General features: G+C 39.9%; 3 protein-coding genes and 1 long non-coding RNA gene across 14 annotated transcripts; 3 read left to right on the forward strand and 1 right to left on the reverse strand.

Moving 5' to 3' along the window:
* Positions 1-454: 454 nt before the first annotated feature.
* On the forward strand, positions 455-21,592 carry NME8 (NME/NM23 family member 8). 9 transcript variants are annotated; one of them, XM_040550388.1, is made up of 16 exons: positions 455-1,441; positions 2,046-2,082; positions 2,175-2,232; positions 3,104-3,210; positions 4,460-4,531; positions 5,479-5,595; positions 6,221-6,287; positions 8,394-8,470; positions 9,985-10,077; positions 12,593-12,744; positions 14,072-14,250; positions 15,163-15,307; positions 16,012-16,119; positions 16,753-16,904; positions 17,877-18,021; positions 18,639-21,592. In XM_040550388.1, the coding sequence occupies exons 2-16, from the start codon at positions 2,050-2,052 to the stop codon at positions 18,859-18,861; spliced, it is 1,728 nt and encodes a 575-aa protein (XP_040406322.1). In that variant the 5' UTR covers positions 455-1,441; positions 2,046-2,049; the 3' UTR covers positions 18,862-21,592. The 9 variants fall into 9 exon arrangements, with proteins under 9 accessions (XP_040406322.1, XP_040406327.1, XP_040406325.1 ...); XM_040550393.1 differs by having other exon boundaries at positions 12,617-12,744; XM_040550391.1 differs by having other exon boundaries at positions 8,397-8,470.
* A 4,072-nt stretch (positions 21,593-25,664) lies between these two features.
* SFRP4 (secreted frizzled related protein 4) lies at positions 25,665-35,850 on the reverse strand. 2 transcript variants are annotated; one of them, XM_040550397.1, is made up of 6 exons: positions 35,264-35,850; positions 35,095-35,175; positions 34,939-35,004; positions 32,141-32,339; positions 29,187-29,250; positions 25,665-26,885 (listed from the first exon to the last, which is right to left on the reverse strand). In XM_040550397.1, exons 1-6 carry the CDS (start codon positions 35,703-35,705, stop codon positions 26,697-26,699), a joined length of 1,041 nt encoding a protein of 346 aa, XP_040406331.1. In that variant the 5' UTR covers positions 35,706-35,850; the 3' UTR covers positions 25,665-26,696. The 2 variants fall into 2 exon arrangements, with proteins under 2 accessions (XP_040406331.1, XP_040406332.1); XM_040550398.1 differs by lacking the exons at positions 34,939-35,004; positions 35,095-35,175 and having other exon boundaries at positions 35,264-35,778.
* Positions 35,851-36,581: 731 nt separating this feature from the next.
* Positions 36,582-69,420, forward strand: EPDR1 (ependymin related 1). 2 transcript variants are annotated; one of them, XM_040550399.1, is made up of 3 exons: positions 36,582-36,848; positions 63,658-63,866; positions 66,864-69,420. In XM_040550399.1, exons 1-3 carry the CDS (start codon positions 36,622-36,624, stop codon positions 67,052-67,054), a joined length of 627 nt encoding a protein of 208 aa, XP_040406333.1. In that variant the 5' UTR covers positions 36,582-36,621; the 3' UTR covers positions 67,055-69,420. The 2 variants fall into 2 exon arrangements, with proteins under 2 accessions (XP_040406333.1, XP_040406334.1); XM_040550400.1 differs by lacking the exon at positions 36,582-36,848 and adding an exon at positions 44,737-44,939.
* Positions 69,421-104,035: 34,615 nt separating this feature from the next.
* Positions 104,036-107,671, forward strand: LOC121066670. The gene is made up of 2 exons (XR_005817911.1): positions 104,036-104,186; positions 105,731-107,671. It is a non-coding gene; the product is annotated as an uncharacterized LOC121066670 (long non-coding RNA).
* Positions 107,672-122,775: the final 15,104 nt, after the last annotated feature.

A 122,775-nucleotide genomic window follows, 5' to 3' on the forward strand; every position in this document is an offset into this window, starting at 1 on the left:
CCACAACGTCCATCCATCAGGAGCAAACTGCTCCACCACGGGTCCCCCACGGGCAGCAGCTCCCCCCAGACCCCCTGCTCCTGCGGGGGCTCCTCTCCATGGGCTGCAGCTCCAGCCCGGGGCCTGCTCCTGCGGGGGCTCTCCATGGGCCACAGCCTCCTCCAGGCCACATCCACCTGCTCCACTAGGGGCTCCTCCACAGGCTTCAGCGTGGAGATCTGCTCCATGTGGGACCCATGGGCTGCAGGGGGACAGCCTGCTCCACAAGGGACCTCTCCACAGGCCACAGGGGAACTGCTGCTGCATGCCTGGAGTGCCTCCTGCCCTCCCGCTGCACTCACCTTGGGGGCTGCAGGGCTGGTGCACACTCCTCACTCTCCCAGCTGCTGTTGTGCAGTAGTTTTTTTTTCCCACTTTCTCTGCCCTCACAGAGGTGCAAACAACCTCGCTTATTGGCTCAGCTCTGGGCAGCAGCAGGTCCCTTTGGAGCTGGCTGGAGCTGGCCCTTATCTAAAATGGGGCAGATTCTGGATTCTTCTCACAGAATCCACCCCTGCAGCCCCATGCTACCAAAGCCTTGTCACGTAAACTCACTACACCTAGAACTAGATTTCCTCAAGACACGATACACATAGTAGCACGTAGTGAGCTGGGACAGGGCTTCAGATATAAATTGGAATAACTGACTTTTTATAAACCAAGAACAACAGGCATACGTGAGATGCAAATACCTTAGAGATACCCAGGCCTGTGTGGGTACTTAAACATGTGACTCCACAAAGAAAGTTAAACCGACTTTACCTGTATCTTCTGTGCTTCATAGGGGCCGCTGAGCTGCAGGCTCTGGTGGTGGTTGGAGCTAACGGCTATGGGGCACTGTGGCAGCCATTAGAGCCGTCAGGGTGCGGGCAGGCGGGGGCGAGGGGTGGGTGAGGGTCCGGAGTGGACCCGCAGGTCTGGGGGCATTTGCATGGTGGGGTGTGTTTGTCTGGGACTGCTGGGTGTGTGGAGCTGTCCTTGAGGTGAGGTGGGGCCTCCTCACATGTGCTCAAAGGTCCATATGTGTGTCTGGAAGCTCATGGACACCTGGGCATGCTCACGGAGTGGGCCTGTGCAGCTGTGCGTGCAGGTCTTTAATGAAATGAATTAGTCAAAGGAGGAAGCATCAGGGCAAGAGTTCTCACATTGGCCATTATGCCCCTGTCTGTGATCTGAAAGAAGCAGTTCTAGTGTGACTGACAGGATAGTTCAACCTCGGGACATATATGCTGGTTGAGTTGTCAAATAGCACTGCCATTGGAGGTGACATTCATGTTGGCACCTTCCTTTTGCCAGGACAAAGACTACCAGCTTAACCAAGAACTTTGGAAATCTCCACTCCATTTGCTCTTTTATTATTCAGCTTAGTTCCGTTTGAAAGCTGAAGTCAAGCTTCACCCAAGTAGGTTAACTGAGATAGCTTTCCTGCCCAGTTCAAAGTTAAATAACTACTAAAAAAAACATGAAGGATATGTTTTATTAATGGCAGAATGATGAATGCACCAGCATTCAGTTTTGCAGTTCAGTTGTGATGAGACACATGTAACTTACTGCTTTACAGATATCCCTGAATACAGGGAGACTGATTTGGTGTCATTTTGAGTCAAAGCTCTTTAATTTTTTTTTTTTATTATTTTTTCTTTAAATGGTTCACTGTCACAGCAGCTGTCATCCAGGTCCTTTTGGTCATTCTTATCACAGCAATTATAAATTTGAGCAATGCTTGAGGCCAAATAATTCTAAAGGCCTTAACAGGTTAAGAAGCTGAATGTTATTGTTTCCTGTGCTATTTTGTTGCATATTGCTCCACAGAATGCTGATGTAGAGTACTAACCTCCATTGCAGTAAGGGCTTCAGTGGAGTTAAATTTTTTAAGGGAATCAGAAAACGGTGCTATGTTGAAAAAATTCCATATAAATCAGTTCTACATGTCACAGATAAGGCTCAATTTTCTTCAAAAAATGTTAAATGTGCTTTGTGTTTTGATATGTTTCCTGTAATCACAGGAATATGTCAGGCAAGAAGAAAGAAATCCAACTTCAGGTATAAATTCTAATTACTTAATTCTAGAGATGAAAAGATTATTATTTTCTTGCCTTTTAAAGATGTTAAAATGTCAATCCATTTTATTTCAGGCCACAATAACCAATCAAAATGAGTGGGATGAAATGTTGCTGACAAAAGGTGTAGTAGGTACTAACTATTATTCTTTCTTGACATATACAATTTCTCATATATCGTCTAATATGTAATACATAAAGCTAGAAGACTAGTGCCATACTGTCCTCTAAATAATGGTTATATTAATATATTTAAATGGGTATGTTGTGTTTATGAATACATCATATCTTCTATAATAAATAAATACACCATAAATCATACTTTCCATTATTTTATCCAGTTTTATACACTGATGTTTAGAAAATGCCATTCCAATATCATATTTTGTATGGTAGGCAGTAGGACATTTCTGTGAAGGTTTTTTCCTTGAAATCTCATAAAGCCTATATTAATACTATACAGTTATACTCAGCGGTTAATCAGACAGCATTCTGAGAGCGCATCTGCTATATTCTCCCCAGTTTTCAGTTCACTGAGTCCAATAACGACATCTAGGTTTCCTAGGAATTGTATCTGGGTAGAGGAAACAAATCTGTAGTGGAATGAAATCTACAAAAGATCGATGATGGGAAAGAAATGGGCTCATGGAGGGGAAAAGCAATATTCTGAAAAGAAAAAGAAGAATCAAACAGAAAAGGAATAAAAGAGAGAAATGTAGCTGTTTGAATTACTCATTTCAAATAGAATTGCAAGTAGATTGTTGATGTCAGAAGTAATTGAAGTACTAGAGGAAACCATGATGTGTATATTTTGATGTGTACATGAAGTATACATGAAGTATAATCAATACATCAATGTATACATGAAGTGTTCATTGACTAGAAGAGGACTGGAGGATGCATGTGACTGCCTTCTCAGTACTATTCCAACACACTCCTAAGTATGTTTCATTTTATAAGTTCCACAAGTCAGCAGTCTGTAATTCCAAAATATTATATTTTAGTAATAGATGTATATCAAGCTTGGTGTGGTCCTTGCAAAGCTGTGGTAAATTTATTCAGAAAACTGAAGAATGAGTTTAGTGAAGATGATGTGTTGCATTTTGCAGTGGTAAGTATGTAAATTATATATGGAATTTGAATTCTAGTTTATGTTAGATGTATATTTTTTTCTGCATGCATTTACAGAGTTTTCATTTTACTTTCTTTATACCAATTGAGTCACTACAATTTTGGCCTGGTTGCCTTTTATTCTCAATATCTCCTTATAGCTTTGTTCAGAGGTAGATTAGAAATGGTAATAAGTGTGGAAGAAATTATAATAGAATTATAATAGAATCATTAAGGTTGGAAAAGACCTCCAAGATCGTCTGGTCCAACCCTAACACCACTATCACCCACTCAGCTATGTTCCTAAGTACCACATCCAGAAATAATAATAGAAAGGGAGCTCACAATAATAATAACAACAAATTGTATAATTATTAATAACGTAATAATAATAGAAGAGAAGATAATATCCTCCAGCTTTTCTTTTCCTTGATGAGAGTTGCAGAAACTTTCAAAAGCCAAGCTATATGGGTTTGTTTGTTGGTTTTAAGTCTGTTCATTATTGTCACATTTAAAACTCTTACATCCCTGAAAAAGTGTTGCATCTTTTTTTGCAAGTATTTCATTTTTTAAAAGAACAAAAAGGGGGGAGTTGAAAAATAAATTATCACAAAACTATAGTAGTAGAAATATTCCACTACACTGGCAGCTGGTATTCTGTATATCCTATATATATCCTGTATATAGGAGGCATATATATATTTGAATTAGATACATTTGTTTCACAGATTCAGTTCCTCACAGATACTGACCAAGCTCATTCTTTCTAATGTTACTGAAAACTTTCCATTTTTTGATCAAAGTTCCTTGAATTTTTGCATAAACTACAGGTATCATAAATATACAAAAAAGCAGGAAGTTATGTTCAGAGGTAATCTGAAGTGCTTTTTCATTGCGTTGATCACACGTCACAAAGAACTTAATAAAGTGGATAATTTCTTTTGTCAGGATTGCATGTACTACTTCTTCATTTATGTATGTTTATACATGGAAAAACAGTACTAAAGTAACATTTTTCCTTGAGTAGCTGCTGTAATATGAAAGGAAGCCAGTCCCATATTACCAAACCAGCCCTTCCTTTAATACCAGCAGGTGGCATAAAGACTGCTAGTTGTATTTAAGATTGTAGTGAGATTATGTAACACAGTAGATGATGGCAGTTTTCTTTCAGACAAAATCTTTTTTTATACATATAAATATATGCATAAATATAAACACTTATGTAAGCAATTTTCTTCATCTGACTTCAGGCAGAGGCTAACAGTATTGAGACTCTGCAACCATTTAGGAATAGATGTGAACCTGTTTTTCTCTTTTGTGTTGTAAGTACACCACATTGCTTTCTGTTAATGCATTGCTTATTTTTACATTAATGTTTCAGTAGATTAAAAAGAAATGTGAAACTATATAAGTCATATCTTTACATTTTACAGTATATAGGATCATATTATCAGATGTTGTTTACTTGATGCTCTTTCCCATGCCTAAATCTGTGGTTATCAAGCACATTTTTATTGTGGTTGCATATACAGACAGCCACAGCAGATTTGTGGTACCCACATTTTTGGTAGTTACTGAGAAATCAGAGCAAGTTTTTCTGGGGTTGCCTCACATAAAATGCCCACATTTGGCTACACTGAAATGCTTATTCTGTGCACACTTTCCCTCAGGGTAAGAGATTACATTTCCTTCCACTTCTGTTTTTTAAAAATAAGCAAATAAGATTGCCATTTTCACATTTTAGCAATTGTAATGATTCATACATTTAATGTCTCTCGTTGATGGATACAGAAAGACTGTTTTCTTAGGACTCCATTTTAGAACACTGCTAATTTAGTAGGCAGTGAGTTTTGTTGTTGTTTTTTTTTTGTTGTTTTTTTTTTTGGGGGGGAGGGATTCTTTTCATTTTGGCAGTACTAGGATTTGAATTTCAGCAACTACAGGCTAAGAACACCAATACCTTCAGAAGTCTTTCAGGTTTTTTGCATTTGCTTTGAATTGTACTATTATTGGTGAGCCTCGAAATAATATAGAAAATTAGACAAAAAAAGGAAATGAAGAAGTTAAAAAAAAAAAAAAAAGAAGAATCATTCTGAACCAGCTAAGGCATTAGTAGTTTTGGTATTAACTTCAGTGAGCACAGCAAGTTGTGATGTTGCTGGGAAAAAAAAAAAAAAGACAACACAAAATATAGCATGTTCCAAAACTCAAGTAAATGTGTAAACTAAGTGACAAGAACTCACTGAGAGTTTTATTTTCTCTTTTACAGAATGGCAAAATTATTGCAATGGTGAGAGGTGCAAGTGCTCCTCTTATAAGTAAGAAAATAACAGAGCTAGTACAAGAAGAGAGGGAAATTGTAGCTGGACAGAAGGAACGCCCTGAGGTATACTCACAAAAAAAAAAAAAAAAAAAAAAAAAAAAAGATATTTAAATATAAATGTTTTTATTATACTTTAATGGTTTCTCTCAAAGCCCATGATAGTGTTTTCTGCAAAGTTTAATTTTTTGTGTTTTTTTCCTTAGTAATAAGTGACACGTGATTTTTTTATAGATTTCTTTTAAATTGTACTTTTTAGAAACTGAAGGAATTTACAGGTTGCCCTATTATTCAGAGAAATGGAGGGATGGGTTGCTAACAAAATGTCTAGAAGATAAACCAGTTTTAGTCATTATCTTTTTTATGTTTAAGGACTGACATTTTTTCGTATATAACTTAGTAAGAATTCACCATACGAAACAAAAACTTGGGAAGTAGTCATGTCTCATTGTTTGTTTTGAGTGAAAATTGAGATGAAAGAACTCCACTTTCAGTAAAAGGAAACTTTTAGCAAACTATAGCCCGGCTAAGAAAAATCAGACTAGTCCAATGTCTTCAAGTTGCAGGCTTTCCTGGAGAGCAAATATATTGCTACATGAAGAAAAAAGTGTTTTACAGATCCGAGAGCTGTGTTTGATGACTTTAGCTTCACAATGTTGATGTACTTCTCCTTTATTTGCAATTACCTTAGGTAGATGAACTTACTTTCCTAGAAGAGAAATCATCAGAAGATTCTATTGAGGAGACTGTACCTGAGGGTAAATACACTTGATTTATTTTAGAAAAGCTAACAGAAAGAAAAAAAAGAACAAACATTTTTAATTATTCGATTAGGAATTGTGTACGCCAAGTTCCAATAGATTGTCCTTTGATTCAGTTAATAACATGACAGGTTACGACTGAGGATATCAAACTGATGGAAGGTTTTCTTCTTTAAGGAATTAAGATATTGGTCTGTCATCAGTTATTTTCAACCCCTTTCTCCAAACCTACAGAGTTCACGTCATGTGCAATATTAGTGCCTGAAACTCACTTCTACACAGTCCCTGCTTTAACGATGTACTTTTGTTGAGGTGATGCTTGTTAACATTTGGATGTTCTACAGAAAAAAAAAAAACAAACAACAAAACAACACAACAGTATGAAGTGCATACTGTGAGGATTAAAAGAGTTAATCTGTGAACGAATGGCATGCCTTGTATCTCAGTTTGTTTTTAATTATCTCTTTCACTAGACTAGATTTAACGCTCACATCTAAGATTTATTTCAGGCTTGTTGTGAGTTGGAACCTACATCTTTTCTATTCTTATTATTATCTATGGCTACTGAAGCTTCTAAAGTTCCTGCTTTGTATATGTGTATATCATTTTGCAAGGTTGAAATGAAATAGGTTTTTCCATTTTCTCTCTTCTTTATCTTCCTTTTTTCTCTTGTTATAAGGCACTAGATCGTTGTCATGGATTAAGTCATGTATGTTCTCCTTCCCCTTCATATCTCCTTTATTGTGTGGTTCAAGTGGCATGTTCCTGACCTCAGCTTTAGCCCTTTTTTCACTTATAAATCCTCTGAGACTTAGTAATACAGTATTATAAATCCTTTAGAAATTATATGCAGACTTCTCACTAATCTACAGAGTCTAAATACTCTACAAAATAGGATCATAGAACAGTTTGGGTTGGAAGTGACCCCAAGGATCACTTAATTCCAACCCCCTTGCCATGGGTAGGGACACCTCCCACCAGACCAGGTTGCCGAAGGCCCCATCCAGCCTGGGCTTGAACACTTCCAGGGATGGGACATCCACAGCTCCTCTGGGCAACCTGTCCCCGTGCCTCACCTTCACCTTCACAGTGAAGAGTCTCTTCCTTATATCTAATCTAAATCTCCCCTCTTTTAGTTTAAAGCCATTACTCCTTGTCCTATCACTATGCTCCCTGACAGAGTTCCTCCTAGGCTTTTCTATAGGCCTCCTTTAGGTAAATCGGGGCTCAGAGATTCAGCTTGGATTCAGCTTTAGGTTAGGGTCCTTCAGAAGCCCCAGTGCACAACACTTTGTGGTAATATATTTCTTACCACCTACAGGTGCCTATGAGTGTTTTCTAGTATTGGCAACAAGTACTAGTCCTGTGTTTCCATTACAGCTACCATTAACTACTTCTACAGTGTTTGAGATCTGATTGAATTATATTCTAACACTTCAACTGCAAAAACCTCAGATTCTGCAAAGAAAGTTTATAGTTTGTATTTTCTTTGATCACTTTCTGTCGTTTAGTGGTTTTGTGTATGCTACGGATGCTGCAATAGTATGCCTATGACTTGGAACACCTCTTGCTTTAAATATTAGATTAGAGCAAGCATTTTATTTACTTCAGTAGTTATTTATTGTAAATGAGTTCAGAATCCACAATGCTAAGGAATCAAACATCTACTATGACAAGAAATGTGTATTTTACTGGAAATCAATACTCATACAAGATTTTCAATTAGTGAGTTTTCCTTTGTAATATTCATTCCTTTCAAATTTCTAGTCCTGTACATAGAAAGCTCCCTAGTGAAATCTTCCATCTTAAATTGTAGTTTTTCCACTGCACCTAGTTGCACGTGGAACATTTCTCTACCGTATGACCCAAAACACCAGTGGTTCACCCAGAATGTGGATTCCAGGGATGGCCAAGTACTACCTCACACTCCAAGACATGCTTTAAGTGCTGGAGTCACTTATTTACTGGAACCACTGTTTGGCCATCTCAGTATTAAAATGGAGAAGTGTTAAAAGAAACTCACTTGCAAGTAATGAAAAATGTAGTTGTGTATTTATTTTGATAAATATATTAATTGCCATATTATTTTTTTCCATTTTCCAGAAGAAGTCACATACTCTGTTGGAATTATAAAACCTGATGATGTCTTAGAAGGACATGTAGAAGAAATTAAACAAAAGGTAGACAAAATTTGAAAAGATTCATTCATCCTGTTTAATTCAGTGGAATAGTAGTAAGATGGAAGATCGAATAGATCCTAATAATAGATCCTCTATAAGCAGATCTTTTTTTCCTCATATTTCAATAGAAATAAGGACTAGAAACTATGATGGTTAATTCTTTCAGGTGAAGAAGATATCTTTTCTGACTGTGCAGCATCTTAAGAAACGTAGGCACATTTAAAACAACTAATCAGTTCATTGTGGAAATATTTGTGCTCACAAATGACTAAACACATGCTTGTAGATGGAAAGGCTGATTTATGTGCACTAGTAATCACTATAATCAGAGACTGTATACTAATAATAAGAATCTCAGTGCATTGATGGATTCAGCATTTATTTAAGCAATCACACAGTGAAAGAAAATTCTCTTTCCTTCCAGAATACCATACTATACTGATGTTCACTTTAGTTACAGGAATTTTGCACTGATTCTCATACAATAATAATAATAATAATAAAATCTCATAACATTATATATATCAAGAATAAATGTTAAATTTAAAAAAGATGTGAGGGTCTGTGACGTATGCAGGAGAGAATATCAGAGTGTTGTATTTCTTGTTTCTGCATTTACTCTATCTTGGCCAGAAAGGAAAAAGGTTCAATAAAGACAAAAAAAGCAGGCAGTGTTTGAAAGCAATTTAAATGGAGCTGAGCAGCTGCTAGCTGGCTCTGTCTTTACACTGCCTTGTGAGATGTGTACCCATACTGTTTCCACATTCAACCTCATCAAGGCAATCTGGAAACACTCAGCAGCATCATAGGGACTTTTAAAGAGGAGAGTGCTGGTAAGCAGACTAACATTGACATATGATCAGTATTGGGGTGTCTTCATTGTTTAGATAGTGTCTTCATTGTTTAGATATAGGTATACGGTATAAATATCACATCAGTGGGACTATGAATTTTGATACAGGTCGTGTAAGTGTGCATCTCATACATACTTTAATTTAGTATAGTAATGTAACTTAAAATGGGTAATCATAAAATAGATTTTAGCTTTGATATTTACTGTTTCTAAAGTTTATCAACTTTATAATGGTGGCCAAAAGGTTTAGCCTATTTTTATTGCAACATTTATTGACAAATACACAGTAATATGACTATTATGATTATAATACAATTTATAATAACAATTTTAGAAGTAGTTGCATTTTAATCATTCACAATGGTAAAAATATTTATTCAATGTTAAATAAAAAGAATTATTAACCACTGAATGAATGCATACATTGAACTACACCGTATTTTCCAAAAACTTCAACATAGTAGGCATTGTTATCCTGAATTCACCAAAGTGCTTTGAAAAGCTAGAACTTTAGTTTAGGCAAATATAGCAGTTATGTTTGGAATATTTCAGATAATTTGAATTTACGATAGCATACAAAGTCAGTCAATCTTTAGATTTACATATGATATTGTATATATCCTTTTTCAAATGCCACTGAGTAATAACTGAATAATTGCAGATTAGAGATGCAGGATTTGGCATTGCAGCATCAGAAGAGAAAATGCTAACTGAAGAACAAATCAGAGAATTCTATACCCAGAAAAAAGAACAGGTAAAATAAAACAACCAACCAAACAACCAAACAAAAAACTAAAAACATAAAGAAAAGAAGCAGATAAAATATATCAGTGTTACTGTATGTACTTTTAAATCCCTGGCTTGTAATTTTTTAGTATGTTGGAGAACTGAATTAATGGAGATTTAGTACACAGAACAAAAAAAGAAAATGTTATCTCTCTTTTTTTTCTTACTAAGCCTTATAAAAATATAGCTCGGTAGAACTATAACATTTAGACTAAATTATATTGAACTCCAATTAAATGCTAAAATATTTAATAATTGTTTCTGTTATCATATTGTGCATGATGCTTAGCCATGGCCATAAACATAGGTTAAGTTAGCTGCTGAAATGTAGTGCAAAACAAAAACCAGTGTCATCCACAACAGTATGTATCTATTTGACGCATACTGCTCCAGCCAGGCAATAACATATGCTACTTTTTCTTTTCTTTACAGCTTTTTTCACTGGATAATACTGGGAATAAGCATATGCATAGGCAGAAAGATAAAGTATCTCCATTGTAGCTTATTTTTCTGTCCTTATCCTATATTAGAGGTCAAAAGATAGCTAAGGACATGCAGATAGTTCAAGGAAACAATGAAATGGTGGTGGTCACCATTAAATGGCAATGGTCTAGCAAACTAGCAACTGGATATTGTCAAGTGTTTTGGCAAAATGATAGCTAAAGTTAGCTCTACAGAAGGATTCGAATCACGAAAATTAAGCATCTTAGTAAATATTTATTCGTTGTTAAGATCTGCATAAGATAACCTGGAATTACATGCAGACAACTAGCTTGTTTGATATTGTCAGGGGAACCAATGAAAAAGTACAAATAAAGAGGGTTGATATAATCAAAACAAGAAGGTGGGAAAATGTTCCTGTGGCATTCCAAATGAATGAGAGTGAGACAAGTTTGTTCTTACTGAAGCCGTAGGGGAAAAAAATAGTAAACATCTGGTGGCTGCACTGTGGTTTAGAAGGGGAGTAACAGGGTGAGGATGTGAGGAATCTTGAAGAGCTTGGTTTTGCAATGTGGGATTCTAGCTTAGACAGGTAGAAGCAGTTTTGAAATATAGGTAAATCCAAGTTATCTTCATGAGAACAGCAACCAAATTTGAGATTAGTTAGGTGTAGAGGGTGACAGGGGAGGAACAAAGATGAGGAAAAGGGATACAGAGTTTGATATGCTACAGCACTACTAGGCTATAGTAAATCCTAGCCAACATTAGGGTAGTGAGAATAACAAAACTACTGTGAACTATGAAAAGTAGTTCAGAGGACTTTGTGCATACTGAGAAGCTATCATTTGCCATTCTTTAAGTGCAATTCTAAGCTGAAAAATAAATATGTTAAAGTGACGATATAGAATATAGCTTTCTTTGTGCTCAGTGGGAAAAATTCTTCCCAGTTTAATATTGTGCAATCTTGTTGAAGGTTCAGAGGATGCCTATTGTAACAGAATGGAGAATCAAGTTTAATAGACTTAATATCTTCAGATATTTCAGCAGAAATTGTTTCTTTTTAATGATGAAACCACCATAACCACATCTAATAGCTGCATCAATTTCTTCTAACATGAACAAGTGTGCTTTTGAAGTCACAACACTCACTTTGTACATTTTACTAAATGTCTTTGTGCTTGCATTCAATCAGGGTTGTGTTTTTTGAGGTTTTTCATCTTGTGAAGTGGGTTAAGTGGATGCATAGATATGAAGCTAACTGAAAGAGAAAAGCAATGAATTGAAAGCAATATATATGAATATTCCATCCTCATATTATTAAAGGAAAAATATGTCATACACAGTCAGATGAGGGCGGCTAGTAAAGAAAAGATTTAGTCAAATGCTTAGAAGGAGTGAAGGTATCTGAGGAAATTAGTAATATTGAAGAAAAAGATGACATACAAAGGAAAAAAAGATGAAAAACTTACAACAGCTTGCAAAGCTATTTTCTGATGAAAATGTCCATCCACAGCATTGAAGATTGAAACTGGATGAGTGAAAAGAACATAGCAGAGAGAATAACAGAAAAGTCTACAAATGTCTTGCAAACATTTAAGTGTTCTATATTTTTAGCCAGCTACCTGATTTTTAGTTTCAAAAACAGTGCATTGAATTGTATTGCAATTTGTTATGTCACATAAGTGCTACTGCAAGCATAGCATTTGATCACATCAAGTTTCTAGATCGTTTTCTTCTCTCTCGTTTGCACTTTAACCTCAAAGAACATGTACTGCTTTCATAATGTATTTTTATTACTTCATTTATCTCAGTTACTTGAATTTTAGACATTTTATAATTTTCCTGTCTCAAATGATTGATCAAAAACTCTTCCAAACAGTTTGACAGGATTTTGAGTAATATATGCTTATGGCATTGTAAAAAAGGAGTGTAGTTAGTTACTTACAAAAGGATGTTCTCATTTCTGATGAGAAAGTCAGAGTTGCTGCAATTCATAGCAAAAAAAAAAAATATATATATATATGTTTAATTATGGTTTTTAGCATGATTTTGATGATTTTGTTCAGTTCATGATGAGTGGACCATGCCACATTTTGCAAATAACTAAAAAAAAAGGAACTGATGCTATTCCTCTCTGGAAAGAACTACGTGAATCACTTGAAAGCATTCCTGATGAGTCTGGAAAGTCAGAAAGGTAACTAACAATGAAAATTGGAATATGTGATTCAGTTACAGTATTTTAACTACACTGTAAAAGCAACATTCTTACAGACTCATTCTTGTATTCATATGTGCCTGTGTGTGCACAGGGCTCAGGGAGCTGGCAAAGTTCTTTACCTGGTCTTTCAAAGAACCATCACTACACACACAGTCATAGATCCTTTGGGAACATAGAAACTTCATGATTCCTAGGGAAAGATAATAAGCAAAGGGTCCTTTTGAACTAGATTTGAGTGGGTTGTCAGTCCAAGGAGAACAGTGCTGTACTTCAGAGTTTGTGTGGTCCGTACAGTTCCACTTCATACTAATTCACCAAGACGAAGTGACTGCCAGTACTGCCAAATGAATGTTGTGCTCTTGTCCATGTTTACTTTTATATATGCTGGGAACCTGTAGGTGTGGCCCAAGTGACACCTGGGGACACCTGAAGCATGCTGTACTCCCTGGCACCACTCTGTAAAACTGAGCAAACAAGTGGGAGGGTTGTGGGTTTTTTTTTTGTTGAGGTACATAAATATATTGTAAGGATTTGCTGTTCCCAGCCATGGTGTCTTGGAATGTCTGTCTTTCTCTTATGCCAAGTATTTAGCAGAGAATCTTTAATAGGATGTTAGTTGTATACACAGCGCAAGACAATAGAGTGTTCACAAAAATACAAATTTGGTATCAAGTTTTATATTACTATTTACAGAAAGTGGCAAAAATTTGCATACTTTGTTCCAAAAAAGAACCTGTCCTAATAATTTATATTTTTGTTGATACCTGCTGAACCCTTTTTGAGTTGATTTAGTGCAACCAGGAACTATTGTATTTTCTTTGGGTGGCCAAGAATGAGTGTATTTACATTGCTAAATAAACCTTAGAATTACATGCAAGTAACAATGAAAGAATCTCTGATAAAGAGAATTTTGTAGTGCAGTAGTTCTTAGGATAATGCTTTACATGAATTAAGCACAATCCTTTTTCTGGTCATTCATTTTACACAGTACACTTGTCAGTAGTAATTCTGTCTAGTGAAACAGAGAAAATATTCTGAAGAATCTAGAGGGGAATTAGAAAAGCTGCATGACAGATTTCTCTTATAGCATATGTCAATGAACTTTTTGAGAAGTTAAGAAATATTTCTTGTCTCAGAAACATTACTTCAGTTATGAATCTGAATTAAATAAAATCTTCATTTGTTTTTCTATTCTTATGTTTCACTAAACTTTAAGAAAGTACGTTTTCATCAAGTCAGCTGTTATCACAATGTCAAAATGCATAAAGGGACTTAAATATGATACGATTTTGTGTCTCATTAGACCAGAAGAAACTCCGGAAACTGAGAGTATATTAAATATGTGTGATGTGCAAAGCAGTATAGAAGATGCCAGCAGGCAACTTGCCTTCTTTTTCCCAAATTTTGGTCAAAAGAAGACAGAGCAAAAATTTGAAAAGACTTTGGCCTTAGTTAGACCTTGTCTTCTAAGGGAAAGACGAGGTAAGTTGTAATAACTTCATTTTCTATCAAGGGCATAAAATGTCTCATTTTGAATTTCAGAAATTCTAACACTACTAATGAAATGTTGCTAGATTATCTTTTCTCCTCAGCTTTAAGTTAACTGTAATCTTTATCATGAAAAAAGCTACATGGCTGATGTGTTTGATATATTTAGAATATAAATGTCGAAACTATTTTGTTCCTTTGGTTGACTTTTCAAGAATATCTTTAGGTTGTATATTTTCAAGAATATCTTTAGGTTGTATATCTGGATGAAATTTTTATAGAAAACCTCTCAGAGAAGTAACTGCATTTTTAAGTACACTACAGGGAAACATACTTCCAACCATAATGTAGTAGTTGATACTATCCTTGCCTTGGCAGGTAGATCAATGTCAAGAGTGAAAAAGACCTGACCCAGGGTGTTCTGTGCTGCGTACATAGGCCTATACAGATAAGATTTTTACAAATTGGATCAGAAAATCTGCTGCATTAGTATGAAGCTCCATCCAAACAAGTTTACTTTTCTTCTACTTTATATTTGCATTTCTTACTAGAATCTAGCTAGCTCCTTCATTCTAGAATTCTAGAATTTCTGTACTGGAAATAACTTAGAGATTTGAAAGACTACAATTTTGACCTCTCCTTGTGTATTTATTTTCTTGATCACCATAGAGTATGTTGCTTAGAAAAGCCATTTTGCAGTCCACATCAGCTTTGTGAGTGTCCAGGCAACTACTGAAGCCTTCTAGCAGTTTCTTTAAATTAGTTTTCTGCTCTTCAGTTAAGAAATTAATTCATTTGTAAAAATTTGAGATCATTATTGGATAGCCCATAGCCCATGTCATTTCTTCAAAAGTATTTAATTGATGAATGGATGGCAATTTAGCATTATTTCAATATTTTAAACAGATTCTATTATACAAAGAATAAAGGATGATGGCTTTGAAATAGCAATGCAGAAAGAAATAAACCTATCTGAAGAACAAGCACGTGAATTTTACAAAGAGCATGAAAATGAAGACTACTTCCCTTTCCTGCTAGAGCAAATGACCAAGTAAGGTGAATGAAAAATGAGACTGCAGATCTAGAAATGAGACTGAAATTTTCACAACAAATAATTAACCTGAATATTATAGGGCTGTAAGATACCATCTTATCTGAGAGTTTAGTAAAACTCAACACAGGATCAGAAAACTGCAGATAATGAGATAATTCCCAAATACAGTACACAGATCAGATTTTTAAAATTTTCTAGTGACTCCATACCTCCATACGTAAGATGTTGAAGTCAGTGGCCAATTCCACTGATCTGGGTGAAAATATTTGAGCTGTGCTCTGGAAGGCTTCATTTAGATCGTTTATAGGAGGACTCTATAATCTTTATCTATATTGTGTGCTGGATTCCTTGGAGTGGAAAATAAATCATTTGGATATTGTCTTCATGTGAAGTTGGAACATACCTGGGACAAATACAAAAGTTTAGGGGCTGATCAATGTTTTTACGTCTAGTAATAAAGACATAGCCCAATTATGTAACATTATTGGTGTTGCGGTAGCATTGAGTAACTTTGAAATATAAATTAATTTAATCTCCATAAGGTTTTATCAAACTGTAGCTTTTTGAACAGAGATTGATTTTAAAATCCTCCAGTACTAGGGGTCGTTTTCCTTGTCTGGACTATATATAATTAAATTCCTGTTACAAATTACAGAGAGTTTAATATTTGATGTTCTTAATGCCAGTTTTCCACTTTACAGTGGTCCAACTCTTGTACTTGCTCTAACGCGAGAAAATGCTGTAGCACACTGGAGAAATTTATTAGGTCCAAAGACTGTTGAAGAGGCTAAGAAGGAAAATCCAAACAGGTAATACTTAAATAGTAAACCATCATTCACAGTTTTAATTTATTTTCATATTCTTCAGGTCAATGAATACCACATTCCAACTGGTGTAACTATAGTGCCATCATCTGGAAGCTGGTGTATATTTCTGCAGCTTGTTAAGGTTTTCTTGTAACTATAGCCTTGATTTTTTTTCCTTGAAAGAACATCATTATATTTTAGTCTGAATGCCTGTTTTCTTAGCTAAATTAAAACCTTTCGTTGATTATTTATTATTTGTGGCTGAGTTTCTTCTACACATTTTATAAAGGAACATCTTGGTTTCACCTGCTTGTAGTATTGTCCTCAGAAACTGCTGTGGTATCACAATACTTATTGTTGACAGAAATGCTGTTTCACTAAGCAAGACCTGGTATTATCTTGGAAATATAACACAATGACAGTTGGGAAGGAAAGTATTCATATTTCATCTGGTTGATTAAAAAGTTGATTGCTCTTTCTGTAGACAGTGAATGCTTCTTACATCTACAGAGAGATTGTCAAGCACTTCAGTGGCCAGATCAACTTCTATTTATATTTATTGGGTTCAGGTTAGTCATAGCTAAAGCTCAGGATGGCTATTCCTTTACATAATTTCTCTGTTTTCATGACTCTTAGTTTACGTGCACAGTATGCAGTTGACAACATACCAATTAATCAGCTGCATGGTAGTTCTTCACCTAATGATGCTCAGAAGGAATTAGAGTTCTTCTTCCCCCAGGAGCACACTTTGGCATTGATCAAACCTGATGCTGCTAAGAAGCATAAAGGTAAGTGATCTAGAAGGCATGGGCTATGTCTGCAGATATTATTTATCCAAAATATTAGCAATGTACACCACAGTAAATCATGTCAGATGCATTATTTTTATTCTCTGAGATGCTTTTACCATGCAGTGAAATGCTTTTACAGGGCTTGCATAATTCATATCGAGGTCTCAAATATGACATTTCCTTTGCTTAAATAGCCTATAGCTCTTCTTCACAAGAATACTGGTGAATTGAAGTGCGAGAGTTCTCAGCTAAATTAAAATGTTTAAAAGCCAAGAATTTGTCCAAACTAGCTGCCCAGCATTTTTTATATAAGAGAGAGGCTTTCTGAAGTCATGCTACTGATTTCAGACAGTTGTCTCTACTGACGCAAAAGGAGCCATTGCTGGATTAGATGCATTCCCATACTTGGCTTAACTTGACATCAGACAAAGGGAATAAGGAGAAAAGGTTAAAGTAAAAAGAACACTATGAGTTTGGAATCTTTCCTAAAGTTTTTCTTGCCATTTTTTTTACCCCTGTATTCAGAGCCTCTTGTTGGCATTCTTCTTTTCTCTCCTAACAAGTTTTGTAGTCTTTTTAATTGTTAATTCATTGTTGGCTTTTGTAAGTCTTTCTTCCCCTCTTGTTACAATCCAGATTGATTTTATCAGGCCAGCTGGTGTGTAATGTAGCATTACTACTACATTCCACGTTCTGTCTAATGTCAGAAATAGCAATGAATGCTATTAGTATAGTTTGCAACAGTCTGGGTTTGTCACCTGTATAGAGATAATTTAGTCCAATGACAGTGGTTTATTGTACATTTTAGTGAAAAGTTGTAGTTTGACATTATAAGTAAAATTTTAATAGTTATTCATTTGTTTAAAAAAAAAAAAAAAGCTGATCTAATACTCTCTGAAAAGAAGTATTTTTATTTGCATCTAAACTACTTTAATCAAGAAAGAATGAATTTGCTTGTTATTCTCCTAGATGACATTATGCAAAAAGTTAAAGATGCTGGGTTTACCATCTCAAAGATTAAAGAGGAAGCTTTAACTCGTGAAATGGCTACAAAGTTTTATAAGGATCACGAAGGAAAACCTTTTTTTGAAGAGTTAGTGGCACTTATGACTGAGTAAGTGTCTAGCTATATAGTAATGAGTTATGCAAATATGCATCATAACTTTGAATTTACAGAACCAACAAAACATGCAACACCAAGGTGGGCCGTTACATTCTGTTACTCTTTCTGGCAAGTTTAATGTTTTTTTTTAAGTCTTATGACTACCTTTTAGCATGGAGTGTCCTTCCTTTAAAAGGAAAATTCGCAGTTCTTTCCAAATTTATGGACAGTGACTATTATTTTGGCTTTGTTTCTCGAAGAACTCTTTTTTGATGGAATCCTTGTTCTTCCCATGTGGGACAAATATTTTTTCTCATAATATTTTAGTATAGCTGTTGATAATGATGTGTGTTTTCTTGTTTCAGAAATTATTTGGTAAGAGCATTTTTAGGACAAGAAGTCCAAATTCAAATACTTGATTATCATAACTTTTGTGATTTTCAAATATAGATATCAGAAGTTTTATATTGTCTTAAACAAAACATTCCAGAAGTACATTTTAAAATTTAAACAGTTTAACATTATTCAGATAGCATAATGCTTAACATAAGCCTTCACAGTACCTCTGAAGTTACAGCTAACTCTGCCTCTCAGAATAGCGGAAGAACTTTCATATATTGATTTTACAGGGGCCCATCAGTGGTAATGGTCTTAACAAAGGAAAATGCTGTGCAAGAATGGAGGCAACTAATGGGTCCAACAGATCCAGAAGTAGCAAAAGAGAGCTCTCCTGAATCAATTCGGGCTCAGTTTGCACAAGATATTTTGTCTAATGCTGTTCACAGATCATCTACTAGAGAACACGCACTGGAAAGCATTGAGTGTATATTTGGTGAGATTGATATAAATTGAACAATTAAGACACAATCTCTGAAAAGTTGTAGTCAAGTTATTAGATACATTTGTCTACCCAACCACCTGCATTTAGCACATATATATACAAACCCATTTTCCTCCATACTCTATCAGTTTTTTTGTTATCAACCAATTTCTATATAGCAGAGCATATCAGTGTAACAAGTAATGACTGCTAGAAGTCTGATGTTAGTAATGATTTCTTTATATATGCTTCGTAGGTAGTTTTTCTTTTAGCACTTTAACAAATGTATGCCTTTCCAGTAGTCCAAGAGTCTGAGGTGTTTTTTGTATAGCTACCTTAAAAACAGGGTCAATAAAGAAAGGTCCTGAAAACACTATTAGTGACACATCTGCTGTGATGTAATTAGAGTCCTTCAGTTCAGGCAGCCTACAAAGGAGAAATGCTAAAAGGTAGTGGAGGTGCAGTTACAACATTGGCAGGGGGCAGCAGCAAGTGTGGGAACGCTCAAGTGAGAATGGGCCAGGAGCCAAGGATGACTGAAACACAGGGTGTGCCCTCACTGGTGGGAGCCAGGGTCCTAGCAGAACTGGGTAGACAAGTCCATTAACAGCCCCAAGCAAGGCAAGGCAAGTTATGAACCAGGTCCAGCACCAATTCAAGGGTCTAGTCAGGAGCAACAGGCAAGGGAGCCAGAGACAGGTACTACAACATAGCTCAGGCAAGGATTAAGCCCAGGTCTGAGCTTAAAGGGGCTCCTTGGCCCATTTGGCATGGGTGTGAATCACAAGAGATTGCTCAGGGCTATTAAGGCCTACTGGCTCCCTCAGGGCCCTTAGAAAAAAATGTATTGCTTGTTTATCCTTGCCCTAAACATCTAATGGTATCTATCACAAGCAGGATAATAGTCTAGATGGCCCTTTCCAGCCCAGTTGCTCAATTCACATATATCAGAAGAAGCAAAATATAAAGTCACCTCTTATGTACAGCTACTCTTGAAATATACATCCTTGCCAAACTAGTGAATTTGTATCCTGTCTCAGTCTAATTTGGCTGGCTTTCAAGAAGAACACAAATATTCTTCAGTAGCTAATACATTCTAATTTTTACCACCCAAGCCTGTGGAAGGGTGAGATACTAAAGAATGTTATTCAATTAAAGCAGTTTACGTTACAGCATTGATTAAAAGTAGAAAGTCCAGAATGAATGAAGTCTTCTCACACTTCTCTTACTGTTCCTATTGTATTTGATGTGACTAGCTGTTTTAAAGAGCTTCCTGACAAATATTTATGTTGTGATGGGGCATTTGTTATTATAGACATTCCTCTAGCAGAAGTTGGACTGAGCATTCTCCTGGTGGCCCATTTTCACCTACAGCTGCTTTACTGCAATAAACTCTACTCGAGGCAAGCTTCTAGGATGTTTTGATTAGTGCAGAATTTATATGTCACCTCGGTGAGCTGACTTCAGAGAAGCATACCTCAGAATTGCTGTATGTTTTTTTTTTTTTTTTTTTTTTTTTTTTTTTTTTTTTTTTACTTCAAAAACCAACTAAAACTGTTCTTCCTGGGATTATTTCAGTACTCTGGGTCTTTTGGGTGTTGGCATGTTATACCTTAAACCAAGAAGCAGTCCCAGAAAAGGCCTGAATAGAGCAATTTCCGATGCATCAATTCAGTTTATTTCCCAAGATTTTTGTTAAAGTTAGAGGCTTTTCTACCAACAGGGCAAATACAATGTTGAAAGTTTAGATGGGATTGATTTTTGACAGGACAGGAAACTCTGAAACAACAAACTATGTTTATGTCTTACTAGAAGTTCATGAAACTTCTGATGTAAGTTCACAGCCAAATAGTACATGATCTATACGTATCATACACAAGATTTGAATACTGTAGATTACGTAGTGTACTGGTTTTAGAAATTTCAGTTAGCTGTATGGGTACACTAGTTCTGCCTGTTTAACTGTGATGTAACTGAATATACCAAGTTCTTGTCTTTTAACTATTGCTCTTCATCCTCTATTACATCACTCTCAAGCATTTTTTTTCTGTTTGGTTGAACTGTTGAAGGACTGCATTTATTTGGGTTCATATATTCATGTGCGTCAGTTTTGATCCCTGTTTTGTGCTTGCTTAAAATGATTCAGTAGATTACATTGAAATATTGTGCGATCTGTACCTAATATCTCAATGTAATTTACTGAATGTTAGGTATAGATAGTAAAATATGTTGAACTCAAATTGAAATTTGGGAACGTTTAATTTGTTAATGTATATTTGCTTCTCCTAAATATCTTCTTGATATTAAGGTCTTTTAGCAGCTTTGTAAAAAAGTAATTTAAAATATACATTTCAAAACAATAAAAATAATTCTGTCAGCTGATGGAGATTCAGATTCATGAAGGTTGTGTCTCTTTGAGATTAAGACTTCTGTAGAGTTATCAAAATGTCAAGAATTCAGAAGCATGCACGTTGAAATACTGACAATATTTTAGCAGATTATTTTATCTCTTTAAAAGTTTAACTCAACATTTAGATGTACACACAATTTAGACTGACATCCACTATTCTTTAAGTTTTATATTACTGGGACATAGACATGGATGTGATGTTTAAGAGTTTGAGCACTGTGATGAGGTAGACAAGCATTTGCATTTACAGACTCAGGAGGAATGTGTTCCAACATAAACTCCATTGAGTATCACAGATGAAAATCTTCTTGAAATTACCTTTATAGAGCTTCTCTGGCTATAAATCTTACAGAAAGTCTGGCTGTCCTTTTGTCCATCTAAATGCCAGACTGAAAGAGAATGTGACCTCCATGACCATTTATTTAGAAAATATTGTGTGGTTCACTGTAGAATTAGGTGTTGCAGAGATGTGTTGAAAATTCTTCCAACACTAACAAAAGATAACATAATTTTCTTCAAATTTTTGTCCCAGCAGGAGATAACTGGAACCACAGGGAATGTTTATTTGTATAATAGACCACATATTTCCTTGCTTAGGAACATTAATGAAATCATAATCTGACAGTAAGATTATTTTAAAGATCTGTTTTACTTTAGAATGATAAATAAGCTAGTTCTAAATTTGAAGATACTGTTAAGAAGAATTAATATGCCTTATTGTAGTGAGAATTTGTACTGCATTACTGCATGTAAAATAAGGGAACTGGAAAGAAAGCTTTTTTCCCCATGAAGAAGATGGAGTTGATCAGCTTGTGGATGTGCACTGCTGCAGTGGTTTTCCAATGAAGGAGGTACATGGGCAGGTCAGAACTTGTAAGTATCTATTAGCTTTATCCACAGTCCTTTGTGACTGAATGATTAGCTTTCTGATTACCTTGCTCAGAGGATAAATATTGATGTGCTCTGAGTATCTAAAAGCAAAAGTTTTCATCATACTGTAACTAAAAAGAATCAAAATACCCAGGGTGTTGGTCTATTTGGGACTTCTTTTTATCACTCTGATATATCCGTTAACCTTCTATCTGTAGCACATGACATCTGGCATATAAGATACATGTATGTTTTGATTTTAATATTCTTATCTAGAGAAGGAGAGTGTGTCCTTCTGTGCAGATGTTTTTCTTTGTGCTTATTGCCATACTGTTTGATACACAAGCCTTTTGACATTAACAACAGGAGCAAGTCTGATATTAATAGAATACCTGGACCACCCTGAATTTCCTACATATCTAACAAGCAAGTTTGAAATACTGTTTCACCCTCTAATAAGGCTGGTGTTTAATTTCAGGGATGTTACAGGAAAAATAGTGGCAGCAGTTGAAATTAAATGTAGTGTTACCACAGAGCCTTGACTAGGACTAATTAGAGGTAATATACCTCTATAGAAATTAAATACTTATTTGCAGGTTCTTGCAAGTTACTGTTTTTTACTATAAATGTAAACAATTTCTAACGTTTGCTGACCCATATTAATGGATTTGTATTTATTTGCATGATTAATTGGAGTTGATGTGGTTTACAAGAAAACTTTGGCTGAGGAAATATTTTCAAGTGTGCATTTACATTCAACCACCAAGCACAACCAAAATATATGGGTCAATTTTGCGTAATTGCAGTAAATATTTTTTCAGATTTCATTCATTTGGAATCTAGGCTACAATGGTAGAGAACATAATTTTAAGAGCTGTTTGAGTATTTTGGACTGGAAAATCTTCTTTTTGTTTGTACAGGAAGTATTTCTCAGTTATATGCAGTGACTGGTCAAAAGTAACAAAATTACAACACTGAACTGAATTAAAGTGACCGGGTCATTTAGGTCCTGTTGGAGGGGAGGTTATAGGTTTTTGTTGTTCTTGGTTTTCTTTTTATTTTTTAAGTCGTTCGTAAAAGAGTTCTGATTTGCATTTACGGCGAGTTTCTAAAATAGTGCCAATTATTCACAATTAGAGCAAATATTTTTTCAGGTTTTGTTCTTTTGGAATTGAGGTTAGAACATTCAGTAAAAATATTCAATGGCAGTTCTTACTAAACTGGGTACATGTGTGTGGGAGGTAGCAAGACACTCACTAGAAACATCTGTTCAATGTTTCAGGCCATTTTTATTTTACATGAAAAAAAATGTCAAGCCCCTCAGTGGGAAGGCAGCTATAATACCGAGAAAAAGCATTTGACACTTCAAGTTTTGGCCTGCTAATTTTTCAGCTGTAAATAGCTACAATAATTACTTTCCTCTCTCAATAGACACTGTTTGTCCACTCTGCTAAATCTAGGTTTTGTGACTCTGGTGCCAGGGTGCACTAACATGGCAATGACTACATATGGCCATGGATGTGCACTAGGAGAGCCAAGTCTGACTTCTTGCCACATGTGAAGGAGCAGAGGTGGTGAGCTGGCCATGTGGGAGTGGAGGAGGACGCACTTGCCTGCTTGAACAGCCCTTGCTGCTCTAACATATGCTTCGCACCTTTGTAAGGGAAGGGCAGCAGGCTGGAGGACAGAGATGGTCTGGGTCTGGATTCAGCCAGCATTTGATGTCACAGTGAATTAATAAGTGTAAAAGATTTTCAAAATGGAGTGAATTATATTAGTACTGAATTGGTTTGACTCATGGCTCCATAAAAAAAATAGAGAAAATTATTTTGGGGGAAAACACTACCTTAATAATCCATTTCCCCTGTTTGCACTTCTGTTCTTTATATTGTGCTATCTCCTGTTTTTTGTTGTATTGCCTTTCCATCTTCAGTATTTTTACCACATCAGAATGAAAGTCAACCTAAGTCAGCATACATAAATATGTCAAGGAATTTGGAAATACTGGGTTTGATGCATCAAAGTTTATACCAGCATAATGAAACACTTAGTGTAATGATGGTAGCTTACAAAAGGAATGGTGAAAATTCTCTGTAGAAAATAATTTTTGCATTTTACTTCTTTGATATCAAAAAATGAAGAAGGTTTTATTTTAACAGTAGAAAAAAATAGTATGCAAAGTTGCTATGAAGTCTAGCTAGCTGTTCCAAAAGGTTCATTCAATGACCACACTGGACTATGTTCACAATAAAACTTGTCAAAGTGAAATATCATGACTTTTGTATTTGTTATTTCAACATCACATTGATAGGACTGTCATTCAGTTTTAATGGATATCCTTATACATAATTATTTGGTACTTTAAATTGGCATCAATATTGTTGTTGATCAAAGCTTAAGAACTCCTGCTACACAGCATAAAAATTATTTTAGAAACTTTCCAATCATACTGATCTTTTAGATCATGCTTACTTAAGTTATCATTTTCAAACTTACCTAATTTAGTCAACTGCAGTGAAATTCTGTCTTATTTGATTTCAGTTTCAGCTTTTCCATTTCATCACACAGGATTAAGATTACACCTGTAGTCTATAATTAGGCACCAAAGTTTGTGGTCTGTTTTTTTAAAAATGTCAAACACACACAGTTCTCATTGAAGTCAATGTATGCAGCATATGCTCAGCATTTCTGGCATCTGGATAGAATTTTGGATCCAATTCTGCAGATGTTCTGTAGAGATAAATTTCTGCATCTGCCCAGAATTAGCAGGAAGGACCTACATACACATGCTGACCTTCGCATATTTTAGCTGACAGTTCAAAACTCAACCAATGACCATGAAAGCTGCATTCGTTTTCCCTGAACTACCCTGCATGCTGTTTTTCAATTTCTCAATTTTTCTCTACCACTTCTGTCCTTCTGTTTTAAGCATTTTAACTTGCAATTTATGTCTTTGGCCTGTATTTAGCATATTGCCAAATGTGTTACTGCTACTACCAAAATCACTCTGGCATATTCTGTTTTAAAATTCATGTATGCAAATTTCATTGGAAATCTTGTAATAACATAGATCAATATATTGGCGTGATCAGCTTTAACTCTTTTTTTTTTCCTGATGTAGACCATCTCTACATTATAAACAGCAGGTTTGCTTTATAGATATTAGAAACATCATGTCTAGACCTTAGTGTTGCTGTAGTAATTCTTGAAGGTCTTTAAGACATTTATCATGAGTTCTTATGATGTCGATGAGGGAAATCTCCTTATTTGTTAATGGAAATCTGACTGTGGTAGCTATACTGCCTTCTCCAGGTAGAGCCTGGACAGGAACAGCATAAATGCCATCTTGGATTATGCCAGTTAGGCTTATATGACCTTTGCTATTTTAGTAGCTCACACAGCTTAAAAAGGGCAGTAAATCTTAGTACATAAATAGTAGCATCTGCTTTGCCTGTGACATATTGCAGGGGGAATGTTACCTTATGATCAGCAAAACTGCAGCTAGACAGTTGTTTTGAGAAGTTCATTAACAGGAACAAGCCATCTTACTTATTTATTTATCTATTTATTTATTTGTGTACTTGGTATCAGAGCAAGATTTAGAAATATGGTATCAAATGATAAAAAATGATCCAAGTGAACATGGAGCCACACGAAGCTTTATCTTTTCTTTAATACTGTACAGCAGCTGTCAGTTTTGTTTAGAATAATGCTTCTCTTCCAGTTTTTGTAACAAAGCTATATTACAGCAAAAATATGTTATTTTAAAGAATTTTGCAGATCTGCTTCACTTTAATCTGTCCTTTTAAAAAATACTGATTTTTCAATTAGATGTTTAAATATATTTGAAATTATAACAACAGAAGCCAGCCTGAAGTACAATAAAAAAATTAGTTTGCTTTCAATGCATTTTTGCTACACAAACTCACAAATTCAAATGCTAACAGTGTGAGCATATTTCTGGCACACACATAAAAAAATAAAATCACATAATGCATACCCAGATGCTTATTGGTAAGCTATGCTTTCGAATGCTCTGAACAAGGGCCGTGATTCCAAATAGCAGATAGATTCAGCTCCGGCAGCTGGAGTAGTTACTGCCCCAGCTCTCTGCCTTAAGTTACCATCGCTCTACTGCTCCTCGGTTGCCGTGGTCCCCAACTCACCAGGCTAACCGAGACTAACTCTCCAGCTAACACACCCGGCTGCCGAGAGTACTTTCTGAGCAGAGAAGAGGGGCACCACACAGCTCTCCCAGCCTCTGGAGGGTAACAGGGCAGGCAACCAGGACACGGGGATAAAACTTCTAGCAGCCAAGGTAGAGCTATCTAGAATTGCAAATCAGAACCCCAAGGTAAACCTCAGTCAGCCTGAATATGCCTACCACTTATTAGTGCAAACCTATGCTCTATGGTTTTCAGTGGCTTGAAAGGAAAAGCGAACCTTTAAAAGTAAAGTGCAGCAAAAATGTCTATGTAGAAACTGCAGTGAGTTTTTAAGTCGATGAGTTCTGGATTAATAAAACATGCCAGTCAAGCCAGATTGTGACCCTCATCATGCAAGAAAAGTCTTTTGGAAACGTCACACTCATACTTTTTTAGCATTGGCTTCTTTATGGCCATTTCTCGGTTTAGTGGCCTTTTTGGGGCCACTGACTAGTGGGTTGGTGTTCTTGGTTGATGGTTTTGGGGCCCCACTCCGACCACTGCGCCCTGCATTTTGGTTCTTACTGCGGGTCATTCGCAGCTTTTGTTCTTGCAGTCTCTGTTCCCACCTCTGCAGAAGGGCAGAAAAAGAGGATGAGTTAGAGAAAGACATTGCCATAAATAATTGCATCTTAAAACTGTCCAGCACCATTGACACCAGTGCTGGTCTTAACATTTTTGTGCTCTATTCTGTAGAGCCATTGATCTCAGTATGTTATAGCTGGCTGTAGTGGGAACCTGACATATTCTTGGGTGGGGGAATTTCTACAATACCAGCTGATGAAAATGACAACTGCACATCTTGGCTGCATGCTGCATGTGAGCGTGCTTCTTGTGCCTTTCCAGAAATCCAGGGAAGTGGGCATCCTGCCATCAAAAAGACAGGATCTGCTCCCAGGGACTCATTTTGCAAAACCATTCTTTGTTGTCTTATTGAAGGTGCTACTTGAGTCTTCCTATGAAAAGTCTGCAATTGTGAATAATGTATCTGCAGCTTTACTCAGTAGCATCCCTGAGAAATTTTGGAAAGCAGTTAGATCAATGAGCCCACCAGACTACCAAACCCCAAAGTGCAGTGGCTAGAAAACAGGTTTTTGAAGAGAGGTTAAGTGGTTAGGTGGTCCAAAATATGGAGAGATCCACAACACTGTGGCAGAGATTGCAGTCTTTCACCTTTAGGAAGAGAAACACTTGTTTTAAGGAAAGTGAGGTAGATAGTAGAAGCTGGAGGGGGTCTCACCTTTCCCCTCTAATAATGAACTTTCTTATCTGAAACAAAGATGGGGGCTTTGCCCAGTGATCAGAGGAAGAGAAACGCTCTGCAGCTTTCCTGTTTAGTTTCTCTGCATTGACCTTGTTGCTACTCAGACTCTTGGCCTGGCTAGAGAAGAGACCAGCCATGCTGTGGTTATGTTAACAGATGTGTAGCAGTCTTATGTGGTCCACAGACTGCTAAAAACATTCACTTTAAGCTGTAACTCAAGATAAATGCTGGATGCAAGTCTTCAGAGACAAAAGATGCAAGTCTTTAGAACGGAAGATTGCAACACCTAGCTCCGTGGTGGCTATATTCATGTAGTCAGGGTCATTATACACATCTTTATAAAACAAAAACTATCAGCCAGCATTTATGTGTGTCCCATGCAGACGTTTAGATAAGGATTTAATTTATGAAGCTGTTAGTATCAGAAGGAAAGATATATGCTTTGAGAAGTAGTTTGTTTTGCAGTCGTGCGTCTATTTTGACTGTCTGGAAATGAATGTCCAATCAGGTTTCAGGACACAATTAGAAATGAAAAAACAGTGTGAGGAGCCCACTAAAACACACTGTCTGCCAGCAACAGGCCATTAAGTTTACAGCTAACGGATTTCAGGAGTCCAAGTCATGTGTCAGTATTCTCCTAAATCCCATCTGGTATCACCTGCAATTGCAACATATTTATTTTTTAAAAAATTAAAGTACAATTTCTTTTTCACACATAGGTTTTACACGAGTAAAAGAGGAGAAAGGGGGGATGATAAAAGCATCATACAGTTTCCTGCAAGAAGTTGCTCTGCAATCTAAAAGCTCCTACTGAAGTAAACATGTAACCTTTTTCCTCCTAACATCTATCCATGGGCCATAATTAAAGTCTGTATACCTACATATCTTTAATGCTCTGAAACCTTTTCTGAATTACAGAAATAATTTTCTTCCATCTCTGAAAGTGTGAGGAACCCCTTCTTTCCATTATAAAGAGTTTACAAGCAGGGAGTGATAACAAGTGAGGGCATCTGCTGCCTCTGCCTCCCAGGTCGCTGTACTATAGATTTTTCCCTCCATATTCCTTGAAAACAGTGAGAGGATGCTCAATACCTTCAGTGGGTCTTCAGTTAGAAATAGCTGGTGAGAAGTCTGTGTCTCAGGCCTGCAGTCTTTAATGCTGCAAAGCCCATTTATCAGGTGCAGTGGATTTTAACTACTCTTCTTACATAGTGTGTACTATATATTCATCTGCATATCACCTGGCAGTTACTTCACTTAGCAGTGATTATAAAGGAAAGTCCTAGCGTAATTATTGTAATGAGAGCTCACACAAAGATCATCCAACATACTACTTAGGGATAGTTTGCAAATAAAATAGAAATAAAATGTTAGAGACTCTAAAATAAAAGAGTAATTTTTTCTCATTTTCACTTACATTTATATGTAAGTATGCATAGAAAAATAGCCTGACTTTTGGAGGTATTAAAATGTTGAAGTGAAAGTAATAATACCCAGAAGTGTTCTACATATCTGAATGTCAAGCAAGATATTCAATGACAGAAAATGCACAAAGATGTTTAACTTTTTATGAAGAATATCAGTATTCTTTTCTTTGATTGTATTTACCTTAAATCTTTTGTTTAGTTGATCCTTCCATTTTTCAACTAGACATCCATCAAGAAGCATCAACCTGAAAATTAAGAAATAATACATGTAACATAGAGTTCTGGTTTTGATTCCCGAGATGTCATTCCAGATGAATTTGCACTGGTTGAGGTTGAAACAAACCATTGGATACTGGTACTGATATAGGAAGATGGTCAGAAACATATTTCAGACTTTCAAGAAACAAACAATCAAAAAAAAACAAAAACATAAAAGCCATCACTTTCCTTCAGATTTTATGGCCAAAACTACAGCACATAAGTAGTACCGAGAAAACATTTAGAGCCCTCTGTCTTCACCTGCAACTATTCAGTGGTGGAAAATTGTTCTGTCTTGATTGCTGGTAGCAAAAAGTGATGAGTTGGGTAACATCTCGTGAAACTGTTTAAATGTCTTTCACATAGATTTCTGCTTATGTCCACTATATATGTTTGTGTTCGTGTGTGTGTGTGTGTGTAGAAGAGCAGTTTAAATGAATGCATTTGACTTCTGAGTTGGAAAAAAGCTACGTTTATATGCACCACTTCATACAGCTCCTCTGACAAATGGTAACATTACATAACGACTTATAATTGTCTCCATTAATACCTACAAATACACTAGGATGGTATTATGTATTTGCTACTCATAGCTACTTAATGAGTGTTTTAAAGTGAATTTGGAACATGTATGAGTGTTGCTATTTGTCTAGCAATTAATTCTGGCCAGCTCCTGTATAAAATACTGAGTCTAGATATTATGAAATGAAGGAAACCAAAGTGTAATTATTAAATAGTATATGCCTTAAAAAGCTTCTAAAGTAGTTTATTCTAAAGCACACCTTCTAAGTCCTAAGCTTGAAACAACTATTTTGTAGAAGAGGGCTGCTGCTGCAGTTTCTGCATCTTCTCTACCGCTAATTTTTGTTTGTTTGTTTTGAGACACTGGGCCTTAATATGCCATTGTACAGCATTTTGCTGGTGGGTGAGGTTAACACAGCGCAGCGGGGCCTGACTCCCCAGTGTCCATGAGCAATGATGTCACTCATGGCAGTTCAACAGGAGTACGAAATGCTCCCACGCATAGCCACTAGTCACTGTGCATCCACTTTGCCCGAACACGAAAGGGCCACAGCGAGCACACGCCCTGGAGAACCAAGACCGACATGATCCACATCACCTCTTTGTTTCAGGGAGAGGTTGGAGAATTAATGTACAGGATTGAAGGCATGGCCACAGCATGATGAATGAACTGTGACATGATGTACACCTGATGCAGCTCCTGCTCAGGTTGTTATCGAGTGAAATCCTATTCCTACTGATGGGAAAGGGGTGTTTTGCAGACTTTGGGAAGGCTGCAGCTTCCACCCATTTTGCCTCTGACATGTTTTTAAAAAGCTACTGTAACTCAAAACCTTCCGTTTGCATACCACTGAGTTCAACAGGAAACACATATAATAGCTTATGTTTCTTTTGCAAATCCATATAAAATTAAAAACCTCAGTGACCTTGAAAAACCATCACAAAATATTTAGAGATCGGTGTGTTTTTTCCATAGTAGGGGAGAAGCTGATTGGGATCTTTCATTTCTGAAATCTCTTCCCCCTAAGAACCTCCTGAGGGTCTGCTCTGGCAAAGCTCTGCAGCTCAGAGCTCCTCAATAGGTATCTTGGTCATACTTTTTCTGCCTGACCCAGGGCATCTCTCTCTAATGTAGCCAATGCAAGTAGAGGGCTCTAAATTAATCTCTGTGAAATACTTCCAGATCTGGAGAGCCAAGGTGCTATGTGATAATAAAATACTCATAATAATAAAATGTTCATGAGCCCATTAGCTCACAAAAAAAAAAGTTATGGTAATACAGTATGAGATGACAGCTGTTAGAAATACCTGTAAAAGACTTTTAAAATATCATGACTGAAAATATGGATATGGCCCATCAAGCTCTGCATGCAAAAGTTTTATGATACTTAGAGCTGCACATATTCCATTATCAGTCATATGCAAAAATAGCTTGCACATTTTACTAAAAACCTTACCTCCAACCCACAGCACGGAAATCCAGGTACCTATCACACCACAACCTGTCCTGTTGGGTTCTGTTGCTACTGGTACCCTTGGGGTGCTAACAGGGATGGGATGTCGCCTTCTGCCTCAAGAACCCAGAAAGAAAAGCATCCTGCGGTGCATCACTCCCTCTGCTCCAGACCAGCATGCTGGATTTCCTTCCATGCCTGGGGCTAGGCTGACTGCCAGAGGCAAGGTCTGGTAAAGTTAGTTTTGTTTTGTCTTTTAATCTTACAGCAGAACTGGCAAGCTGCACTGAGAGTATTTACTTTTCATCTGCCATCCGGGCAGCAGAGCTCCAGTGGCTGCAGCTTTGGCTAGTCCCAGTGTGGTTGTGGGATCAGAAACATCTCACTGATGGCATTGGTCCGAAGTATGGATAGGCCAGCAGAGAAGGCCTGGCCCTGACTGCAGCTGCTCTGTGGGCTCCCTCAGCTCCCGTCCCCTCCCCTGGGGCTAGTAAAGCAGAACTCTGCTTTCCCTTGAGCCACTGCACGGTACTACCAGCACGGACCACCGGACCACCGTTGGGCTCATACCATATGAAGCCTCTCACGCCGGTGGCCGGCGGTCCTAAAACACCCTGCCAAACAGCTGGAGGTGCCTCAAGCAGCATGCCACCAGCACCAAACAATACCGGGGGTTGTGCTCCATCTGTGAGCCAGGTTTTGTAACGCTGCGCTGTGGACTAGAGCTGCGATTAACTACATGGAAAAAGTTAATCACAAAGGTAATTGAAACATGTAGGTGTAATATTAACTATAGGCTTGCCAAACAGGCTTATGACCAGAAAGGGAGCTGTGCTGTCCCTCCTTCCCTCCTGCCACAGCCAGCAATAATACCTTTCTGAACTGCACAGCGTGTGCTCACCTCGAGCGCCACTCATAGCACATGATGAGGACATCCTGCTTCGGCTGCAGAGGTGGGCACTGGCAGGAGGAATTGGTAAGAAGAGGCACTTGGGACAGAGGAATCGGCATCGAAGACTTCAGAATGTCTTTTACTTCAACCACAGTTGTTATCTCATTGCAGTTCCCCTTTTCCACCCTTTTTACTTTAGCATGAATGACTGCAATTAGAAAAAAAGTGGCGTAAGAACAACAAACAGTCTCAGAAACTTAAACACAACCTAAAATTAAATAAAACATATTAAATTGAAAGCTGTTGTTTTGGCTGTGAAACCAGAACTACTTCTCCATGTGTGGGCACATACAGTGGCTTAGAATAACAGAGGCCTGATCCCAATTTGGTTTTCAGCAGGACTGTTGACAACTGTGAAATTAAACATGTGCTTAAATCCCTGCCAGATCAGGCCAAGCAATCTAGCCGGGAATCACACGCACAAACAGCTCCTTTGACTCAGCCATGAACAACCCCTCGCATAAATCAGAGCTGTTCTATATCCACGTGTTGCTACTGCCAATTAAGCAATGAATAATTTACCTCACAGACAGTTAACCTGAATCCAGCCTTTGCAATAGAATCCAGCCTTTGCAATAGCAAAGTCATTTCAGTGCAGGTTGCATCCAGGAACTCAAGTCTTCTCTTGAATGTAAGAAAGAAAGGAGGGTTTGAAACACGTACTAAAAAACGATGAGGCTTGGCTTTTCCGTGATGCACCCAGTTAACACTTTTTAAAATTCTTTTACATTCAGATATGTATCAGTAGTAAGATTCTCATATAAAATAAACTCTGAAGAGGGTTCTTCTCATTCTGAACACACGAGCATTCACATTTTTATCTTTTATTGAAGAATCCGCATGTCCACAAGAAGAAACTCTGCAGATTGCTCTGCGGATGACACCTGACTGACTGCATGACTCCCTGAGCACCCTGGGGGTATTGTCCACTGTCCTGAAGTGAGCACCAGGTCAGAGAAATGAAGCAAAAATTTTACATGAGGGACTTTGTCTATAGGAGATTTCAAAATAAGAAGGGTCCTATCATCAGTCACAAAATTCTGTGAAAGAAGAAAGAGAATTTCAGTTTTAGAGACTCACCATCCATTTTCAAGTCTGGTTAAAGCCAAATAGTATTTCAGCTCCTGCATAACATGCACTTTTGGTTTTGTTTTTTTAAATGTTTGCCCATAATATTTACAAGAAATTTAGGTGGAATTTTCTTTTCAGCAGTGAATGCCAGTGTTGGCCTTGCACTGTTAGCATAAAAGATATTTGATGCAGGGAGTGATTTATGAAAACATTTTAAAATTATACCTAAGGGTATAGCTATCGGCATATAATCAGCTCTGATGCTCTCAGTTTTGACAACTAAAAGAAGTTCTGACCAGACAGAAATACAATTTGGCTATATATATTACCTTAAAGGATTTCAGGAAACTTTGGTTTTTATTTGCAGCTTGTTCTCCCTTGTCTTGTTTCTCAATCCCTTTTCAATGCGAACATCTAATTATTTTAGTGGAGGCTGAATAAAAATCTACCAGTCAAAACCAAAAGCTTGATTTTGCAAATTCAACAGAATGAAATCCTTCAATCTTTTCTAAATTTTGAATCCCAACACTTCACTGAAGTCACTGGAATCAGAATTTGTGTGGCTAACACCTGCATTTCATTTCTGAACAGTCATCTTACAGCACTTTTTACTCATGTATTTCAGACAGGTGGGGAAGTTCATTGTCCCACCTGAACACATCCCTATGACATACTGAAAAGGACTAAGGAATTACGTAAAAAGAACATATCTCATAAATGTACCAAAATGCCATGACAAGAAAGTATATAATCTCCTTTCTAAGTTAAATGCTCAGTTTGCCTAGTCCCACCAAACTGACTTAGATTTTTTTTCCAGGTACTAATAAAGAAGCAAATAACTACAAACTTACTTTCATTTGATATCAGACAAATAGGAATTGACTGGGTATAATATTCCTATTGCAAAAGAATTGAGTACTTCCCTTGAAGAAACAGCTTCTCTCTGAGAAAAAGCCCATAAAATGCAAAAGACCGTGATATTGCATGTTAAATTAATGGTTAATAGGGATTTTTCTATTGACATTGCAGATATCTAATCCAGTGTTTATTGGATGTTAGCTAGCATTCGTCCTGACTCCTACCATCAGAAAACCCAGCAGTGGGGATGGGAAGGTAGGGAGGACAGGATGAATACTTGCCTGTATCGCCAACATATCTTGCAACATAAAAAGCTATTGTCATGCAACATAAAAACTATTGGCCAACTCCTTGCCAGGCTGGTGCCAATTGTCCCTGAATTCGATTAATCTGTGACAGTTCCCCACCAGCCCAAGCTCTGGTGGTGAGTGAAAGGATATACAAATTTGTAAATCACAAAGTTTTACCTTGCTTTGGTCTCATTCACATTTACAAGCTTTATTTAGGTGATAAATCTCTGTTTATTCCACCTGCTGGACAAAAACAGGAGCTGGCAACAGCACGTTGCCAGACTCATGTTAGATGCAGCCGCGCTCGCTAGAGTGACCATTACAGTAGCAAGCACGGTTTCTGCAGGACGACCTGTTGATCCCAGTGCACACTACTGATATTTCCCTCGGAAAAACACTACGTGCTTGGGTTCAGAAGGGGAAGCCCAGGCACCCTTGAGTTTTCCGATGGGACCTGGCAGAGGGGGCAAGCATGTAGCAGCCTGCAGAGGGGGCAAAAGGAAGAGGGGAAAACCCTCCCAGACTTACTGTAGCTGTAGTTCTTGGCCAGGTAGGTCGCCAGCGTGGGCTTTGTCTTTTTGCACCTGCATCGCTCTTCAGAGGAAGAGAAGGGGAAGCGGTTAAGGGGTGCAGGAGCGGGGCTGGCAGTGGGGAGGGGGACATGGGGAGGCCCCCTAGGCTCACCCTGGCCTCGCCTCCTGCACTCGGGCTGCGGGGGTCCGTCGGGCACCAGCACGCCCTGCGTGAAGTCCGTCCACTTCCCATCTGCAAACAGAGGGCAGCGGAGCCATGGCTCGGGGGGATGCTCGGGGGACATGCTCGGGGGGCACTGGCGGGGGAGGGGGTGGCTCACCCTCGGGCAGGTCGGTGACGATGGCCTCGGGGGAGATGCAGACGCCTCGGTCGTAGACGGGAAGGTCGTCGCAGGCCAGGCTGTCGGGCCAGCTGTGGTTGTAGCGGCGCATGATGGGCTCGCAGCCGTCGCGGGCGCGCTGGCAGACGGAGCGGCAGGGCTTGATGGGGTCGTAGAGGAACTCCAGCGTGCAGATGGGGGCGTACATGGCGCAGAGGAAGAAGGGGAGGACCGGGCTGCAGCCGGTGCCCACCAGCTCCTCGTACTGCTCGATGGCCAGGACGGCGTTCTCCTGGGTGCTGTGGTGGAGGTGGTTGGGCATGCGGGTGATGTTCCAGGGCATGGGGCGGCACATGGGGATGCGCACTGCCTCGCACGGCGCGCCCTGCGCCCGCGGGCTCACCCGCAGCCACAGGGACACCGCCACCAAGGCGCGCAGCATCCTCCCCCCCCCTCCTCCTCTTCCTTTTCTTCTTCCTCCTCCTCCTCCTCCTCCTCCTCCTCGGCCGCCGCCTCCCCGCGGGTCGCGGCGGCCGACGGGCGCGGAGCGGCGCTGACTGCCGGCACCCGACTGCGCTCGGCCATGGAAATCGCGGCACGGGCTTTATACCGGTGGCACGCGTGACGTGGGGCCCGGGGGAGGCCCGGGGGGGACCCGGGGGGGGGACCCGTGTGCGTGTGTGGGCACCGTGACATCAGCGCCACCCGCCCGGAGCATCGGCGGCAGCACCGCGCTCCTCGGGGGCTCCTCGGGGGGGGGCAAAGCAAAGCAAAGGCATCTTTTTTTTTTTTTTTTGGGGGGGGCGTGGGCCGGACCCCGTCTCCTGGGGGGCTGAACCTGCCTTCTCCCGAAAGACATGGCGCAGAAACTTTATATATATATATATATATATATATATATAATAATTATTAATTTTTTTCTTTGGACAGACGCGGTGCTAGCTGCCGTCTAGCGGGTTGTGGGGGTAGCCCCGGGGTTGGGCACGCGGGGGGGAGGGGGGGGAGTGGGGGGGGAGTGCTCACTTTTTGTTCTCTTTACTCGGGACGGGGGCCAGCCGCCCCCATCTCCCCTCTATGTCGTCGAGAAGTGACTCGTCCCCTGCCCCCCGTCTCCCCGGGGTGCCGGAGCCGTGTTGTGAGGGGGGCCTGGGGGCAGCGGGGGGAGATGCTGGCGCTTGGTCTCCCACGACGGCAGGTGCCACCTCGGCCGCCAGCAGGCGATGTTGAGAAAGGGGGGGAATAATTTTGGGAAGGGGGGGTGGCAGGCTGCAGCCTTGCGGGTTTGGAGGCGGGCCGCCCCCGCCCCTCCTCCCGCCCACGCCCCCCCCCCCCCCCGCCGTTCTCGCGGCGGGGGAGCCATGGCGCTTCCCGTGCCGGTGCCGGTCCTGGTGCTGGTGCTGGGGGCGCTCCTGGCGGGCGGCGGGGCCGGGTCCGAGCCGTGCCAGGCCCCGGGGCAGTGGGAAGGGCGCACCGTGTTCTACCGGCACGGCACGGGCCGCATCACCAGGGCGGCCGTCTCCTACGACGGCCCCAACCAGCGCCTCCGCATCCTGGAGGAGAAGAAGGCGCTCATCCCCTGCAAGAAGTAGGTAGTCAGAGGGGTGGGAGCGGGTGGCCCCTGGGCGGGGGGAAGGGGGACCCTGCACCCTCCCGAGGCTCGGGGCGATGCGGGGATGCCGGGGGGGAGGCCCCGGGGGGCGGCATGGCCGCGGCGGGACGGGGGAGCGAGGGAGCTGACGCCCTGCGCTGGGCAGGAGGGAGCCCGGCACCCGCACGGCTGGCGTCTGGGGAGGTACAGGCTGGCAGCAGGCCTGCAGCCTGCCTGCTGCACAGATACTGCTCTCCACAGCTGCTTTCTTCCCCTCCTTCTCCTCCTTCTCCTCCTTCTCCTCCTTCTCCTCCTCCTCCTCCTCCTCCTCCTCCACCTCCTCCTCCTCCTCCTCCTCCTCCTCCTCCTCCTCTTTCTCCTTCTCCTTCTTCTTCTCCTTCTTTTATTATTATTATTATTATTATTATTATTATTATTATTATTTGAAATGAAGCAGAAAAAATAAAATATATCCCCAAAATGCACAGTAAAATGTGGAAAGATCATCCTCAGATCCATGAATAATGTCGGGAGGGGGGTAGTTCTAGCTCAGTAATTTGCTGACAAGTTTGAGTCATGTTTTTCTCTGGTCATTCCCTGTTCCTACAAATGCTAAGTCAGCACAGTGAGGGCGTCTCCGTTACCTGTGGCACAGGGGCTCACCCATGTTACACAGGGGCTCACCCACGTTGCTCAGGGGCTCACCCACGTTGTACAGGGGCTTGCCCATGTTGCACAGAGGCTCAATCATGCTGCACAGGCTGCCCAGCCCCAGAAGACCTCACTGTTCATAACTAGTGCTGATTGTGTCTGCTAACACAACAGAATCACTCCTTCATCCTGCATTTCTTGGTTCAATGGAAAATAAGTGCAGGAAAACGCCGGCTGAAGAAGGGCCTGTGTCTCCCCAGCCTGCCAAGCCCAGGCCCTGACAGGAAGATGCGATCCGGCCAGCGAGGCCTACCGAGGTGCCAAGTGTCGGTCACACACAGACACCGCGTTGAGACATACCTGCTGCTGTGAGGCAGCCACTCCGCCTCTCCCACCTAAAAATTGCTCAAATAATAGTGCGTCATAACTGGGGATGAGTAAACCAAGGTGAAGACCAATCTAGAAATGCTGTGTCATCCAGCCCAAAAGTTTTCTGCTATTGAGAGATCAATACTCCCTTTTGCTCCTGGCTTTGTTCCTGCCAATAATTGACTCCTTGCAAACATCATATAGTCAGTGTTTTAATCTTTCTGAAGCATGTGCTCCCCCTCAGTCCTTTCTCTGACAGTCTCAAAACAGGCTCTAGAAACAGTTTTATATGAGTCCTGTGGTAAAGGTTCACTTCCCCTCATTGTGATTTTTTGTTTTTCTTTATTACTATTTTAAATAGGAGCCATATGAAGAATGTTACAGGTAACCTACAGTGGTTTGTTGGTGGTATGCTAACATACAAAATACAGTCTGATGTTGCCCATGCTCATAGTCTCTTTCTTTGAGAAGTCCCGGGTCGACCTTCACATTTGACAAGTGTAAAACTGCTCTACAAAGCCCGATGCAAGTCCTTTCTAGCTCCTAAGCTGTACTGATCTCATTTCTTTAAGCATGTGTTTGCTTTATTTGAAGACTTTATTTTAAGATTGAACAATTATTTTACATTTTCCACTCAGGGTCAGATTTTGGCTTTTGCCAAGATCTGCTCTTTTTACGTTTTTGGTAAATATTTTCTCTGGACTCAGTTCTGTCTGGGCTGATAGTGCTAGAGAGAGGCACAGTGCGGGCAGGTGCACTGGATGCGTCCCGCTGTTGGTTTTGCCTGCATTTTTTGTTGTAGACAATTTCTGATCTCAGGCATCCCTGCTGTTCCCGGGCTGACCGTGTTTTCTGCCATCCAAGACCGGAGGGTGGTTTTGTTATGAGGGCAGCTTGTGTCTGCTAAGGGTGTGACCCAGCTTCCATTGAAGTCAACGGAAGGACTCCCATTGATTTCAGTGTGTGCTGGATCAGGTCTGGCTGTGATCACGACTTCATTTCACATTGGACACAGTGAGTCATAAACTGAAGCCTTCAGAAGTTAAAGGCGAGGGGATTTATCCTGCCTTTTGAGAAAAAACCTCTCTTCCACTCTGCTTTGATGTTGGCAAGAAAAGGATAATTACGCTGGGCAGTGACTACAAAAGCAGCAAGAAAAATAGTGCTATCTTGGTCTCAGGGGGAATTTCAGTCTAAATTCTCACAAACGGACACATTTGCGCCTGTCAGATGTAACTTACACACAGTAATCAGTGTTGGCCAAAGACCAAATTTTTATAGAAAGCATTTTCTGAATCTTACAAATGTGGGCCGTAATCAGACACAGCCTCATTGAAGTTGGTTGACTGAGGTTAATCAGGGACACAAAGATCTGCCTGTATGAAGTGGATTGCAGGCTCCTAACCACAAGAAAACTGAAAACTTTCAGTTTTCTTTGTAGGTATATGTTTCTAATTCATGTCATTTGCTGTGTGGCATTTTCATACCTACATCTACACGGTGTTTTGATTAAACTCCTGAAAGTAACCGTAAGGTAGATCGCCCATCACTGCTTCATTAACATCACTTCTTTACTCACCAGTCATCACATGGGCACCTGAAATCCCGTTGCTGTGTTGGTAAAGGCTGTCCTTTCCCCATCCGGCCAGCTGCAGCCTTGTCACCACCCATCTGAACAGCCACCATCCTCATGGGAGAACACAGCGATGAAAGACATCGCCAATGGCATGGGTCTTTGTGGGTAACACTGCTAACTGCTTGTGCTCCTCCTCAGAGAGAAAAAAACTACTGACTGTGATCTTAGGCTGAGATTTTTATAGGAGAATCCATTCTGGTTGGATTCATTTCTAAATTTTCTTTTTCACTTTTTTTACAGCTCCAGCCTTAGCTACACTCTGCATCTCTCTATTCACCTTACATTTTCTCCAGTGTACCTTGCCCTACTACTTCTTTCCCCTTTATGATCAAAATTTGGGGCATAGACAAGGAGAGCAGGGACGGTCTTCTCTTTTGGTTTTCTGAAGCACCCAGCAGGAAAAAAGAAAAGAAAACAAATGGAGATTTTATTGATCAGAAATTGCCTTTTCCTGTTTGGAAGAGGTCATGCCAGTTGGGTTATTATATATGATGTGATATGAGAGTACTCAGAACAGATCTCTAGAGCTCTTAAGGCAGAGCTGTGTAATATTACCCGTTAAACACAGGAGGTGTTTTTTAATCCTTTATTTCCTACTGCATGGAGTTGCTTCCTCATGTGTCCTCTGTGTGTCAATCTTTCCTTGCTCCTGTTCAACCCTCTGCTGGCCATCGTCGCTGAACACTTCACCGAATAGGTAGCAGTCATCAGCACAGTTTTGCTGTTGTTGTGTCAGGTGTTTGTGTTGTTATAAGGTAATGTCTTCCTTTGGGTTCAGATTTGAGTGTGACATCACTGCAAACTGCTTTAAGCCCTGCCACTGTCAAGGTCTAAACCCCAAATCCCATTGACTGCAGTGTGGCAAGTTTTATTCCTCCAGAATGCCACACGTCCTGCATCACTTTTTTTTTTTTTTTTTTTTTTTTTTGAGAAACAGAGCAAGAAACATACATCCTGGCACTGCTGAAGCCACTCAAGAGGTAGTAGTACTCGGTTATGAAGGAAGGAAGGCATGAGGTGGGGAGGGAGCAAAAAACCATGCAGGTGTTGTTTGAGGGTTGGGGTGTTATATGTTGTGTTCATGGAGTTTCACCCTTAGCTTCCATATTATTTTTTGCAGAGTGATATTCAGAGGAGACACAGTAACACGTTGTCCTATAAGACGTGGCGATGGTGAGGAAGAAGGTTTTTCCATGTGATCAGCAACGTCACTAGGAGGAAAAAAATTAATTTATCTCTTCTATGAGTGTCTTCTAACAGGAATTTCCGTGAGACATTTGCATTTGTTATGCAGTGTGCAGCACATAGGGATGCTTGCACATTTGAGATTGCAAGGTTTGTTTTCCTAACAGCCATAACTGCAGAGTAGGAAAAAACAACAACAAAACCAAACCAAACCAAACCAAAAAAATCAGCCCAAAGATATTATATCAGTGTTTGTTTAAAAATAGAACTGAATGGTGGTAATTTCTTCAGTTTTGATTGTAGTTGCAAAAGACAGGCTCAGGTATGAACAGGATTAACTCCCTCACTCTGCAGCAAAAGCTGCTAGTGCAATAGAGGAGTAACGAAGCTGTGTTTAGAGAACTACATCCATCATTCCTGCAGGGTGTTTGTGTACATGTGTCAATCCTTGTCCTGGACTGAAGAGAAGCACTGTCTGGTCAGGTGCAAATATAAGAGCATTCGTCAGGAGAAGAGGCGATGACGTTTGAGAATAAACAGCGTGTGAGCACATGTGTCTGACTTATCTCAAGCTACTTCTTAGTTGTTTTAGGATGTGTGATTGTAAAGGAAAAAACAGTGGTGTCTGACCTATTAAAATCATATAATCCATCCATTCTGTGGTCATTATGGTGACTCAACAGGCTAAGTATTGCGCTACACTGAGCGACTGCAAATTTGTTTCCCAGACTTGGTTTTGGGAGTGGTTTCTGCAGCTTAACGTTTAGGGGAATGAACCATGGTCATGGGTAAAATTTTCAAAATTGGCCAAATGACTTGGGAACCCAAACCCCATTTTTTAAGATTATGTAGAATATGCAGACTTCTCAGACCCTTAATTTGCAGTGAAACATAGAACTGAGTTTTCAGCAGTTTCTCTATATCTAATGTGCATTCTTGGGATCTAAAATGCTTCATAAGCTGATGTGTTTGTAACACGCACATACTTACATGTTCACTCACTTTTGAGAATAAGAACTAAGGGAAGGTATTCAGACCTCTGTAGTTTACTTTCCTCCCATGTGTGCCAAATTCTTTCAGGTGCCTCCTGCGGGTAACAGGTATGAGTTTGGAGAAGCCAGCACCAGAAAGCTGCTGTGATGCATGGGGTTGGTGGCTGGATGCTGGGCAGCAGTCACTGGGCAGGTGCTAGTGAGAGCTGTCTGCCTTTGAGGCACAGAGGGTTGGCTGTTCAAGCCCTAACCTTTGCCTTCCTAGCGTGAGTTGATTTCCGAATTGGTTTACTGAGTTCCTCAGTGATGCTCCCTGCCAAGGCAGCCAGTTCCCTGGAGGAGACCAATTCTCAAAGAGGGGGGCCGTGGTCTGGGGGGGACTGCACAGAGGAGCATCTCGCCTGGACTTTTCCTTCTGCTTGCTTCTGTCTATGAGAGGCAAGAGACATTTTCTTTTTGAAGTTCTCAGTCTTACTGGAGGCTGGCCAGGCTATACAGCTCAGGGAGGCAGGGAAGCTCCTTGCCTTCATTGTTACAGTTGGGCTGGGTGGAAAGAGGTGAAAACACCGTTCAGAGGAGGAGAGTGAATGTCTTCAGGCATTGAGCAGCAGTGCTAACAAGCAAGTGGACTGTGTCAAAGGAAGCTGGGAGCTGTTGGCTTAGTAATGGTTTTGCTGTCTTCTATTTTATGCTTTTCATAACTTCCTTAGCCTGTAACATCTGTGTCAGAGTTGTGTAAAAAGAAAAGGAAAACCAAGAATAACTGAGTTAAGAATAAAGCAGTTCCACTGCTTGAGATGCCACACTTGGTGTGGCATAGTGCTCTCAAAACTCTTCTTTCTGCTCTGTATTCTGGAGCAGTTACGTACTGCACCAAAACACACCACTAGCCCCTGCTGCAAAAAATAAACTCTCTCTTAAATTTGAAAGACCAGGATCCAAAACCCTTTAAAGCTGGAAAGAAAATGTAGATAGCCAATGTCCAGCGATCTCAAACTGATAATTTGACAGTGTGCTGGTCAGTGTGTTTAGAAACTGCTGTCAGACATTCAGTGGGGTCATTGATACCCATCAGTTATAAATGCTGTTGACCAGATGTTCTTAAAAAAAATAGAGTTCCTCATGATGAGGTTTTGTTTTTCTAAAAAACATTGTTAAATGATAGCCACTGGCATGATACTGCTGTTGATAATAGTGGACATTGGCCTCTGCCTTTTATCCATCTAAACCCTTTAAAGTTATGGGAATGCTTCCTCCTTCTTATCACATCATCCTTGTCTATTTGAACTCTGTGGGATAAAGTGTGTTTGCACTGTCCAGGACATTGACATTTATGGCTTGTTTTGTAATATTGGATGTAACAGAAAAAACTTAAAAAATTAAAGCTACACGAGGATGGCACTGAAGATGTTATACACCTACATTTCTGGAACTCAAATCAGAGGACCAGAGTTTGCACAAGATAAATCACTGTCACTTTTATTCAGGGATTTTATTTTATTGTATTGCTTTTTTTTTTTTTGCTTTTTTTTTTTTTCTAGAGGGTTAGGGTGCAAATGAATTTATAGAGAGAGAGATTCAAGTTCATAATTTGTTCTGTGCTCACAGACAGCATGCAAACAGATGATGGTGACGTGACTGCACAGCTAAATAAACACGATGAAAGGAATCTTTATATTCATGATCTTAATTTGGGCTCTATTCATCTTGAGGCCTGATGTAATTCAGATGGCACAACTGGCAACATCACACCTATTCTCCCAGGACCAAATGCCATTTGTCTGAAAAAGCATCTTCTTTAAGGGATACACCCATAGCCTTCTCATATACAGAAGATCTTTCACTGTTGTGAGCTGAGAAAAAATTGACTGTACGTTGATTTCAGAGAAATCAGAGGGGAAAAATGTCACAGTGTGTGACATGATGGGGATTTAGAGCACAACTTCTTCCTAGTGATGTGTATCCATCAGTTTCTTCTGTGGCCGCTACTAGGCTGAGGGGTAGGTGCATGCCTGGGCTCCCACATTGCAGGGTGAGGGAGTTTGCTCCGGTATAAAGTGGCTGGGGCATAGTCCTGGGATTAGGACTTAGGAGCTACTGCTGCCTCTGGGAATTTGGAGAGAGAGCCATAAGAGCTGAGGACACACTGATTTTTTCAGTCCCATGATACGTCTTCCATATGCAGAGGATCTGTATTTTCCTTGACATACCAGAAAGAGAAGGGTTTTATATATTCGGTCAACAGGAAAAAGATCTTTACATGACTTTTTGTTTACTTTTGTAACTCAAGGTTGAAAGCTTAGTGAAGTCAATGAGAATTTTGCGTTTGGCACAAGGATCTCATCCCAGGACTGTATGTTAGATGCACATCTGTAACGTATATACAAGAAATACATTTCTCCGTTTCCAGTTCAAACTGAGCCTCAATTCCTGAGGTTGGTCCACACTGCCAAAAATGAAACCATCATTCACTCTCCAGCCTTATAGATGACAGCAATGGTAAAACTGTGGTGGACAGCTTTCAGTATTGTGTCATCTGAGTGGAACTGGGAGATGTGGTGATAAAACCTGTGCCTCTGAATCTGGTCCACACCCTGCCTCTGCCAGCACTTCCAGGGATGAATTTTGGTAGGCAATTGCCAGTTAGAGGAGATAAAGTGATCAGGGAAGGAGGCAGGATGTTTTAATTACAAAAACAAAAGACTTCCCTCTCCTCCCCCTTTTTTTTTTGTTTACCTTCCCTGCATTTCATTTTTCAATCCATTTGTTCACTAATGTACCTAATTTTCATGATATTATCCTATTGCTGTTGATTGGTTAGCATTGCTATTGATTTGTTCATGTGATGAGAACTTAAGAGAATTTTCTCCAGCTAAAGACTGTTTTGTTTTACATATCAACAGATTTGGCCATTTAGTAACTGTGGGGGACAGGTTTTCAGCTGGAGGAAATTTTCATAGACGAGTGAAGTCAGTGAAATGGTAGTCATTTATGCTGTTAACTGCATGCAGGTCATGAGAGAGCCTTTTTTCATGCCTATCACGCTAGGCCTGCCTTCTCTTTCCATATGACCTGTGGCCATCCAGCCAGTGATGTTTGGGCTGTAGGTGTGTGTAGCTGCAGCAGCAGAAGTCCAACTCCTCACCTGGACGCTGCTCAGCTCCAGAGCTTTCTTCAGAGGACCTTCAGCTTGGCCTTCCCTGTAAATTTGCAAGGAATTGCTCGCTTGCATCTTGCTGAGCTCTCCCTCTCAAGGTATTTTTTTACCTGTTGCTCTTCTTTACTTGAAGGGGAAATTATTTCCTTCTTCAGAGTGTTTTTCAAGTATGGTATAGTGTCTGGCACACTGGGGAAGGGTGATGTCTGTGTGGAACAGGACCACATTGTGCAACATTTTGGCTCTCTTAGAATAAGGAGCGTTATGCATGGCACTGCATAACCTGAAGTAGCACCAGGCAGTGAAAATTGTCCTCATTACTGCCAAACAGACCTGTTTGTTTAGTCTGTTTTTGTTTACTGCCTTATTTTTATGGCCCTGAGGGAGATGCATGTGTGTTGAGAAGAGATATTAGGTTCCATAGGAAATTGTGTCCTTCCATGGCTTTTTTTTCCAATAGCATGGTTGCTCTCTGATACCTGAGAGTCATAGGTCAAGGACAGGATTTTCTGCCAAGAGTTCATTCCTGTACGTGAAAGAACAGGAGGTTCAATGTGTGAGACAATCCTTGTGTTCAGTAGTGTATTAGTTTCCAGAGTTTGTACCTTTTATACTTTTATACACAAGAGTAAATTAGGGGTTTTCAACAGCAGCACAACTGTCCTTGTCCAAAAACTAATTTATGACAGGTGGTAGTGAAAAAGAAAGAATCACTTGTTTCCGTCTGAACTTTTACTTGTTTTCATTTTTTTATAAATATAGATCCTTGACAAACATTTATTTGAGAATCAATTTAATCATTTTTTGAAGGTTATGCTTACACATCTGGCTTTATGTCCCATTTGATTATTAAAAGAAACTTCCTTATGCCACAAAAAAGTGAACAAGGTAATAGTATTTTTTGGAATTCTTTCTTTTGCACTGAGAATTTTCTTAGTAGTATTCATAATAGTCAGTAGGGTTGCTTCTATAGCTTAGCAATGGGCATATTTTTGCTATTTCAAATTTTCTTTTCAGATTTTCATGATTTTCTGAATTTCTGGCATCAGAACATGAATTTGGCAGGCACTTTCTTTTTGTAGAGTACTCATACGGTAGTCATTACAGTTCTTCAATCTTTGGCTATTAAGATTTCACATGCCTCGGGAGCTACTTAGCTGTTCATTCTGTGAAAGCCTGTTTTATCCTTTTCATTCCTTATGAAATGAAATTTACTCTTTCTTTCTATCATTATTATGTGGGCCAAATCCAGCCCAGAGGGGCTGTCTTTCCCAGCTGAATAGCTTCATGCTGCTTCCATAGTTGTCTGGCAATGCTGTATTGGAAAAGTAGTGTAAAAGTCAATGGTTATATGTGCAGATGCCACACTACATGTGTATAGCATATTTCTTTTGCGTATAAAACAATTCAGTGTTTAGTTATTTTTTGATATTATTAATTTCTTGTCTGTCAAAAAAAAAAAAAGAGGACTTCAGTGGTTAAGATCTGGATTATCAGATATCATTGGTATAATAAGGTACCAAATCAATCTAAATCTGGAGCGCTCTCTGGATGTTTTTGTAAATAAAAAATACTATGTTTCAAAACTTAATGGAGATATATGTGGAACTGCATAACTGTCTGATTCAACCCTTATGTCTCCAAGGAGCCATCTAAAAGCTGCAGGATACAGAGGAGCATCAGATATGTAGAATTATGGAAGTAGTAGTGAAAATCTTCATTGCTGCCTTCTTTCAGATCTTATGAAGTTCCAACCCAGTGAAGCAATTTTCCTCTAGCTCCTCCCTAAATTATAAGTAAAAGCAATCTATTCATTGTAGTTGAAATTGTCTTTTAGAGTGAAATATTCAAGCAGTTGTTAACTCTTAAGTTCATTAAACTTCTTTGTCCTTCTCAGCTGGAAGGTAGCTTTGCGTGCTTACTGGGTATTTTACTTTCTACAAGTAGTAGGTATCTGGAGGATAATTCATAATGAAACGTGATATTGTGACTGATAGCAAAACGATGTAGAAGACCAAGATTACCACATGCATTGCAACATCACATATTAAGGCCAGTTACAATGAACCTTATTTCTTTGCTCCATTTAAAAAATAACATTGTAATGAGGCCCTGCATATTTACCTTTTGGTCAGTTGAATAGTTCAGAAGTGATGCATTCCAAAAATGGCTTCATTGATTCTTGTTGGTTGACTTCTTGTGCAGTCAAGTGCTCTTCAGAATCTGCTTCTTTATAGCTATTGCCAAATATTATTTCATATTTTTGAGTGTATGTTCAAAACATGTTGTCAACATCTTCACTGAAGTTAGCAGTAAAGCAGTAAAAGCTTTATGGCATCTGTAACTAATATCCCAGGTTGTCTATTGGAACAAACTGTTTTCTAATAGATTTTTATGTTTTAAGAAATAACATTTTTTCTTAAGGCTTTAATGAGGTGAGAAAGAAGGCTCCCCTAAAGAATCACTGCAGAATGGTACTATTTACCAGCAGGATAAAGAACAAAAATCTCTGCTTTTGTCCCATTGTATTCTTATTCTGAGCTTGGGACTAGTTACAGAGCAAAAATGGTGTAGGATAGCAATGAAGGTGGTGACCTTACAGGACTTTCCACTGAGGTTTCAGTCTCTGATGTTGCCCATTTCTGTCTGGTCTGGTAGTGTCACGCTTAGCAAGCAATTTTGGTCTGTTGTCCTCCTGTCATTTCTTTGTGGGAGTTCAGGGTAAGGTCGCTACTTCATCCGAAAATCAGGTGGCTCAGAAGGTAAGAATGCTCCTAAACATGTGGTGTGCTTTGCATTTGCCATTTATTTTCAAGAGTTTGGGTGAAACTCTGCACAAGAAGGTTGGTGCAAGGCTGACACTGTGCCCAAAAAGCTGAGAATTGCACAGAATCATAGAATGGTTTGGGTTGGAAGGGACCTTAAAGACCATGTAATTCCACTCCCCCAGCCATGGGCAGGGACACCTCCCACCAGACCAGCCCCCTCCAGCCTGGCCTTGAACACCTACAGGGATGGGACATCCACAGCTTTCTCAGCAACCTGTTCTCTTTAAGTAGTCTGTCCGCGTGGATACCTGTTGTTTCGGAAGTGGATGTTTCTGAGGGGGAACGGCCAGATTTTCCCCAAAGTTTTCAAAGGGTATTTTAGTGCAAGGCAGTGCTAAGGACTTTTAAACGCTTGTATGGGGCACAGAGTTGAAGCAGTGAGAGCAGCAAAGAGACATCTCATTTTTCATTCTTTCAGTATCTCCTAATACCATTTCCAACTGTGGTTTTATCATATTCAGATACTTTTCTTGCCAGGAAAATTATGATTCTGCCATACTGTTAGGCAGCCAGCACTGGAAAGTTTACTCATGCTATGCAGTTATGGTAATTCTCAGAGGAAGTTTATTATTTGGAAAACAGAGCTCCATACAGGATGAGGAATTCTTACTACAATTAGTTCCCAAATTAATGTATCACTACTTAATTAGATCCAGATTTCTTGGCCTGCATCTTTTGTAGAAGAAACACATTTTTTTCCTTATCTGTGGTGGCATCTGGGGACTGGGAAGCCTCCTTTTATCACTTCAAATACCTGTGCATGTAAACACAGATGGATTTGCAAAGTCAGACCAGTCTGTTACCTTGCCTTTCTCAGAAAAGAGTGAGATTTGGATAACATGGTTGATTAAGTGTGGAGGTATGGTTTCTGCTGTACTTTTTATAGAGGAAAAAATGATTTATGGGACAGTAAAAGGAGATAGTGGTGGGAGAGTGGACACATGCCTTGCATTTTCTTTATTCCTCTTTTTCTTGAAGAGTGAAAATGAAAAATCAAATTACCTCAGCGTAGCAGAAGAGGAAAGAGTTGCTATTTTTTTTAACTTACTGTTTTGGGCTGCCTGTCTCCAAAACCAAATGTAAGCATGCAGATATTTATGCTCAATACAATTATGGGTATTCTTTGTATTTCTCACAATTTTTAGTTTGTTGCTGAACTTTAGGAGAAGATGTTTTCACATCATACATACCTCATAGGCAGGGTATTTTAAGCTCATAAATCCTTAATGTGAAGTAACCTAGACTTTGAAGTAGAAAACAGTTGGTCAGGCAGAGGTGGAGGCAGAACTGGGTCTAATTCAGATACATTCAGGGTACCTGCTCCTTAACATGGTCAAGCCAGGCCCGAGTGATGCACAGCCTGGCACGGAGGCACAAGCTGCTGCTTGAGGCACTGCCAAGTGTTGGTAGCACATCTGCTTAGCTGGGTCCCAGTGAATGGATTCACAGTGGGTCAGCTGGGCTCTCCTCTTTTACTGGTGTTTGGAAGTCTCACACACGTCTGAAACACACTTTGGTTCTCTGAATTTCCTTCCTCTGAAAGAATGGAAAAACTCACTTAGAAAGCTTGTATGTCTCTGCAGGATATGTATTGTAACTGAGATGCTTATATACTGTAGCAATAGTAACTATAAACATTGTTCAGTGTGTTCAATGTCCTCTGGATTATTATTATTATTTTTTACCATGGAAGTATTCTTCAAATATCCAGTATTCTCTGACACATTGGCCTAATGAATTACTTGCTGTCTGCAATTGACAGACGCATTTATAATCAGTCTGGTCTTCGTAATTATCCCCCAAAATATTTCAATGCAGTTTTGTGCTGTAGAAATCCATAGATAACTTCTGTATTTTAGAAAATGTCACTTAAAATCTTATGAAAAGGGCGAAAACAGTATGTATATTATGTTAGCCAAGAAGTTAGTGTGGTGTCTGAACAAACATCAGATATATCAACAAAATTCTGCTTAAATCGTTATTAGTCTGAACTGTTCATGTAGAAATTACACTTTGTTACAGCTGATCAGAGCAGCCTCTGGGTGCTACCATGAGCTTTCTGACTAGGGATATACCTGCTATTTGGAGGGGCTTAATGGATCTGCATCCAGCAGCCTTCTGCATCCTCTGCTTCTCCAGTTGCTTCAGGAAAAAATGCACTGATGTGGCCCTCTGAGCCTTGTGCCCAAAGCCTGGCCGCACTGATAAGCAGTTTGCTGGGGAAGATGGACCATATTGTCACAACCATGATGTAAAAAATAGCTTTTGCTTGCTGTCCTCTAAAGCTTTAAGGATAGGGAGTATTTCTGGGTTGATAAAAGGGAAAAGGAGGTGAGCAGCAGCCGAATTGCCATCTCACCCACAGTGAGAGTTTCCTCCCTGATTTTTGCTCCTCAACTCACCTAAACTGTAATAGCTCTGTCCCTAAACGAATCCATCTACAGGGTTAACTCAATACAGAGAATGTAGGAGAGGGAGTACCACGAGATACACAGCAGACCAGAGAGAGCAGATAAATGAAAATGCTGCAAGGATTTTCCATGAGTGAACTCATTTTTCTGAGTTTCCACACTCTCAGTACTAGGATTTTTGTCAAGTTAGCTGTAGCAAGTGACTGCATTAAAAAGGCCCCAAAGAGGTTTTTTTTTTTTTTATGACAAAAAGATGTTTCAAATAACTTAAGCACTTTTAATTTAATAAAAAGTAATAATGTAATTTAATAATATAATAATAAAAATTAATATAAAATAATAAATTACAATTTAAGATTCAAATAATTTAAGCTAACAATATAAAGATATTAATTACTTCGCCTAAAAACAAAGCCCAGAATGCTATGAATAAGAGAAGAAGAAATATCATGAGACCCAGAATATTCAGTCAGTTTAAACTGCTGTTACAATGCGTAAAGAACAATCATCTCCTGACAGCCAGGGGAAACAGGAGAGATTGCAGGGAAAATCTGGTATATACAAGAGTGATTTGTGCAGATGCATTTCCCTAGGGAGAGGATTCAGGCGTTTCTTACACAGATTTCAAAAATTGTCTAGTAATTTTGGGCACCTCAATTTTTCAATGGTTACACTGGCACAATGAATTTTAGAAAACACTGACTACTGTTCCTCTGAAAAGCAGCCCTCTTCATGTATCTTAATGTTGGGTGTACAAATTATGAAGATGTTCAAAATCACTGGTCAGTTTTGAAAATCTTGCCCATTAAATGTGTAAAAACACAATTAGAAACACCAGAAAGCTACAATATGCAAATGTAGTTTAAATTATAAATAAAGTCATTTGTGCTTTGAAAACAGAATTTTTTTTTATGATAGTTATCTGTTATAGGAACAGTAAAAGAAACTAATTTTTGTATATACAGAAGTTCTGAATTCATATTAATTAAGGAAGCTCAAATAAAACTGTGACTCCCTACCAGTATAAAATGCATAAGCTCTGTGTTGGGAAGAAAACAAATTTTAAAAAATTTAGGTAGACATACCTGTTTGCTAGAGACTTTGGTTTGCATTTGTGTCACATGCTAAATGGTAAACCTATTTCTGTCATGTTTTAATCAGCATGGGTAGTCTAAACATGTTCAATAAGTCTAGTGACCTTTCCCTGAGTCATGGAAAACTTTCAGCTGTGCCAGTGCAGTATATTTATACCAATATTATTTACAGGTCTTGTCCTCCTTGCTACTGTTTCTTAGAACTGTCCTTGAATGAAAAATAAATATGTCAGGTTTTTAATACAATTAAAATGGCTATAAACTTTCTTAAAAATAGAATTGTATTCTTAGCTACTCTTACTTTAGGTGATTGCTGTCTTCAGGAATGAAGACATGTTTCTGTGATGGACTAACAGATAATCTGTGAGTTCTCCATTGAGTACACAGATGTGTACACTAACGTGAGTACTCAATAGTTTGAAGGGAAAGATTTTGAAATGCATGTTCATCTATTAAATATTTATCTATTTGCGGTCCAGATGATTTTTAAGAACATACTGAGCTCTGTCAATACAGAATATGTAGGTAGGTGATTGTTTTCAGTGTAGACACTAATTTGGCACAACAATTTCGTTGCAATAGCATTCACAGTGTCATGTTTAAAGATGGATAGTTCTTTTATTTTCTTTAGATGGACTCTATGTTGAATCTTATTCTTGCAGTTTCTCTTCTTTTGCCTTTACTGGCCACTTCCTTAGGGTATTGCTTTAGGGAATCTGTAGTAAGATTGTTAGGATAAAACAAACCAAATCAGGCTGTTATGTGTTTCTGTCTCTAAACCACTTTGTAGCCAGTGGTTCCCTGTTAGTTTCTTGTGATGCATCATCGATATTGCTCACAGAGTAGTCCTACAATTTATGACATGGCACTGTCCTTCAAATCCCTAGGCTCCCCTTGAAATAAGAACAGAGGCTCAACTTTCTGCTGAGACTCCCGAGAGAGGATGGACAGTCACTGCCATTGCTTTTGGAAGGTCTTGGAAAATTATCATAGAATCATAAAATGGCTTGGGCTGGAAGGGACCCCAAGGATCACATAATTTCAACCCCTCTGCCATGGGCAGGGACACCTTCCACCAGACCAGGTTGCCCAAAGCCCCATCCAGCCTGGCCTTGAACACTTCGAAGGATGGGGCATCCACAGCTTCCCTGGACAACCTGTTCCAGTGCCTCACCACCCTCTCATTAGATAATTTCTTCCTTATATCTAATCTAAGCTTACCCACTTTTAGTTTAAAGTTATTAAATTGTCACCAAAGGTTGTTCAGCACCTCTGGGTAGGCAGCAGTGTTGAGGATCCAAGTCAGTCATAGAACTGATAATTTCAGGACTAATTTATTAAGCTTACCTGTTACCAGAAGAGTGAAGCAGCCATCAGTATTCAAGCATGACCTACACGTAAGGCAGAGAAGGTCTCTGAGTCACCATGTAAGCTGCTCCTCCATCCTGGGGAAGCAAAGCTTTATTTGGCATGTTTCTGACCCCTGCTTTTCCTGTGAAATCTGGAACTTAAGAAAATTCAGTAGAAACCTGTTCCTGCAATGCCTGCACATACAGAGTATCTCAGTTAAACCCTTCTTGATGAAAATGATGCTCTTTTCTTCCAGTGCTACCTTCAGTGAACAAGAAGAATGATTGGTATTATTTTTTAACTTGTTATATACTGGGCAAGCTTATTGTGTCTTGCTTTTGTAGACTAAACAGGCCCAGTTTCTTCATAGGTCATGTTTTTTAAACATCACATTGTTCTTGCTGTTCTCTGGACTATATCCAGTCTGTTTATCTGTTCTCTTAAGTGTGGCATCCAAAACCAGAAAGAGCATTACCACTCTGACCTCACCAGGGCTAAGCAGAATAAAATAAATGACCTCCCATGTCTTGCATATCATACTGCTGTTAGTAGGTCTGAAAGTAAGCTTTACTTTTGGTAACAGGTCCATGTCCTGTTTTATCTTTAGTCCATGATTTACAGGACTCACAGATGCTCTTGTTCAGAACCGCTGTCCTAGCAATTATTTCACTTTTTATATATGTGTTTATGTGCAATCCTTGCCCTTTTTAACAACTTATGCTTGTTGATGCTGTATATAAATTTTTGATATACATTGAAGTTGATCATCTGGATGAATCTGATCTTTTTTTAAAGTGCTTGTGACCCTTTCTGACTGGGTTTCATTAGTGAAGTACGTTCTTCATCAAGAAAAGCCTTTAATGACTACAACCAGGCCCAAGATAGATGTGTTTCAGGGGAGGGAGGTGTCTCCATTTTAAAGGGCTTCCCAGTATTGATATGGAAAACTTGTAGCTATTTTCATTCTCTGCAATACAGCATCTTGTGGATTTGAACTTGCTTCATTACATTATAGGGAAGAAGCAAAAGCATTTTGTGGACATGGTTATGGAGATGTGGGCAGAGGGATAGGTGAAGGCAAGACACCACTCAGCAGATAAGCGAGGGCTGTAATTCTCTGCTTTTAACTTCTAATCATGATGTGATCCCTACAGTCAGGGCTGTGAGGAATCCCACTTTTCTGTGCTCCTGCCTGCTGAGATCTGGGTGTCCCTTCTCAGCTTTAAATCTGTTCCATTTTAAGGCACGTGGTCCTTCTCTGCCCGAGGTGAAGGTAGCGCTAACTGTAGGCTTACCTTCTTATAGCATTACCATTTATTGTACCACAGATCAATGGATATGTGTTCAAAATGCCATTTTCTTTATAGCAATGGAGCAATTAACATTTGTTTCTAATGCTGCCTCTTCAGACATTCCCCTTTTTTCCCCTAATTCTTTTATTTTCCACACTTGCAGTCTACTCCACCTGGACTTTTCATGCCCCGACTCTTTGTATTTGAATCCAGTCACAGCAGTGTGCCCTGGCAGCCAGGAGAGCCAACCATATCCTGGGGTGCATCAAGCACGGCATTGCTAGTCGGTCAAGGGAAGTGATTGTCCCACTACTCTGCGCTGGTGCGGCCTCACCTCGAGTACTGTGTGCAGTTCTGGGCACCACAGTACAAAATCACAGAATCACAGAATCAAAGCGGTTGGAAGGGACCTCGAAAGATCATCGGGTCCAACCCCCCTGCCAAAGCAGGCTCCTTAGAGCAGGCTGCCTGGGTAGGCGTCCAGACGGGCCTTGAATATCTCCAGAGAGGGAGACTCCACAACCTCCCTAGGCAGCCTGTTCCAGTGCTCTGTCACCCTCACCGTGAAGTTCTTTCGCATGCCGGTGCAGAACTTCCTGTGCTCTATCTTGTGGCCATTGCCCCTTGTCCTATCCCCACAAACCACTGAAAAGAGGTTGGCCAAATCCCTCTGTTTCCCACACCTCAGGTATTCATACACATTGATAAGATCCCCTCTCAGTCTTCTCTTCTCCAGGCTGAACAGACCCAGGTCTCGCAGCCTTTCCTCATAGGGAAGATGCTTCAGGCCCCGTATCATCTTTGTGGCCCTCCGCTGGACTCTTTCCAGGAGATTCCTGTCTTTTTTGTACCAGGAAGCCCAGGACTGGACCCAGTACTCCAGGTGAGGCCTGACCAGGGCGGAGTAGAGGGGGAGGATCACCTCCCGTGACCTGCTGGCCACGTTCCTTTTAATGCATGCCAGGATCCCATTGGCCCTCTTGACCACGAGGGCACACTGCCGGCTCATGGTCAGCCTGTTGTCTACCAGGACCCTCAGGTCCTTCTCCTCAGAGCTCCACTCCAGCAGGTCGTCCCCCAGCCTGTACTGGTACGTCCGGTTGTTCCTTCCCAGGTGCAGGACTCCACACTTGCTCTTATTAAACCTCATTTGGTTTCTTCCTGCCCATCTCTCCAGCCGGTCCAGGTCTCACTGAATGGCAGCACAACCTTCTGGCGTGTCAGCGACTCCTCCCAGCTTTGTGTCATCGGCGTACTTGCTGAGGGCAGACACTATTCCCTCATCAAGGTCGTCGATGAAGATGTTGAACAAAACCGGACCCAGCACTGACCCCTGGGGAATGCTGCTAGTCACAGGTCTCCAGCCGGACTCTGCACCACCGATCACCACCCTCTGAGCTCAGCCAGTCAGCCAGTTCTCAACCCACCTAACTGTCCACTCCTCTATCCCACACTTTCTGAGCTTTGCTATCAGGATGTTCTGGGAGACAGTATCAAAAGCCTTGCTAAAGTCAAGGTAGATGACATCCACTGCTCTCCCCCCATCTACCCAGCTGGTGATGTCATCATAGAAGGCAACAAGGTTGGTCGAGCACGACTTCCCCTTGGTGAATCCATGCTGACTACTCCTCATAACATTCTTCTCTTCCAATTGCTTGGAGATGGCATCCAGAACGAGCTGTTCCAACACCTTTCCAGGGACAGAGGTGAGACTGACTGGCCTATAGTTTCCCAGATCCTCCTTCTTGCCCTTCTTGAAGACCGGAGTGACATTGGCTATCCTCCAATCTTCAGGCACCTCTCCTGTTCTCCAGGACCTTTCAAAGATGATAGAGAGCAGTTCGGCGATCACCTCTGCCAACTCCCTTAGCACACGTGGATGCATCCCATCAGGACCCATGGATTTATGTGCGTTGAGCCCACTCAGGCGCTCCCCAACTACCATCGGGTCAACCACGGGGGAGCCCTCCATTTCCCAGCCCCTTTCTCCCCCCACCAGGGTCGAGGAGTCCCAGGGGGGAGTCCTTGAAGCAAAGACTGAAGCAAAGAAAGCATTCAGTATCTCCGCCTTCTCGGCATCTCCCATTACCAGGACACCCCCCTCATTCAGCAAGGGACCTACATTATCCCTAGTCTTCCTTTTACTGTTTACATAATTAAAAAACCCTTCTTATTATCTTTTCTCTCTTTTGCAAGCCTCATCTCTAGGTGGGCTTTAGCCTTCCTCGTCGCGTCCCTGCAGGCCCTGACAACACTTCTATACTCTTCCCAAGAGGACATGCCCTTTTTCCACATTTCATAGACCTTCCCCTTCCTTTTGATCTTATCGATTAGCTCCTTGCTCATCCACGCAGGTTTCCTGTCCCCCTTCCCCAATTTCCTACTCTTAGGGATGCACCGATCCTGAGAAGAAGTGCTGTTTAAATGTAGCCCAGCTCTCGCAAGCACTTTTGCCTTCTAGCAACCTAGCCCAGGTTAGCCCTAACCTACAGCCCTAACCTACACCCAAAAAGGGTGTAAAACTGTTGGAGAGTGTCCAGAGGAGGGCGACGAAGATGGTGAAGGGCCTAGAGGGGAAGACGTATGAGGAGTGGCTGAGGTCACTGGGTCTGTTCAGCCTGGGGAAGAGGAGGCCGAGGGGGACCTCATCGCAGTCTACAACTTCCTTGCGAGGGGAGTAGAGGGGCAGGTGACCTATTCTCCATAATCACCACTGATAGGACCCGCGGGAACGGTGTTAAGCTGAGGCAGGGGAAGTTTAGGCTGGACATCAGGAAGAGGTTCTTCACCGAGAGGATGGTCGCACACTGGAACAGGCTCCCCAGTGAAGTAGTCACTGCACCAAGCCTGTCTGAATTTAGAAGCGATTGGACTGTGCACTTAGTCACATGGTCTAAAATTTTGGGTAGACCTGTGCAGTGCCAGGAGTTGGACTTGGTGGTCCTTATGGGCCCCTTCCAACTCGTGATATTGTATGATTCTATGATTCTATGATTTATGCACTCAGCAAACAGTATTGTTTTTGATTTATAGCTGCTGAAGGAAAAAGACCCGCACAAAGAATTCTGGATGAAATGAAGAAGTTATTTTTACATTGGAGGTGGGGAGGAAGAATGAAGTGCAGTGCCAGAACTTCAGGTTGCATTTATTTTCAGTGAAGTGAATCTCCATCTTCCACAAAGTTTATTTAAAAGTAAGCTATACCCAGATCTTTGGATAAAGATGTTAGAAAGTTAAAGTGTACTTAAGTTTCAGACTGTGTTGTCTGATTAGCCTAGCTGGCCTAATTTCCAAAATCCCTTGAAAATAGACCTAGTGTCTTTTTATTTTTATTTTTCACATTGGACAGGTATCTGAAAGACCTGAATCATCCCTTTTAAGGAAATCATTGCAGATGGAAGGTGGAAATCATTAATCTGGTACAAGTGAATATCCTCACAAATTTTTCCAGAGAGTATTCCACCACAAAGTAAAAGTTTGTTCTATCAGAAAAGGGACCTACTCCCTATCTGTTTTAAAGGGCAATCTGTTCTTCAAACTTTGTTATTACTTTTTATACGGGAATTCATACTGAAGAGCAACTAACTGGCCAAGTATGTGGGTGATAGGTTTTACAGTCTTAATGAAGAGTAACGTAGTTCTCTTGAATTTCATGTATCCCTGTTCATATAGTATGTGAAGATTCTTCTCTGTTTATGTATAGAAGTGAAGATGTATATGAAGCTGCAATGCCCAATCCTAGCTGAAAAAGTGTTATTTATTTTTTATTATTATTTTTTTATTCCAAAATAAATGCCTGGAAAAGGGAGATTGTTTAAGCTTAGTTATTTGTGATTGTGGACTTCATTCTTTTACGACTTTCTTATGTGTACAATAGATATTATTATATTGCGGCAGAGCTAAGATCCAATTTAATACCTTGTCTTTGAGCCTATTTCAGAGAAAAGTGTAAAAACTCCAGATAAATCTGACAATTAGAAGTAAAATTAAAAACAGAAACACAGGTATGTCTTTTCTGTATTTTTTTTTCTTTTCGGAAATACTCTAAATTATTGTAACCATGATTTTTCTGGCTATCTCTACATGTTACATTTCTACTTCCTTTTTTTTTTTTTGATTTTACATTTTTCCAAGCCCAGAGAGTGCCTTAATATAATTGCATGCTCAAAAGAACATTTTCACATCTCAGTTTTAAGCAGCCACTCCTTCAACTGTCTTATTTACTTCCCTTCTGTATATAATGCAAAGAAGATGAGAAGTATAATAAATAAATGATAATGTACCTCAGTCATTTCCCTCCTTTTTCCTTCTCTGCCATTCCTAAGGTCTTTAATAGATATTGAGATGAAAGTCCTGGCATTCCTCATTCTTTAGGGTCTTCTCTAAGTCCTGCTATGATTTCCCAGTAACCTGTATTATTGTTAACCTACCTCACAAGCCTCTTTATGGAAGCCAAACAAGAAAATAATCCCTGACCTCAAGTATATTTTGATATCATGTGTCTCTACTAGGATATACCATGTTGGCTAGGAGGTGATACTATTAATTGGAAAGCATTATGGTATTCTGGCCGCATCTTCCAATCCTTTTGTTTTGAGCTATGCTGTTGTCTACTGAAGACTCCGGTTCACAAACATACCATTATTTAGGGAAACACACAAATGCTCTCTATTATAGGCAGTACATCTTTTAGCCCCTTGTAAAACACAACTCTCTTAAACACAATTGTTTTCCTGAATTTCAACTTAAATTAGAATGCATTCTTCTCAGGGGTACCATTTGATGGATCAGGCTGTTTATTATGGAATGTCAAACTGTAAAAAAAGAACAGCCAGGGAAACAATGTTCTTGCTGAAGAACTTATTTCCCTTAGTGTTTGCCAAGTAGCTGATCTAATTTATGGAAAAAAAATAAAAGAATAAGACATTGCACAATTATTAATAAGTTTTGTAATTAAAGTCACAGAAATATGTAATTCTTCAGTTAATATAGCTTTGACTTCCAAATTTTGATTCCTATATTTAAGATCTTCTTTCCACATGAACTTCATCATTAACTGTGCTTTGGAAACTGGTAATACTGTCAGAGTTCCTCAGATACCTTGCTAATTACATACCTGTTACAGAGGGCTTGGTCATCTTGAAAATAAAAAAGGCTTTTACAATCTGTGAATGATTTAAGTCAGTCTAAAAGATACTGCTTTTACACAATATCAGATTACATTTGCTGTCACATGTATTTGCACAATACTATATTTGTACAATATACCATAATCCAGCATCACTGCCAAACATGTGAGATCAAATATGGTAAATTACTGTTGTTGTTGAGGTCTGATACACCAGAAGAAAAACAGAAGTCTGAAATTACCGAAACTTCATGGGAAAGAGGAAAAGATTTCCCAGAAATATACTGAAAAACGAATGCTTCTCAGTCTTGAAGTGAGCTAGCCAGAACTTTCCAAAAGCAGATGAATGTTCTTGACCTGAAGAGTGTTTATCAACTGTCTGAATGTCTGCTTAGCAGTTTTGCTCCTTTGAAAATTTTCTTAACCTGAAGAGATGAGAAGATGATATTTGTTAGTCATCCTTCTACTAGAGGTTCCCATTCACTCAGTACATCTTTCTTTGATAACAACTCTGTAGAAAGCAGTATTGTCACAAAAATTTTGTGGGCAATGTTATCAAGAGGGTATAAGATAACTAGAATTACAGATTTGTACGTGTCTATGTTCACAAGAACAGAGGATTTGTTTGGGATATTTCTAGTGGAATTTCATTTAGTTAGAAGTGTTTCTAACTTCTTTCAGAGTGTTTAAAAGCATCTTTTTACAAATAGAGATGGCAAAGAATTAAATAATGCAACAACGGCAGACAGATGTTCCACACATTCAGTTAATCTCAAAAAAAGAAGGCAAAGTTAGCTTTGGAATAATTGCAGCGAGCTCAACTTGATATTATAAATATCAAATACTGTTCCCTGCTGAGCAATACAACAGTTCTGATACAAATAATGCATAAAATTTTGCTTCCATTTTTTCAATTGCTTCATAATAATTACTAGGTAGTATAAATCCTGGCTAATGTGAGTGGGAGTTTTAAGGATAAAATAGCTGCAGCTGGGAAAACTGAGTCAACAGGTTAAAATCCTGGACACATAAAACCCCATATGTCTTTGCAGGAAAGAAACATCTGTTTTACAAGAGCCATTGTTCCATTGTTTTCTGAATTGTGGAATTGTGTTTCTGTTCTTTGTTAATACAATGCCTAGCACAACTGATTCTTGATCTCTGATTAGTGGCTCTTTGGTGTTATGGCAATTGAAAAATAAGGAATAAGAGGAATGGAATCTTAAGGCTCCGGTACTGTAAGTTGCTTGTCCAAAGCCACAGAGTGAAATGATGCAAAGCCAGTTTGAGAGCACAAGAAATTTCTTTTACCCTGTCTCAGCCTCAGACCATTATTTTGCTTCTTTCTAGAAAATGACCTTGTCTGATGTGCTTCGATATGACATGCATGCTGCTACCAGCACCTCTGCTCCTCTATCTCACTACAAAGGCAATTAGTCAGCCAGCTTCCTTCTAGACTTGAGAATTGAGAGGATCCTATGGAAGTGTAGAAGTAGACACCAGAAGTAGTGCAGATGTGTTGGATGGCATGCTGACTAGCGTGCTTCAGAACTGACAACTGGGAAGAGCATTGGGCATTTTTTGGCAGGGCTCAATGCAGAAGCACCTGAAGAAGAGCAAGTAGCACGGTCTCAAGTCTGACTTTTTTCTCACCAAATTTATCCATTTTCAGGCCCAGACAAAGGGAGCATTAAGGACCATGAGAGAGTCCTAGTAAGGGCATGAAGTGCATGAAGCATAGGATGGGTTAGGATGGAATAGGACAGGAAAGAAAGGGAAATAATTTCAGTCAAGCAAATAGGGTAACTTGTCCAAGTAAATTCTGCAAATTGCTTTGGGCTTTCTTGAAATTACAGTTAAAGGAATGAAATTCATATAAAAATAATATTAATGGTGGGCACAGCCTACAAATATGTTGCTTCTTTAGGAAGAAAAACAAAAACAACAAACTAATCACAAATCATTTCCTCTTCTGTTACTTTGCCAAGACCTATTTTCAGGACTCTGTGCTTCCCCTCAAGCAGCCAGTGAAATCTCAGGCACCTAAAGCAAATAGAGGCAGTGTACATAGGACTTGGCTGTTAAAAAAAAAAAAAAAAAAAAAGAGGAAATGATGGAAATGATTATGATTTTAAAATATTTTGGTTTAAAATATGCTAGATTGTAATTTTCATATCCACACACATTTCATTATTAATTTTGGCTGGTAAATGGTTCTGTTTATAGAGCAACAACATAACCATTCGCCTTTCATATGCAATTAAGCTTAGATCCTGTGTAATCAATCTTATGTTTCTGTGCTAGCTAATTCCAGGACACACACATGAACAATTCTCTTTAAAATTTAGATGTGAGGTACATCAGAGTGGAATAATGACAGCATAGATATGTTCACCAGCTTATCCATCAGTGTTGTTCACAGTGAGTAAAGCCACATTCTCTGTGGTTCTCATCTTGTGTGTGTGCCACTGTAGCCACTGAGTTCATGCCAGCAGTGGTTCCCTGCCTCTCCTGCAAGCAAAAATATAGGTGGTGGAGCCTCTTGCTTTGCAGAATGTATGCTACAGAGATGTTGAGTGATGAGTTTTACTTATTTGGATTTTTCACATTCTTTTTTTCATTGTTGCTGTTTTTTATACACATATTGCCATCTGCATGTAAGAGGCAAAGTCAAGACACTAGGCTTCTTTGGATTGTGGCCCTACTTGTGCAAGTACTGAGGTCATCTTACTGAAGCCACAGTGGCTATTCATGAGCTGGAAATTGAATGCTTGCATTTGTCAGATTGAGGTTTGAACTACTGCTTCACTTGAGTAAAGGTGGTACGTCTCCCTCATGCAACTATGTCAATTCTCAGGTTACAAAATTTAGAACAAAAGATACTTGCTCCATGAAATAATTTCTAAAGGAAATGATAAGGAAACAGAAAATGTGGAAAAAAATGTTAAAAAATAAATTAAAAAATCATGGGAGATAAGTTTTAATTGAAGATTTAAAGTAAAAAATAAATGAAAGTATGTACATTATATTCCCAGTAGCTTTTACTGCTTAATTAACATATTGGGGTTTTGTCCTTTCACAAAATGACTGTATTGTCATTCAAATACTTCAAATGTTATTAGGCTCATCTCTAAGGCATTCCTTATCCTGCTTTAATGGGAGTGAACGGGCCACCAGCTGAACAGTAGTTGAGTCATTACAGCCTGGCTGCAAACAAAAATCAGTGTATGTTAGTGTTATTGTGACTGTGTTCTCTGGACTGAGTATGATGTAAAAATTACAAACGTGCTTATGTGATAACAGGCTTTGATTTATATAAGGAATCAGGTAGTTCTTCAGTAGTATGCTCCACAGTGTTGCTGACATGCTTTTAAGCAAAGTTACACACTTCCCATAATGCAACCTTAAAATGACTTTGTGTCAGGGTGAGTGGGTGAATTGATTCCTATCTTATGTAGTTGTACAGTTCAATAATTAACGTTTTCAGTTGTTTTGATGTCAACTCTGTTTTATGTAAACTTTACTTCTCCCTGAAAAGACAAGGGCAAGGAATTGCAGATGGAAGGAGACACTACTACATATGGACAAGATGAAGCTGTGCCAGGGAATTAATCCCATCCCTTTCTTTTCTCTAGAGTCACTGAATGATACTAGACTGTAGCCAAATATTTCAGCTGAGATATTCACGGGATGCTTCTAGTTATGAATGTACAGTTCTAGGGGATTTAGAGTGTGGACCCTGACTCTCCTTGGCCAAAGGTGCAGAGCACTCCTGAGAATGGTCTGAATTGTGCTTTGAACAACTCATTGTGTGATAGTTAAGCCTCTTGCATTTTTGGTTGCATATTCAAAATCAGTTGATATTTGTGATAATTTCAATTTCAATTTCTCTCTGTTTTTATCTCATTATAAGGTAAGGATGATATCACTTTCTTTTATAGGTGAAGTCACTGCATTTGTGGTAGAAGCAACTATCGTAACTATGAAGTAAATGAAAATGTTCGTGAAGATGTTTATCATCTCCCTCTCAGAGCAGGGCTTTGTCACTCCTCTCCTTCCTGCTTTCAGTACTGCCTTGGGTCTGGTGGCTTCCAGAGAGAAACTTTGCCATTAGGAGGGAGAGCTTCTCAGTTCTGCATTTGGAACCACGTGTTCTCTGCTTCAGCAGCATATCCCACTAAGCTACCTGTGTTTCCACTGAGTGGCAAATACCACATCTAACCAGCACAAAGAAAGGCTCTACCACATTCATTCAGCCTATGCAAACAGATTTTTTTGAGAAGGCTTATAACTCAGCCAAATATGGGCAACTTCTTGTAAAAACTTCTCCCCTGCCAAATTTCAAGTTCTTTCTCCAAAACATGGAGGCACTAGAGCTTTTTAATGAAAAGGTTATTAAAAAACAAAACAAAACTAGTAATAAGAAGATGTTTTTCTCTCAGTTGTTCTCAGAAAAGTTGTTCTGTTGTTCTCAGAAATGGCTGAGCCAGTCCAGCCTGATTTATTTATTTTGGAAAGAGTCAGCTGAGACGAACTTTCAGCATGGGAAATTTCAGCCCAACTGGTTAGCCTTTCTCAGAGTTTTGGCAAAGTTAAAAGCAAGTGAAAACGGTCTTATACTGAGATGTCAAAGGCAAGCTTATCTATCGGCAGTGCTCCCTGTTTAGTATAGGAAAAGATTATCTACATTAACTTTTTTATTTTATGTTTCAGATTCTTTGAGTATATATTGCTCTATAAAGATGCAGTGATGTTTCAGATTGAGCAAGTTACAAAGCTTTGTTCGAAGATTGCTCTGACTGAGCCATGGGATCCGTATGATATCCCCGCCAATTCAACATACGAAGATCAGTACTACATTGGGGGACCTGGAGATCAAATTATGGTACAGGAGTGGTCTGACAGAAAACCAGCCAGGAAATGTATGTGCATACTTTTGTTTCATCTTAATAATAATCATTGTCTCTGCTACCCAGGGAAAAGTAAAATTGTTCATGTTTCACCCCAGCCTTACATATTTCTATAAAGTTTGCTGGAAGACATAATAAATATCCCCTATGTACAGCACATTGTTTTATTATCACGTGTATTTTATTAAGAAAATGTTTTCTATCTCAGTAGGATCAAATATGTCCAAGGGACTTGTTTGCATTTTATTCTGTACCATACAGATTTTGGCATGGAAGAGCATTATTTTGCATCTGAATCCAGCAGCCTGTATGCAAAATTTATCCATAGAAGAATCAGTAATATAATTAGAAACACAAACTAGCATTCATCATATCTCTGGTAAAACGCATAATAGAAACAAAACAGGTATCGAAGTGTGTCTGCATTCTAGTATTTAATATTGTCATAAAATACATCCAAAACATGGCTCTGCAGCAATGGACATTGTTAATATGCACCTAAGTTTTGTTATCCACAATGCTAGTAAGAAACATCTGCTCCTGAGGCTTAGTTCTGCACTTGGCAGCTGACACCTGCATCATAAAAGAAAGTAGGCTGAATTTTCCAAGGTAGAGTATGTTAGGTTTTGGATGCATAGCAATTTATTAGCAAATTGGCTTCGGTTTCATGTGTGGTTTAGAGATGACCCAGACAACTATAAAAAATAATGTAAAAAAAGCCATGGAGTTTATGGCATTATTCAGCTAATGCAATACTTACGGTTATAGCCACCTAATATATGGGCTGGTTATGAACCTGAGCATTTAGCCAGGGGAAAATACTTCTTTCTTGAATAAAAGTAGAAAGAAAATGAAGGATAAGGTCATTAGACCTCTATAACTAGGTCGATATATCCTCTGGTATTGTACAAGAGACAAATTATCACTCAGTCCAAGAATTTTGTTTTTCTGATCCAGTATTTTGGGAACTTTTATGGAACTTAATATCCAGATACCTTCAGTTAACGATGTGTGATTTTTATCCTGTAGTATTTTGTATTTCCAGTGCTTTTCTGTATGATCATTCTGAAAAAAATAATATCTTAAATTTGTCTGCCCATCTACCTTTCAGACAATACTGGTTTGGATTCTAGAAATTATAATTGTTAAAATTGTGGAGATTTCAGCGGAGATACAGAATACCTTGGTAGCATTATATTTTACCTTAATTTTTTATTCAAAATTCTGATAAATGACTTGTTGAGGAAAAGAACCCTCCATTACTGGAAAATCAAAACATTGAGATCAGGATGTTTTTGGTATATTAGGATGACCTGGAGAGGTATGTTCAAATATTGCTCAGTTTGACATCTTTATTTTTTTAGATACTGCACAGGCATTTCATTTCAGAACTTGTCTGTTTCCAATAATGCCATTGTGGTACACCATATGAAACAATACTGGAAGGATAGAAAATAAGTATGTTTGATTGCTGCTGAGTGATAGAAAATAAGCCTCCTTGTGACTGGAAAAAATTCATACAGATGGTACTCAGAGCAACCATTTTTTAACCTCGTGACTTTCTGCTATCAAGAGATCTGAAATACATGAAACAATTGGATGAAGTGCTGTATGATGGAAGGGGTAAAGAAAAATCACAGAAGGGGTGCATGTGATAAATAAATTTTAAAGTAAGGTTTTAAAAGTGAAGGGTGTTCAAAGGAAACTTCCTTGATGATATTGACTGCAGAAATAGAAGTAGATAGAGGTGATAACAAAGGACAAGGGTGGAAAAGAGTGACAGAACAACTCTTGAGATAAGCATGTGGAATTAAACTGATTTTTTTAAAAAAATGGACGGACTTTCTACATCACATACATGCAGGAGATCAGCATTAAGTGCATTCTTGAAGTAATGAGTGACCCAGTAGAAATGTTTGAGGGGAATAGGAATTACAAAAGATTATAGTGATCGTGATGCTGATGTTACAAGCAGATGTTGGTAAACAGAAGGAATGAGTTAAGAGACGGGTGAGAGAGGAGTTTTATTTGGAAATATTACTGTTCTTTTGAGATAAACTCTCAGTGCTTGAGACAATATGACAGAAAAAGCATCATGTTTATTTAAATTAAAGATGTGGTGAGTATCGTCAGTGTACAAATGGTGCCTAAGATTTTAGATGGCTGTGAAGGCAGGATGTTACCACAGCAGAAGACAAGCAATTCATTGTGTAGGTGAATGCAGAACCAGGCACAGGACAGAACTGAATGTCTTAAATAGTTGTAGGAGCTCGGTATTTTAGAGTGTTGAAGACTGTGTTGAGGCCCAACAATGTGAAGTGGACCACAAGTTTTCAGTATTCACACCTTTCAACTTTTTAAGAGCAGAATGTAAGACAATTTGTCCCCATGCTACCCAAGCTGGAGGCACCAAAATTTGCCTTCTAGAACAACTCACTGAGCATTACATTGCTTTACTGGTGAAGCGAAGAAGTGCTGACATGAAAGTAACATGAAAGATTAGAAAAGATCGGATTTGTGCAAAACAACTAAATTTGTGACTAAGCAGAAGTGACATTCCTTCAAAAGAGGTAAACCTGAAAGGTGTTGGTATCATGATTTGAAATGTGCTCAACACCAAAATGTTAAGGTTTAAGATCACTGTGGTGTCCAAATTATGCTAGCTTTGTGGCCTTTCTTGTGTTGCCATGCATCCTCTGATAGGGAATGCTGCCATGGTAAGCAGACTGCATAGAAACCTGAAGTTAATTAGCTACTATTGGCCTGTAGGATAGCAAAGGTCAACCTATTTCACTGCAAGTGCCATTGCATTTTCCAAAATTTCTTCAGGATCTTCTGCTAAACTGTTTCTCAATTCTTCATTAAGATTTTCAGCAAGATAGGCCCCATAAAGAAATATGGGCAGTTCCAGCCTGTAGGTTTTGCTTGAGAAACAGCCACTCTAACGTCATTGTGACACTTTCATTCATGCTTGTCATCTAAAATAGTCAAATTTCTGCTTTGTTTCAGTGGAATCTTGGGTTGGCATTTACACAGTCAAAGACTGTTACCCAGTACAGGAAACCTATACAAAGAACTACAGCGTGACAACCTCCACTCGGTTTTTTGATCTACAGCTAGGTATTGCTGACCCATCAGTGTTTACCCCACCCAGCACCTGCCAGACAGCCCAGACAAGGAGAATGAAAGATGAATGCTGATTATGGACACTGGCTGCCCCAGGCAAACAAATATTAGCCAGGAGGATGGTTATTAATAGTCCACTGCTGACGTCTAGTCTGATTTTTCAAGCTTATTGTTGCTCTTTTGGGAATTGTAAGTTTTCACTTGAAAGAGAACATAAACATTTAACTGAATAAAATATGTAACACAAAAGATCTCTTTCATCATATTAATCTGTTCAGTGATGCACTTGAAGTACATATAGTTACCACTAAGATAATATTTATAGATACTATTTATTTAAACTATGGCTGATTTTCCTTTTGCAAAGGTTTTATTATTTATTTTTTCAAGAAGACGAAGTATAAGCAGACTGCAATAATGGTAACATCATGAAGAAAAAGCTAGATTTTGTTGTTACTTCTGGGGGCTCGAGAGAAGGGGAAATATGTCCTGGGTAAGAACTCATCCCTGCCTGACCAAAAAATATTCCATTTTAAACAATGTACATCAAAAGTATGGAAATTCATTCCCTTGGTTTTGTTGCCTAATGTCTGAACTGATTTTTTGCTTTCTGCTAGAGTAGTTCTATTCACATAATGCTGGCTGACATGCAAAAAAAAAAATCCTTTTCTGTTTCTTGGGAGAAGGGCATGAAAGGAAGGGAAGGAGGGAGAGGGACAACCCTAAAAAGTAAGCCAAAGTTTTCTTGCATTTACTACACTTTTGGTGAAGTATTCCAGAAGGGTACAATTAGATATTTTTCAATAATATTTTATTTTAGCACTCACTTTTTGAGGTAATACTAGCTTTAACCTATGCAAAAAGATTGAGAGGTACTGCACTCTAAATGGCTTTAATGTTTTGTAAATATTTTCAAAAGTCTTTCCATACTCAAAGAGTACAGAAACACCATTGTAATTCCATACAGAAGTGGAAAAAAAATGTTCTTAGTACATAATTAGGAAAGCCTAAATCAGCATTCAGATAGTGCCTCACAATGTTGGGAAAGACAAAGCTGTGTGACCAGTGCAAGGAGGTGGAAGGAGGAATTGCAGAGAGAGGTTTTAGATGTCTTATGTATGGTGTGATGGGAAGGCACTGAGATCTAAGCTGAAGTGTCAATCTTGCTTTCTTTTGCACCTCCTCTGTTGATGACTACCAAATTTGCTGTTCAGTCAGCATTTCAAACCTTGTCATCTCCACATCCTTTTCTGGTGGGCAGAGTGAAAGTTTCTGTAAGGGAAATAAATAACCAAAAAAGTGCAAGAAGTGCACATATTTTGCTTTAAAAAATTCAAACCAAATCTGCATGCACCTGCAGGTGATCAAAAGTATGGAATGGTGATGGATTTTGTGCATTTACCAAATGAAATTAATTATCCCATTCTATAAGTCTAGGCATGCATTTTATGCATCATTTGCAAATATGTTTAAAGCCAGGTTCCTGTCCTCTTGCACGTGCTGGGTAGTAGTTTGTTCCAGAAGTTGTCTAGCTGAAAATAGTGCAACACTGGGAGGTTTGGTGTGGTTTTGGGCAGAGCTACCAAGTTCTGTTTCTTCCTTAGTGGCTGCTGGACTCTTCCCCACAAATAGTGTGCTTTTCCAGGGCACCTTTTAGTGAAGAAAAATTATCCAAGTTGACAATGATAGGAAGTCTTGCATAAATAGGATACACAATTTACTACTGTCTGATAGTAACATAGCTGAGGAAAACTAAAGGCTTTCACCATCTCTGGAAGAGAGATGCTGGGCAGGCTTTTAGTGCTTTATAAGCTCATAGCTTTTTATACATATACAAGTGGTACCACGGTTATTTTCCTTTCACAGTTGTGGTCAGGCTTTTTTTTTTAGCCTTGTGCCTAGTGAAAACATATACACTAAAATTTAGATAGTTCATTAAAAATTTTCTCTCAGAAAAGTCCATTCACTGAAATGTGCTAGTGGAAAAAAAGGAGTGTGTTTCCTTGAACTTTAGATGCATTTAGTCTGTACCGGTCTTTCGTATTTTTGTGACAACCTAAAAACCAACTGCATATTGTTCTCATTAGGGCAATGATTAGCATGCATTTCTTAATATCTGTTTCTTGCTGGAATCTGGAAGACATAATAAATCTGGCTTGCAAACATGAAGCTGTGGTACCATATTGTTTGGGATTACTTTGTTGTGGTAGAGCAGATAGCTGAGTAATCAGAGTGCTTGTATTACGTTTTGCTGACAGTGATATAATTTCTAGCAATAATATTAAATGTTCCTTTAAAAATGAATTAGAAGTCTGTTACACAGAAATGCTTTAAAAATGTTGAGTGACATCCAGGGTGATTTTATATGGCTAAATATGTACCTCTAAAACAATGCTGTTGTCTTTGTCTTTATCCTCTGCAAATTCAATAAAGAGAGTTGTCAAAGAAATGACAAATTACAGATTTTTTGATTACTTGTTGTAAATTAGCCATGAACCAAATACCATGCACAAAATGCTTGGGTCTGGTTTGTTACCATTTGCTGCACTTTGTTGTCATGTACCTCAAGAAACATTTTGTCTTTATGTGACTATACCAATGATTCAGTAAAAATGAACATAAAATGACTTTAAAGTAGGTATATACTGTGCTGTTACAGTAAGTAAAAATGGGGCTTTCCTATGTCTAGTAGTCTGGGGATATTTTTAATCACAATTATCATGGTGGAAAATTTATAATAAATTGGTATTTATATGAGATACATTATAGTAGGTAACAGTAACAGGACCTCAAAGTTGGATAGCCTGTCAGGCAAAGCTGTTTTTGTGAGATTTCCAGTGCTTCCCAGTTTCAGCTGGGCCAGAAACAGTGCAAATATAGATCTGCCTGCCATATTTTTTTTTTGTATTTCTGCTTGGAGGCTTAGCTGAAAGCAGGATGTGTAGAAATACAGCATTGTTTTATTTAAAGTTAACCAAACATCCCTGAACCTCAAAACAGGTTTAGTTTGAGTTTCGGGAGGAGATCTGGGCATTTGGTTCAGTTCCTATTTTAACAATTTGCTTAACACAAGTATGAGGGCCAGATTTTGCTGCCTCAAGCCATGCTGCACACTGTGAAAGTACTGCCATTTACCAGGTCATGCCAACAGACTCTTTCATGAAGCTTGTAAGAAAAAATACAACAATCCAGTCTCAAAGTAAGCCATAACAAAATGTGAACAAGGCACTCTGAAACACATTGAGGTGACCAACGGTGTGAGCAGCCTTGGCTTAGGAACAATTAAGTGTCCCAAAATCCAGACGGATGAGAGGCCTCAGAATGGCTCTTGCATCACATTTGTCACAAGCTGGTGCCTGAGGTTAGCTGCAGTGCTTTCCCACATGGCAGAAAGACATGTAATGGAATCTTCAGCTGATACTTAACTGTGGGAAATAAAGATTTTAAAAAACATCACCCAGATGCCACTCAAAAAGTTAGAGCCCCCTGAGTGTATAAAGATATTGAAGTCTCTGTTAGTTATCCCTCCAGGAGACTGCATGTACAGCATGGGCTTGGTCACATACAGATTTAATCTTCACATCTGCACTTAGGCACATGAACAGATTAACTGAGTTTTGAAGGCTTTTGAAATATGTCTGAACATTTACTTCCTTTAAGGGGAAGGGGGAAAGGTTGCAATCCAGGAAGCAGTCCCTGTGAACCACCAGAAAGGCCATCTAGGCCCACCTCTAACTGCTGACTTCTGTACTTAATCCTTTCTCCTAAAATAAACTAAAACTTCTGGCATTTGTTGATCCAGTCTCTTCTGACAGTCTTAGTGACCCATGGTCTCTTTTGAAAGCCATCATCTGCATGAAAACAGCAACAGATGTAGGATAAGAGGTTGCTACGAAACTGCTGGGGTACATTTCCAAACTTGATTAGTACACACTGATTTAACATGCTCCAGGGCAAAGATTCATGCAGTTCATTGTGGCCCTTTCATCAGAAAGCCTGAATCTGTGTGCTGAATGAAATAATGCACATAGTTACAGTACAGTATTTCATTTGAGGTGAGGACGAAAGGCCCAGCAGAGCGCATTTTTCAGGCATGAGGGAGTGGCAGCTGGCCTGCCTGCTGAGCTGCAGGAATATATATCCCTCTCCAAAAGGAGCCTTTGAGCACCTCAGAGGACAACACAGTTACTCTTCCTACAACCCCCTACCCATGGGAATCAGATTCAGGCTCAGCATCTTCCTGCTTTGCCAGGTGGGACAAAAAACAGTTTTGGTCCTGTTTTTGTCTTCCTGACTGCTCCTGTAGGCCCACACCATTGCCTTACACAACAGGGCCCACACAGGCCTGTGGACATTGCTACCACAACGCCAATGTCAGGGAGGGTCCCCAGCACCTTCCTTTCCACATGTGACAAAATCATGCGTGTGTTAGACGTGTTTGAATGTGTGCACTCCTGTGTGCTCGCTGAGTATATTGGGTTGCTGCTCAGGAGCTCAGCTCACAGCCATCACTTTTAACTGGGCTCAGCACGGGCTTCAGTGAAGCTGGGCCAAGGGGAAGCAGAGGAAGATTTGCTAGGATTGTTCTGTACCCTGTAGGGCTTTTTAGCAAGCTTGCCCAGCTCTGATAAACAGCTCTGATGTTCCTGAAACAGCAATAGCTGACTTGCTGGCATTGGTGTCACACCAAAGTGAAGGTCGAGTTTCACCCCCTGAGCTAAAATTATCCTGCAGGCCGGGCCAGGGATTCGGTATCATTTTCACTGGAGCACACACTCCCATGGCCCCCGTCTCTCACTGGACAGTGCTCCTTAGCCAGTCCCCCAGTGTTCCCTCTCTGTCCCCACATTCCCCAGGAGAAGCAGGGGCCTCAGGGCACAGGGCCTTCTCCACTTCCCTCTGTGTGTGCAAACGTGTGCAGCCATCCCTGCCCCACTTCTGTGTTTCAACATTCATTTTTGATGTGGTTGCTTCGGATGGTTGTTTTCTTCTTCATCTGAGAACTGCTTCTGTTAATTTGATGGGGCAATTTGACACAGGGATGCCTAGCTTGCATTTTTTTTTACCACTCTCCTGGTGCCAGCTAGCGGCCCTTCCTTATTGCTGATATGTCTCCTACTTAGCGCTTGTCAGCCGAGGCTTCTGTAGCAATAGATATCCTTGGTGCTGTTAGCATCTTACACTAGTAAGAACACATGGTGAAAATACTGGAAATCATGACAGGTGACAGCAGAGAGCCTGTCAGTGGTAGCCCAAGTGACTACCAAGTACCATGATACTGTTGAACATCTAGGGATGGGGCTCTGGAGGAGTATTTATCCCAATAAATACCCCACACCTCTCCAAAGCAGATGTGGGAGTTTTGCTGGGCATTGCATTAATTTATGAAAGCAGTATCTTGTGCTACATGAACAGAAGCCTATACGCATGACTGTGGCTCCCTCTTGAGCAGTTGTTCCAATAGAGGGACAGAAAAACAGATGCTTTCTCCCAATGCATTTCTACAGAAATGATGTAAAACTCAGTTATAGACAGAAAATGTAGACTTCTGAGTTAAAGAAATAGTGTGCAAAAAGTTCCAAAGACTTGTAGTGAAACAAAAACTGTATCTATAAAGGAGTCTATGTTTTTCAGCCTTAGAACTTATACTTTTCAAACGGAAAGTGGAGAATTCTGAGGAAAGCAGGTGCTTTCAAAGCTGTTTTGTTGGATGACAGCTAAAAATATATTTTTCCATCCAGTTAAGGTGTTTGATGGAAAAATGCCTTAATTTTGAACAGAACAGGCTACAAATAATCAGTAATTTATTGGAAGATCTCAAAGTGAAGCCCACATGGCTACAAAAAACAGAAAATATGATGGTATTGTGCCTGCCACAGGACCCTCATGAGGCTCTACATGTAGCCCATGTTTTGCTTTCTGCCCACAAATGCTGTTTAGCTTTGCACTTGCAATAGATGAGGGAATTTTTAAATGAAATGAATTGCTAATTTTGGAATATCATTTAGTTTTGTGTTGTTATTACACCTTGGTAGCTGCAGGCCGCCAGATGCCACTGACAAAGGAGATCAGTGACAATGTTGTATTCCTAACTGGTAAAATGATTTTACCCAGCTGAAACTCCATCTCACTGAATAAAATGTATGTTTATTTGCTGATAAATTCTATGGTTTACAAGCGGATCTTCTCAGGCAAGCAAATCATGAGTTTGCATCATCAACATTTGATGCTAAGAATACTTTCTCAAATCATTAACATAAGAAATAAATCTTGTCAGAAGAGCTGAACTCTGAACAAATAGTCCCAACTAACATTCTGCTTTGAAAGATGCTGCTTTTGTTGTGGACTGGAAGATGGGCTCTTGCCTAATGTATGCTACTTTTTCCAACCATGTCAGCTGAGCTAATGAAAGATATTGCTTCTTCCTACAAACCTTGTCTTACCAAAGTGACAGGGTTTGTTTACTTGTGTGTACACTCAGTATTCTGCAAATTACCAAGAAAGATGATGTTTTACGGTGTCCTGGATATTTTTGGTCAAATATGTTTGCTTGAACACAGAACAGGCCATGAGCAACAGTCAGCATCCCTTACCATGGGACAAATTTTACCAAAACCAATGACATTTTCCCTGTTTTCTGCCAGCAGAGGCATCCTAGACTGGAAATCCCACTTAGGGTTCTATAAGGATCATCTCCTATGTAGGTGAGAATGGAGAAAAGCAGCAATGAAAGAGAAAGATGAAAAAATAAGTGAAAATAGGCAAAACTAAAGTATTCTGACAAACTAGTAACCCAGAAACCAGTCAACCCCTCCTTAAATAAAGGGGGTGTGAAGAAGACATCAACCTGTCTTTGCCCATCCTTCTTAGTCTGTATATGGGCTTGTAGAAACAACATAGGGGATGAATTCTAAGTGGAAAGGTTCCTAAACATCAGCATCAGGCAATGAAAATCCAAAGTCACAACCACTCTGAGAGTATCCATGAGGTTTGCTCACATAGACACTGTTCACTCAGTGCCTAATGCCTCTGTGGGGATCAGTGCAAGGTTTTTGGGTGGAAGGAAGGATGCTTTGGGTGGCCTTTACACCAATGAGAATTCGACCTTTCAGGCTCACTTCAAGGAAGTACCGAACATTTGCACCTCCCATTGAAGTGGATAGAATGAGTGTGAAATCATACCTAGTCAGTGGAAATTAACAGTCATCCTGTATGACCCTGTTCTTTTCTTTCCAAGAAAAGTTTTCTTAACTGAGCTGCTGAATTTGGACATTAAAAGCGCCTAACTCCCTTCCATTTAATTTCCACCTTGTGCTAGCTCATGCTGCCAAAATGATATTGCCCTTAGGATTATTTTTTCCAGCAGTTTCACTCTTACAGATGTGGATTAAAAAGAAAGATGTTCCCTATGGGAAACATTATGAGAAATAATCAGAGGGAGAAGTCCAGAATGGAACAAGGCAGGACCAGTTCCCATGCACCTCCTGCCTTTTCCATCATAGGAGACACTGGAGCTGCAATTGCAAAACAAGCAATCACAAAAATTAAGCCACAGAAAGCAAAGCACTGCTACACTTCAAAGATTGGTGCTAACATTGTGTATATTATAGCAGTGCTCGCATGATGTCAAATGTGTTGCTCACTAATGAAATAGCCCTCTCTGGAGGATCTTTTTTAAGAGCAGAAGGAAATGTTGGATAATGCCTCCACAGCAAGTTGTGTCCCGGCCAGCCAAAAGCACCATACAAGAGTGGCCAAACACAATATATTTTTAAAGCTTTCTTCTTTATTTCTACAACAGCTGCTTGAAACGTGGCTGTCAAAGGGCTTTAGAGGAGGAAGACATATGTGGCGTCTGTTTGGTCAGGTGTTTCAAGCACTACAATGAACTTCGGGCCACCTGAACCCAGGGGTGTTCGCAGAAGTGTTGCACTCAAGTGCTGTAAACAGCACTCACTTCGTACTGAAAACCGTCACACTGAAGTACCCTGTTGAGCAATAGGATTTCATAGGAAAATATTGGGATGAGATATAAAACCAAGATCTGTCAATTGATGGCTATAGTTAAAGAAAAAGAAAAAGAAAAAGAAAAAGAAAAAGAAAAAGAAAAAGAAAAAGAAAAAGAAAAAGAAAAAGAAGCCAAGGGATTGTTAAAGAAAGAAGAAAGCCAAATAACACCTGCGCTTCCAAAATATTTTCCATCTACATTGGCTAAAAGATGTGACCTTTCTTTTTGATGTGGCAGTCCATGCAATTATCTAGGAATTTGTTACTTCCAGTCTGGATTGTTGTTATATACAGCACAGTACAAGAATGCAATTAGTACAGTTATAGCTAATTATTTCAGGATGTGCTGTTTCAGCGTTCATTTGCTTTCTATGGCCCTTCACACAGAGGAAAGCATGGTCTTAAAGAGCACTGACTTTATTTTCAAGTAGAACTCAAACCGCAGGTTTAATTCCATATATTTTAAAATCCTTACTACTTAAAGACTGTCTTTTTCCTATAAGCCCTCTGGATACAGGGCAGTCATGGTAAGGGGGCAGGGAAATTGATCTTTAGCCTCATGCTTCCTGCTGATCTATCAGATCTATGTTTAGACACATTCTTCACACTGAGCTCACATCAAAATCCTGAGATGGAAATAGTCTGGCAGCTTTCTGAACTAATTGCACCAGTTTTGCAAACTGAGTAATTACCAAGTGTGTACTAGAAGATTGCTTTTCATAGTCTCTTCTATTGTTATTTTTATTAATAATAACGACAATAACAAAAGTTCCTTTGTATCTGCATAACTTCATAGAGGTTAAAGAGATGCAGTTGCTTTTGGAGTCAGATGGTTACCTGCACAGCCAGTTCATTAGAATAACAACCTTCCTCTTCTCTAAATACCTGCAGAATTCATAAAAAAAGAAAAAAAAAAGGCAACTTTTATTCATGCTCCTGGAGAGTAAACTTCAATTCTAACAAGTATATCAGATGGTGACTATAAGCCAGGAATATGATATAGGCAAATGTATTCTTATATATCAGGCAAGATATTTCTGTAGCAAGGGCAAGCATTGTGCAAAGCACTGGTGATAACTCATGTGTAGCGCTATGGACGTTTCTCACTACTCTAGTTCAAGAAAGATAAATTCAGTCCAGGATGAAGACAAAGGCTAAGCAGTTGAGTTGGGGCACGGATGGCCTATAGAGGAAGGAAAGAAGACTATGAGCAAGACAAAGACTGAGAGGGCTACAGTCAGTTTTCATAAAGATCTCAGGAGTTAAGACCAAAAGAGGAAAAAAGATATTTAAGTGCAAGCAAAAATAAGGTAAAGAACATGAAACAATTCACTGCTTCTTTCCTAGATACCAACCTCATCATAAACAGTGTAGTAGCAAATGTCATTGGTACATTGGTGAAGGATGGTGAGAAAATTATGCAAGCTTTCTATATCTCTGCAAAAAGTTATGTAGAGGAAACAAAATCCTTTCTTTCACCTGGGGCATCACCACAACCAAATAAATGTATGTGGTATAAATACCATTATTTACATAGTCTGAATGTACATATGAATTTTTTCAAAAATGTACAAAATGACAAGAATAGTACTTTGCTTCCTGTTTCAGTACTAAAAATACTAAATCCTAAAGGAGTAAGAGATTTGTCAGGGTTTTATATAAGATCTGAACGTCTTCCCACAAAATGAGGTAGACAAATAGCTCTCAAAAAGGCTAAAGGCACAAATGAGCTATGAAAGTTTTACCACATGGCCGAAGCGCATTTTGTATCCCATATAAACACAGCCAATTGGTGTGTTTAATAGAGGAGCTGCGCAGCTTGGTTTCAGTTGGAAAAGGTGATGTCGCAGTGATAGTAGCAATGGGCTATTTTTACAGTTTGGAAGAGTCATAGTTTACCTCACTGAGCTTTGGGCATGGATCCAGATGTTCTAGGTTTGAAAATTACCAACCTTTCAACCACACTGGTGTAACCTCCGTTCACTTGTTTTTAAAACCCTGTATTATTTCCACTGCAGTCTATTGGCACCATCCCTCCCAACCTATGGCTCTGGTTATACTTTCGCTTTCTTCCAGGCTGTGGCAACCAAAATAATCCCCACCTCCGGAAAAGGATTTGTTTTCAGCCAGATCATGTCCCTGTTTCTCCTCACTGCATGGCCTCGTGAACGTTAGCTCTGTCACAGAGAAGGGCCGGCTAGTGGGGCAGTCTGTTGGCTGCAGCATTGGTTTCTGCCATGGCCTGAGAGAAGAGCAGCAGCAATAGGTTTGTATTTGGGAGCCAGCATTAGCTTTCCTCCAAGGCAGAATTACAGAGGACACATTTATGGCTAGTGAAACAAGTCAACTGGTGCAATCCATGTAGGAATTAACAACCAAGTCATGTCCAGTATTTATTTGTTAGTCTTCCCATGCCATAAAATATTTGAAATATACTGCTGCTAAACTACTCTTTCAAAAAAAGATCATGAAAGAAAGGGATTAAACATCTTCTCCAGTAGTAATTAAGGCTTGAGTCTTTATTTAATCCACATTTCTCTGGCTGGAGCAGGGACATCCAGGCTCATTCCTAGTATGAATCCCCAGCAGTCAGTAGCCTTCCAGCAGTAGCAAACCTATTGCAAGTACTGGAAAACTATTCAGGTTTCATTTAGAATTAAATCTTCTTACCTAAGATGAAAAAGATGAAACCATGGCTTTCACCTGCTCAAATCTGAGTTTCTTGACATTAAACTTGCTTTTATCCATGCTTAATGGCTTTCTTCCCCAGCTTGGCTCCTTTAAGGTGCTTCACCATGGGACTACACATGCATGAGAGTGGTTTTCATGCAGAACTGGCCAAACAACACAACAGAGAATTTATTTTTTTCAGGCAAGAAATATGATTGTCATTGATATGTGTAACACTTTTGAAAATACAGCGCAGTACCACACAGCTCTTCTGCATACAATCAGTACTACTCCTCATTTTTCAAATTCTTACTCTTTGGGAGACAGTGATCACTTTGATTACATTCATGCTGCCATAGACCTTGAGTTTTCACGTCCTAAGTGACACATGGCATTGGTCAAGTCCTTTCTTCTCAAAGGCTAAAAGAAAAAACAATTTACATACACGAGAGAAAATAGTTTTAAACCATGCGTAGGAATTTTTTCTTTAATGCCAAAATAAAAACACTTGTGAAAAATCTTCACTACCCCCCAAAAAGAAGCAAAAATCACATTCTTAAAACTTTTAAGTTTGTTGTAGAGAGAGCCTTGTTTGTTCATTGGTCAGTTATCTGTTTTCCTGTTTCTGGCAAAAGTTAATATTTTATAGGTGTGGCTTTTTTTTTTTTTTCAATATCAGTTACATATTTTCAGAATTACTGTATTGCTTGTGGGATGACCCACTGCCTGTCTCTGATTTGAAGGAGGCTGGGTTCAGCTGACATCCCTTCTTTCAGCTCCAGGCAGTCCCATTGTTTGGGTTATTCTACATGGCGGGTTTCAGTAAGGAGCTGTGGTCAAAATAAAGTACGTCCTATGAAGGAATGATGTTTACAGACCAGAATGTTCATTCTCTGCAGTGCTTGGGTGAAGGACATTCACAAGGAAGATAAAAACCCCATAACTCAAGATACTGGAAGAAATTCTATGGGAAAACTTGCCTGGAGAGGTGGAGTTCAGAGATATCGTTCTGGATATTAGCTGTGCTGTTAATTCCTCATCACAAGAGATGAATGAATGAGACAGAAATGGGTACTCCTTGTGCTGTCTCTGTAGCATATGGCTCTCCACAAGACATAGAGGATTTGCGACTTTCTGTAGCTCTGTGACTTTGCCAGACTTCAAGTGATAGTTTTTTCAAGCTGAAATGAGGATTGCATCAGCCTGCTCCTGGCAACACATGCACATTGAGTTGATTCCCATGAATGTCTGCTCTGTGTGTTGTTGTGTGTGTTAAACTGTACTGCAGCTGTTACAGCAACCATCTGAGTAGGCAGCTAGTATTTTAATACCAGCAAATGAGCAGTTACAAAGTACTTGTGAAGTTACCAGGTTGCGTCACCTCCTTTCGACCACTCAAAAATGGAAGCAATAAACTTAAGATGCAAGATACCTGTTAAAGAGCAATGCTCATATTCCCATCCACAGTAAATAGAAATGTAGAGATGCTAGGGTTGTTCAAGGAGGGTTGGAAGAACTTTTCTGGGTACTTTTTTGGCTGTGGCTTGCTCTGAATAGCTTAGAAGATGGAATTCAGAAGCAGATTCAGAAAAATAAAATAAAGTCCTGTTACCACTTGAAACCTTTCTGATATGTGGCCTTGAAAGTGATTCTGGAGCTGAAAAACAGTTGGTATTTCAGGCAAAAGACAGTTTCATCATTATTTGACTTACAAGAGCAAGAAAAGACTTGTAAATAAATACATCTGTACAAAAACACATGGTTCCATCACCAGTTTGCTAGAGTAGCATACTTGGCTAACTTTCTCTGGGCTGCAAAAAGGAAGTTTGAGAATGCCTTCAAGAATACAGCTCTTTTTCACGAGTTGTAAGGGTAATATACTTCTAATATAGCCTTCTGTGGATAGCCCTGGAACTACCACATTATCCAATTTCTCTAGAAAGCTTAAACATTATATGAGTTTATGCAAGTATGGAGCCATGGACAATTTAGTTCGACTTTCAAATCTTCCTCATACCAGACAGATCTTGGAAAATGTATGCAATGGGTCTGTTCTTGTATTTCATTGAGTAACAGCGTAAAGTTAGTCTTGCCCATTGAGTAGCATCAGGTAACAGACGTAAAGTAGTCAGCATTAGCTCAGACATTCATCCACATGTTTTCCTGGCAACTATGACATCCCAGCAGACAATTTAATACTGAAAATAAAACATTCAGTAGCAGGAGCCTCCAGGGCTTTGTAATCTTCAGATGAACGCAAAGGAGCTTGATGAAGAAGAATATCAAATATCTTTGGTTCCAGGTCCAATATGGCAATGATCTGGGCTCCCTAATTGTTCATTATTCATTGCAGTTATTGATTTTCCCTTGTAAAATTTCTTTCTGGAAGACTGGAAAACTCTAAGAAGAAAAGCCAGTGTCTTAAATTTATGCAGTTCACAGAAGAGCACAGGCTTGTTGGCTCTGCAGCTCCCAGTATTTTATTTCAAGTTATCTGTGGTAGCTGCAGAGCTCAGCTGCCACCTGTTGAAATTTCAGCTTATCTTTTTCTGTCAAAAGTTCTTCCTTCTATACCCCTCTCATGGCTGGCCTCTGCTTCAAGCTGTTTCATACCACTTTGTTTTTCCTATTACTCCATCCCACTGCTTCCATTTTCTGAATGACGGAAAGGGAATGAGGCATTTTGCTACCTTACTCACAGGCTTATTGTAACCCTCTCATTTTATGGTACTGAAATGGTCGATCCCTTTTCAGAGGACAGTTGAGAACACCTCAACCCACAACCTTAGCAACATATTATACGTGTATATGCATATATATATATAAATAGATGAATGTTATACCTATATGTACATTACATGTAAGGATAGCATATATCCATATAGCCAAGTATAAAAGCACTAATCATTTTTAATGTGGTTATTTACATAAGAACTGTTGTTAAGAAACCTACTCATCTCACACACAATGGTTATAACACTGTGTTTGAAAGTGCACCACTGCTATCGTCAGTGCATTGAGTTTCTCCTATCTTATTCCTATATTTTCCTTTTAATGCACAACTTTGTTTTGGTCTAACATCTAAAAAAAGGTTGACATCTGCTCATGAAACTCATTTCTATTTTCACGTTCCTTTGTAGTGAATCCTGGCAAGGATATCAGCAAATGTGATGCTTTGTATCACTGTATACACCCTTAAAATACATTTATTACAGAAAGCTTTTCGTTTGAACTCCTGCTGCCCTGGTAGGGGTCTTCCTAAGTTAAACACGGCATCTCCAGAAGAGAAGTCTTTGCAGATGGTGTGAGCTCATTCTGTGTTTAACTTTGGTGTTGTTTCCACTGGTTCTAAAGATGGACTAAAGTTAAAAAGCAAGTGGAAGGCTAAATCACCAGGGAGATGGAAAAGAGTGTTTTCATGAGATTATAAATCTTCTTCAGACGTTCTAAAATTACAGATAGCTGCCTTGGCTGGGTTTGGTGCTAGCAGTCAAGAAACTAAGCACTAATTTTACATTTTTAAACTGTCTTAAAATGAGTTTATTTTCCAGTTGGAATGTGGATGACTCACAGCAATCAGTAGGCCCAAAAGACGATGCACCAGGTCCTCGCATGGCGCAAACCAGCATCAGTCCATGGCGTCCAGGGGAACTGTGCTGGCTGGCACCAAGCAAGCAGATGACTCTTATCTACCATTTGGTCTTTGTGAAATCCAGGCAGACAGCTCTTCTGGGCTACAGATGCAAGGGAGCTCTGCAGGCCAAATTAGCTCCCCGTTATGCAGCCTGCAGAATTTTATCTCAGTTTTCACCGACCTAAAGAGTGGCGTGTTGGTCAACTCCCTGAGACAAAATGTTAATCCCCTAAACTTTGCTGTTCTGTCCAGGCAACCACCCTGTGGGACACGGGACATGACACCAGTAAAGTTTCCTCATGATGTTGAGCACTGACATTGTCCCCTCTCCAGCATGATGAAAGCAGGACGTTTTTCCAAAAGCAGAGGGCGAGCACGCCCCTAAATTTACTGTCATTTCCTTGTCACCCTGCAAGGCACAGTGGACGCCAGAGCTGCCCAGTTGCATAAACACATGCCATCAAAGACCTGGAAGCCGCACGCTGGCGCAGCACAGAGGCAGCACTGCTGTTCTTGTAATTAATGAACTCTTGGCAGGAGGCTGCCAGGAGCTCAGAATCCCCTAACAAACCCATGCAGGACCACTCAGGGGTGGCACTCACTGTTATTAAAGCCACAGATCTAGTGAAAAAGAAAGGGGAAGCAAACAGCTGCTTTTTGCCATGCCATGCGTCTTACAAGGTTAAGGCTCAGAAGCCATGCAAGCTGGCCCTCTGCACAAATCTGATTTTCTTTGTTGCTCAGACCCTACAGGTCTAACTTCGGTGCATCTGGAGCTCCCCAGAAGGTAGTCCCAAGCCAATAAAACAGGATAATCAATTCTTGGCTTTCCGAAGTGTAGTGCATGTACTGGCACGTGTGCAAATCCAAGCGAACTCTGCCTCTTGAAGCAGCTTGTAGGATCCTTCGTTAATATCTGAACAACCTCTTCCACTCAGGTGAAATGTCTGGAGAGAATCAAAATTACAGCCACAAGGATGTTTTTAAAGATACTGGGGGAAGACCTGAACCAGAACAGCAAAACTGAGAAAAGCCACAGAAAAGCCTGTGCTGACATGAGAATGTCATGAAAAAGAGCTGTGCACCCATTCAGTGTAAATGAACACATAAAAAAAGAGCCCAAATCCTAACCAGAGAACTGGGAATGGGCACCTCTAATTCAAGGCCAAAGGAACTAACCTGAGACCTTTACGGTAGCTCTGGAGCAAGTGTTACCTCCCTGGGCAAGTATCACCATTTGTTGGTTTGTTGGTTTTTTGTTTGTTTGTTTGTTTTGGTTTGGTTTTTGGTTTTGTGGCACCTGGCATGACACATCTCAGTCTGAACTGGATATCTAAAACATGGCATATTTGATTGCATGGGGCAAGCAGAAAAATATCCTGCTGTGATGTCTTGCCTTTGTGAAAGCTGCTGGCATACAGACATGCAATAGATTTCATGGAATGATTTGTTCAAACGAGCATTTCTCTGGCATAAACTCAGCAAGTTTTGCTCCTGACCTTTATTTCTTCAGAGCTAGCACAGCTTTTGCCTGTTTTGTACCCCATTTGCAACATCTAAATTCTGATTGCTTTTCCCAACTCTTAACAACCTTCAACTTTCTGGCATTTTAAGCTTGTTTCTATCAGTTTTACATTCAAAGTAAACACTAAGAATCCAAATCACCTTGTTATTTATGTCTTGAATGATTTTGTAGTGTTAGAAATTATTCTTAACCTCTTCTTTTCTGATGTTGTTTGCCTACATTTTTGATTTAGGAAGAAACCTTGATCAGAAGTTATTTTTATTTTTATGAGAGAAATGCACAGTACAGATGTGCTTATGAAAGAGAGAGCAAAGCAACCGCAAGCAATAGACATGTAAAACTGGTTAGAAATTCTTCTGGCTTTTAATTTGGGAAGTAGCATGTAGTTTGAAAAAGAACCTAAAGCACAATTATTTCTAGTTTTGTTTCCTGGAGAAAACCTACGCAAACAAGCAGGCATTTAGGTCAAAGACTTCTTGACCCATTTCATATCTCTCTAATGAAAATAAACAAATATTTCAGATCTGCAAGAATTTTTAAACTTAGCATCTGTAAAAAAAAAAAAAAAAAAAAAAGAAGGGGAAGAGTCATAGATTTAGGTCTCTCAATTAAAAATTGCTCTGATATTTTCAAAGCTACACACACAGTCTGGACAGTTTTGGTAGGATTCATTGTACCTAACTTTAGATACCAGCATGGGAAGCTCTACACGTGACTGAGCAATCTCAGCTCTCTTTGGAGGCAATGAATAAGAAGAGGTACTTTATGGAGTGAGCTATATGACCTAGGTGAGAAGTCTGCTTTAGGCAGAGACAAATTAGTCTCTCAGAATGCCTGTTTGTAACCGTCATTGACTAAAAAGGAATCTCTTCATCTAGTTGCAACACAAGCAACTTTGGTGACATCTCCCTTGGACCACAAGAATCTTGTCTCTCTTCTCCATTTACTGCTAAAGGGCATTGGATGCCCAAAGTTCCCAGATTTAGGCACCAAATCTCATTTTTTTTGGTGCAAGTATTATTGCCTCATACTGCATATTTTAACAACATTTGCTATGATTTTCCCTTTGGATAGTGATACAAATCTTACCTTGTGTAGTGATTCATTTTCTAGATCTTTTGTTTCCATCCTTCTTTATCTCATAACTGTTTTCTTAGGATATTAGTATCATTATTACCTGAACTGAAGTTAAAATCTTGTAGTCTGTAGCCAGGGTTTTCATTCACTTAAATACGGAGCAAATACTCCTAAAATTGAGGATAAAATAAGATGATTTTTACTTCAGTGAGAAAATGACTATTTGACTGTTTCATTTTCTAACAAAAGCTGAGGAGGCAAATATCTAATATTTGCAAATCTCTGTGATGCATTGTCTCTAAGTGAGAGGGGAAAACACCTGTTTTGTTCAAATTACTTTATGAAATTAAACCTTGTCTGTGTATAGATATATATTTCAATACTATGCAGCCAACAATCATTAAAAAAAAAAATCTATGTCACCCAAATCTCAAAATTCAGATTCTTAAGTTCTTGTTTAAGTACTTAATAAGATAATTTCAAACACAGAAGTTTCTTAAATATTCACTCCTGAAAAAAAAATAAAAATCAAATGCCAGCAAATTAACTTGAAGCCTAACTTGTGACATTCACTTTCAAAAGCTACAGGCAAGACTCTGATAACCCTAAAAGTAGGAAATACTGTCCTTGGAGGATCCTGGGAGATCCAAAGTCATACTATAATATTTTATATCTAAAAGTTATTTTAGAATATTCTTTAGACTTTTCAAACTAAATTTTTGATATTCTTCAGAAAAGTATACAGACTGCATTGAGAATAAATAATTCTGAGTTCTCCTTAGAAATATAAACAATTAAAATTTCTTATTAAATTATACAGTTCCTTAAGTTAATGAACACGTGGTTCTGTCTACTAAAATATGTGTTAAGAATGGAACTTACACTTCTTCACCTGTGTCATATAACTCTTTATTTCATATTGTAATAACATATATTTAACTTACAAGCTACTGAAAATATCTGCAATGTTAACGAATGAAGAAAAATCTAATTTGTGTTGCCTTAAAACTGTGTTACCAAAAATTTCACCTTGGAGTCCATATTGTACACACTGAGCATTGGCTCACCAAAACAATAAACTTGTGATAAAAGGAAAGGAAAGTTTGGGCAGGCTATAGAAATCACCAAAAAGAAAAAGAAAGAAAAAAAAAGAAGGGAAAAAAATGAATAAAAGAAAAGAAAAACAAAGGGCATTTGGAAGCAACACCTTACACTCTGCAGATGCCAGGTTACATTTCTCCTCTCATTGGGATGTTCAGTTCTAGGGAGTCTTCCAAAAACACATACCTACCTGTGTTGCCAGAGCGTTATTAAGTAATATTCCAATTCCCAGATATGAATTATGTTTCTCTAGCACTGAAACCTACTACTAATTAAAGGTGACGGAGGGTTTTCTGCCTATATAACAATGCCAGGTTGCTCTACTGCAATCGGGATGTGTGCTGAAACCTAATGAAAACACTGGAAAGGTGCCTATTGACTTTAGAGAGATTTGGATCTAGTCCTGAAATGGTAAGAAGAAAAAAAACAACAGCTATTTCTCCTCTCTTTTCCCCCTTCTAAAATAAATCATAAATGTGATTGCACTGTCACGCTGGAAGATATATTTTGTGGTAACAGATAATAAACAGGCACCTTATGTCTCAGTGCTCTTAGCATGTGCTCACATGTACAGAACAGTATTCTTGCTTACTTAAGACATTTAGTTACTCCTAAGTCTTTTGTGCTTCGGTCACTTTCTCCTTGCATTCCTTGGCATCAACATCCCACTGGCATCTCTACATGACAGTCCTACAGTTTGCTCCATTCTTTGCACCATGCTGCTGCCTTCCTCCATCAGCTCTCCCAGATACCTTTTGCCATGCTTTCAGACAACAATGGGAGCCTCCAACACGGTGTCATGGTGCTCTTTTGCAGCACTGCTTTTCTGTGATGCTGCAGCAGGGCTTCGCTCACTGCTGTAAGCCAGAGACTGGCTGTGAGCCTGCCCAACCCTTAGCTGGGGCGCTGAAGGGTGTCCATGACATCCATCTTTCATCATGTCCCACCGGTGACATGGCAGAAAACAGGTACATGTTGCTGCTTCTAATTTGTCCAAAACAGGTGAGCTCATAGAGGTATAGCCAAGAAAGGACCATGAACTTTTTTTCCATCCCCCTGGTCAGTGCAGGGCACATACAGGGTTACACATACACAGCACACAGGCGAAGGAAAATGTCTGGGTGCTCAAAGCCTTTTTTATCTCACCCACACTACAATAACTTGTCCCTGTCCGAGGGGAGTGCCAGGGCTAAGCGGGCTTCCTGCATTGTGCTCCCAATGTCTCCTGGCTCGGGAAGTGACAACATCTTGAACTAATTTTTTTAAATGGGGGTTGACTTTAAGCAACATATTTTCCAAACTGTTTTTTTAAATGTAAGTCTAATTCGTTTTTTCTTTTCCTTTTTTTTTTCCCATTTTTTTTTTTAAATCTCTTGGCAGAGGAGATAATTTTCTTCAGGGCCTGAACGAGGGACACTCAGGGCAGCCAAAGACATCAGCAACATCTGCCAGCCACCTCTGGAAGGCAGGAGCATCACTGAGGGCTAGACAGAGGCTCCTCCATCAACATAGCCCTCAGCCGCAGACAGGGTCAGTAACCACAGCCCAATCTGCTGCTCTTTCCACAGCAGACAGTTGTCCTTTTCCACACAGTCAGGTACACTGCTTCAGGGACAAATCTGGGGGTTGTCATCACCAGTGGTGAGGGAGTGGGACAAAAACTGCATCCAAATAAAGGACCATAACATATTGGGCTGGAGTAGAAAGGTCTCCCATTAGCCAGGCTGTGGACACAGAGAGAGGTTTCCTGCACAGTGTCTCTTCCTGGATGATGGGAGCCATTTGAGGAGCAGTGAAATGGGCAGCCAAGGTTTCCTCTTCCCCCTGCTGCCTTCCCACAATCATGCAGCTACTCGTGGAACTTCCTTGGCACATTGTGAGTCTGCACAACAGGGAGGAGGACTTGGCCAGCCCCAGCTTCCTTAGGTTGTTGGCTCACCTTGCATGGAAAATATATGAAGCGCCAAATGTCAACCATTGAGGCTGTTTTGCCAGCCCCAGCCATTCAAACATCAAGAAAAAATGCTCCTAGACAAAATGAGAGTGGCTAACACCACCTAAAATTAAAGTGTGTGAGCTTACTAGCTGATGTTTCTTGCAACTCACAGTCAGACATTCCTGCAAGCTAGTGTAGACAAGGTTTCCCAAAGGGAGTTTGCTTTTCCTGGACTTACCTGGTGGTGTGGGATTTGCTGTGCCAGAGGGGGCCAGGAAGATACTACAAGACACAGCATAGCTCCCACTGGTGGGGCAAGATGAGGAGATGGCCAAGTGGAGTTGGGTGCTCCCTCTAGGAAGATGTTACGATTAAATCTGGTTTGTCTCCCCAGAGGCACTCTGCTTCCCATGTACCAAGTCACTGTGCAGCCCTGCAGGCTCCTGAGACAAGTGAAGGGAGGAATGCTAGCAGCTGATGGCCCCTGCCAGCACCCCATGGTTGCACCACACAGACCCAATATCTTTTTCCCAGGACCATAATGGAAACTTAAGACCATTCCCCCCACCACCATCCCCAGCCATGTGCAGGACTGATGCTTATCACTCTGCTCTGGAGGGCAAACCCAAATTCTTCTCATAGATTCAAGCTTTTCTCACTTTGTGAAATTTTCCACCTCTTTCACAGACAGGCTTCTCTGGCTGTAGGCTGGCTTCCACAAGGCTGGACGGGAACACTTTACAGCAGCAGGATGCTTTTTTGCTGCCTTTTGTATTTTGCCCAGACAGCATTCCTCTGTCCATGTGCCCAGTGTTGATTATTGTTAGTTTTCTTTGGTGGGGAGAGACCTTTTGTCTTCCTGGAAAGCCGGCTCAAAAGACCATGACTGATAGGTAGCTGATATTTAAGGAAGTGCTGTTGAAGGAGGACCAGTCTCTGTGCAGCGATGTCTGGATCCTGCCATGCAGCATGAGGGCATTTGCCATGTGTCTCCATCAAATGGGGCAAGCAGCTGGGAGTAGGTGCTGACACCCACCCGAACCTCTGTGGGCAAACCAGCAGGCTTCCTGGAGCAGGGAGAAGCCCTCATGTTGTCCACCAAGATCACCACGGGGTGTGAAACAGATACAATTGTCCCAGATACAACCCCCCCCCCCAAAAAACAAACAAACAAACAAACAAAAAAAAAAAAACAGTTCTAAATGTCCTTTTCAGTGTGTTTTGAAGCTTCTGATGAGGAATGACAAGTCATGTTTTGAATGATTTCAGTGGTTTTAAAAAGAACTTTTGGAAGAAGTGAATCAGCATTGAAAAAGGGTCATTTTATTTTATGAGAGCTGCTTATTGAACACTATGTGAACTATATCAATGTCCTAATAAGCCTATATCCACTGAAAACAAAATTTGAAAAAAAAAAAATGGAATTCTCTAAATATGTTATGTGAATTTTCCTACCTATAAATTTCAGAAGAAGGCCCCTTTTTATTAGAATTGATTTTTTTTTTCAGAAGATTTTTTATCTAGATTTGGTGTTTTACTCAGGGACAGGAAACCCATAAGAGATATTTGCCCAGAGAACATCTTGGTTATGGCCAGCTTTCCAGTCCCAGTAGTTACGGCCCAACTTTTCCACGTCAGACTGTTGGACCTGATGATCTCGAAGGTCTTTTCCAACCTAAAAGATTCAGTCTGTCCCACACCTTAACCTTTCTCATGAGGCAAAACTAGACTGTAGCTAGCTCTAACACTTCCAACTCTCCAACAGCTAAGTTAAAAAAAAAATAATAAAAAAATTGAAACACCGTAATTATACTATCACCCTGTAAGCTAGAAGTTTTTCATTGTGTATGTGGCTTTGTACTCACAGACTTTTTTTTTCCAGGTCTGCCCACCAGCATAAGTCTGTAACGGTCTGGGCTTTTTAGGGATTGAGTAGGTTTGGGGGCTAGGGAAGTGAAGTTTATCATAAACATTCACTGCGTTGCAGCTGAGGTGCCAGGTTTAGGATTCCCTCAAAATAAGTAAATAAATAAATGAAAATTAAAAATACTGTAACAAAACAACAACAAAAAAAATCAGAATGAACCAGGAGTCACATTTAATATTTAGAGATTGTGCATACAAATCAGATGGTACTATACTGAAATGTCAGAGTGAGTGTGCATGCTGGCAACCTCAAAAGGATTGCACTCAGCTCTTGGTTAAAACTGAAGAGCAGAGTGGGGGAAAAGGAGCCAAGTCAGCAGTTTTGCATTAAGCAAGGGGGGAAAAGTTTGTCATGCAAGGCAAGAGGCAATTAGCTCAGCATCAGGTGGTGGGGAGGGCTCGGGTTTGGTTTCTGCAAGTGTTTCTAATGAAAGAAGCAAGATCAGGAGGTGTGTTTCAGTGCCTAGCTAATCATTTCATAGCAGATATTTTCATCAATTATTCAACTACGTCAGAGCATCTATCGCCAAGACTGCCACTGAACTTCATCTAAATCCCCAGAAATCTGTTGGGAAACACTCTCATTGCTACAGGTCTGTGCATCATTACTCGGAGCTAGAGCAGACAGGAGTGCAGTTTTAAACTTGCATTTTTTCTGTTATAGGATGCAGATGTCCAACATTTCAGAGCATTCTTTCTTTTCTTTCATTTCTTTCTCTCTCTTTTTTTTTTTTTCCTAAAATCCTAGGGATCTAGTAGCCACTAGTCCTGCAAAAACAGTTTAAAATGTAATGCATTTTTAAAACTAATTATTATGGAAGTGTAGTGATTAGCAGACACAGCAGTTTAGGCAGGAGATTCCTCACTTCATATAGTTCAATCCCTGCCACCTAAAGCAGGCATGACCCCACTCTGTTCAGATGCAAAATACTGCACAAATGCATCAGGCTGAGCAGGGGGTGCGGGTTACAGTGTCTGGAGTATGGATGAGGATGATGCCTCCCAACAGTGACGGACCCCACTTTTGTCTCTCCTTCCCACTCCCAGCAGTGGCATGATGTAAAAGACCAGGTTCTCCAGAGCTTCTGTCCTCCTACAAACCTTCTACAGCCACTCTGCCTCCTCCACCTTTCCTGCTCTGTGACCGCATTTTTTTAATGAAAAAATAAAAGAATTACAAAACTGGCTGATTGTCCTGTGATATCAGTATCTTTGAGACAAGTGAGCATCAAAAACATCTTTTAGTTTCAGGTAGTCTTTTGACACGTTAAAATGTAAGACTGTAGTTTATGCACTTGAAAATCCTGGGATCAGGCTTAGCAAAGCTAAGCTAAGAGCTCAAACTCAGCATGCAGTCACCTAGAGCTACCAGTAGGAACCTAAAGCTCAGGTGTATTGCAGATGTCTCCTGCAGGTATATTAAGCAGAATCATAGACTATCCTGAGTTGGAAGGGACCCACAAGGATCATCAAGTCCAACTCCTGGGTCCCCCAAGGACCACCCAAAAAATCAGACCATGTGTCTGAGAGCATTGTGTAACCACTTCTTGAACTCCGACAGGCCTAGTGCCGTGACCACTGCCCTGGGGAGCCTGTCCCAGTGCCCGACCACCCTTTCGGTGAAGAACCTTTCCCTAACACCCAGCCTGACCCTCCCCTGTCCCAGCTCCATGCCGTTCCCTTGGGTCCTGTCGCTGTCCCCAGAGAGCAGAGCTCAGCGCCTGCCCCTCCACTCCCCTCGTGAGGGAGCTGCAGGCCGCCATGAGGCCTCCTCTCAGTCTGCTCTTCTCCAGGCTGAACACCCCAAGTGATTTCAGCTATTCCTCACACATCTTCACCTCCAGACATTTCACCATCTTTGTTGCCTTTCTTTGAATGCTTTCTAACAGTTTTATATCTTTCTTATGCTGTGGTGCCCCAAACTGCACACTGTACTTGAGGTGAAGCTGCATCAGCACAGAGTAGAGCAGTACAATCACTTCCCTCAACCAGCTAAAGTGCTGTGCTTGATGCACCTCAGGATATGTTTGGCCCTCGTTGTAGAAGTCTTGGGACAGATCCAAGAAAGGACTTTGCTCTCCTGGAAGATGACCCAATGCCTCTGTAAGAACTATGGCCTGAAATGTTGGACTGTCTATTCAGTAAGAAAGATGGCTGTCGATACTTGTCTTTAGACTGAATGGATCATTAGCCACATTGCTGAAATGGGATATTTAGCATGTGTCACTTCTGCATGTCAGACCGAACAATCAGAAGTTTGTGTCCACTCTTTGGTTTCTTATTTCTCTGTTTATCCTGCATGGGAGCAGAAGGGGATTAAAAAGGCATAAGCCCTTACATATTGTTTATCTTCCAAAGCTCAAGCGAATTCACTGGAAACACTCTGGTTAGCTTCACTGGCTTTGGACCAGTCTCTCAAGGAAAAGATGCAAACTTTGGTTTTCAATCTACTGTACCATCCCCTTGAATTAGTTTGGGAAGCTAACTTGTAATTTAGCACTTAAAACATTTTAACCACTGTTATTGAGGAATTTTAAGCCTAAGCAGTATAAAAAGTCATTACTCAGGGACTCCTTCATAAAGCCAGGCTTTTAATTTACTTTTACGTCATGATTTTACCAAGCATGATCTTCTTTTCTAGGTGGGACTTCAAATTTAGAAAACTGATCCTTTATGTTTGAGTATCTCATAGACAGCTGATATTCATAAAGTCTTACGTTAGCATGAGATATAAAGACAGTGGGACTTTTGTTTATACCATGGCTTAGGAAAGGATTTACCTGTCTTCCTTTCAGACTATTTTCAGCTTGAAGAAGTTCATCACTTCTCTTATGAATGGCTTTATTTCCTCCTGTCTCACTGCAATTACTTTTTTTCCCAGGAACAGAGCATGTAAAAGTAGTAAGGACAGAGTTACTTTTGGAAGAAGTTTGCAAAAAGAAAATATGGTAGAACATTTTTGAGGATTTTAGAAAATTGCACTCATTTAAGCTTATTACAATATCATCATTACAGATACAGTCAATGTTTTCTAGCTAGAGCTTTCTTTTAAATGACAGTGAAACCCGCAATACCATAAACAATTGCAAGAGGACTTCTCAAATCTGTTCTGCTTAGACAGCAACAGCTTTCGTCTTCTTAATACTGAGTGTTGTCAAGCATGCTGACTGGCTTAAAGATACAAATTAAATCCTTTCAGACAATACCTACTTTCTCACTGTATGTTGCACAGCACACTCATGAGAGAACATTATGGAGAATTTCTATAACCTGAGGATCTGAATGAGATTTCTGTTCTCAACTTTTATTTTGATGTTTCTCTTCCTTCATCTTATGGATCTGGCATGGTAAGGGTGTGAGAATGTTTTATTCATTCTTTACATCTCTATACTATCTGGATATCTTATGCTTGAGTCTTTAGGCCAACGAGAAAGATGCTTCAGGAGAAAGCCTATTGTCATGAGGGCCTAGGTGCAGGTTACTTTCTTCCACTGTGCAATGCAGTGCAAACACTACAGAGATCCACAGGTTATTTGAGGCTAAAAGGAAGCACTGCTGGTCCTCAAGTTCAGCAGTGTTCAACACAGAACTACCTCCAAAGAGAGGCCAGGTTGCTCAGGACCGTGGCTGGTTGTGTCTTCAGCATCTCCAAAGGACGCGTCTCCACGGATGGAGCTTTTCCTCATTCACAGCTGCAGCACACCCATGGTGATTTTTTTCCCCTTACATCCAACCAGTGTTTCCTCTGCTGCATCTCTCAGACATTGCTTCCTTGCCCTTCCCTGGGCACCTCAGAGAACCTGGCTCTGTCCACTCTCTAGCCAGAGCATGGGGTGGAGGACAGCAATTATCTTCACCGTTTGCCTGCTTTGCATGCCCAGCTCAGCCAAGATACCACTTCAATGGGTATGTGATACCAATTGCCCCAATGGATCACTCTCCACCACGGGCACCCTGAGTAGCCCTCTGGTTCTGGTATGTACCAAGAGCTCCCAGGGCCTGAGGTCCTGGGAAACACATTCCTTTTCCTGACTCCACGAGTATCTGGGTACAAAAATGTTTCTCTCTGACACCTTTACAGTGATCTGAAGTGTCACACAGCAAAGAGATTTATGAAGGTTGGGCTGTTGAATCTTGCACCTCAGTCCCCTTCGCCATTTCCCCTAAGTGTGCACAAACCGGTAGTAGGAAGAAAGGGAGATGACAAAATAGTTCCACAAAATCTGAAGGGAATGAACTTTACTACATTTTCATCAGTATTTCACAACATTTACTATTTTTCTTTTGAAACCAAGCTATGCAATTTTCAAGTGAATTCAGGAATGAAATACTGTTTATTACAGAAGAAAATCCCTATTTTGACCCATAAGGGACTGAAGAGACATTTTCAACAAAGTCCTCAGACATGGCAAGATAAGCCACACATGTGGACAGACTTATTTTGTAAAATGAACAGTAATTTATGGTCTCCTACTATAGTCTCTTTAATAATATAATATCCTGAAAATAAGTCTCAATAGAACCAGTTACATTTTCAGAAATGTCACTATAAAGCAAAGTCTTCTAAATTCAAATGACATTTCCAAAATATCACAAAGTTCAGTCATCAGAGTTGACTCCATTCAGATCACTGAGGAAATTAATTTTAATTTACTTGACCTCTTTTCACTGCCATTTAGACTGAGCAACAGCCTCTAGAACTAAATTTCAATGTTCTGTAGCAAGTACTCCAGTTTCTGATGCAGTGAAGCAGAAAGGCTTGTGGCTTAGACTGGAGAAAATGATTTACTTCTTTAATGACAATAGCAGTTAAAGAAAAAATAATACTGAGTTGATACAGAAGCATGAACGACTCTACTTCTCAGTGCCTCTATAGATTTTCCTCACTTGAGAGTGTTACCTGAATCCAAGCTGTAAAAGCTGCTATTAAGTTATTATTCAAACTTTTGAAGCTGATGGATAGCCAGAGACAGAGAGAGAGAGAGAGAGAGAGAGAGAGAGAGAGAGAGAAAGGATCCAGAAAGATATAATTCCCAAGAATATAGAGAACAGAGACTTGGAAAAGTCAGGCAAATTTTAGATTTAAACTTAAGCGGTTTCTCTAAACATAACCTCAGTGGCTGATGTAAATTCCCATTCTGAATTCATAACCAATAATTTAATATGGAAGTATTTTGCTCTAGCTGAAGTGAGTGTTCACCCACCTCTGAACTAAGTAAAGCACCTGGGTATATAATTAGGGAGACCAAGCATTCTCCTCAAATTTATTTTTCACTTCCTCCAACAACCTAAGAAGTTTCCAGACGCAAATTGCCATACTGTACAACGCATGAGAATAAACCTAACCTTCCAGGCCAGGGTAGCTCTGCCATCCTCAGGCAGGCAAGAAACTACAAGCTACTCCTCAGCACCTTAGTGCTCTTGCTTAGGTTTCCTCTGAACCCTTCCTGTATTTATAATAAATATTGAAATTTTATAACAAGCACTTAAGCTCTTCAGTACAATGGCGCTCAACATTATGCAGCATTATGCTATGGCTGCAGATAGTTATTTACAGATTTGCAACAAAACATTTGAGTGTTCAGCATTGTTTTAAAAGACCTAGGTGGAGGAATTCCATGCTGGATGGGAAGAATGATACTGGTCCTTGCAGAAATGTAGGTAGTATCCACTCTGCCAGTACGACTTTAATGAAATCATTAACACACATTTTTGAAAGAAAAGGGAAATGCTAAACACCTGTAGTGGCTTGCACTTCCTAATGCCTCCTCATGAAGGATTCCTTTCTCCTCTCATCTACTGGCCACAAAGGACTGGTACTAATGTGTATACTCTCAGCCCTCTAGAGTAGCCTTCAATGACTGTACCTGTCAACAGATGAAAAGGAGAAATACTGACGGACAAAATAGAGTCCTTTTGCTGGCTTTCCTTATGGAGGAAAGAAAATTTACAGGTAAGCTAACAACAAATATTAACCATAGCTGAATGTCTTTTCCTAAAACCTGTTTATTATTATTATTATTATTTTGCACTGAGGATAGAGCACTCACTGTATTGTTATTGCCACGGAAAGAACGTAAACAACAGATATGAAACTGCATCCAAAAGAATAATTGGATGAGAACTAAAAAAAAAAAAATATTACCAAAAGACTTCCAACCCACACCACGACAGAGACAAAGCCACTACATTTCACAAGACCAGTCTGGAGGGAAATTCTTGTGTGTCATTTAAAAGGCCATTTATTTTTGAAATATCAGACCCTCTGATGGAGTAAATGTTTCACATCCAGCTCTTTTATATCATTTCTGGCTTATTAAAATTTTGCCCTCCTTTATGGAGACTTACAACCATTCTTCAGATTTATGAGAGAGAGAAAATGCAGCAGGAACATCAGAGAGGATGGTTAATGATAGGGTATCTTTGTATATACTGAAAAGACTTAGTTAAAAAGCTTAAAGAATAAAAGCTTTAAATATTGACCTTGCCATCAGCTTCCAAAAGTAATTTTTTCGTGGCAGAACTATTTTTAAATTCCTACCAAATAGCCCTTTCATAATATTTTATTTTTACGTACCCTTTGAAAACAAACAAGTTTGTTGAACTTCTTTCCTACAGATTTAACAGTCACATGAGGCCTTTTGTTGTAACAAAAACAATATTTTAGTATGGAGACATCCAAAACTCCCTGCAAATAAATTGTAACAGTGCAACCTTAGAGAGCAGTAACTACAGCACTAGAAAAGCTACCTTAAATGTTAAAAGACCTTATCCCAAAGTAATACCTCAGAATAGTTTAAGGCAATGCCACACAAAGCTATTCTCTCTCTTCTCTCTCATTCTTCCGAGGTTATGAAAGCCTCATGATCTTCTTTGAATTATTCTAATCTTTCTGCCTTGATTAATTGCAAATGGAAATTCAAATTCCAGATGTAAGAAATCCAGAGTACAAATGGGATGTCACAATGTTTTTTAATGTTTCCAGGGAGAAAGGCTGGCCTCCAGAAAAGTGTTTGTGCACTGGTGGAGCAAGTTAAGAGTGGGTCGTGACAGAGAAATTAAATTAAAATATAATTAGAATTGTAGAATCACAGAATGGTTTGGGTTGGAAGGGACCTTAAAGATCACTTGTTTTCAAACCCCCTGCCGTGGGCAGGGACACCTCCCACCAGACCAGGTTGCCCAAAGCCCCATCCAGCCTGGCCTTGAACGTATCCAGGGATGGGGTATCCACAGCTTCTCTGGGCAATTAGAAAGAGTCTCTCATGTAGAAGTATACAATCTCAAATGAGAAACAGGATTTTAAGGAAAGCTGGGCCATGGGTATTCTCTGTAATCATGGAAGCTGTCTGTCGAATTAAAGAGTGGTAACAGCCTGGAAATATTTACTGGTCTATATTTCTGCTCCTTGCAAGAAGGAGATGAACAACTAGGTCTTTTAGCCCATGCTGCTCCTCAGCTGGTATGATATGTCCCAAAGTCAGCATTACTTGTAAGAGATTCCAAGTTACAGGTTACAATTCAAAGACAAACCTCAGTATAAGACTAGTGGAAATGTTTCTGCACCCAGTCTTTTCCTCTGAAAACTCTAGAGGAGTAGACAGATGGGTAGGAGGTTTGAACAGGTTTGAAGAAGGCTAAAAATCCCAGATCGTAGTGCAGGAACTATTTTTTCTGAATTTGACCTCTGTTTTTCTCCCATGATTATGATTTGGTAAGGATATAATCATTTACAGTTTTAATCCTAGGGGGTTGTAAAGAGAATTTGAGCTTGTAGTGTTACATCTACAAGTGGTGAGCAGACAAGATGGGAATCATTTTTACACATTTTTAAAATAAAAATGTATTTATAATTTTAAAACTTTTTTCGAGTTGTTGAATGAAAAAGAGCATGACTGTTGGAACCAATGTACTTTTCCCTCCTTTTTGAAGACATGATAGAAGTTCAAGGGCAGCATAAGCTCATGCAGGATGTGCTCAATGTCAGGATTTAAGATCATAAATTCTGAAGGCAATTAAAAGCAATAAAGACAAATATAAAGCTTTTGTGTAAGCATTTCATAAACATTTTTTTCCTGTTGATGCTCCCTGACTTTTTTTTTTTCAAAAATAAATAATTCATTCCAGAAACTCTGTTTTTGTCCAGTCACTAATAAATCAAAGGAGAACAACAGCTAAAAAATTAGTGCATATCTTGAAGTTGGATGTAACAGAATTGCTGTGTATATTCAAAAAAGCCAGAAAGCCAAATGTCAGTGGATTTTTTCCCTTTCTCCAAAAGAAAGCTATATACACTATCAGTGAATAGGAATCCAACTCTGACCATAACTGTAAATCACATGGCACAGGAAGAGATAGAGACCAAGATAAATAAGTTCCAGTCCCATTAAAGACTTCATGAACAAAACCCAATATGACAAAACTCTACTCAGCATTTAACAGATGAGCGTTTCAATTCCAGCCACATGGCCATGATGGACCATGGAAAGATGCAGCCTTCAGTAAGCAGCTGTGACCTGAATCCCATACTACTGCTTTTGGCTTCAGGAAAAGTGTCAGATGTAAGCGTGTACAAAATACATTGCAGTAATTCAGTCTGAAGCAAATAAATGAGGAATAAAATCATCCCTCTACACAAGAAACCCGTGGTCACCACCAGCAATAATGACTATATAGGATTGACATGGATGTTAGCTAACCCCTTAATTATTGCTTTTCCAGGTAATATCATTGTGGAGATTGCTTACTCAGACTGAGTAACATGGAAAACTACTCACCACCTTTAGCAAAGTAAAAATTTTAGCAGATAATCTTCCCTCTGAAGAGCTTTGCAGAATTGTTTGACCATCCACTGAATGCCTCCCAAATGCCTTACTCGTCTGTGTGCTCTGAGCACGAATTGCCAAAGCTGGTCTTAGTTTAGGTGTCAATTTGTTACAATTAATATGTACACAGCAAGCATGACAGACGTGGGGATTTGCCTGAAACCTTGTTATTTTTCTTATCTGGACTATCTGTTAATATTGTCCAACGTTTCATGTTGCAATGAATACTTTGAAGTGAAATCTAGAAGACAAATCCACACTTGCTTTCACATAAAAATCTGTCTTCCATTCCAGACCTGTTGCTGACTTGCTGTGACTACTGGCAAATAGTTTAAACTGATCTTGCTTCCACATATATTGAATTATTTGCTAATATTATTTGGTAAGGTTTATCTTTTAATAAGGAGAGTTTGTGCTGTTTTTATAAAATAACTTGATGGGAGATGGTGGCTGATACTTAAATCTGTAGAAAAGTGGCTGTCACAAATGGTTTCACTTTGCAGAATATCCAGCCTTAAATCCTATTGCTGTGTATAGAAGACTGCCTAGTAAGATAGTCATTAACAAGCCACCCCCACCTCCACCCCAAAAAGGAAACAAAATAAAAACAAAACACAAAACTAGGTTTAGGTATAGGACTAAAATAAATCATAAGGATTACTGTAAAATATTCTAATTCTGGATAAACGTAGCAAGTACATCTATCAAATATGCCTCCAAGTATTCCCATTACTATTTGCTCATCACATTTGGAAATGATGGATTTGCTCATCCATCATTTGGAAAATGGCTCCAGAAGATAGAAGCCTGCTCATAAGCCAAAAACTTAAATGTTGTAACAGTTGCCTAGGGAGTTGTAGGCCAAGTCAAGATAGAAGGCTGAGCAATCTTGGATCTCAACAAGACATTGAAAGACATATTGTAAGATGTGAAAAGCATGGAATCATGTATGGAAGAACTCCCTTGTTTTCTACTTTGCCAGATCCCAGAATTACATTATATCTGTTTAGAAGCAGAATTGTTGCCTAAGCCTAAGCACAGAACACATTAAATACAAGGAGCGCAAAGGATCCTCAAGCATGGCACACAAATCCTTCCCAGGCCTTGGCTGGTATTTATGGTGTCCTTTTTTAGGCTATGTTGACCAGTCCAGACATTCATCTTCAACATCATGTCAAAGTCCCTATGAGAATATCCATTATCATGGTTAAAGAGAAGTGATAAATGGTGTCAAGGTCCTGCACATAAACAATAAAGCATAGACTGTTACAGCTGTATTGCGGAGATCATGGGATATAGTAATAGATCCCTGCTCTTAGTGGAGGTTGGTGGTATTTGATAGTGGGTAGGAAAAACTGACACAGGCAATGCTGGAAGCCAATTTCCGGCCTCGGGTAAAGATCCTGCTGTAACAGGCTCAAAACAGGGCAGGCAAAGCCCATCCCAAGGAGCCTCCGCTGACTCATAGGTGTTAGTGGTGTCAAACTTAACTGGGATCAAGGAACAGTTGCAGACGTGGTGAATCATTCTTCCACTTTTATTCTAGGCAAAAACTCCCCACTCCCCCAGCCATATTATTAAAGCATAAGACATTTCAAAAACTGCTTCAAACCAACTTCAAGACAACAAAATGTTTCCTCCCTTGACCCTTCTCTTTCCAGTTATTTAGAGAAATTTGTATCTCTTCATCATTCTTTCTACTCATTTCTATGTATTACATGTAAGGACTTCACCTTCAGGTAGCTATCAAGAAATGTAGCATATGCAAGAGAAGCCTTAAAATTATTCATCAGAGATATATTTCTTTCTTTTGGACAGTCCATTTACTTTGGATGGGAGAAGGGGGTTATTTTAACTGAGATAGCAACTAAGGAATTTGTTGTCTGATAGTGTTACCACTCTCCAAATAATTAGTAGCAGGCTCTTTGCAGAGGGTTTTATGTGTTAGTATAAAAGCGTGTTTAAAGTAATCCTTCCATTACCCAGAATGTGGTTGTAAAAAAAGTCTAGAGATTGTACAAAAAAAAAGTTATTTAGACAACTTATTTTCTATTGTGCTCAGCAAGAAGTTAGGAAACTAAATACTATTTGGGACCTTAGAGACCTGGCTGACTGTGGCTCCTCTTGGCTTCCCAAATCTATCATGACAGATTAGGTGAGTGATCTCTGGTTTAGCATCCCATATGCAAAAGGAAAATAATATCCCTTACAAAGAAAAAAAAAAAAAAAAAGCTTCTTCCATACACAGAGAGCTCCCAGAGGAACCTCATTGCCAAATTCAAAAAGTTACATGGAATAGAAATATGCCAGACATGCCTGGAAGACTATGCAGTTCTGATCATCATGTTTCCATTTTTTGTTGGTCTGACACTCAGACTAATCACTGTAAGACTTCACACTGATGAAACCATTTGCAGTATACCTTGAATTAGGAGAATATAGTTGACAGGAATTGTCATATAATAGGTAAAAATGTTCTCAAGTTCTAAGTACTGAGTGAGAGCTGTCAAGGCGTTATTACTGTCCACAGCAATATAAGCTGGGGCTAATGGAGAACCAGAATTATTCGCATCACCTTATGCTTCTGATCACAGAAATTGTGAAATTTGCTCTCTTTCAATTAGTAGCTGTAAATTCATTAAACTCAATTCTGACACTGCAGCGAATGCCATTTTCTGCTTTCACTGCTCTAAAAAGAAGCAAGAGAAAAAGAAGAGATCACCACATTAAGGTCTAGGAGATGTCATGTATTATTGATCCGAAAGGCTGATTTGTCAACCTCATCAACTTAATCATCAGATGGAAAATTTTAACACTCAAATATAGAAGGTGCTGATCATCAAAAGAACTGTTATTCAGACAACAAGAACTTGCTTGATTTTGTTATTGTAAGAAGTGAACAAGTTTTTCCATCATCCATGCACTTCTTTAACTTGAAAATGAAGCACTCCCTCTGAGAGACCTCTTCATTTCTTCTTACATGGGCTTACTATACATCCAGATGTTACCACCTCAGTGGTTAATATTTGACCTCCATCTCTTAACTGTTTCCCACTTGACGTTTCCCCTGCCTTGTTTACCATCTGGTTGCAATGAAAGCATTCCAGGTCTTTGTATGCCTTTTCAGCCCAGAAATCTTACTTAAAAGTAAAATCCTGCTCATGCGGCTTTATAAACCTATTGGACCTTTAGTATGTTGACCACTTTGGCAATACCTTCCTGTGCAGGATTTTTGTTCACTGGTTCTGCTGACACTGAAACTAGTTGTAGGTAGGAAGAGAGGAAATCTCTTTCATCCACATTGTAGCAGTCTGTTGTGGTATAACGTAGTAGGAAATCTTCAGTCTTTGCTGAGAGGCGTTTCGCTACTTATCATGCATCACACATCACATATCACATAGACATGGCCCAAAAGATGCTCTACTGCGACTTACTCATGAAAACATTCCCCTCTCAGTCTTTCACACCATGAGAGCCTTGTCTAACAAAGCCTTTGGGGACAGCAGCTCTCCAGCTGTCAAAGCTGTGCTGGGAACAGCTCTAGCTATGAATACCTGGATCTGGTGACCACAGGATCCACAGGGCTAATTTTGATCTTGCATTTTTTTCCCATAGTCCTCAGATTGATGTTGCTGTTTGGTGACATCTGCATGGGACTTGAAAGGAGCTCAAGCACACTGAAAACTTCCTATATGGCAGTCATGCTTGATGGCAGCCTCTGAAGTTATCGAAGGACCTGGTTTCTGTGTTCTAGGTCCTTTTGACATAGCTACTGTACTTTTCATGTTCCAAGACATAAACCAACACAAACAAAATTCCATGTCTTTTCATTACTGCTTGTCTTCTTATCTTAAGGTCAAATGTTGCAACCTAAGACGTGGAAAAAATGCTTTCCTGGTTATATTGCAATGGTGAGAAGAGAGAGACTAACATAGAAACTTTTTATTGCTGCCATTGGATTGTAAGCATTAAATTTTGCTTTCTGGCAATTGCTTTCAAGTGGTATCACAGAACTCCATCTCCCCACAGTACAGCTGTCCAATGTTTCCAGGCAGGCATGAAAAAGGGTTGTGAAGCTGTAGTGTCTTTGAAATAGGATGGGCTCATTTTTAAAATAGTTTTGAACTCATCCATTTCCCGGTGTTGGTTTTACCATGTCAGTGAGTTTCAGCTTGCAGGACTGGATGGCAGGATGGTAGCTCAGGAGACCATCTAGCCTGCCTGTCCCACTCCACAGCTGAGTCAGCTCTTTCTGTGTCATTCCCAATCAGTGCTTAACCAGCCTGCTCCTAGCAACCTCCAAGGCTGAAGACCCCACTGCCTCCTCAGATCATCTATCCCATGTTTTAATTCCCATACTCCAAGGTGTGTCCCTGCTGATATTTAGGCCACAATCATTTGTCTTCCCCTTCAGGTACAGAAAAATGATTATTCCCTTCATTGCATTTCATGACTTAGAAACCTGCAATGGCCCTGCTTAGCCATCCCTTCTTTAGGAGAAACAAGTAAATTCAATTGTTCTTCAAAAGCTGTATTTTCTAGCTAGACACAGAGCTTCATGCTGTAGCACAATGTTTGGATTTTTCCATCCATGTGTCTTATAGGTCATCCTCTTGTCTATACAGCCCAGCTTTTGCTTTTCTTGTAGCTCTACACCATTGTTGACTCATGTTCAGCTTGTAGTCCCTTTCCTACTGATGTGCTACCCAGACAGTAATTACTCCTCTGTGTCTGCATACCTTGCATTTGTTCCTATTGCAAAGTGTTTTGTTTCATTTTGTTTCTGTAATATAATTCCAATTTGGCAAGATTTTTTTGCATTCTAACCTTGCCCTCCTTCCCAGCTTGGTGTCATTTGCAAATTTAATACAATACTTTATTCTATCATCAGGTCATTTATTAAAATGTTGTATAGTAGTAGACTCGGTTTATGCCTCTGCAAAACCCTACTCAACCTACCCTTTGACTTTGCAGATGATATGGTTTACTAGAAGCTTTGTCCCCACAGAATATTCCTTTCATCTTGACTGTGCTTCCTAGCTTATTTATGACTGTTATATGAAACATGGTTAAGATATACGACACCTACTGCTTTTGCTTTGTCCACGAGGTCAGTGACAGAAGGAAATTAAGTCAGTTTGACAGACAACTAAGAGCAGAGAAAGGTAATTAGTAGCTGTAGTGAACACTACCCAGTTAGACAACTATATAACGACTATCTGGACTGTTGTTTTAGATTGGAAATAAATTGAATTCCCAACAGCATACCCTGGCAGTAAGTAGTGTATCACTGATCTTTAGCTCAGTGGCTGCAGAAGGCCACCTCTGTGGTGGCTTTACTCGGGTGGGCAGCTGAGCTCCACTACAACTGCTCTCTCACTCCCCCTCCTCAAAGAGGAACGGGGAGAAAATACGATGAAAAGGGCTCAAGGGTTGAGATAAGGACGAGGAGATCACACAGTAATTATTGTGACAGGCAAAACAGACTCAGCATAGGAAGATAGTAAGATTTATTACCTATTACTAACAAGCTAGAGAAGCGTGAAACAAGGGAAAGAAACCAAAAGCACCCTCCCCCCCATCCACCCTCTTCCACCTCCTTCCCCCGAGCAGCACAGGGGAACGGTGGAATGGGGGTTATGGTCAGTCTATAGCGCTTCTTCTCCGCCGCTCCTTCTTGGTCACTCTCGTCCCCTGTGCTGTGGGGTCCCTCCCATGGGATGCAGTCCTTGCTGAACTGATCTGGCGTGGGCTGCCCACAGGCAGCAGCTCTTCAAGAACTGCTCCAGATATGGATCCGTACCACGGGGTCCATCCCTCAGGAGCAAACTGCTCCAACCTGGATCCCCCATGGGCAGCAGCTCCTGTCAGGTCACCTCCTCCTGCGTGGTCTCCTCTCCACGGGCTACAGATCCGGCCCAGAATCTGCTCCAGCAGGGGTCTTCCACAGGCCACAGCCTCCGTCAGTGCAGGTCCACCTGCTCCACTGTGGTCTCCTCCACGGGCTGCAGCGTGGAACCCTGCTCCACCGTGGTACTCCATGGGCTGCAGGGGGACAGCCTGCTTCACCATGGTCCTCACCACAGGCCGCAGGGGACTTCTGCTCCGGCGCCTGGAGCACCTCTCCCCGTCCTTCTTCACTGACCTTGGCGCCTGCAAGGCTGTTCCTCACTCCTCTCACTCTCCCAGCTGCTGTGTGGTGCAGCATTTTTTTCCCTGTCTTAAATATGTTTTCACAGAGGCGCAAAACAACATCACTTACTGGCTCAGCTCTGGTCAGCAGTGGGGCCCTTACCAAACATGGGGCAGTTTCTAGATTCTTTTCACAGAAGCCACCGCTATGGCCCCCTGCTACCAAAACCTTGCCACGTAAACCCACTACAACTTCTCAGTAGAAGGCCAGAAAGACATAAAGGAGGCTTTGCTGAACACCCACCCAGAGATACGGGGAGGTTGTTTTGGTGCATCTTGAATTGTGCCAGTGCCAGCAGTGAGAGAGGAGAGGGTAAGTGTTCTAGCAGTTAAATTTTAAAAATTTATATTTGTGTATTTTATACATGTACATAAGCCAAAATGAAACCACCACATGTGCCTTAGATGCTGGTAACTGTTGTGGTGCAAACAGGTCAAAAAATCCCAAACCCCAAAGTCCAAGACTTTTTTACCCAATAGTAGACAACATCAACACAGCTGTTTTTGAAGGTTTTCTTTTTCCTTCTTTCTCTCTTTCTCTTCCTTCCTTCCTTCCTTCCTTTCTTCTTTTTCTTTCTTTCCTTCCTTCCTTCCTTCCTTCCTTCCTTCCTTCCTTCCTTCCTTCCTTCTTTCCTCCTTTCCTTCTTTCTTTCATTTTTTATTTTTATTTTGTAAGACCCAGAAACATGACACGTCTGTTCAAACACTTTGTTATAACTGATACTTAATTGGGCAAGGAAAACGTTCCCAGGCCTTCATTAACCACAAGCCAAATTAAAAGACAGAGGCTGCATTCCTCAGTGAAGTGCTCTGCATTTGAAGCTATGAGTAGACACTCATATTACACACTCATTCATGTTACAGGCATTTATTACATAACACACCTCCGGAAAATAGAAAAAATGAATTTATTTTGCCCTATATGAATTTCTTAAACATCTTTTCAATGGCTCAAGGATCATTTCTTGGAGCATGAGGACCAGGTCCCTGCTGCCACAGTTAGTTCTTTTATTAACAGAATTCTCTTTCACAAGCACAGGGTTGCTCCATCTTAAAAATAATCATGTTATTTTACCTCCTGCTGCTCCTATGAAAAGGATGTTGCAAAATCTCCCTTTTTTAATAATTAGACACCTTCCACTTTCCAGCTTAAACGTATTCATGCCTAGTTTATACTTCTTTGCTTTCTTTTATCATACAGCACAGCTCAGCTGTGGGGGCCAATATCACTTGCTACTGTCTGTGCTTGCATCTCTTCTGTTTCCACTTTGGTCCTACCAGGAACTGATATCCAATGAAGTAAACCAATGGGTAAAGCCACAAGGGCTGTGCTGGGATCTTTCAGGGACATAACATTAACTGAGCAATGTCTGAGTCAGTGTAGTAACGCATTCACCCTAGCACTGATTATCTTTCCCATCAGTGTCAGCCACTTAAGCTGTCTCCCAGAAATTCATCCAGCTTGGTTAAAATTTCTGGGAAGGGAAGGTTTTCTCTGTTGCCTGTCCAAGTCCACAGCTGTAAGAGTAGAAAACAAAAGGACAAGTCACTTTCAGCAAATGGATGATAAAAGTTGTATTTATTTATGTTTTTCTGAAATCTTTTGTTCTTCCTCAGAAAACTCACGTGTGGTGTCCTGCTATCATGACTGTGGTGCGTTTGCACCCTCCTATATCTTTTCCATCTTAAAATATAACTCCAGTTGAGAGAATCCATAGGTCTCCTCTAACCTCCAGAAGACATCCTTTCCATTGACAATGAACATTTGTAAAGACATGAGACCAGGGGAAGACATGACCCAAAAGTAGGGGAAGTTTTTGAATGTATATAATGCTGCCCAGATGTTTGATTTTACAGCAATATCCAACTTGGCTGCTCAGGCCAAAGCAACCTGGCAGGGTCACCTGGTGCAGGACCTCAATGCAGCCTTCTAGGATGCAAGTGGAGGTTACCAAGAAGAGGTCAGCACCTTGGAGGATTTCAAGACCCATCTTGACAGTCACAGGCAACATGGTCTGAACTCAGCCTTGACCCTTTGAGCAAGAGGTAGGACTGGAGACCTCTTGAGATCCCTTCCTGCCCAAGGGATTCCATGAGTCCACACTGATTTTCAGTACACAGAAGCCACAGATGGGAGTTCAAATCTATGAGCAGCTCACTGGCTAACATCCTTCCTACATAATAAATTGCCAAGTGTTATCCACTCAGAAGCCCTGCAATTGAGAGCTGGAAATGAATGAAGGTAAATAACCCAACACTGGAATTACAGAAAGCAAGATAAGACTGCTGTGGCTACTTCAAAGCAGGTACTTTGAAAACTTAATCAGGCTGAAGAGCTATGTAAAATAAGTTGGCCTCTGCCTCTGCTTATACAAAATATGCCTTCAGAGCCTCCCACTGAGATTCTGGCAGGAATTGTTCCTGGACATCATCTATTGAAAAAATGATTGATTTCTCTTTGACAGAACATCAGAGCATCTCTGGAATTTAAGTTTCCTTGTGCTTGGCAAGCACTTAAAATTATTAAGAAATAGAAACATCAGAATGCAAGTGTTTAGTACTCAATTTTATGACTACATTGCCCAAATGACAGATATGTGCAAGATTAGAGACCTGTTAATACTAGCTATTTTTAAGCCTGGAAAAGCAATTTCTTTTTCTTGCTGCACTACTGTTCTCTGCCAAATTACCGTACAGAATGTTTCTAGATTCCAGGACTTCTCCAAAAAGTTATCTTAATTCATAGTGTTGCAGGCAGGAAAGTTACAAAAGATGTTAAACATTACAGAGAAATGAGGAAAAGCCAGCATTGCCATTGTGGACCTCACGTGCTATATGGTCATTTCTGAACCTCAGAATTTAATCATTTTGACATGGTGACAAAATTAAAGACTCAAGAATCATTCCTTCATTGCATTCAGTCTTGCAAACAGAAAGCTAAACCTGCTAAATAGGCTGCATGTATAATGGACCTTGCTTAAGTACACAGCATGTCACTACAACATGGTACATTTGTAAGACTCTGCCACTTTGTTCCAAAAATCTTAAGCAAATGCCTCTTCAAGGCAGAGTGGTTGATCACTTGTTCTATATTGTTTCATACATTCCCCTGGGTAAACTCATGAGGTAAAACATTTAATGAGACTAGACTATTTCTCTTAAACAGTATATAAATAAAAAAATAAAAACAATCCAGGAAATGTGTTTCATTCCCAAATTAAGCATCACACCACTGCAAGTCTTTAATGACTCCAGTAAAGGTTGTAGAGAGTAATATTATGGAGTTTTTAAGCCTCACATATTTGTGTGAACGCATAAAGATTACACATCCATTTCTGACTGCGATAAGCTACCTCAATTTGTATATGTAAGGGGCTATTTAAATATTTGGTTTTTGTTTGTTTGGTTGGTTGGTTGGATTTTGTTTTTTGGGGTTTTTTTTGGTATGTGTGTGTGTGTTTTGTGTGTGGTGGTTTGTTTCCTTGTTTGTTCTGAGGGAAATTAAATTTCTGTTCTCTTTCAGACTTCATTTGCCAGGTCTCAGTTCCCGCTTTTCCTGTTCCTAAAACCATTTGCATCCAGCAGTCATCATTCAGGTAAACAGCTTTCTTGTGCCACTGCTGTTTTCTGCTCAACTGCTTGAACTTGCCATGCTAGAGCCTCATGCCTCACACAGGGCATGGGGAGTCTCTTCTGAGGAGGATCTGGGAGTGCACGGTTACAAGGACTGAAGGACATTTTCTGTTTTGAGATATTGAAAAAAAAACAACAACAAAACAAACAAACAAAACAAACAAACAAACAAAAATATTGGCAGCCATTTCCTGGGTATCAGTTTAGGCAAGCCTCCCAAAGTACCCCAGGGCTGTAAACAGGCCGTAACCAGGCCGGACTCAGCCTTCAGACATCAGCTGCTGTGCATCAAGATTGGTGGAGAAAGGACTGGCCTTGAAACAGCAGGCCAAGGGTACAAAAGGTAATATTGCAGGTTTTCTGCAAACCTTCCTGAGGCCTTTGACCACCTTGGAAAGGTGTCATTCAAAAAAAAGCAATGGTTTCAGCGTGTTTTCCTTCACAAGCCCTCATCAGCCCTGTCAGTCTATTGTAAATTAGGCTTCCTCAACTATTGGAAAAAAAAAAAAGCTATTCCTCCTCCACTGAAAACCTGCCAGAAGTCTGTTTCTCTATTTCACTTACTTAGTCCCAACACTATATTGCCCCAATCTTGATTTCTCCAAGGATTTAAACCCCATCAGCCCCTGCTGGGTTTTACCCCAGGTTTTGTCCAGTCTAACTCACAAGCCTTCTTCCTGGGCCAGTGCTTGGAGACCCTTCAAAATGTCTTGTATTCCTGAATTTTTTCCCACAAACCATACACTTGCTTCATCATATGCTAGAGGGCAAAAAGCTGTCTTCCAGTAAGCTTCTGATGTCTCAGCCTTACACAGTCACCATCACTGCTCACAGCAAAAGAAAATACGAATCTCCTCAAGCATGGAGGGTATGTCCTGGGAGGATTCAGCTTTGACACAGCTGTGTGTATAGATTAGTTGGTTTCTCTGATGAGTACACGTTGTGGCAATTGAACAAACTTCTGGAGTTAACAGCGAGTTATGTGGAGTTATCTGCATTTCTGGAGGTTTATTTAAGAAAGCACCTGTTGACCCTGCTGCTGTTATCTCTATTGCCACATGGCCACTGCCATCATTTAACTGTCCTTTCATTACAGCCAGGATTGTATTTTGAAAACACTGCTTTTCATTCTTTGTGCACTGATTACACACACAACTCGTCTCTGATAACCATTTCTTTAGCTATAAAAAGCACATCTACATAGTTTTAAAATGTAATGGGAGATGGAGCACATTTTCCCAGTATGGAAAATCCCATTAGGGTTTATTTAAATATTTCAAGCAATTTCAGAAGTTTATATAGAGTTGTACTTATAAGATAGAAAATTCATCCACAGCTTGGCAAGACACATATTCCAAGAAGGTGTTTGTTTAAAGGCAGATGATCATGTTGCTGTAAATTTGTTGTTGGCAGCTGCAACACAAGAAGAAATTTCATCATAAATAACATCAAGTCTTCATGCTGTAGTAGAAATACTACACTGCCACTATTTCAAGTAAAACCAGACAACATAAAAATCATACCTTATCATTTACTCATCAAGTCTGATTTACAGGGACTGCTGTACTTGGTGCTAGTCATTTTGATTGCATCCTGGTATTTCTTTATAGGATGCTAGCACTCTCCCAATTTGGGGCAACAAAAGGTTGGGGTGTAATATTTTTATTAGGCTTTCCCTCATTTATTAGGTAAAACATGGTATCAATTATTCGCTTCAAGCCACATTCTGTCATGAAGGGCTCCTTAACAGAAATGTGTTTAAATAAATTAGCTATTAACTCTAACAGTACAGTGCACTACCTTTCCTTTCTATTTATCCACTTATTAGTTAGATGAGAAATATACAAAATAGAATGAGTAATATTTTGTGATCTTACTTCTTTTCTTGGGTGAAAACTTCCAGGGATAATACAGTGTCTTGGAGGGTTGATACTGCCTTAATAGGAGATTTTAGGGACTGTAGTGGTTACCAGAAAATAAATACTGCCAGACTGCAATCAATGGGTGGAGATCCTATTTTTCGCACCTCTTCTTTCAAGAAGGTGGAGTGTCCCTCTCTCTGTAAGGAAGGAGGATTTCAGCTCAGCTGGGTTTTCAGTAGTCTGAAGCTTGTTCTTTCCATGTGCTTCTGAAGAAGAAATTATCATGTATTTAGTTTGTTTGGGAAGGCTGAGACTATTAAACACAGAGCCTGGAGGAGATGGCATGTTTTGGAATTTCTAGAAAAGGACCATGGTTTGATTTGAATAGTTTTGCTGCTGATTGGTGGCACAAAATTTGGACAGCATCTGTTTTATTGCATCACCATTACTGGACATCACGTGATATGATAAGACTGACCCACCCTGAAATGACTAATCGAGTGGGATGCTTGAAAAGGTTTTTTCTTTTTTCAACCCTCAATTAGGGAAACCACATTTTCCAGGGAAAAAACAGTAACTTTTAAGCGTGTGTGAGTGCGTGTGCATGTTGTGGTGGTTTTTGTGTTTTTGTTTTGTTTTGTTTTCTTTTTGTTTTTAACAAAGAAGGCTCTCCTGCCCACTAAAGAATTTGGTCAGAGAGGCTTTTTTTTCAAAAAACCTGTACTGAATCAACATGAATCATCTAATTTTAACTAGCATCTCTATTGTTTGATGCAAAAAGTAAGACTTACTCTCTAGGCGAGGCAAAAATGAACTTCCTGGCTCATGTAGCTTATCGCCCCATTTGTCGTGAGCTATACAGCCACATTACTTCCCTCCTTTTCAGCTATGCCTATTGAAATTGCAGCTACACCATTTCCCAAGAATATGCTTGGTGCGTCAGCTAACATTTAAATATTAAAATGGAGAGTGGCTTTGCAAACTTGTGCCAAAATGGAAAGGTGTAAGGAAACCGCAGTCTGGAACACGAGAACTTGACGTTCCTCATGCTGAGGCCCCTCTGCATCTTTCAGCACTGAGGCCATGGGTGGTTCTAGAAATAATATTGTGTTTGTAGCTGTGCACTGCTAGAAAATGGTTTTCAGACCTACCTGTTTATGATAAATTCCTGAGCAGTAAGCAACTGACTTTTTCTCTTTTCCTGCTGAAACTGGCATGCTCAGTACCTCAGTAAAGGCAATTTCATGTTTTGTCCCTCTGTCTCTTTGCAGGATATATGTCTATTGACCTTGGTAGGACAACTATAATGTGCGGCAGATTGAGTGTGGGACGCCCATAATTCATCTGAGATATTCAGATGTGTTTAGATCCCTTCCGCCATTTTTAAAGAGTTTTAGGGTAAAAGGCACCATATACTACAGTTTAAGTGGGGGTCATCCTTCCCCTGTCCACTTTCCTCTTAAAGCAAAATGAAAAGAGTCCTTCTTGTCACCAGAGTGCAATAATGACTATCCTTCCAGCCTGGTCATGTAGGCTAAGTAGAGCCTTTGGTAGAACAGGCAAACAGTTGCTGACCCAGGTCTTGAACTGCCAAGTTTGGGGAGATGACTGTGTACCACACTACAGAAAACTCTCAGTCTTCCACAGAAATTGAGAGGTCAGATATCAGATGTGACAAGATCCATGGTGCCTGGCCATATCCACAAATAAGTGCTTGGCTTTAAAAATCACCTTCATATGTAGTGTGTATGGAGTGGTTTTTCTTCTTTGCGGTCTTCAGCAAGGTTTGAATCTATCAAAAACTTATGAGGAGTCCTTCATTTGCAGTTTGTGTCTGCTGTCACTGTAAGAACGTTTCTCCATAACAGTTTTCTACCTCTCCTAGTACCTTCAAGACTTCTCTTTCATGATCTGTAAAAAGGAGGCATATTTTAGCAGTAATGTGGTGACGTGCTCCGCACTAACAGCCTGCTCAGCTTTACTCTGAGTGAACCTCTTGGGATGACAGTGCAGTTTGCTGGGATCCAGTATTTTTCACTGAACAAAGGAAAGAAATGCTCCGTATCCAGCTCAAATTTATCTATAAATGCCATCTAACTGTGTTTTTCAGGAAGTGCCTCACAGATATGACAACAGTCATCTCTTGGACAACTCCAGGGAGAAACATCCTTTCTACAATTTCCTAACCTGGTTTGTGTAACCTACTTGACACTAGCAGGGTGGGACAATGTATTTTCTGCAGACCACTTATGATGTCCAAGTTTCTTGAAAAGAGTAGGAAAGACATCCCATCCTTCTCAACACCTGTTCCTCTAAGTGCCCCTACAGAAGGTGGCTGTGGCTAGAGCTGCTGCCACCACCTCTAGGAATGCCAAAATCCACACAAGCTCCCTCAGGCAAATCCTCTGTAAAAATTAAAACAACTTGAAATTCAAGAGAGCAGCTAGGAAAGCACAGCTAAGTCCTCCAGAGCTTATACTCCCGTCAGGTACATGCTCCAAAATAGTGGAGAGGCGTTGTGGTTTGTAGCTTGTAGTCAACTGGTGGATTTAAGCTGCCTTCAGGGCCCCCGCAGGCTGTCAAAAGAAAACAAATGGTTGCTGTGTGGCTGCAGCCTGGGGAATCCCTTGGGCTGCTGGTCACGGTCCTCACACCCTGAGCTTCAAACCCCTAGTAACAAAACAAAACACTGTGACGAACTTCATCAGACGTCAACTTCCAGCCCAGAGAGCTAAAGGGAGACATGTCCTATAAAACTATCCTAATACTTTACAGGAAGGATCCCAGCCTGCTGTAAAGGTAACAGTCCATCCGCAAAAACCACTGGTATTTAAGGGAGTTTTCCTGCTTACTAAAACAGCTCCTTTTGGATCCACACAGTCTGGGCTGACAGGGAGCAGAGCAAGTATTGGTCTCCTGTCACTGCCTCCCACTTCAGCTGCACCTTCTTTTCAAGGTCTTCAGAAGCAACTGGTTTTGCATCAAGTTGGGGATTTCAAGAAAGCAGCCACAAATAAGCCCCAAGCCTTACCTGATTTAATAAAAAGGACTGACCTCTAAGAAAATGGTGAAAGACCATACCCACAACCTGTAGAAAAAGCCCAGGGCATTTGGCGATATCTTTGCCCTCCCATCTTCTCTTTTCTCCCTAGAAACCATGATGTAGCTGTGAACGTAGCTGGAAGGTGATAAAGAATATAAGGAGTGCTATGTAACTCCTCTTCTTGCTGCCTAAACCTCAGAAATGGTCTGGAGAAACTCTGGAGGATGAGTCAAGGTTTAAGGACAGCTCAGAGACCTTGCCATGCCTTAGCACCCCACCTCGATGGGCTGAGCAGGCAAACACCTGCTTCCAGGGCTACCCAGAGGACATGTGGCTGCTGTCCTCTCCCTGTGCTCCTGCTGACACTGGCACTCTTCAGGTCTCAGGGGGCTCGCAGGGAGTCATCTAGGCTGTGCCCTCAGGGACTCTTTAGTCCCTGCTCAGACAGAAGTTACCCATCCCTTCTTGGGACAGGACAATAGGGGTTGCACCTTAGCAGCTGCTCATGAATTCATCATTTATCTCTTTTGGCCTTCCTATTCTTTATGGCACCAAAGTAGATTTTAAAAAAAAGGAAAAAAAGGTTTGAAAAACTACTTCTTTATGCTCTTGTCAAAATCTGACGCCCATTTGGATATACTGATAGTGTTTTTATGCTGGCTTTTCAGTTTGAGCTTTACCACAAATTTCCTATGGCTGTAAAGGCAAATACTACCATGTAATTACCATGGTTTTCATTGTTCAGTGACATTAACTAGCTGGTTATGGTGGCTTTTATACCCTGGTTCATAGCCACATGCTAACGTTCACTCTTAAATTTGGTCCCTGAGTCAGATCCACAGTTATGTCTTATCGTGGTAGACTGATGTTTCCTCTTGCTGTTCTGTACCTTACCAGCTCTGTGCTGTGCTGGCAGTTACTGTATGCATACCAAAACAAAACAAAACAAAACAAAAAAACACAAAACAAAACAAAACAAAACTAAAGAAAACCGAAACCATAGAGCAAAACTTAGGATAAGCACAGAGGAAACTCAGCATGAATACTGGTCAATGACTGATTTAACAGAGGTATGTGACTTGATTACGTATGTTATTACATGAGCTTTTAAGGTGTTGGACAGAGTACAACAGATGACTATTTGGCAGTGAGAACCATGGGAGTCCAGTGGGACAGTTTGTTAAATATCCACACATTTATTTCCTAGCAGAGTTGGTCTGGCCATGAAGCTGGAAGTGGAGCTCCATAACTGTGTCTCCTCAGAGGGAACAGCTGGTGGTGATGGACAAAGGGGAAGGCAAAACCTTCCTTGTGTCCCTGAGCATCTATGCATCAGTCTGTGCATTACTGTATTCAGAGGAGGTAGAGATTGGATTAATTTTTCTATCATTCATTGGATATAACTGACATTTGCATTTAAGGAATAGGAAATGAATACATTCTTGAGAGGAAACTTAAAGAAGTGTTGATCAATGTAATATCCCATGCTAATGAAAATTTTTAATTCATTCACAAATCAATGGACAAATTAAATGCACATAGCAAATAAAAACAGTGGAATATGATTTAAAATGCCCCTTGGAAAGACATGGCTACAGCTTTCTCAGTTTTTAGTGAAAAACCTGAAAGGAGTTTGACATCAGAGCAAGCAAATTTCACATGGTTGTACTGGCCATAACAACACCCTTGATGCATATTCATTTGGAGCATGATGGATGCCCATAAGCAGCAGCAAATACAAATCTTGAACTGAGAGGCAGAGATTTTCTGAAGAGTCTCAGACAGTAACAAATCCTTTTCTAGAAGGGGAGTTTTACTGTGAGCTGGAGGGGAAAGAGGGTGCAGCAACAGAAAGGAGAAGACTGCAGACTCACATTCATAAACAGTCCCTGCTCAGAAACACTTTAGATCCAGTTTGTCCATTATATCGATAGACAGTACAGCTAATGGGAAATGCTTTGCAATATAGCATTAGCTATGCTTCTTTTTGAAAGGTTTTTGAGAAGTCTTTTTTTTTTTTTTTTCATAGAGAGCACTGATACTAGAGACGGTCATACTAGTGAGCCACGTAACACAAGTGGCTCTGCCACACTGCCCTGTTTGCCTCCTGGACTGAAACCTACTCCTTCAACAAGGCTGGAAGCCAGAATTTCACACACTGAAATATTAAAGTGGTATCAGGATTTGTCAAGGGTCTTCAAAACACCCCTTCATATATTCTGGGCTAAGACAGATCCTGTCTCATCCTCCCAACTTTGACATAGTGTCATATGATGATTCATACTAACTAGAATAAAAATGCCAGGTAATATATGACTACAGAATGAGTGAACTCTCCTCTTTCCTCCTCATCCTTGATCTTTCTTCTCTCCCGGTTTCAAGAGGTTAGATGATTAGAGACCTGTAGCATCAAGAATGGCAACTTCTACTCCAAAAAGTTAAAAAATTTACAGAGGACAATGTAAGTCAACAACTCTTGTTCTATTTCTGACTCATCATTTGCAATGAACAGTAACTCAGCGTCAGGGTCATGCAGCTCCTTTTATCCCCAAATCTATTTAAACTCAAACATTGGAAGCCTTGCCCTCCACCTAAATGTCTTTATATGGAGGTACCACCTAAATGCGAAGGTGGCACCTATGAGGTCCAGTGTGAGGAGTACTGAAATATTAATAAATAATAATAATAATAATATATATAAACACAAAAGGGTATTGCAAGCATCAAAGGCACCTGTGATCAACCTCTGATGTTTTTAAGCTTTGTTTACTGCCAAAGCATTATGTAGCACTAGAAGGCTGTGTAGTCTAACTTCGACTTGGGTCCAACAGGTGGAAGAGTTATTAAAAGAAAGGCTGCAGGGCCAGGAGGTTTCATTTTCTTGTACAAACATCAGGGTACATTGGAGCATGTGGTGTTGATGATACTGTGGGGACACAGCACAAACTACTTGGGCCATTAAAAACCCACATCCTAGACTATGCCACATGGCAGCACAGAAGAAAAACCAAGCATTTCTTGCTAACACAAATCAATTAAATTATTTTTAGCTTCTACAAAAACAAAAACAAAAAACACAGCTAAAAGGCAGCCACAGCAGTCACTAAGACAATAAGCATTTCTAAGATTAGACTTGAAATTCTCTAAACACATGCATCCTCTCCCCTCCTCCCAAAAGGAAAATCATAGTAACCATTAGGGTGCCTGTGTTTATGACTAAAGCTCATAAAACAAAGATTTACATTAAAGGTTAAGGATTTTACTTTTCATTCTGCTGTGTGAATACAGCTTTTTTTTGCTCTTCTTTGCTCACAATAACATGATCTATGTGGCCATTTTCTATGACTCTATATTTAGCAGTGAGTTAATAGATCCTCTGATTTCCCTTTCCCCATGTTGTTTTCACCAAGCAAAGCAGGTTGGGGTGTGAAGTTTCCTACAGCCTTTTCACCTGTTGTTGGCTTCATGGGAGCAATTCCTGTAGCTCAGACAGTTGCCCAAGGTGTGCATTGGTCTTCCCTTTCCTCTGCTTTTACCACGAAGTGGGTTTTTCTTCAGACTTTTACTTAAGAATATTGTGCAAGAAAAGAAAGGTGGAATAATAAAGCCATGTATATCCCAGGTATGCTTTATTTTCTTGGGAAGCAAGTCAATATGTGTGTCTGCATATAGATGTGCAAACATATATAAATGTCTGTATATGTGTGTCTCAGGATCTTGCATATGGACAACAGGACCAAAATGTTATAACTGGAGACTAGGAAAATATTCTTTCATAACCTTTGAGGATGCTTGAAAGCAAACCTGAGGTTTTGGGGAGGAGGGCAGGGGAATTGTAAAGCACTGTGCAGGCTGCCTCAGTGAAAATATCCACTAAAGGCACCATCATAATAGTTATTAATGAAATAAAACTTCTTGAAAATGTAATGCATGGTTATCATTTGAATCCCAGGAACAATGTAAGAAAAACAGCACTTCAGATAGTGTATCAATGTGCTTTGGAAGTTCTTCCTAATATAATGAACAGTGAATTTGCTTACCCTCTTCTTAATTAACATGAAATGATATGAGCTGTTATTTTTATTATCTGAAATTGTGTGACAACTTTTCCAAAAATATGTAATTGTTGTTGTAAATTATGCAAAAGTAAATATATTTGTATACATTCTTAAACTGTTTGCATCTAGCACCACCAGGTAATTTTCAGAACTGCTGGCTTAAGCAGCCTTGCAGTGGCTTGGCTGATGGCCTGGGGCAAGAGAGCCCAGGGTGGCTGGCAGCTACCTCCACTCCAGCCCTGCCTGGCTCATGCAGAAGCCTTCAGAGGTCTGATGCACTGGGACTGGCAGATGGCCCTACACACATCTAATTCATGTCCCTTGTTACCACATTTTGGGGTATTTCAGTTAAAAACCTCTGAGTTCCTAAAGGTGGGGAAACTTGGACATTTATAACCCTGTGAGGAAGACCATGGGCAACTCCACCATGCATGACATTCCCAAAGTGTATGACCATCCATCCTAATTTGAGGCTATAGCCTTAGAGTAGCAAAATGTTGGAGAAAGGACTTTTTTATTTTTTTTTTTTAAGAAAGGAAAAGATTCCTCTTAGAAAATCTTCATTTTTTATGTGGCAAGGACTCTGTGTGGATCCTGCATGTCACTGCACCCTCTGTAAAGAAATCTCTACCTACAGTTAAAAAGGAGTATTTTACAAACATATGTCCTCCAGAATTGGGTGTGATGACAGGGAAGGACATAGCCTGCTGGAGGACAGCTGCTGGCCAGGTCAGGCATCCCCAAGAGCTTTTTGGTGGAGAGTGCATGCTACGAGGCATTACTGTTGAGACATTTCTTGGTGCTGCTCGGGTGGCTTTGGAATTGCTTGTGTTTTGCTTCCCATTCTCCTTTCTTTGTTTCCATGTTGCTTGCCATTAATGCAGCCCTGCACTGTCACACTGGAGCCTTGTTCACCAGCCGAGATAAGAGCTGGAGGAGCTGGGAAAAGAGAGCACCTTCAGTGACCTCCCTCCATGTAGGCTGGGTATGCATCTCAACAAGAAGAGGAATATTTTTTCTCCATTTTCTGTCAGTTCCCATAACCACCAGAAAGAAAACCAAGCTTAAGTCCACCTCCATCCATGCATTATGCTGTTTGGTCTTTTCGCTTCTGGTGGTTACGGGCTACAAATCCTCCTAATTTTTCTATTCTTCCTCCTTGGTTGTCCGTTCCCTTAGTTACTAGTGGTGGTGTGCTTCAAATCTGAGTCTCATACTTGGCATCACTGATGCTTTGCAATGACCACACTTATTTTTCCAAATTACGGGGTTTTAGTTGTTATGAGAACACTTTGAATAAAGGAAGTGCCTTCTGGCAGCAAAGAAAAGATGGCAAATTCACCTCATGACATAAACACCATACACTATGCCACTGATTAGAAGACTACTCAAGCAAGCTCTTGAACTCACTATTAAAATTGCCTGTCAGCAAGCCTGTTTTGTTAAACTGTTGGCTTTGATATTTAATTTCATGGAATCTGACCAATAACTTCCTTAGCAAATGATGGTCAAAAATCACAAAGCACAATAGCCAGTCCTCTAAGCATACAATATGAAGTTACATAATACAGATTTTTTTCTTAAGTTAATAATAATTAATCAGTTACTTTAATGTCTTTATTTTTTCAGGCTTTTTATTTTTGCTTTGCTTTTCTATAGAATTTTACTTCAGTCTGTTTCAAGCCCTTTCTATTTATGCCAAGGTACAGTATAAAATCCTGGTGTGACTATTCATATTGCTGACTTCAGGGGAAGTGGAGTTGCCTATTTTAATTAAAACAAGTTGTTCTGTGGTCTGGGGTAACAATTATTTCTGAAGACTAGCAATTTCACAGCTTTTATCTACCACTTGCTTAAAATTTAATGACTCTGCCGTCTGTCTTCCCACCCATCTTTCAACATCCTCCTCTCCCAGTGAGTCATTTCAGAAAATCCCCCTGCAATTTTCTGGTGAACCGATATATGTCTACCTGAGGGAGCAGCTCCCTGGGCTACTGCTGTCTGTCAGGCAAACATAGTGCATATTTTAGGGGTCAATTGCACAAGTTTGAATCTATAAACCCATTAAAGAACTTTATTATTTCTACTTTTCATTATATAAAAAGCTCTGTTGTACAGGTTTTAACATAATATTAGAATGATTCCACTGTGATTTTTGTAATGCTAAACAATCCTTTTTTCACAAATCCCACTGTATTGTATTAAAAAAATCATTACATACCACTTAACAAGAAAATGGCTAAGTAATTCTTAGTAACATCTAATGTTTTTAATTTTATATAACTAAGAAATATTAATGCATTTAATGCTTGAGTATTTTTAATATGCTGAGGAATGAATTATAGTGGACACTCCACTGTATATACAGGCCATACCAACCATTTGAATATATAGCCTTCCCTTGTGACCAAACATCCTCTCAGAAATATTTTTCAGCCACAAGTAATATAGTTTCAAACCCCACTTTGACCACTAGAAGACAAATGCATTTATTTTTATGCATTATCATTGTAACAGGACCTTTTGTCCACACTGTGACATTTTGTTCTGGTTTCCTCCACAGCAAATGATGGTGCAAAGCACAGTTAATGTAGAAAGGGTTAAAGCTTATGAGTGGTTGGCTAATTAGACTTCATGGAAGTTACAAACATATGGTCCAGATATGTAACCCCAAGCCCCTTATTTAGAAACCTAATGGAAAAACACTGATCTCACTGCAACATTTCCCATGTTTATAGTCACTGACTTTATCACAGGTTTACATAGATTTGTGCATTACATTCTCCTGAATTAAACAATTTGAGGTTCTTGAATATATGCCTTAAAAAAAAAAAAAAAAAAAAAAAAAAGGTATGTATTTGAAATATACAAAACTGATGAAGTCCTTTTCAGCCAGGACAAATCTCAAAAGAGTACCAATAGGTTTTAGGTATGACAGTAGTCCTTGCCCTGTGGGTTTCTTCAACAGAGAAAACTCAGTTTCCTTACAAAAAACACTACGATATAAGACATTCACAAAAGCATACAAATTGTGGAAACAGCAGACACCTTCAGCACTCTTAGTCTGGAAGGGTGCAGAAAGCAAAATTTGGAGAACTGGCTTAAAAACTTTAAAACAGTGAAAGACAGGCAGAATTTAGAGGCAAAAGTGAAACTCCACATCAGAATTCATATCTAGCATATATGAGTCCTGCCAACATTTATTTAGGCATCAGAAGCACAGAAGACCCTGAAAAAAAAAAAAAGATACGGTTTGATCAACTCCTGCCAAACGGATGGATGCCAGGAGAACTTCTTAAAGACAACCATGCTGAACTCAGTTGTTCCTAAAGACTAGTCAGACGTGGCTGCTAGAAATAAGTAATTCAGATTCTTCAGTCCCAGAGAAGATGTGAAAAGAATACGACTTGGAAGAACTGAAGTCCTTCTTATTCATCCCCAACCCGCAGGGTCAAAATAAACTTCATGGTCATGGGCTTGCTCCGTTTAGTCAATGATGGTCCATTCAAACCAAATTCACCAAACCTTCACCAGACTCATTGAGCTGTAGGTATAATTTCCATCCTGGAGATCAGTGCATCACTCAAAGGTTTGCAAACAAGCAATAGCAAATAATCTGACAAGCATCATTTCAATAAATATTATCCCTCAGAGCAGATAAACATCATTTTATTTTCAGTTACTTAAATAAGTATCTGAAATAGTCTTGGGTCTTAAAGAACAGCCAAATTTCCTGTAAACATGTAATGTTCAATTTCCCAACAGGTTCTTTCTGAACACAAATACATTAACATACCCTGCTAAATGTATTTGCTTATTGCTCAAAAAATAAAAATAAAGCAAGTGCTGCATTCAGTAACAATCACTTGGAGTACATCTGATGTAAAATATGCACTGCTCATGGGTTTGTGCTTTTTCTTCTGGCATGGTTCAGCTGTGCCTGTAAGTAGGTCTTCCAGGATGGAAACAAACAAACAAACAAAAACAAACAAACAAAAACAAACAAAACCCATTGCTTTTAGAGTGTTATCGCAATGATGATTTTATTCTTTGCTTCAGGCTCTTACAAGACTTTTGTGATTATGGTGGTTGTTGTAGAGGAAACCAAGCTGCTACAAGTCTGAACAGTCCAGCTGGCTTCCCTGAATGTCACTTCTTTCTGGTGGCCACAGCTGTTGCCGCACCAGTCATATTCCATTTACTTTCAGAGCAGGGCACAATAATGCTGCAGTATGCAAGTGTCTGTGGACAGCCATCAGATGCTATTTTGGTCATTTGACTTTGTGTGCATCAAAACTGGTTAGCATTTCTTTTCCTACTAAACAGGCTCACAGAAGGTATCATACACAATATTTCCTTGTAGTCTTCCAGGCTAGTTCCCTTCTGAGGCTCATCTGAACAAATCAGACAGCAAAATGTTGGCAAAGGTGCGGGCTGGAAGAGCCTCAGAACTAAGCCTTTTGGTGCAATGGGAGGGATCAGCAACACGGGGAACAATAACTTTTTCAAATCACTATCAAAACCATTTTTGCTGTTGCAATGGGCATTTAGCTACCTTTGCATCCTTCTACTAACACCTCTAAAAGCCACTATTTGGTGTCTGCCAAAACCTACATGTGACTGTGGGCTCATCAACTGTCCTCTTAGCCTGTCACTGAGCTCTGCATGGTCACTATCCCATTGCTACCCACAGCCACTTAGTCACCACCTTTCTCACATGCAGGTTCATGTTCTCTGCTTGTCCCCCACCCATCCAGGCTTGTGCTATAGCACATCTCCAGCTTGGGCAACAGGCAACATTAAGGACCGTCAATACAACAGCTTTATATGTGGAGGGGAGGTTTGGTTTCCAGCCTTCTTTTCCAGACAGTTCCATCTTTGCAATCATAATCACATTTAAAAAAAAAAATTTTTGTCAACCCCTTTGCTACCCAGAGATTTCACCACATTCCTAAATTCTACCCGCTACCCTGACAGATGTTCCAGAAGGACAAGTAAATAAGGATTAGTTAACCAATAAGGCTAACTAGCATAAACATAGTGAATTCATTCTACCTCTTCTTCAAGTAGGCCTTTTATCTTGGCTTTACCATGACCTGGACAAACCACTAGCAAGTTCCCAGGCTGGCATAAAAAGAAGAAAGACCTTCTACATTCTTCACGAAAAGCAGTTTTATCACTATCAGTTTTGGCTATGAGCAGCTCCAACGAAGAACACTTTATTAAAAATACGCTGTGTGTTTCATTTCTTCAGAGAGACTGGTAGCAGCATCTGTAGTCCTCATCTGTCCCACAGGGCTTCTCTCACAAGCAGAGATGTCTGCATTTCTTCTCAGCCCACACAGGAGCAAAGTAAGCTCTCCTTTTCTTTCACTTCCCTCCAGGCCTGATATTTACTCACAGATCAATGGGGTGGAGTGAACCCAGCAGCCCAAGAGCCATTTGCTGGGCCTCGCATGCTCTGTGGGCATGACACATCACCCTCCAACCTACGTGATGCTGCACTTAATGCTGTGATTAATGTGACTGGCCAAAGACAAGAGTTGCTGACATTTCTTTGGTAATTAATGCAATGGTAACATTTTGCCCCTGAGTGGTGACAGTGTAACTACCTGTAGTTGTGCTTAACTTTACTCTCCAATGTTTTTTTAGTTTTCCTGTGGGTGATGATGCTTGTGTAAGCATAACATAAATGCAGCTGGAAGCCCATCTGCCCTTTGAACTCCCCACTTCCCAGAAGGTCTGTCTTATTATTTCTGCTCAAGGATACACAAAGTTGGCTGTACGCCTAGATTTGCATCTGGTGTCTAAAAAGAAAAATAGCAATTTGCTTCAACACTATATTTGGAGATGACAGAGGACAAGAAGAAGTTGATGCTGAGAAACAACCATTGTCATGGAATTGAACAGCTAAACACATCCTACCCATAGCCTGAAGATGTCAGTCCTGGGCCTAAGAGCAGAGGCCAGGGAACACAACTTTTTCCTTGTATGTACATTCTTGCAAAAGCAAACTTTGGTAAACTAGAATGGGATTTTTTTTTTAAGATCCAGCCAACTTCCAATTATATTTTACATTTACCTTGTTAGTAGAAGTCCTTCAGACAGGTGAAACAATATTCATCCTCTGTAGCCTAAGAAGGATTTGTGCCAACCTGCCACTCCTACTCTGAAAATTTCTTGAGAGTACAGAGATACTCTCCTGGCACCACAGCTCTGCAGGAGCTTCAGCATCCATGGGAACATTCAGGTTCTTTAAAGTTCTTCAAGGCATTAGGCATACCCAGAATGAAAAAAATTCTCTCT

Source organism: Cygnus olor, chromosome 2 (genome assembly GCF_009769625.2).
Source record: "Cygnus olor isolate bCygOlo1 chromosome 2, bCygOlo1.pri.v2, whole genome shotgun sequence".
NCBI classification, from domain to species: Eukaryota; Metazoa; Chordata; class Aves; order Anseriformes; family Anatidae; genus Cygnus; species Cygnus olor.

Coding starts and splice junctions, on each gene's coding strand:
- NME8 (XM_040550388.1), top strand. CDS start 2,050: ATGTCAGGCAAGAAGAAAGAAATCCAACTTCAG. Junction 4,532..5,478: donor CTGTTTTTCTCTTTTGTGTT/GTAAGTACACCA, acceptor TCTCTTTTACAG/AATGGCAAAATTATTGCAAT. Junction 14,251..15,162: donor TCTTCTAAGGGAAAGACGAG/GTAAGTTGTAAT, acceptor TATTTTAAACAG/ATTCTATTATACAAAGAATA.
- SFRP4 (XM_040550397.1), bottom strand. CDS start 35,705: ATGCTGCGCGCCTTGGTGGCGGTGTCCCTGTGGCTGCGGGTGAGCCCG. Junction 32,340..34,938: donor GGCCAAGAACTACAGCTACA/GTAAGTCTGGGA, acceptor TTCTAATTGCAG/TCATTCATGCTAAAGTAAAA. Junction 26,886..29,186: donor AACTAAACAAAAGATTTAAG/GTAAATACAATC, acceptor GCCCTTCTGCAG/AGGTGGGAACAGAGACTGCA.
- EPDR1 (XM_040550399.1), top strand. CDS start 36,622: ATGGCGCTTCCCGTGCCGGTGCCGGTCCTGGTGCTGGTGCTGGGGGCG. Junction 36,849..63,657: donor GCGCTCATCCCCTGCAAGAA/GTAGGTAGTCAG, acceptor TTTATGTTTCAG/ATTCTTTGAGTATATATTGC. Junction 63,867..66,863: donor CAGAAAACCAGCCAGGAAAT/GTATGTGCATAC, acceptor GCTTTGTTTCAG/TGGAATCTTGGGTTGGCATT.